The sequence below is a fragment of the Bombina bombina genome, chromosome 2 (genome assembly GCF_027579735.1).
Source record: "Bombina bombina isolate aBomBom1 chromosome 2, aBomBom1.pri, whole genome shotgun sequence".
Classification (NCBI taxonomy): Eukaryota; Metazoa; Chordata; class Amphibia; order Anura; family Bombinatoridae; genus Bombina; species Bombina bombina.
This window is the reverse complement of record NC_069500.1, coordinates 819,605,876-819,750,054: the sequence shown is the minus strand read 5'-3', so window position 1 is coordinate 819,750,054 and position 144,179 is coordinate 819,605,876. Positions and strand designations below refer to the sequence as shown.

The 144,179-nt window shown below is 39.7% G+C and overlaps 2 protein-coding genes across 2 annotated transcripts; one reads left to right on the top strand and one right to left on the bottom strand.

The window, feature by feature from the left end:
* Positions 1-69,222: 69,222 nt before the first annotated feature.
* Positions 69,223-107,151, bottom strand: PLEKHJ1 (pleckstrin homology domain containing J1). The gene is made up of 7 exons (XM_053703076.1): positions 107,104-107,151; positions 106,580-106,707; positions 101,819-101,886; positions 77,041-77,107; positions 71,134-71,224; positions 70,230-70,293; positions 69,223-70,142 (listed from the first exon to the last, which is right to left on the bottom strand). The coding sequence occupies exons 2-7, from the start codon at positions 106,671-106,673 to the stop codon at positions 70,077-70,079; spliced, it is 450 nt and encodes a 149-aa protein (XP_053559051.1). The 5' UTR covers positions 106,674-106,707; positions 107,104-107,151; the 3' UTR covers positions 69,223-70,076.
* Positions 107,152-107,160: 9 nt separating this feature from the next.
* SF3A2 (splicing factor 3a subunit 2) lies at positions 107,161-139,742 on the top strand. The gene is made up of 9 exons (XM_053703075.1): positions 107,161-107,254; positions 108,986-109,149; positions 115,358-115,429; positions 117,182-117,228; positions 128,151-128,260; positions 128,700-128,749; positions 128,878-129,018; positions 129,105-129,173; positions 138,968-139,742. Exons 2-9 carry the CDS (start codon positions 109,024-109,026, stop codon positions 139,703-139,705), a joined length of 1,353 nt encoding a protein of 450 aa, XP_053559050.1. The 5' UTR covers positions 107,161-107,254; positions 108,986-109,023; the 3' UTR covers positions 139,706-139,742.
* Positions 139,743-144,179: the final 4,437 nt, after the last annotated feature.

Here is a 144,179-nt window from a genome sequence, read left to right as displayed (position 1 = left end):
GGGGAGCTGTGTGGGGGTCTCTGACGGCACAAGGGGTTTGGGAATCTCAGGAGGTGAGATTACCGATCAATATTTTGGAACTCCGTGCAATTTTCAGAGCTCTTCAGTCTTGGCCTCTTCTGAAGAGAGAGTTGTTCATTTGTTTTCAGATAGACAATGTCACTACTGTGGCATACATCAATCATCAAGGAGGGACTCACAGTCCTCTGGCTATGAAAGAAGTATCTCGAATTTTGGTTTGGGCGGAATCCAGCTCCTGTCTAATCTCTGCGGTTCATATCCCAGGTATAGACAATTGGGAAGCGGATTATCTCAGTTGCCAAACGTTGCATCCGGGCGAATGGTCTCTTCACCCAGAGGTATTTCTTCAGATTGTTCAAATGTGGGAACTCCCAGAAATAGATCTGATGGCTTCTCATCTAAACAAGAAACTTCCCTGGTATCTGTCCAGATCCCGGGATCCTCGGGCGGAGGCAGTGGATGCATTATCACTTCCTTACAAGTATCATCCTGCCTATATCTTTCCGCCTCTAGTTCTTCTTCCTAGAGTATTCTCCAAGATTCTAAAGGAATGCTCGTTTGTCCTGCTGGTAGCTCCAGCATGGCCTCACAGGTTTTGGTATGCGGATCTTGTCCGGATGGCCTCTTGCCAGCTGTGGACTCTTCCGTTAAGACCAGACTTTCTGTCGCAAGGTTCTTTTTTCCATCAGGATCTCAAATCCTTAAATTTTAAGGTATGGAGTTTGAACGCTTGATTCTTGGTCAAAGAGGTTTCTCTGACTCTGTGATTGATACTATGTGACAGGCTCGTAAATCTGTATCTAGAGAGATATATTATAGAGTCTGGAAGACTTATATTTCTTAGTGTCATTCTCATCTTTTTTCTTGGCATTCTTTTTGAATACCGAGAATTTTACAGTTTCTTCAGGATGGTTTAGATAAAGGTTTGTCCGCAAGTTCCTTGAAAAGACAAATCTCTGCTCTTTCTGTTCTTTTTCACAGAAGGATTGCTAATCTTCCTGATATTCATTGTTTTGTACAAGCTTTGGTTCGTATAAAACCTGTCATTAAGTCAATTTCTCCTCCTTGGAGTTTGAATTTGGTTCTGGGGGCTCTTCAAGCTCCTCCTTTTTGAACCCATGCATTCTTTGGTCATTATATTACTTTCTTGGAAAGTTTTGTTTCTTTTGGCCATCTCTTCTGCCAGAAGAGTCTCTGAATTATCTGCTCTTTCTTGTGAATCTCCTTTTCTGATTTTGCATCAGGATAAGGCGGTGCTGCGAACTTCTTTTGAATTTTTTACCTAAGGTTGTGAATTCTAACAACATTAGTAGAGAAATTGTGGTTCCTTCATTATGTCCTAATCCTATGAATTCTAAGGAGAAATCATTGCATTCTTTGGATGCTGTTAGAGCTTTGTAATATTATGTTGAAGCTACTAAGTCTTTCCGAAAGACTTCTAGTCTATTTGTCATCTTTTCCGGTTCTAGAAAAGGCCAGAAAGCTTCTGCCATTTCTTTGGCATCTTGGTTGAAATCTTTATTTCATCATGCCTATGTCGAGTCGGGTAAAATTCCGCCTCGAAGGATTACAGCTCATTCTACTAGGTCAGTTTCTACTTCCTGGGCGTTTAGGAATGAAGCTTCGGTTGATCAGATTTGCAAAGCAGCAACTTGGTTTTCTTTGCATACTTTTACTAAATTCTACCATTTTGATGTGTTTTCTTCTTCTGAAGCAGTTTTTGGTAGAAAAGTACTTCAGGTAGTGGTTTCAGTTTGAATCTTCTGCTTATGTTTTTCATTAAACTTTATTCTGGGTGTGGATTATTTTCAGCAGGAATTGGCTGTCTTTATTTTATCCCTCCCTCTCTAGTGACTCTTGCGTGGAAAGATCCACATCTTGGGTAGTCATTATCCCATACGTCACTAGCTCATGGACTCTTGCTAATTACATGAAAGAAAACATAATTTATGTAAGAACTTACCTGATAAATTCATTTCTTTCATATTAGCAAGAGTCCATGAGGCCCGCCCTTTTTTGTGGTGGTTATGATTTTTTTGTATAAAGCACAATTATTCCAATTCCTTATTTTATATGCTTTCGCACTTTTTTCTTATCACCCCACTTCTTGGCTATTCGTTAAACTGAATTGTGGGTGTGGTGAGGGGTGTATTTATAGGCATTTTAAGGTTTGGGAAACTTTGCCCCTCCTGGTAGGAATGTATATCTCATACGTCACTAGCTCATGGACTCTTGCTAATATGAAAGAAATGAATTTATCAGGTAAGTTCTTACATAAATTATGTTTTTTTATGTTTATTGTTTATTGGTTGATTTATATAGTGGTATCTACAGATACCAGACGGGGAGTGTTCTTTCCATATATTCATATGTATATCTTTAAGTGCTATTTTAGTTCTTGTGCTCCCTCTAGTGTTATGTTTTATTATTGTATTCAATTTAATGTATATTCTATGTGCTACCTCTGACCTTTCCTGCCTCCATTTTTGTTTCACTTGTGTGTGTAAATTAGTTTCACTTTCAATGTGTAAAGTTTGCTAGAACTTTCTGCTAATAGCTTAGTAGAGGCAAATTATTTTTACCTGGCAATTACCACTTCTGGAACCTCAGAATTCTTGTTTTGCAACCAAAAAGCTTGAAGGATTCATAAATCTCTGCTGTGGAATTTGTCTGAGTTAAGCTACTGCTGGATTCTGCTAACTGTAAGTAGATTGCATGTCTAAACTTTACATCAGAAGGCAGTCATCTTGCAAACAGTAGATGAAAACAGAATAGCATCAACATTTTGGTTGGAAAGCTTAGCGCAACAGGAAACAGATCCTGATTTGTCTAGCATTGTTCGCTTGCTTCAACATGCTAATAATTTTATCTGTAATGCTATTTTTGATATCATCAATCTTGATGTTAAATCTATGTCTTTAGCTATTTTAGCTAGAATAACTTTGTGGCTCAAATATTGGAATTCTGACATGGTATCTAAGTCTAGATTACTATCTCTTTCTTTCCAAGGTAACAATTTATTTGGTTCTCAGTTGGATTCAATTATTTCAACTGTCACTGGGGGAATGGAGTTTTCTCCTACATTGGTGTATCCGGTCCATGGCTTCATCCTTACTTGTGGGATATTCTCTTCCCCTACAGGAAGTGGCAAAGAGAGCACAAAGCAGAGCTGTCCATATAGCTCCCCTCAGGCTCTGCCCCCCCCAGTCATTCTCTTTGCCGCTCTGAACAAGTAGCATCTCCACGGGGGTGGTAAAGAGTATGTGGTGTTAGTTGTAGTTTTTTATTTCTTCTATCAAGGATTTATTTTAAAATAGTGCCGGTTTGTACTATTTACTCTACAGCAGAAAGTGATGAAGATTTCTGCTAAGAGGAATATGATTTTAGCACCAGTAACTAAAATCCATTGCTGTTCCCACGCAGGACTGTTAACCAGAGAACATCAGTTGGGGGGAACAGTTTGCAGGCTTAACTGCTTCAGGTATGATTAGTCATTTTTCTAACAAGACCATGTAATGCTAGAAGACTGTCAGAAATTCCCTCTGGGATTGGTGAGCCATTTTTTTCTAATAGACTCTGTATAAAATGATGGCTTATATTTAGGGCTCTATGCTGGTTGACACTATTGTGGGCTTTAAAATCGATTGCTTTTTAGTATGTTTTTCACTATAAATAAGGTGTTTTTTCAGACTTTAAAACACTTTTGGGGTTTAATTTCGACCTGGCACTTATTTGGACACCTAAATCTAGTCAGAAAGGCCCCTCCACTCTAGAATGAAGAGGGAGGAGGCCTAAATTTTAGGCCTAAATTGTGCAGTTGTTTTTGCCTAGGCAATCCATGCAGCTTCATGTGGGGAGTTTTGGTATGCGGATCTTGTTCGGATGGCTACTTGCCAACCTTGGACTCTTCCGTTAAGACCAGACCTTCTTTCTCAAGGTCCATTTTTCCATCAGGATCTCAAATCATTAAATTTGAAGGTATGGAAATTGAACGCTTAGTTCTAAGTTATAGAGGTTTCTCTGACTCAGTGATTAATACTATGTTACAAGCTCGTAAATCTGTCTCTATAAAGATTTATTATCGAGTTTGGAAGACTTACATTTCATGGTGTTCTTCTCATAAATTCTCTTGGCATTCTTTTAGAATTCCTAGAATTTTACAGTTTCTTCAGGATGGTTTGGATAAAGGTTTGGCTGCAAGTTCCTTGAAGGGACAAATCTCTGCTCTTTCTGTTTTATTTCACAGAAAGATTGCTATACTTCCTGATATTCACTGTTTTGTACAGGCTTTAGTTCGTATTAAGCCTGTCATTAAATCAATCTCTCCTCCTTGGAGACTCAATTTGGTTTTAAAGATTTTGCAGGCTCCTCCTATTGAGCCTATGCATTCTTTGGATATTAAACTACTTTCTTGGAAAGTGTTATTTCTTTTGGCTATCTCTTCTGCTAGAAGAGTTTCCGAATTGTCTGCTCTCTGTTGTGAGTCTCCTTATCTGATCTTCCATCAAGATAAAGCTGTTTTGCGGACTTCATTTAAATTTTTACCTAAGGTTGTGAATTCTAATAACATCAAAAGGGAAATTGTTGTTTCTTCTTTGTGTCCTAATCCTAAGAATACTCTTGAAAGGTCTTTACATTCTTTGGAAGCTTTGAAATATTATGTTGAGGCTACTAAAGTTTTCAGAAAGACTTCTAGTCTATTCGTTATTTTTTCGGCTCCAGGAAAGGACAGAAAGCCTCTGCCATTTATCTGGCAGCTTGGTTGAAACTTTTGATTCTCAAAGCCTATTTGGAGGCGGGGCAGTCTCCGCTTCAGAGAATTACAGTTCATTCTACTACATCAGTTGCCACTTCTTGGGCTTTTACGACTGAAGCTTCAGTTGATCAAATTTGCAAAGCAAATGCATATTTTTACAAAATTTTACCATTTTGATGTGTTTGCTTCCTCAGAAGCAGCCTTTGGTAGAAAGGTTCTTCAGGCAGTTGTCTGTTTGATTCTAATGCCTTTTGATTTGAGTTTTTTTTAATTGTTTTAAAGAAAACAATTATTTTGGATTTAATGTCTCAGCGGATTTAGCTGTTTATATTTTATCCCTCCCTCTCTAGTGACTCGTGGTTTTCCACATCTTGGGTATTATATCTCATACGTCACTAGCTCATGGGCTCTTGCCACTTACATGAAAGAAAACATAATTTATGTAAGAATCTGGTATGAGTGAGATGTATTTATAGGCATTTTGAGGTTTGGGAAACTTTGCCCCCTCCTGGTAGGAATGTATATCCCATACATCACTAGCTAATGGACTCCTGCCACTATGAAAGAAATTAATTTATCAGGTAAGTTCTTACATAAATTATGTTTTTTCCGGTGGACTTTACCGCACAGTTACAATTGGCTGTGTCTGCGGCCCTGAGTGCCTTACCTCGCTCTAGCAAACATAAGAGAAAGGTTAAACATAGTTCTCCTGACCTGGAGTCATCTAAATATTTGTCAGATTTAGCTACTATGCCTCAGCTATCCGAGGATGAGTTAACTTCTGTAGCTTCAAAGGGTGAACTTTCTGAGTCAGAGTTTCTAAACCTCCTTCAGCGGGGGGGAGCCTTTCTTAAGATTTAAAATTGAGCATCTGTTTTTTATTAAAGGAGGTTCTGTCTATGCTAGAGGTTCCAGAGGCTACGCTCCCTGCGGAACCTAAGATCCCTAAATTAGACGGGGTTTATGAAGACCGGAAGGTCCCTCTGACTTTTCCTGTGCCAGTTAAGATGGCGAACATTGTTAGAACTTATTTTTCCCTCTCGTCTACTTTTAAAAGATTATTCCCGGTCCCTGACTCTCAATTAGATTTGTGGGGCTCCATCCCTAAGGTTGATGGCGCTATTTCTATGCTGGCTAAGCATACTACTATCCCTCTTGAGTATAGTTCTTCTTTTAGAGAGTCTATGGATAAGAAAATGGAAACCTTTCTGAGGAAGATGTTTCAACATATGGGGTTTTTATTTCAACCAGCGGCAGCTGAAGCCGTGGTTGCTGGAGCAGCCACCTATTGGTGCGACACTCTGTCGGAGCTCGTTGAGGTGGCGACTGCCCTCAAGGATATTCAGGAGAGAATTAAGGCTCTGAGAATTGCTAACTCCTTCATCTGTGACGCGAATATGCAGATTATTCGCCTAAAGGCAAAGGCTTCTGGCTTTGCGGTCCTAGCCCGCTTGGCTCTCTGGTTAAAGTCTTGGTCTGTGGATATGACTTCTAAATCCAGACTCCTCTCTCTCCCTTTCAAGGGGAAGATTTTATTCGGTCCAGGGCTGGACTCCATTATTTCTATGGTTACCAGAGGGAAAGGTGCCTTCCTACCACAGGATAAGAAGAATAGGTCTAAGGGATGGCAATTGTCTCATTTTCGTTCTGCCAAATCACGACAACAGCAATCCTCATCCAAGTCCGAGCAGCCCAAGAGTACGTGGAAGCCGGCTCAGTCCTGGAATAAGTCCAAACAGACTAAGAAGCCAGCCGAGAACAAATCGGCATGAAGGGGCGGCCCCCAATCCGGGATCGGATCGAGTAGGGGGCAGACCGTCTCTTTTTTCAGACGCTGGGTTCCAGGATGCACAGGATTCTTGGGTGCTGGAGGTTGCATCTCAAGGATACAAGATATGATTCGTCTCATCCGCCCAGGGGCAGATTCCTACTCTCCAGTCGGTCTACAAAACCAGAAAAGAGGGCTGCCTTCTTCGGATGCGTACGGGATCTCTCCTCTCTAGGAGTAATTGTCCCGGTATCTACAGCAGAAAGAGGTTTGCAGTTTTTTTTTTTCTTGTTTAAATGTTTTTTATTGAGGTTAAAATCATAATACAACACAACTGAGGCATATCAAAAAATGCATAAATACAGAAGCAAAAAATCACAACATGCATTTCGCTGAGAGTACAAAATCGTTCCTAAAGCCTCACAAAGAGATCCAGACATGCAAAGAATACATTTAACCTCACATTTTCTAGTTTTTTCCTACTACAAACTGACATAGCTCAATTTTAAACTGATACGGATAGTCTGATATATCTAGGTAAAAGTGTTGGAAAATATTTGAAATTCACACGTTATGTGAGTACAATCTTGCTGTAGAGTTCCTCAAAGGTCTAAATTTAAGGTTTACACCCTGATGAATAAAGGGCCAACAATCAGACCATTAATAGATCACTCACAGGGTGCATCTTAAGCGAAGGCTTTCTGCATAGGAGAAAAAGATATATAGAGGCAAGGATATGGGGAGGACCAGACATTAACAAAGGAAAAAAACAATAGTTATAAGGAGTTGATATAAGAAATATCAGAGCAGGTATTGGGCTATGATATATGCAAATACTTGTTGCCACATGGGCATGGGCCCTATACCCATCGGCAACCAAACATTTAAGAGAGCATAGAGTAGCCTGCAACTAAATTAATGGATATGTATAACTATAGAATACCTTAATAAAAGTATTTGATGAAAAATATTCCAGTCCGTCCTATCATTAAACTAATCCACGCCATAAACCAGCAAGAAAAGCAGAATAGCCATGTCATGATTATAATTGAGGGACCTATCTATATGTAGATTTATTTCAATACGCATCATATATCATAATATTATTGTCAGTTTTAAATGAATGGAGAGTGTTATTGCAGTATTTTGCAAGGGAAACTACAGAAAAATACTCTAAGCCAAAATTTACGTATGCTAGTGTATATTAAGGAATGGGGGGGGGGGGGTAGGAGCAGAGATGAAATCATGAGTGTGAGACTTAATATTAGGTAAAAGTGCAGTGGTATCATAATGTAATCGAAATTGTTCTTTGAGAGGGTCTGTAAGTGCATAGGTAGTCTAGTGTATCCATCGGCTCAGTGTATAATATTCATTTATAGAATCTGTACAGCTGTGACATAGTGAAGAGAAATAGGCTCAAATAATAAGCCTCATCTCAAGCACACATGCATCTCCAAAATTAAGACATTAAAAAATAAGATGTGGCTCTCAATGTAAAATATATATATCTAGTCGAATATAGTTTGTCATGGGATAATTATATAAAAGTATAACACAACGTGTAAAAATATAGAATGCATGTAAATAAACCTCCTTAAATCAATTGCAAGCATAATTAAAAGTAGGCAAATTGAATTTTAAAGATGATAGACCCAAATATGAATGTTTGTTATAAATCTTACCAAGCAACTTGACTTAATAAAGCTATAATGAGACCTTGCATGTGAATAATCTATATAGTTTAAGTGCATAGCTCCATATAAAATATCATATAGAAAAAAAGTGATATATAATGGGCACAAATAGTACTGAAATGTTGAATCAGGTCTGCAGACCTTCATTTTTATCAGTATTATCATACCACCTCACGTCATATAACTTAAAGTACTATTGACACTTTAAATAAAGGTATCACTAGTTTTGAGCCAGGGTATTGACCTCTCATGGTTCACGGAGGAGCATTTATACTATCAGAGAGCAAAAGATTAGTTTGTGTAAATACTATTTCTAGTAACATGATATCTTAAGATATATGTGATTAACAGCAATGAGGCATATATTTTAGACATATCAAGGACAAAAGAATATTTACGATGGCACTACTCAGGTTGTTGCAATTTTAAATATCAAATGTTATTCAGCCTGCATAAGAGGCTATAATTTAGAGGATAAGTGCATAATTGGGCTGGTGCTGTACACTAGAACAGAAGTCATTAACAGAAATTTCCGTAAAAGACTGAGAAGGTGTGTACATGTGTAGCACTCAACAACCTTGTATACTAAATTAATATTAGAGATACTAGCACAAAGGAAATGACATGGTATGATTGTCTGGTTCAGATTGTGTAAAACTTAACTTTTATTCATATTAATTAACAGGGGTCAGGGTGAATAGGCTATAAACACTAATATGAAGGCTCCACCTAATAAGTCTAAACACTTGTTGTAATAAAATAACTCAAGCAGGCTTGATTTGGGCTGGAGTGGAAATTAAATGACCTCTCCTAGATAAGATGTGAATATATTAAGGTTTCGGACCACAGGTAATACAGGGTAAGACTCTGGACAAGTTGCAACCAGTAGTATAGCTTCAATGATATATCCACCTGCAGAATAGGGGCAATATCTGGGAGTTATAGATCTATAGGGTTAATATATCCCTCTATCTATATATAAGTGGTGCCACCCTAAATTCTGCAATTTCCATATAATTGAAGTATAGAATATTAAATATACAGTTTCTATCACTTTTTGACATTAGGTAGTGTCAGGCTAATGTGCCCGAACGTAGTGAATACATGTCATGCAACAGTATAGATGGGAAATTAATATAGGTGTTTAGAGTTTTAGTAGATTAGCTCATAGAACAAATGGGTAGTCAGTGTGATTCACTTGTGTATTTGTAGAGCATCTATTTTTAACAACAAATTAAAAATGAGTATCTAATAGAATAGCTGTATAAGCTCAATATTGTATACCCCTGAGCAACTGAACAATTCCAAATAGGTATTATTTTTATATAACCTATAATATAAATAATCAATTATGGGATAGGTCTTACTAGTCTTATCTAATACTTAGCACCTGGTTTGTTACCGGTATATTGATAGTCAACTTGATAAACTATTCAGTAGTGAGCAATTGTCACCTTATGCTTGGTAAGATAAGAGACAGATAGTACTAAAAGGTGAACATGTCTGCATCCTAGATTAGGAATGTGTTAATGCGTCGATTCAATATGTCTATATACAGAGTGCCTGTATTCAATATTTAATACATTTGGAAAAACTGATAAGAAGCCGTTTTTCTAAGAATTACACATAAGGGCTAATATAAGTCTCAATTTTTTTTCTCAACGGTCTTTCTTATTCAAAATTATCTGGAAATTTGTCTGCAGGAGATCAGTTAATATTTGTACCTCAAGGTTGAGAGAAACTGGGACATTATATGAACGATTATAAAGAATAAATAAAAGTAAAATGATCATCCCCTTATACTGAGCAAAAGACCTTACTTATCCCCAGAATCAAGTATATACAAATCTCCAGGCAGCATCTGGTTGGTCAGTTCTGAAAACCCCCAAACCCTACAATGAAAAATAGGAGGGCAGGCAGATTATCCAATATTATAAACAGTTCAATGTATGTCAGGGTAGGACGTTCTGAATTATATAGTTATCATTCAGAGCATGGCTTAGTTATTTTGGCTCAAACATTATTATTCTCCGTTGTTACGTGGTATAGGAAAGTATCTCCCTAGCAACAAAATATGAGGGACTGGGCATCGAACTAGAATATGATCATTTTAATTACATACTCAGGATGTGATGTGAATGGTGAACGGGGATAATGTTGTGCGTGTTGATGTGATAATTTTGAATAAATAGTATTACTATAATAAAAGTGAACAAAAAGGGTTGAGTGATGAGGTAATTAAAAGTGCTAAGGTGTGGTGTGTAGGATAAAAATTGAAATGGGAGAATGGAGATGAGTGATATGTGTGAGGGGGAAGGGTATAAAAGAGGACTGGAGAAACGAAAGGGGGGGGGGGAAAGAAAAGGGTCCAAAATGAATGGATCCAAAGAAGTGTTTAGATTTATTAGGTGGAGCCTTCATATTAGTGTTTACAGCCTATTGACCCTGACCCCGTCACTGTGTTTTTAATATTTAGGGTCTTTTTTTGTGTTTCTTTGTTTTGATGTTAATTAATATGAATAAAAGTTAAGTTTTACACAATCTGAACCAGACAATCATACTATGTCATTTCCTTTGTGCTAGTATCTCTAATATTAATCTAGTACACAAGGTTGTTGAGTGCTACACATGTACACACCTTCTCAGTCTTGTTCTGAAATTTCTGTTAATGACTTCTGTTCTAGTGTACAGCACCCGCCCAATTATGCACTTATCCTCTAAATTATAGCCTCTTATGCAGGCTGAATAACATTTGATATTTATAAGGGCAACAACTTGAGTAGTGCCAATCGTTAATGTTCTTTTGTCCTTGATAATTCTCAATTGCTGTTGATACAACAGTTTCTCCCAACGATAGAGCACACAAATACCTGTATATAGTTATACTATATTGCAGAAAGGTACTAGCAGTTATATTTAACTAACTTAAAAATGGCCGATACTTTAAGCAAAGACCGAAATGAAAGGCAATCTAAAAGGTGTATAGATTTGGACAATATGTTTAAAAATACATTTTATGAAAATCCGATATCTTCACTATCTCTTGAGGCTGCTTTAAAAGAAATACACAAAAATATGCTAAAACAAGAGAAAGTATGGTGGGACCACAAGTTTTTTGATAAGTACATAGAACAAAAACTTATTCCAAGAGCCTTACGGATACAGCTGTTTCCAGCCTTTGAATTTGAGAACCACTCTCTTACTGATAAATGGGAGACTGCGTTATCTGAGTGCTCTGTCAAACTTATGAATATCCTTATCAAGCATAAGGAGAAGTATGAAAAATTGGAAACATTAATTCAGGAACAGTACACTCAACTCAAAACATTTGAAACCAATTCTGACTTTGAAAAATTATACAAAAACTATCAGAAAGAATTGGATCAATACATCAAAGAAATGAGAGATACTAAACAAGGCAAATTGTTCAGAGATGTTAATGACTACAAAGAAAAGAAAGTATATAAATGGAGAAGGAGACATTTTTATAAAAACACCTCTAAATCATACCAAACTACCACAATTCAAAGTGATGTATCTGATACTGATGGGGAGGATAATGATAATATAGAGAGTAATATCACTCCAGCCACAGCCTCAACCTCTAATTTTGTCCTACCCTCGAGAAACAAAAGGAAAACTTTTTTAGAACCTGGCACACACGATGAGGCCGAACCTCCAGACGAGGAAAGAAATACACAAAAGACCCACCCGATCGAGGGGGCAGTACAGAACATCACAAAGAGGAAGGGGGTGAGCTATGAGAAAAGCAGCCAGCCCATTCTCACAGATGAGACTACAACACTGAAAGTCATAAACCTCTCCAGTTATGAACTGTCCCCGGCAGATATATCTGTATTATCTAAAGGCCTCTCCTATTGTCCTACTGGTAGTTTGGATAAATTCAAAGTCATTAAAGACATCCAACTGTTCATTAGAAAATTAAGCCTTAAAAAGTTTTTTGCTAAAAAAGTGGATCCCACCTTCAGAAAGGAAGATATAGCAGCTCTCAGTGACTTGGAGAGTTTAGTTGAAGAAAGTAACCCCGAATCGGGCAATTGGAGAAAGAATTTGAAAAACAAATCCTCTTTTGTTCCCAAATATAACACTTTTCCTCAATTGGAAACATTCAACCAGTTGGTATGTCAGGAAATCACACAGCTCAAATTTATAACAGTTAAAGAACCCAAAGTTGCCACCTTTTATCTCATTCCGAAAGTCCATAAAGACCTTAACCCCCCGGGAAGACCAATTGTTTCTGGTAATGAGTGCCTCTCGGAACATGCCAGCCAGTACGTTGACTATAGACTTAGGGAATTTGTTGAAGCCCTACCTTCCTTTGTAAAGGATACAATGGAAGTATTACACCGATTAGACAACATTACTGTCAGTAAGGAAACTTGGCTAGTAACTGCAGATGTTGAGGCACTTTATCCATCTATTGCGCACGACAGAGGCCTTCAGGCAGTCAAATTCTTTTTAGAAGAAGGCTCCAAAGAAGATCCCTCGCATGATCTATTCATTCTAAAAGTGTTAGAATTTGTATTAAAATACAATTTTTTCACCTTCGCCAACCAATTCTACTTACAAACACAAGGTACGGCGATGGGAACTGCGTGCGCACCGACATACGCCGATCTCTTCCTTGGATGGTGGGAGCGCAAGTGTGTATTCACTGACTCTTTAACTGAAGATACGAACCAGATACCTCTCTGTATTCATTATATAGATGATATTCTGTTCCTTTGGGAGGGAACCAGAGAAGAACTGGAAACATTCCTATGCAAATTGAATGATAATTCACTTAACATCAAATTCCCATATAATATGAGTCAGTCAAAGATAGAATTTCTAGACTTACTGATATTCAAAGATGAGGATGGAAAAATCCATACTGACCTATTTAGAAAACCCACCGCTACCAATAGTCTACTATATAAAACAAGCGGACATGCACCTGGCACTACCAAATCTTTACCTGTTGGAGAATTTCTCTGGATTAGAAGAAACTGCAGTGATTTGATGCTATTTAAATCACAAGCCAAAGAATTGGAAAAAAGGCTATTGGACAGAGGGTACAGTAAGCGTGGAATTAAAAAAAGCTAGATCCAGGGCCCTCAATACAGAATGGACTGATTTACTCCAAAAAAAGACCCACAAAGATAGAGATGCACAAACGAGATTGATATTAACATACAATCCCTCAGTACATCTGATCACTGAAATTATAAACAAACAAATATTGGTGAATTAGTCAAAATTGGCTATGGAAGAACTAAAAACTTTAAAAATTTAGTATCTGCTAGTCACTTCCACGTACATAAGACCAAGACGGCTATTGTACCGAGCTCATTCCCTTGTGGATCATGTTCTACTTGCAAATACATCAAAAAAATTAACATCATTCAAGACAGATTTGGGAAAATACACCGAATGCAGCATTACATCAGTTGTACTACCCAAAGCGTAATTTATGCGCTATATTGCTCTTGCAAAAAAATTTATGTAGGCATGACGAGCCGCAAATTACATTGGAGGTTGCAAGAACACATATGCAACATTAAAAATGCGAGTAAAGACCTAGAAGATGGTAAAATACTGACCTATTTGGCATCCCATTTTTTGCAATGTCATCAGTCCAACCCTCAGGGATTAAAATGCCAGGGAATAGAAAAAATATCCCTAGGCATCCGCGGAAGAAAATTAGAGCAAGCCTTATTGAGATCTGAATGTAGGTGGATTTACCTATTAGACTGTATTCATCCAAAGGGTCTAAATGAACAAAATAATTATTATTGCTTCTTATAAGCTACTCAATAATTAGGGAGATCCTTTTTGGATTCTTGATTCTCCCTTCACTTATTTATGGGCCCAGCTATATAACCTGTTTTAGTAATACTTTACAATTCTTTGGATCCATTCATTTTGGACCCTCTTCTTCCCCCCCCCTTTCGTTTTTTCCAGTCCCCTTTTATACCCTTCCCCCTCACACATCCCACGCACATATCACTCTCATCTCCATTCTCCCGCTTTCAATTTTTATCCTACACACCACACCTTAGCACTTTTAATTACCTCATCACTCAACCCTTTTTGTTCACTTTTATTATAGTAATACTATTTATTCAAAATTATCACATCAACACGCACAACATTATCCCCGTTCACCATTCACATCACATCCTGAGTATGTAATTAAAATGATCACATTCTAATTCGATGCCCAGTCCCTCATATTTTGTTGCTAGGGAGATGCTTTCCTATACCACGTAACAACGGAGAATAATAATGTTTGAGCCAAAATAACTAAGCCATGCTCTGAATGATAACTATATAGTTCAAGACGTCCTACCCTGACATACATTGAACTGTTTATAATATTGGATAATCTGCCTGCCCTCCTATTTTTTATTGTAGGGTTTGGGGGTATTCAGAACTGACCAACCAGATGCTGCCTGGAGATTTGTATATACTTGATTCTGGGGATAAGTAAGGTCTTTTGCTAAGTATAAGGGGAAGATCATTTTACTTTTATTTATTCTTTATAATCGTTCATATAATGTTCCAGTTTCTCTCAACCTTGAGGTACAAATATTAACTGATCTCCTGCAGACAAATTTCAAGATAATTTTGAATAAGAAAGACCGTTGAGAAGAAATTTGAGACTTATATTAGCCCTTATCATGTGTAATTCTTAGAAAAATGGCTTCTTATCAGTTTTTCCAAATGTATTAAATATTGAATACAGGCACTCTGTATATAGACATATTGGATCGACGCATTAACACATTCCTAATCTAGGCTGCAGACATCTTCACCTTTTAGTACTATCTGGAGGCTTATTCAAACTTAGAACCGTCCCCACTTCATTTGATTGTAACTTCTCAAGTCTAGTCATTTAGATTGTTTACAATGCGGCAGGTTGCCAAGGCAACCACTTCAAGCGTGCCCTACACCCATCTGTGATAGGTCAGACGCGCCCCTCTTCTGGACCAATAGATTGCGCTTTACTTCTGACCTACCACTGACGGGAATTCATTGTGATGTAACCATACTCCCGGCCTATAAAAGTCTGGATTTCAGCCGGCCGTCCCACCTTTGAAAAAGCCTTCTGGCGAAACATGTTAGGGGGAGTAGGGACTTAGTGTCTCGTTCCGGTTGTGTTAGAGTTTTTAAAATAGCAGTAACGGTCTCTGGGGTGTTTACAGGGAGTGCAGAATTATTAGGCAAGTTGTATTTTTGAGGATTAATTTTATTATTGAACAACAACCATGTTCTCAATGAACCCAAAAAACTCATTAATATCAAAGCTGAATAGTTTTGGAAGTAGTTTTTAGTTTGTTTTTAGTTATAGCTATTTTAGGGGGATATCTGTGTGTGCAGGTGACTATTACTGTGCATAATTATTAGGCAACTTAACAAAAAACAAATATATACCCATTTCAATTATTTATTTTTACCAGTGAAACCAATATAACATCTCAACATTCACAAATATACATTTCTGACATTCAAAAACAAAACAAAAACAAATCAGTGACCAATATAGCCACCTTTCTTTGCAAGGACACTCAAAAGCCTGCCATCCATGGATTCTGTCAGTGTTTTGATCTGTTCACCATCAACATTGCGTGCAGCAGCAACCACAGCCTCCCAGACACTGTTCAGAGAGGTGTACTGTTTTCCCTCCTTGTAAATATCACATTTGATGATGGACCACAGGTTCTCAATGGGGTTCAGATCAGGTGAACAAGGAGGCCATGTCATTAGATTTTCTTCTTTTATACCCTTTCTTGCCAGCCACGCTGTGGAGTACTTGGACGCGTGTGATGGAGCATTGTCCTGCATGAAAATCATGTTTTTCTTGAAGGATGCAGACTTCTTCCTGTACCACTGCTTGAAGAAGGTGTCTTCCAGAAACTGGCAGTAGGACTGGGAGTTGAGCTTGACTCCATCCTCAACCCAAAAAGGCCCCACAAGCTCATCTTTGATGATACCAGCCCAAACCAGTACTCCACCTCCACCTTGCTGGCGTCTGAGTCGGACTGGAGCTCTCTGCCCTTTACCAATCCAGCCACGGGCCCATCCATCTGGCCCATCAAGACTCACTCTCATTTCATCAGTCCATAAAACCTTAGAAAAATCAGTCTTGAGATATTTCTTGGCCCAGTCTTGACGTTTCAGCTTGTGTGTCTTGTTCAGTGGTGGTCGTCTTTCAGCCTTTCTTACCTTGGCCATGTCTCTGAGTATTGCACACCTTGTGCTTTTGGGCACTCCAGTGATGTTGCAGCTCTGAAATATGGCCAAACTGGTGGCAAGTGGCATCTTGGCAGCTGCATGCTTGACTTTTCTCAGTTCATGGGCAGTTATTTTGCGCCTTGTTTTTTCCACACGCTTCTTGCGACCCTGTTGACTATTTTGAATGAAACGCTTGATTGTTCGATGATCACGCTTCAGAAGCTTTGCAATTTTAAGAGTGCTGCATCCCTCTGCAAGATATCTCACTATTTTTGACTTTTCTGAGCCTGTCAAGTCCTTCTTTTGACCCATTTTGCCAAAGGAAAGGAAGTTGCCTAATAATTATGCACACCTGATATAGGGTGTTGATGTCATTAGACCACACCCCTTCTCATTACAGAGATGCACATCACCTAATATGCTTAATTGGTAGTAGGCTTTCGAGCCTATACAGCTTGGAGTAAGACAACATGCATAAAGAGGATGATGTGGTCAAAATACTCATTTGCCTAATAATTCTGCACACAGTGTATATTTAATTCAATAATATCGCTCTTTAAAAAAATCTATACTATAACATTTATGTTGTTGATGGTGGTACATTAATACAGCCACAAAACTTTCTACCTTATTGCCGTAACAAGTCTAGCACTATCAGCCGCACTGCATGTGTGGCATTGGGCTACATTTTGATTACAATTCCGGGGTATTATAGCAATACAGGAATTTATGTCAGGATCTAATACGCACATATACGGTTTATATTATATCAGTATTATATCTTACCAAGCGTAAGGTGACAATTGCTCACTACTGAATAGTTTATCCAGTTGACTATCAATATACCGGTAACAAACCAGGTGCTAAGTATTAGATAAGACTAGTAAGACCTATCCCATAATTGATTATTTATATTATAGGTTATATAAAAATAATACCTATTTGGAATTGTTCAGTTGCTCAGGGGTATACAATATTGAGCTTATACAGCTATTCTATTAGATACTCATTTTTAATTTGTTGTTAAAAATAGATGCTCTACAAATACACAAGTGAATCACACTGACTACCCATTTGTTCTATGAGCTAATCTACTAAAACTCTAAACACCTATATTAATTTCCCATCTATACTGTTGCATGACATGTATTCACTACGTTCGGGCACATTAGCCTGACACTACCTAATGTCAAAAAGTGATAGAAACTGTATATTTAATATTCTATACTTCAATTATATGGAAATTGCAGAATTTAGGGTGGCACCACTGATATATAGATAGAGGGATATATTAACCCTATAGATCTATAACTCCCAGGTATTGCCCCTATTCTGCAGGTGGATATATCATTGAAGCTATACTACTGGTTGCAACTTGTCCAGAGTCTTACCCTGTATTACCTGTGGTCCGAAACCTTAATATATTCACATCTTATCTAGGAGAGGTCATTTAATTTCCCCTCCAGCCCAAATCAAGCCTGCTTGAGTTATTTTATTACAACAAGTGTTTAGACTTATTAGGTGGAGCCTTCATATTAGTGTTTACAGCCTATTCACCCTGACCCCGTCACTGTGTTTTTAATATTTAGGGTCTTTTTTTTGTGTTTCTTTGTTTTTATGTTAATTAATATGAATAAAAGTTAAGTTTTACACAATATGAACCAGACAATCATACCATGTCATTTCCTTTGTGCTAGTATCTTTAATATATTTTAGACAGTAGAGCAAGAAAAACAATGCACCAGATTCCTATTCAGGTTAGCAGATGAATGAATAAAACAAATAAAGCGATTTTAGTGTGTGAATAAAATAACATCAACATTATAGGAGAGCTACAAACCCCTAATACATTCCCAGGAGACCGCATATGAGAGAAAAACATATACACAGTTTGCAATCTCGGTCGTTACCATTAACTATGCCTATGACAGCAATCTTACACATTATATAATAGGGGTCATACAAATTTTCGGAGGAGCAAAAACTTGAAACTTGTAAATATAAACAATTGCACAAGTCCACCTTACATAGAGTCTTAATTTAGCAATGCTAATTAGTGGGTTAATAAGACTTCAACATCTAGCGTAGTGCCATCCTCCAGAAGTGTCCTAGTTCGCCCATAAGTTCCAAGTGCACAATTATGAGTTTAAGACGGCAGTGAAACACAGTACATGCCCGGCAATTAAACAACATCAGGTCAGCTCCAAACAATAAAGTGAGATCCGACACAGCCGTTAAACACTACAGCTGCCCTCCATTTAGCCAACTCCAGAACGGCTCCAACAGTGCACCAGGGCCAGCTGAAACACATCTCCCGCAATCAAAGCCACTGTGTGATCCAGTGCAACAACTCGAACACCCAGTAAGGCCAATGCTCCAAGCCCAAGTATTACAAAAACCCCATTCATCTCAGGGACCGGGAAAACAAAAGACACTCTGCGGATCCACTCAGCGAACGCCTCCAATGGACAGTCAACACTAGGGCAGTCTGGAAAAAGCTTCACCGAAGTAAAGCGTAGCAAGCTCAGAACAGGTACTGCCTCCACACGATCACCCCCAACGGCCTGTCCCCATGTCTGGTATATTCACGTGCAAGGCTTTGGAAGTGGTTATGGAGGAGCTGCGCCAACTCTGATTCCCACATGGCCACGGCCTCCTGCATGGTGGTATCGCTGCTTGGCTTACTGGTGCAGACCCATCACAATAAAGTCCCACACCTCCATTAAAGTTAGCCAGGCATGATCAGATTCTGTTGTTGGCATTCAGAACACATAGTTAGGTAGATATACCCATATTTATATCGAGTTTTAGCCAGGAGCTTAACACAAACACGTCCTGTTCCCTGGATGGCTGGCTCCGCCCCCGAGGTTTGGAGTTTTATTCAAACCTTTTTGTGGTTCTAAAGAAGGAGGGAACATTTCTTCCAATTCTGGACCTAAAGTGCTTAAACAAGTTTCTGAGTGTTCCCTCTTTCAAGATGGAGACAATACGGTTAATCTTTCCTCTGGTTCAGGAAGGACAGTTTATGACCACCATAGACCTGAAGGATGCATACCTTCACGTTCCGATACACAGGGAACATTTTCAGTTCCTGAGGTTTGCCTTTCTGGACCAGCACTTACAGTTCATAGCTCTTCCGTTTGGCCTAGCTACTGCTCCAAGGATATTTTAGAAGGTTCTGGGGGCGCTCTTCTAGCCGTTGCAAGAACACAAGGTATTGCAGTAGTGACTTACCTGGACAATATCTTGGTGTAGGCACCATCTATTCGTCTAGCGGAACAACATTCGGGGAGTCCCTTCTCAGTCTTCTTCGATCACATGGATGGAAGATAAACTTGGAAAAGAGTTCTCTTACTCCAAGTACATTTCCTGGGGACAATAATAGACTCCATATCCATGAGAATATTCCTCACAGATCAGAGACGTTGCAAGCTAACTACTGCATGTCTTGCCCTCCAGGCCTTCTTGAGACCCTCAGTGGCTCAGTGTATGGATGTGATCAGACTCATGGTGTCCTGTATGGACATCATTCATTTTGCCAGATTCCATCCCAGACCCTTAAAACTATGCATGCTGAGACAATGGAACGGCGACCATTCAGATCTGTCTTAATAGATTGTGCTGGACAACCTGTTGTGAGACTCGCTCTCTTGGTGGCTCTGTGTCAGGGTTTTTTCCCTGTTGTTTGCCAATTGCCATGTGCTGCTGGCAGCCATTTTACTCACCTCTCTTCCTGACTATGGTGCATTGTGGTGGATGCTGCTCATTTCCTACACTTCCTTTTATGGCTAGACTAGTGTGCATCATCCATGTGAGACAGGATGCAGTCTCAGAATTGTGATGTCATCACTTATTATTTAAAGGGCCTCTGTTCAGTATGCTTTGCCTTTGCGTTGTCTCAGACTTGTTTCTTTCATGTAATTGGCAAGAGTCCATGAGCTAGTGACATATGGGATATACAATCCTACCAGGAGGGGCAAAATTTCCCAAACCTCAAAATGCCTATAAATACACCCCTCACCACACCCACAATTCAGTTTTACAAACTTTGCGTCCTATGGAGGTGGTGAAGTAAGTTTGTGCTAAGATTTCTACGTTGATATGCGCTTCTCAGCATTGTTGAAGCCCGATTCCTCTCAGAGTACAGCGAATGTCAGAGGGACGTGAAGGGAGTATCACCTATTGAATATGATGATTTCTCTAACGGGGGTCTTTTTCATGGGTTCATGTTATCGGTCGTAGAGATTCATCTCCTACCTCCCTTTTCAGATCGACGATATACTCTCAAATTTACCATTACCTCTACTAAGAACTGTTTTAGTACTGCTTTGGCTATCTGCTATATGTGTATGGGTGTCTTTTGGTAAGTATGTTTTCATTTACTTAAGACACTCTCAGCAATGGTTTGGCACTTTATGCAAATTATATAAAGTTCTAAATATATGTATTGTACTTATATTTGCCATGAGCCAGGTTCATGTATTTCCTTCTGCAGACTGTCAGTTTCATATTTGGGAATATAAACACTTTAAGAAATTTATTTCTTACCTGGGGTTTAATCTTTTTCAATTTTACTACTTTTTGCATTTGCGGGTATTAGGCCCACGGGTGCGTCAAATGTTAGACTTTATTGCGTCATTTTTGGCGCGGGAAATTACGTTTTTGACGCAACTTCGTCATTTCCGGTGTCATACGTGATGTCAAGACCTTTCACACGGCGGCGTCATTAGTGACGCAAGTGTGTCGTTTCCGGTAATTTTTGGCGCCAAAAAAGTTTACGTTACGTTATGCGTCATACTTGGCGCCAATTTTTCTTCATTATTTCAATCAATCATTGTTGTTTGCCTCCTGCTTTCTTTTCTATCAAGAGGCCTATGCTTTTGCATTTTTTCCCATTCCTGAAACTGTCATTTAAGGAAATAGATAATTTTGCTTTATATGTTGTTTTTTCTCTTACATTGAGCAAAATGTCCCAATCTGATCCTGCCTCTGAAGTTTCTGCTGGAACATTGCTGCCTGACATGGGTTCTACAAAAGCTAAGTGCATTTGTTGTAAAATTGTAGAAATTATTCCACCGAATGTCATTTGTAATAGTTGTCATGATAAACTTTTACATGCAGATAGTGTTTCTATCAGTAATAGTACATTGCCAGTTGCAGTTCCTTCAACTTCTAATGTGCATGATATACCTGTAAATTTTAAAGAATTTGTTTCTGATTCTATTATGAAGGCTTTGTCTGCATTCCCGCCTTCTAATAAACGTAAAAGGTCTTTTAAAACTTCTCATTTAGCTGATGAAATTTCAAATGACCAACAACATAATAATTCATCCTCTTCTGATGAGGATCTATCTGAAACAGAAGATCCTTCCTCAGATATTGACACTGACAAATCTACTTATTTATTTAAAATAGAGTATATGCGTTCTTTATTAAAAGAAGTGTTAATTACTTTGGATATTGAGGTAACCAGTCCTATTGACGTTCAGTCTAATAAACGTTTAAATACTGTTTTTAAACCTCCTGTGGTTTCCCCAGGTGTTTTTCCCATTCCTGAGGCTATTTCTGATATGATTTCTAGGGAATGGAATAAGCCAGGTACTTCCTTTATTCCTTCTTCAAGGTTTAAGAGATTGTATCCTTTACCATCAAAATCTATAGAGTTTTGGGAAAATGTCCCCAAAGTTGATGGGGCTATTTCTACTCTTGCTAAACGTACCACTATTCCTATGGAAGATAGCACTTCTTTTAGGGATCCTTTAGATAGGAAACTTGAATCTTATCTAAGGAAGGCCTATTTATATTCAGGTCATCTTCTCAGACCTGCTATTTCTTTGGGTGATGTTGCGGCTGCATCAACTTTCTGGTTGGAAAATTTAGCGCAACATGAATTGGATTTTGACATATCTAGCATTGTTCGCTTACTGCAACATGCTAATCATTTTATTTGTGATGCAATTTTTGATATAATCAAAACTGATGTTAGATCCATGTCTTTAGCTGTATTAGCTAGAAGAGCTTTATGGCTTAAATCTTGGAATGCTGATATGACATCTAAATCTAGATTACTATCTCTTTCTTTCCAAGGTAATAATTTATTTGATTCTCAGTTGGATTCTATTATTTCAACTATCACTGGAGGAAAAGGAGTTTTTTTGCCTCAGGATAAAAAACCTAAGGGTAAATCTAAGGCTTCTAACTGTTTTCGTTCCTTTCGTCAGAATAAGGAACAAAAACTCAATCCTCCTCCCAAGGAATCTGCTTCCAGTTGGAAGCCTTCCTCAAATTGAAATAAATCCAAGCCATTTAGGAAACCAAAGTCTGCCCCTAAGTCCGCATGAAGGTGCGGCCCTCATTCCAGCTCAGCTGGTAGGGGGCAGATTAAGGTTTTTCAAGGATTGTTGGGTAAAATCTGTCCAAAATCATTGGATTCAGAGCATTGTCTCTCAAGGGTATCGAATAGGATTCAAAGTAAGACCTCCTGTGAGAAGATTTTTTCTCTCACGTATCCCTGTAAATCCAGTAAAAGCTCAGGCTTTTCTGAAGTGTGTTTCAGACCTGGAGTCTTCAGGGGTAATCATGCCAGTTCCTCTTCAGGAACAAGGTTTGGGGTTTTATTCAAACCTATTCATTGTACCAAAGAAAGAAAATTTGTTCAGACCAGTTCTGGATCTGAAAATTTTGAATCGTTATGTAAGAGTACCAACTTTCAAGATGGTGACTATAAGGACTATGCTGCCTTTTGTTCAGCAAGGACATTATATGTCCACAATAGACTTGCAGGATGCATACCTTCATATTCCGATTCATCCAGAACACTTTCAGTTTCTGAGATTCTCTTTTCTAGACAAGCATTACCAATTTGTTGCTCTTCCATTTGGCCTTGTAACAGCTCCAAGAATTTTTTCAAAGGTTCTGGGTGCCCTACTATCTGTAATCAGAGAACAGGGTATTGCAGTGTTTCCTTATTTGGACGATATCTTGGTACTAGCTCAGTCTTTACATACTGCAGAATCTCACACGAATCAACTAGTGTTGTTTCTTCGGAAACATGGTTGGAGGATCAATTTACCAAAATGTTTCTTGATTCCACAGACAAGGGTCACCTTTTTAGGCTTCCAGATAGATTCAGTGTCCATGACTCTGTCTCTAACAGACAAGAGACGTTTAAAATTGGTTGCAGCCTGCCGGCACCTTCAGTCTCAGTCATTCCCTTCAGTGGCTATGTGCATGGAAGTTTTAGGTCTCATGACTGCAGCATCGGATGCAATCCCCTTTGCTCATTTTCACATGAGACCTCTACAGCTTTATATGCTGAATCAATGGTGCAGGGATTATACAAAGATATCACAATTAATATCCTTGAATCCCAATGTACGACACTCTCTGACATGGTGAATAGATCACCATCATTTGGTTCAAGGGGCTTCTTTTGTTCGCCCAACCTGGACTGTGATCACAACAGATGCGAGTCTTTCAGGTTGGGGAGCTGTTTGGGGATCTCTGACAGCACAAGGGGTTTGGAAATCTCAAGAGGCGAGATTACCAATAAATATTTTAGAACTCCGTGCAATTCTCAGGGCTCTTCAGTTCTGGCCTCTACTAAAGAGAGAACCATTCATTTGTTTTCAGACAGACAATATCACAACTGTGGCTTATGTCAATCATCACCGTGGGACTCACAGTCCCCAAGCTATGAAAGAAGTATCTCGGATACTTGCCTGGGCGGAATCCAGCTCCTGTCTAATATCTGCGGTGCATATCCCAGGCGTAGACAAGAGAAATTGTTGTTCCTTCCTTGTGTCCTAATCCTAAGAATTCTTTGGAGAGATCCTTACATTCTTTGGATGTGGTAAGAGCTTTGAAATATTATGTGGAAGCTACTAAAAATTTCAGGATGACTTCCAGTTTATTTGTTTTATTTTCTGGTCCAAGGTAAGGTCAGAAAGCTTCTGCGATTTCCTTGGCTTCTTGGTTGAAACTTTTGATTCATCAAGCTTATTTGGAGTCGGGTCAAACCCCGCCTCAGAGAATTACAGCTCATTCTACTAGATCAGTCTCCACTTTGTGGGCTTTTAAGAATGAAGCTTCAGATGATCAGATTTGCAAAGCAGCAACTTGGTCCTCTTTGCATACATTTACTAAATTCTACCATTTTGATGTATTTGCTTCTTCGGAAGCAGTTTTTGGTAGAAGAGTTCTTCAGACAGCTGTTTCAGTTTGATTCTTCTGCTTTTGATTTAAGTTTTTTTCTTTCAAAAGTGAAAATAACTTATTTTTTGGGTTGTGGATTATTTTTTCAGCGGAATATGGCTGTTTTTATTTTATTCCCTCCCTCTCTAGTGACTCTTGAGTGGAAGACTCCACATCTTGGGTATTGATATCCCATATGTCACTAGCTCATGGACTCTTGCCAATTACATGAAAGAAAACATAATTTATGTAAGAACTTACCTGATAAATTCATTTCTTTCATATTGGCAAGAGTCTTTGAGGCCCACCCTTTTTATGGTGGTTATGATTTTTTGTATAAAGCACAATTATTTCCAAATTTCCTTTGTTGATGCTTTCTACTCCTTTCTTTATCACCCCACTGCTTGGCTATTCGTTAAACTGAATTGTGGGTGTGGTGAGGGGTGTATTTATAGGCATTTTGAGGTTTGGGAAACTTTGCCCCTCCTGGTTGGATTGTATATCCCATATGTCACTAGCTCATGGACTCTTGCCAATATGAAAGGAATGAATTTATCAGGTAAGTTCTTACATAAATTATGTTTTGTGAGAGTTCCTGTGTATTACCTGGCTGCCTGACATCCTTCCTGGTTCCTGATCCCTGGCTTGTTCCTGACTCTGCTGTTTTTCTTTGTTCTTGATTCTGGCTCGTCTGACTATTCGCTTTGGCGCCTGACTCGGCTCGTCTGACAACAAGCTCTGGTTTTGACTCCTGGCTTGTTATTTGACTTGTGGACTTTTTATTATTTTTTGCTATGAATAAAGGTGTGATTATGTTTGCACTTCTCGTCTCAGTCTGATTCCTGGCACCCTGACACTCTGGTCCAGATCATCTGTCCCAAGGCAGGTGCTTCTTCAGACTGTCCTGGGAAATTGTGACTATGGACGCAAGCTTTTCCGGCTGAGGAGCTGTTTGGGATCCCAAGAAGGCAGAAGGACTGTGGACTCAGGAGTCCTCCCTTCCAATCAATATATTGGAACTCCGGGCAATCTTTAATGCCTTGAAGGCTTTGGCCCCTTCTGGGTTCGTCCCAGTTTATCAGATTCCAGACAATATAACCTCGGTTGCCTACATCAACCATCAGGGGGGAACGAGATGTTCCTTGGTGATGAGCGAAGTATCTCAGATACTAGAATGGGCGGAGACTCACAGATGTACGCTGTCAGCGATCCACATTCCGGGTGTGGACAACTGGAAAGTGGACTTTCCCAGCAGGCAATCCTTTTATCCAGGTGTTTGCAGAGATATGCAGTGAGTGGGGGATGCTGGAGATAGATCTCATGGCATCCCGCTTCAATACCAAGTCGAGGGATCCTAAGGCGGAATTGATAGCTGCCCTATCAGTACCATGGAGGTTCAGACTCGTATTTTTTTCCTCCATTACCGCTTCTCCCTTGTGTGTTGGCTCGCATCAAGCAGGAGCGAGCATCAGTGATTCTGATTGCTTCATCGTGTCCCCGAAGGACGTGTTTTGCGGGTCTAGTGAGGATGTCCTCATCTCAGTGGAGGTTACCTTATCGCAGAGATCTGCTGATACAGGGTCCCTTCGTTCATCAAAATCTAAATTCTCTTAGCCTAACTGCGTGGAGATTGAACGTTTAGTCTTAGCCAAGAGAGGGTTCTCTGAGAGTGTTATCGACACTCTGATTCAAGCTCGTAAGCCAGTTACTCATCGTATCTACCATAAAGTGTGGAGGACTTACTTGTACTGGTGTAAAGAGCGTGACTTTTCCTGGCATAATGTTAAGCTTGCCAGGATTGTATGTTTTCTCCAGGATGGACTGAAGAAAGGGTCTATCTGCTAGTTCCCTGAAGGGACAGATATTGGCCCTGTCGGCGTTACTGCACAAGAGATTGACTGAGATTCCGGATGTGCAGTCCTTTTACGGTTCTGACTAGGATCCGCCTTGGAGCCTATGCATACTGTTATCTTGGAAGGTTCTTTTTTTGCTGGCTATTACCTCTGTGCGCAGAGTTTCTGAGATTTCTGCTTTGCAATGTGACTCCCCTTATCTGGTTTTCCATGCTGAAAAGGCGGTTTTACGTACTAAATTAGGGTTCCTCCATAACGTGGTATTGGATCGTAACATTAATCAAGAAATTGCTATTCCTTCCTTGTGTCCTAATCCAGCGGTTCCCAACCTGGGGTACGTGTACCCCTGGGGGTACTTGGCAGGCCGGTTGGGGGTATGCAAAAATATTGTTGGTAATGGCGGAAGATGCGGGGGGAGGGTCGGGGGGGCACTCTCAATGGGTCCATTAACTAATAAGCATTGTGGAACTGTGGAAGGAAGGAGCATTTATCCGGAAAGTGACAAATGAAGTCCTGGCCTGGCATATAGGCAGATGGGAGCCCCTGCACCTGAAATATGTGGACCGGGTGTGGATGACTCCGGTCCACATATTAATGATCACCCTGTGTCACCAGACAGCTTAGCCTCCTGCTCCACCCACCTCTGTCCCATGCACACAATTTTGACTGCAAGTACTAAAATAGAAGCGGCACTGCAGCAGCATAGCTACGTGGACACGTGTGATAGAGCCGTTGAGATTGCGAGTCACACAGGTGAGGCAGGTCTGCATCCCCAAATAAGTTATAGTCAGTGCCGGTAAGTAAAGTACTGCTTCTAGTGCTTGCTTGATTCAGATTGCTTCACTTCCAACTAAAAACGTTCATAGTGGCTGGGTGGTTAATATCGATCTGATCTCACAAATTTAAATATTTATTTTTATGATCATTACTCCCCCCCAGGGCCTTGTTTAGGAGCAAACAGGCAGCTGCCAGGGGCACCAGCCACACAGCAGGACTCCTGAGAATAAGATCTGAGCTTTAATCCTGTTGATACACGTACAGTCGTATGCAATTCAGGTATAGCTTACCTCCCCTATAAAAAAGTGCTTCCTTTATTTTGAGGGATGGGTGGGGGTAATGAACAGAGGGGGTACTCATAAATGAAAAGCCTAATCAAGGGGTACAGAAGAGAAAAAAGGTTGGGAACACTTGCTTCACAATCTAGGTGTGGTTCATGCCTTGAAGTTCTATCTTCAGGCTACTAAGGAATTCAGACAATCTTCCTTTTTGTTTGTCATCTATATGGGGAAGCGTAAGGGGCAGAAGGCTACCACAACTTTCCTATCTTTCTGGTTGAGGAGTGTTATCCGCTTAGCTTATGAGACAGCGGGGCAACAGCTTCCTGAGAGGATAACGGCTCATTCCACTAGAGCAGTGGCTTCCTCCTTGGCTTTTAAGAATGAAGCCTCTAAGGATCAGATTTGTAAGTTGGCTACCTGGCCCCCCTTACACACTTTTTCTAAATTTTAGTTTGATGTTTTTAGTTTTTAAGTTTGATATGTTTGCTTCGGCTGAAGCAACTTTTATGAGAAAAGTTTTGCAGGCTGTGGTGCCCTCAGAATAGGGTCCGCCTCTTTTTTTTTGTTCCCTCCCGTTATTCATTCAGTGTCCTCTGGAGCTTGGGTATAGTTTTCCCAACAGTAAGGAATGAAGTTGTGGACTCTCCTTGCCTTATGGAAGGAAAACATAATTTATGCTTACCAGATAAATTCCTTTCCTTCCTGGCAGGGAGAGTCCACGACCCCGCCCCTTATTTATTTTTTGTTGGGCGGCTCCCTTTTATATTCTTTCTTCTGGCACCTTTATACCCTTAAGTTAAGTTTCACCTACGTTTCCTTGTTCCCTCAGCAGAATGACTAGGGGATAGGGGAAGTGGGAGGGATATTTTTTATTTATTTTTTATATTAAATTTTTTATTGAAGTCTTGCATAAAATGATACAAACAGGGATCATCCATAAACTGAGATACATCGTAATATAGTGCATATTGCTATCACACAAACCTGAACAACAAGATCGTAGGTTGCGATGTCATTTGGCAATGAAGAAGAGTGAAGCTTAATATATAATATTTGGTAGCATGATGTATAGAGACCCTCTATCAAACTGGTATCAACAGGGGTTGTGGAGAGATTGAGGCTAAGTACCTTCAAACATAAACTGAGGGACAATCACATAATAATAACATTGCTACTAAAATAACATTAGGGGGATATGAAACTGTTAGGTATAGTGGGTATTTCATGTCTCCATTAACATAAAACAGGTTATCCTGAGCTTCTTGTGGGTTAGTACAACTCCAGGGCATCAGATATATTGAGAACCTAAAAGAGAACTAAAGGTAGATCTCTATACAAGTATTATGTAGCTAGTTCATATTGTGCGGTAAGGTCATTTAGCTCCAGCTATCTTATTGAATACTTCTATCTTCCATTAACAAATGTCATTAGTAAACAATAGGTTAAACCTATCCTTATGTGTCTGGTAATGTCCAAACTTGGAAGTCTAAGTGTAAAGGAAACTGACTAGACATATATAAAACAATGCTCTACTACACTATGTACTTAACAATGCAAAACATCAGGCATGAAAACATTATAAACAAAACAAAACCTTGCTACTATCAGGAATCGTATGAAGGTATCATACCTCTCTAACATAAGCATATTAATAAGGTTGGAATATGAGTTAAGTCAGATATTCTGAAAACAATAAGATAGTGTCCCATTTCACATGCTGAGGATTTATCCATTTAGCCAATGCCCATTCTTCTGAGAAGTATAAATTGAAAGTCACTGTAAGTCACTGAGGGGCACCAACTATCATTGGTTGTTGCGCTATAGTGCCAAGTCTGGGTACATGCACTGCGAGAATACAGTCCCAGAAGAAATCGAGGCCCAAACTCCAGCGGTCTAGAAACCCAGCAGTCAGAGCCGGGCTGAACCCACCACTCCAGCTGGGTGGGTAAGGTGTATGGGCAGGTAGCAGAACCAGGAGCAGAAATAGCTGCGGTACACCCCATCTCTATACCATAGGACCCAATTACATAAAAAATTAACAGACCTCCGCGTCCCAGGCTGTCACTCCGGGGATCCTCTTGAAATTGCAGCTTCCGTAAGAGCGTAGGTTTCTCTCTCCATAATCGAGGGCTGGCCGCATTCCTCCACTCTGGATCTGTAGAAAGTGCAGGAAGGGTGTCTTGTATGTAAGGCAAGGTGGTGTCTGCATGGCTCTCTGTTAAGTTCACAATAGTTAGCTGAGGGCTCAGGTGCTTTGCGGAGCGGTTAGACCGCTCAAGTTGTTCCATATGACAGAGCTCAAGCCCAGTATCAATCGGCCAGGGTGCAACCGCTGTGGATTTCCTCTGGGTATCAGGGTCTAGTGTGTCAATCTGTGTGCTATTAGGTGGGACCATCGGATCGGGTCTAGGAGTGAGCTCATCTGTGAGATCTGATGTGCCGTCAGTGATGTTTAGCAGAGAGGGGCAAACCGCAGTCTCAAATGTCTCCCAATCTTGTGGTCGGTGAGGTAACAGTAGTGCTAGCTTATCTCTTATAGCGGCCAGGTCATGCTTTAACTCGCTGTAATAGGTTTGAAGGGATTGTTCTATCTTATTCTCCCATTTGTCCAGAAACTCCATTCTGAACCAAAATGGCGATTCGCGCCCTTGTAGCTATACACTTGGTACCAGCTTTAGGAGCTGTTCTTCTGTAAAGCTCATTTTTAGCTCTCTCAACACATAGGAAACAATGTAGGCTCGATGAGAACTTCAAATCATTTATGAGAAGGGATCTCCCATAGGTATATAAATTCACTATATAGTAATATAAATGAGGAGCTCCAGAGATACATGTCTGTTCACTTAGCTAGTCGGCTCCGCCCCCGTGGGAGGGATATTTAAGCCTTTGGCTGGGGTGTATTTGCCTCCTCCTGGTGGCCAGGTGTTGTATTTCCCAACAGTAAGGAATAAAGTTGTGGACTCTCCCTGCCAGGAAGGAAAGGAATTTATCTGGTAAGCATAAATTATGTTATATATATTTCACCCTAGCAAGTAAAATGGATTGCTGGAAACACATTAAAGGAGAGAAAAAATTACTGTAAGTGGCCCTGTAAGCAAATGTTCTCAAAGTAATCAGACAGCAAAGACTGTTTGATTATGTCTTGCATAGAAATATGCCAACTCAGCATATGCAACTCAAAAAAAATACATATAGGAAGTTAATTGGTGGCTCATAATGAATTAAATGATAATACTATCACCACAGTGGTAGTCTATTATATGTTTAGCAGACAACTATAAAATTCTTACAATGTGATTATAGTTTTGCCCAGATTTTAAATGTCCCCTAAGAATTTGCTTTTGATAAATGCTCATCTAAAGCTAGACAAGCATTGTCATTAGATTTAGTTGATCCATTATCTACCCTATAAAAACTAGGCTTTGCATTACTTAATAACTACTACCAAAGTATATCACAGACTGAGTAGAATCCAATGTCACAGCAGTCAAGACCCTAACTTTGGGGATTGGACCTCTTTAAGAGCCCCCTGAATGCCCCCACTGCCCCATTCCACTCTCATATAAACATCTGACCTATAAAAACTAGGCTTCGTGTCACTTAGTGACTACTACCCAAGTAAACCCCAGACTAAGCAGAATCCAATTACACCAAAGTTAAGGCCCTAACTTGGGGATAGAACCCTTCAAGAGCCAACTAAATACAATGGTCCTATACACTCTCATAGGTGATAATGCAAGTACATACATCATATAAACATCTGACCTATAAAAACTAAGCTTTGTGTCACTTAGTGACTAAAACCCAAGTAAACCCCAGTAAACCCAAGACTGAGAAGATACAAATGACATCAAAGTTAGTACCCTTACTTGGGGATAAGATCTCTAAAAATCCTTATGAATACACTGCCCCTATTCACCTCTCATAGGTAATAATGGAAATACATACATCATATAAACAGCTGCCCTATAAAAACTAGGCTTTGTGTCACTTATTTGATTCTGCTCAGTCTGGGGTATGTATAGGTAGTTAGTCACTGACACCAAAGTTAAACCCCTAACTTGAGGAGCCCTCTGAATTAACTGCTATTTTCACTCTCATGGGTGATAATGGCAAATACATAAATCATATAAACATCTGCTCTATGAAAACTAGGTTTTGTGTCACTTAGTGACTACTTCCTAAAGGGACACTCAAGTCAAAATAAACTTTCGTGATTCAGATAGCGCATGAAGTTTTACGACACTTTCCAATTTACTTCCATTGTCAAATATTACACAGTCTTTTTATATTCACACGTTCTGGGGAACAAGATCCTACTAAGCATGTGCACAAGCTCACAGTGTAAAACTATACTAGTCTGTTATTGGCTGATGTCTGTCACATGATACAGGGGGCCGGAAAATGGGTAAAAAATAATAAAAAAAAGACAGAAAAAAATCGGCTGCTTATTTGAAATTCAGAGTAGGTGTTTTTGCAATCAGTGCCGACCTTTGGGGAATGCGACCTGTGTGGTCGCACAGGGCGCAAAACACCCCAGAGGGCGCTGCCGTGGCGGTGCTCAGGACTGATCCACAAAAAATTTAATAGTACTGGGCTGCACAAGCAATTAGGACTGAAACAACTAATCGACAGGAGATAACAGCATGAATTAACCTCTCAGTGGGGAGTGGTAAAGTGAAAAATATGTTAACCAGTACTGCCCCTCACGAGTGCTGAGTCCCCTGCCTACATTACACAACAAGTGCCACCTCTCCAGGAAGCGGAGGGTTTGAAGTGCATGCCGGGACTGTAAAGCTCGTGGGACATTTCTCTATCAGACCAAACTTAGGCCTAGATTTAGAGTTGGGCGGTAGCCGTCAAAACCAGCGTTAGAGGCTCCTAACGCTGGTTTTTACCGCCCTCTGGTATTAGGAGCCAGTCATTAAAGGGTCTAACGCTCACTTTCCAGCCGCGACTTTTCCATACCGCAGATCCCCTTACGTCAATTGCGTATCCTATCTCTTCAATGGGATCTTTCTAACGCCGGTATTTAGAGTCGTGGCTGAAGTGAGCGTTAGAAATCTAACGACAAAACTCCAGCCGCAGAAAAAAGTCAGTAGTTAAGAGCTTTCTGGGCTAACGCCGGTTTATAAAGCTCTTAACTACTGTGCTCTAAAGTACACTAACACCCATAAACTACCTATGTACCCCTAAACCAAAGTCCCCCCACATCGCCGCCACTCTATTAAAATTTTTTAACCCTTAATCTGCCGTCCGCACGCCGCCGCCGCCGCAAGGTACGTTATACTTATGTACCCCTAATCTGCTGCCCCTAACACCGCCGACCCCTATATTATATTTATTAACCCCTAATCTGCCCCCCTCAACGTCGCCTCCACCTGCCTACACTTATTAATCCCTAATCTGCCGACCGGACCGCGCCGCTATTATAATAAAGTTATTAACCCCTAATCCGCCTCACTCCCGCCTCAATAACCCTATAATAAATAGTATTAACCCCTAATCTGCCCTCCCTAACATCGCCGACACCTAACTTCAAACATTAACCCCTAATCTGCCGACCGGAGCTCACCGCTATTCTAATAAACTTTTTAACCCCTAAAGCTAAGTCTAACCCTAACCCTAACACCCCCCTAAGTTAAATATAATTTAAATCTAACGAAATAAATTAACTATTATTAAATAAATTATTCCTATTTAAAGCTAAATACTTACCTGTAAAATAAACCCTAATATATCTACAATATAAATTATAATTATATTGTAGCTATTTTAGGATTTATATTTATTTTCCAGGTAACTTTGTAATTATTTTAACCAGGTACAATAGCTATTAAATAGTTAATAACTATTTAATAGTTACCTAGTTAAAATAATTACAAAATTACCTGTAAAATAAATCCTAACCTAAGTTACAATTAAACCTAACACTACACTATCAATAAATTAATTAAATAAAATACCTACAATTATCTACAATTAACCTAACACTACACTATCAATAAATAAATTAAATACAATTCCTACAAATAAATACAATTAAATAAGCTAACTAAAGTACAAAAAATACTTACCAGCCCTTAAAAGGACCTTTTGTGGGGCATGCCCCAAAGAATTTAGCTCTTTTGCCTGTAAAAAAAAACACATACAATACCCCCCCCCAACATTAAAACCCACCACCCACATACCCCTAATCTAACCCAAACCCCCCTTAAATAAACCTAACACTAAGCCCCTGAAGATCTTCCTTATCTACCTTATCTTCACCTCGCCGGGTATCACACCGATCCATCCTGGCTCCGAAATCTTCATCCAAGCCCAAGAGGGGGCTGGCGATCCATAATCCGGCGGCTGAAGAGGTCCAGAAGAGGCTCCAAAGTCTTCATCCTATCCGGGAAGAAGAGGCGATCCGGACCGGCAACCATCTTGATCCAAGCGGCATCTTCTATCTTCATCCGATGACGACCGGCTCCATCTTGAAGACCTCCACCGCGGACCCATCTTCTTCTTCCAACGACTTCCCGATGAATGACGGTTCCTTTAAGGGACGTCATCGAAGATGGCGTCCCTCGAATTACGATTGGCTGAAAGGATTCTATCAGCCAATCGGAATTAAGGTAGGAAAATGCTGATTGGCTGATGGAATCAGCCAATCAGAATCAAGTTCAATCCGATTGGCTGATCCGATCAGCCAATCAGATTGAGCTTGCATTCTATTGGCTGATCGGAACAGCCAATAGAATGCGAGCTCAATCTGATTGGCTGATTGAATTTGATTTTGATTGGCTGATTCCAGCCAATCAGAATTTTCCTACCTTAATTCCGATTGGCTGATAGAATCCTATCAGCCAATCGGAATTCGAGGGACGCCATCTTGGATGACGTCCCTTAAAGGAACCGTCATTCGTCGGGAAGTCGTCGGAAGAAGAAGATGGGTCCGCGGTGGAGGTCTTCAAGATGGAGCCGGTCGTCATCGGATGAAGATAGCAGATGCCGCTTGGATCAAGATGGTTGCCGGTCCAGATCGCCTCTTCTTCCCGGATAGGATGAAGACTTTGGAGCCTCTTCTGGACCTCTTCAGCCGCCGGATTATGGATCGCCAGCCCCCACTTGGGCTTGGATGAAGATTTCGGAGCCTGGAACGATTGGTGATACCTGGCATGGTGAAGACAAGGTAGGAAGATCTTCAGGGGCTTAGTGTTAGGTTTATTTAAGGGGGGTTTGGGTTAGATTAGGGGTATGTGGGTGGTGGGTTGTAATGTTGGGGGGGGGGTATTGTATGTTTTTTTTTTACAGGCAAAAGAGCTGAATTCTTTGGGGCATGCCCCGCAAAGGGCCCTTTTAAGGGCTGGTAAGGTAAAAGAGCTTTGAACTTTTGTAATTTCGAATAGGGTAGGGCATTTTTTTTATTTTGGGGGTCTTTGTTATTTTATTAGGGGGCTTAGAGTAGGTGTAATTAGTTTAAAATTGTTGTAATTTTTTTCTTATGTTTGTAAATATTTTTTTTATTTTTTGTAACTTGGTTCTTTTTTATTTTTTGTACTTTAGTTAGTTTATTTAATTGTATTTATTTGTAGGAATTGTATTTAATTTATTTATTGATAGTGTAGTGTTAGGTTTAATTGTAGATAATTGTAGGTAGTTTATTTAATTTATTTATTGATAGTGTAGTGTTAGGTTTAATTGTAACTTAGGTTAGGATTTATTTTACAGGTAATTTTGTAATTATTTTTACTAGGTAGCTATTAAATAGTTCTTAACTATTTAATAGCTATTGTACCTGGTTAAAATAAATACAAAGTTGCCTGTAAAATAAAAATTAATCCTAAAATAGCTACAATATAATTATAATTTATATTGTAGCTATATTAGGGTTTATTTTACAGGTAAGTATTTAGCTTTAAATAGGAATAAGTTATTTAATAAGAGTTAATTTATTTCGTTAGATAAAAATTATATTTAACTTAGGGGCGTGTTAGTGTTAGGGTTAGACTTAGCTTTAGGGGTTAATACATTTATTATAGTAGCGGTGAGCTCCGATCGGCAGATTAGGCGTTAATTATTGTAGGTAGCTGGCGGCGACGTTGTGGGGGGCAGATTAGGGGTTAATAAATATAATATAGGTGTCGGCGGTGTTAGGGGCAGCAGATTAGGGGTACATAGGGATAATGTAGGTAGCGGCGGTATACGGAGCGGCAGATTAGGGGTTAAAAAAAATATGCAGGTGTCAGCGATAGCGGGGGTGGCAGATTAGGGGTTAATAAGTGTAAGGTTAGGGGTGTTTAGACTCGGGGTACATGTTAGAGTGTTAGGTGCAGACGTAGGAAGTGTTTCCCCATAGAAAACAATGGGGCTGCGTTAAGAGCTGAACGCTGCTTTTTTGCAGGTGTTTTTTTCAGCTCAAACTGCCCCATTGTTTTGTATGGGGGAATCGTGCACGAGCACGTTTTTGAAGCTGGCCGCGTCCGTAAGCACCGCTGGTATCTAGAGTTGCAGTGGCGTTAAATTATGCTCTACGCTCCCTTTTTGGAGCCTAACGCACTGTAAACCCAGCCATTCTGTGAACTCTAAATACCAGCGGTATTTAAAAGGTGCGGGAGAAAAAAAGCACGCGTAGCTAACGCACCCCTTTGGCCGCCAAACTCTAAATCTAGCCGTTAGCCAGTAGTCGTCTTATCCTGGCGTCAAGTGGAAGGATAGGAAATATCCCAGAACAGAGTGATTTTATAAAATGAGGTAAGAAGTACTCAAGGTAGACAGGGTAGTCCTTCATGGCAATAAGATGAAGGCAGAGAATGGTCAAGACAGGCAGAGTCCGGAAACAGGAAGGCAATCCAGCAGAATAGGAGTTCAGGGGAAAACCAATAAAATAGTTAGAAACAAGCAGGCAGAATGGTCAGACAGGCAAAGTTCAGTAACGATATGGCAATCCAGCAGTACAAGGGTTAAGCAAGCAGAGTGGTCAGACAGGTAGAGTTCAGTAACGATATGGCAGTCCAGCAGTACAAGGGTTAAGCAGGCAGAGTGGTCAGACAGGCAGAGTTCAGTAACGATATGGCAATCCAGCAATAAGAAATACAGCACACAGGAGCACACACAGTAACACCTACAGGGAGTGCAGAATTATTAGGCAAATGAGTATTTTGACCACATCATCCTCTTTATGCATGTTGTCTTACTCCAAGCTGTATAGGCTCGAAAGCCTACTACCAATTAAGCATATTAGGTGATGTGCATCTCTGTAATGAGAAGGGGTGTGGTCTAATGACATCAACACCCTATATCAGGTGTGCATATTTATTAGGCAACTTCCTTTCCTTTGGCAAAATGGGTCAAAAGAAGGACTTGACAGGCTCAGAAAAGTAAAAAATAGTGAGATATCTTGCAGAGGGATGCAGCACTCTTAAAATTGCAAAGCTTCTGAAGCGTGATCATCGAACAATCAAGCGTTTCATTCAAAATAGTCAACAGGGTCGCAAGAAGCGTGTGGAAAAACCAAGGCGCAAAATAACTGCCCATGAACTGAGAAAAGTCAAGCGTGCAGCTGCCAAGATGCCACTTGCCACCAGTTTGGCCATATTTCAGAGCTGCAACATCACTGGAGTGCCCAAAAGCACAAGGTGTGCAATACTCAGAGACATGGCCAAGGTAAGAAAGGCTGAAAGACGACCACCACTGAACAAGACACACAAGCTGAAACGTCAAGACTGGGCCAAGAAATATCTCAAGACTGATTTTTCTAAGGTTTTATGGACTGATGAAATGAGAGTGAGTCTTGATGGGCCAGATGGATGGGCCCGTCGTTGGATTGGTAAAGGGCAGAGAGCTCCAGTCCGACTCAGACGCCAGCAAGGTGGAGGTGGAGTACTGGTTTGGGCTGGTATCATCAAAGATGAGCTTGTGGGGCCTTTTCGGGTTGAGGATGGAGTCAAGCTCAACTCCCAGTCCTACTGCCAGTTTCTGGAAGACACCTTCTTAAAGCAGTGGTACAGGAAGAAGTCTGCATCCTTCAAGAAAAACATGATTTTCATGCAGGACAATGCTCCATCACACGCGTCCAAGTACTCCACAGCGTGGCTGGCAAGAAAGGGTATAAAAGAAGAAAATCTAATGACATGGCCTCCTTGTTCACCTGATCTGAACCCCATTGAGAACCTGTGGTCCATCATTAAATGTGAGATTTACAAGGAGGGAAAACAGTACACCTCTCTGAACAGTGTCTGGGAGGCTGTGGTTGCTGCTGCACGCAATGTTGATGGTGAACAGATCAAAACACTGACAGAATCCATGGATGGCAGGCTTTTGAGTGTCCTTGCAAAGAAAGGTGGCTATATTGGTCACTGATTTGTTTTTGTTTTGTTTTTGAATGTCAGAAATGTATATTTGTGAATGTTGAGATGTTATATTGGTTTCACTGGTAAAAATAAATAATTGAAATGGGTATATATTTGTTTTTTGTTAAGTTGCCTAATAATTATGCACAGTAATAGTCACCTGCACACACAGATATCCCCCTAAAATAGCTATAACTAAAAACAAACTAAAAACTACTTCCAAAAATATTCAACTTTGATATTAATGAGTTTTTTGGGTTCATTGAGAGCATGGTTGTTGTTCAATAATAAAATTAATCCTCAAAAATACAACTTGCCTAATAATTCTGCACTCCCTGTATACATGGGCACAGGTGAAAGCAACTAAGGTACTTACATAGGTGATGGTTCGCGCCACAGGAGAGGTCTGACCCGGCATCAGGATTGGAGGCGAACAGCGATGATGTCATCGCCGGCGTCTGAAGCTACTGCCGAGTCCATGGCAACAGATCAGAGCGGCGGCTGGGATTCGAGGAGCAGCGGCGTGACAGGGACACGAGACGGCCAATAGGAGGTTTGCTTCCAGGTGATGGTGGTGACATGGTCCTTGTTGCTCAGATGCTGAACTAGCGTTTAACTCCTTTAGGTTTACTGTATAAAGAAGCCCATTACTTTGGTCGCTTTCCACAAGTACATTATATCTCTGTTTGCTTCAGAAATATTGAATTGTACTTTCCTTGCCAAAATTATAATAACAAATTATAATTAAGCACACAAAACTATACACCGGCCCCTTTGTGTCAGTCGATCCAATTGTAAATATAAATAAATTATCGCTTACATCAACAGACTGAATACTTTGTCAATGCAAATAAGTAATTTTCTCTCTGACCTTTTTTTTTATTCATTAGTGCAGTAAGTGGGCGTTTGCTCAACTCAAAGATGGCCACCGTGGGTTTCATTCCTGGAGCCTTAACTTCCTTTGCTGGTTGGCATCCTGGGTTGTTGCTATAGTACAGAGATCAGATCACTAATACAAATAATTACGCAAAGATCACACTTTTTTCGTTACCCACCGCAAATTTATACGGGAGGACAGTGCAACCTTTACTGATTATTTTGATCAGTAAGAGAACAGTCGAGTGGGTTTACTTACTGATAAGGAAGGAAATTTATAATTTCAAATATCTATGTTACTAAATGTGGTAATACCTTAAGTGGCGGGTTTTTTTTGTACACTATCATTGCAATGTTAATACGCATCAACCTTATAGGAACAACTTTGCGGTGTTACTGGAGGAAAGAGATAACACTCCACAAATTAACCCGTGCACCAGTATGCAAACATCACACATTCCGAGGGGGGGGGTGCCATGGGACTAGCCCGCACAGGGTGCCTGAACACCTAAGGCCGGCCCTGATTGCAATGTGTTTTTATTATGAACTTGTTAATTATGCAATTCTATATCATTGGGTGGTCCTTAAGTAGAATCCAATAGTTAAGACCCTAACTTGGGGATAAGACCCCTCAGGAGCCCCATGAATGCACTGTGACCCTATCCACTTTCAAACATCAAAATGCACATACATACATTACAAAAACACCTGCCCTATAAAAACTAAACTTTCTGTCAGAGACTACTACTTAACTAAAACTCAGACTGAGCAGAACCCAACAACACCAAAGTTAAGACCCGAACTTCGGCATAGGACCCTTCAGGAGCCCCCTGAATGCACTCTCGCTATTCACTCTGATAATGACAAATACATACACCATATAAACATCTGTCCTATAAAAACTAGGCTTTGTGCTTCTTAGTGACTACTACTCAAATAAACCCCAGATTAAGCAGAATCCAATTACAAACCTAACTTGGGGATAAGACCCTTCAAGAGCCCCCTGAATCACTGCCCCTATTCGCTATCATAGGTGATAATGTCAAATACATACATTATATAAACATCTGTCCTATGAAAACTAGGCTTTGTCTCACTTAGTGACTACAACCCAAGTATACTCTAGACCAGTGATGGCAAACCTTGGCACTCCAGATGTTTCAGAACTACATTTCCCATGATGCTCTACTGGACTTCAGAGAGCATAAGAATCATGGGAAATGAAGTTCTGAAACATCTGGAGTGCTAAGGTTTGCCATCACTGCTCCAGACTGAGCAAAATCTAATGACATCAAAGTTAGGAACCTACCATGGGGATAGAACCTCTCAAGAGCCCATACCTCCCAACATTTGTGGCTGAGAATGAGGGACACACGGTTAATAGGAGCATGTCACCATTTTGTGAGTGGAGCTGTGTTGGGAGGGGAGGGATCATGGGTGGTTAGTGGGCGGGATTGTGGGTGGTCTGTTGGTGATTCAGGTCAGTTTCTGGGTGTTCCATGGATGGGGCTAAGGGAAATTCTATAAAGAAAAACATATGGCTGTCTCAGAGGCCGGGTGTCTCTTTTAACCCTTCTTCAAGGTTTAAAAAATGATATCCTTTACCTGCTGCTAACTTAGAGTTATAAGAAACAGTTCCCAAAGCTGATGGGGCTATTACCACTTTAGCTAAGCGCACTACTCTTCCTTTAGAAGACAGTACTTCTTTTAAAGAACCTTTAGATAGAAAACTTGAATCTTATCGAAGAAGGGCATATTTACATACTGGCTATATTCTTAGATCAGCTATATCTATTGATGAAGTAGCTGCTGCTTCTACTTTCTGGTTATCCAGTCTAGCTTAGCAGTTGCCTTCTGACCCTGAATGTTCTAATCTCTTGAATTTACTTCAATATGCAAATAATTTTATTTGCGATGTAGTATTTGATGATATGAAAATTAACTTAAAAAAACATAATTTATGCTTACCTGATAAATGTATTTCTCTTGTAGTGTATTCAGTCCACGGATCATCCATTACTTATGGGATATATTCCCTTCCCAACAGGAAGTTGCAAGAGGATCACCCAAGCAGAGCTGCTATATAGCTCCTCCCCTCACATGTCATATCCAGTCATTCGACCGAAACAAGACAAGAAAGGAGAAACCATAGGGTGCAGTGGTGACTGGAGTTTTAATTAAAATTTAGATCTGCCTTAAAAAGACAGGGCAGGCCGTGGACTGAATACACTACAAGAGAAATAAATTTATCAGGTAAGCATAAATTATGTTTTCTCTTGTTAAGTGTATTCAGTCCACGGATCATCCATTACTTATAGGATACCAATACCAAAGCCAAAGTACACGGATGATGGGAGGGACAAGGCAGGAACTTAAATGGAAGGAACCACTGCCTGTAGAACCTTTCTCCCAAAAACAGCCTCCGAAGAAGCAAAAGTGTCAAATTTGTAAAATTTTGAAAAAGTGTGAAGCGAAGACCAAGTTGCAGCCTTGCAAATCTGTTCAACAGAGGCCTCATTTTTAAAGGCCCAGGTGGAAGCCACAGCTCTAGTGGAATGAGCTGTAATTCTTTCAGGGGGCTGCTGCCCAGCAGTCTCATAGGCTAAACGTATTATGCTACGAAGCCAAAAGGAGAGAGAGGTTGCCGAAGCTTTTTGACCTCTCCTCTGACCAGAGTACACGACAAACAGGGAAGAAGTTTGACGAAAATCTTTAGTTGCCTGTAAATAGAACTTCAGGGCACGGACTACGTCCAGATTATGCAAAAGTCGTTCCTTCTTTGAAGAAGGATTAGGACATAATGATGGAACAACAATCTCCTGATTGATATTCCTGTTAGAAACTACCTTAGGTAAAAACCCAGGTTTAGTACGCAGAACTACCTTGTCTGAATGGAAAATCAGATAAGGAGAATCACAATGTAAGGCCGATAACTCAGAGACTCTTCGAGCCGAGGAAATAGCCATCAAAAACAGAACTTTCCAAGATAAAAGCTTAATATCAATGGAATGAAGTGGTTCAAACGGAACCCCTTGAAGAACTTTAAGAACCAAGTTTAAGCTCCACGGAGGAGCAACCGTCTTAAACACAGGCTTAATCCTAGCCAAAGCCTGACAAAAAGCCTGGACGTCTGGAACTTCTGCCAGACGTTTGTGTAAGAGAATAGACAGAGCAGAAATCTGTCCCTTTAACGAACTAGCAGATAAGCCCTTTTCTAAACCCTCTTGTAGAAAGGACAATATCCTAGGAATCCTAACCTTACTCCATGAGTAACCCTTGGATTCGCACCAATATAAATATTTACGCCATATCTTATGGTAAATTTTTCTGGTAACAGGCTTCCATGCCTGTATTAAGGTATCAATAACTGACTCCGAGAAGCCACGCTTTGATAGGATCAAGCGTTCAATCTCCATGCAGTCAGCCTCAGAGAAATTAGATTTGGATGGTTGAAAGGACTTTGTATTAGAAGGTCCTGCCTCAGAGGTAGAGACCATGGTGGACAGGACGACATGTCCACTAGGTCTGCATACCAGGTCCTGCGTGGCCATGCAGGCGCTATCAGAATCACCGATGCTCTCTCCTGTTTGATCTTGGCAATCAGTCGAGGTACCTTCGGAAATGGTGGAAACACATAAGCCATGTTGAAGACCCAAGGGGCTGCCAGAGCATCTATCAGCGCCGCTCCCGGGTCCCTGGACCTGGATCCGTAACAAGGAAGCTTGGCGTTCTGGCAGGACGCCATGAGATCCAGTTCTGGTTTGCCCCAATGATGAATCAGTTGAGCGAAGACCTCCGGATGAAGTTCCCACTCCCCCGGATGAAAAGTCTGGCGACTTAGAAAATCCGCCTCCCAGTTCTCCACGCCTGGGATGTAGATCGCTGACAGGTGGCAAGAGTGAGACTCTGCCCAGCGAATTATCTTTGAGACTTCCAACATCGCTAGGGAACTCCTGGTTCCCCCTTGATGGTTGATGTAGGCCACAGTCGTGATGTTGTCCGACTGAAATCTGATGAACCTCAGTGTTGCTAACTGAGGCCAAGCTAGAAGAGCATTGAATATTGCTCTCAACTCCAGAATATTTATTGGGAGGAGTTTCTCCTCCTGAGTCCATAATCCCTGAGCCTTCAGGGAGTTCCAGACTGTGCCCCAACCTAGAAGGCTGGCATCTGTTGTTACAATTGTCCAATCTGGCCTGCGAAAGGTTATCCCCTTGGACAGATGGACCCGAGAAAGCCACCAGAGAAGAGAATCTCTGGTCTCTTGATCCAGATTTAGTAGAGGGGACAAATCTGAGTAATCCCCATTCCACTGACTTAGCATGCATAATTGCAGAGGTCTGAGATGCAGGCGCGCAAATGGTACTATGTCCATTGCCGCTACCATTAAGCCGATTACTTCCATGCACTGAGCTACTGACGGGCGTGGAATGGAATGAAGGGCACGGCAAGCATTTAAAAGTTTTGATAACCTGGCCTCCGTCAGGTAAATTTTCATTTCTACAGAATCTATCAGAGTCCCTAGGAAGGAGACTCTTGTGAGTGGTGATAGAGAACGCTTTTCCACGTTCACCTTCCACCCATGCGACCTCAGAAATGCCAGAACTATCTCTGTATGAGACTTGGCAATTTGAAAACTTGACGCTTGTATCAGAATGTCGTCTAGGTACGGAGCCACCGCTATGCCTCGCGGTCTTAGCACCGCTAGAAGTGAGCCCAGAACCTTTGTAAAAATTCTCGGGGCCGTAGCTAACCCGAAGGGAAGAGCTATAAACTGGTAATGCCTGTCTAGAAAGGCAAATCTTAGGTACCGATAATGATCTTTGTGAATCGGTATATGAAGGTAGGCATCCTTTAAGTCTACTGTGGTCATGTATTGACCCTCTTGGATCATGGGTAGGATGGTTCGAATAGTTTCCATTTTGAATGATGGAACTCTTAGGAATTTGTTTAAGATTTTTAGGTCCAAGATTGGTCTGAAGGTTCCCTCTTTCTTGGGAACCACAAACAGATTTGAGTAAAACCCTTGCCCTTGTTCCGTCCGCGGAACTGGGTGGATCACCCCCATTACTAAGAGGTCTTGTACACAGCGTAGAAATGCCTCTTTCTTTATTTGGTTTGCTGATAACCTTGAAAGATGAAATCTCCCTTGTGGAGGAGAAGCTTTGAAGTCCAGAAGATATCCCTGAGATATGATCTCCAACGCCCAGGGATCCTGGACATCTCTTGCCCAAGCCTGGGCGAAGAGAGAAAGTCTGCCCCCCACTAGATCCGTTTCCGGATAGGGGGCCCTCTCTTCATGCTATCTTAGGGGCAGAAGTAGGCTTTCTGGCCTGCTTGCCCTTGTTCCAGGGCTGGTTAGCTTTCCAGCCCTGTCTGTAACGAGCAACAGTTCCTTCCTGTTTTGGAGCGGAGGAAGTTGATGCTGCTCCTGCCTTGAAGTTACGAAAGGCACGAAAATTAGACTGTTTGGCCTTTGATTTGGCCCTGTCCTGAGGAAGAGTATGACCCTTACCTCCAGTAATGTCAGCAATAATTTCTTTCAAGCCGGGCCCGAATAAGGTCTGCCCCCCTTGAAAGGAATATTAAGCAATTTAGATTTAGAAGTCACGTCAGCTGACCAGGATTTAAGCCATAGCGCTCTGCGCGCCTGGATGGCGAATCCGGAGTTCTTAGCCGTTAGTTTGGTTAAATGTACAACGGCATCAGAAACAAATGCATTAGCTAGCTTAAGTGCTTTAAGCTTGACCATAATCTCATCCAATGGAGCTGTGCGAATGGCCTCTTCCAGAGACTCAAACCAGAATGCCGCAGCAGCAGTGACAGGCGCAATGCATGCAAGGGGCTGTAAGATAAAACCTTGTTGAACAAACATTTTCTTAAGGTAACCTTCTAATTTTTTATCCATTGGATCCGAAAAAGCACAACTATCCTCCACCGGGATAGTGGTACGTTTAGCTAAAGTAGAAACTGCTCCCTCCACCTTAGGGACCGTCTGCCATAAGTCTTGTGTGGTGGCGTCTATTGGAAACATTTTTCTAAATATCGGAGGAGGGGAAAAGGGCACACCGGGTCTATCCCACTCCTTGCTAATAATTTCTGTAAGCCTTTTAGGTATAGGAAAAACGTCAGTACACACCGGTACCGCAAAGTATCTATCCAACCTACATACATTCTCTGGAATTGCAACCGTGTTACAATCAGAGCCGCTAATACCTCCCCTAGCAATACACGGAGGTTCTCAAGCTTAAATTTAAAACTAGAAATCTCTGAATCCGGTCTCCCTGGATCAGATCCGTCACCCACAGAATGAAGCTCTCCGTCCTCATGTTCTGCAAATTGTGACGCAGTATCGGACATGGCTCTCACATCATCAGCGCGCTCTGTCCTTAACCCAGAGCTATCGCGCTTGCCTCTTAATTCTGGCAATTTAGATAATACCTCTGTCATAACAGCAGCCATGTCTTGCAAAGTGATTTGTATGGGCCTCTCTGATGTACTTGGCGCCACAATATCACGCGCCTCCTGAGCGGGAGGCGAAGGTACTGACACGTGAGGAGAGTTAGTCGGCATAACTTCCCCCTCGTTGTCTAGTGATAATTTCTTTACAGATAAAAATTTACTTTTATTCAAAGTGACATCAATACATTTAGTACATATATTTCTATGGGGCTCCACATTGGCCTTCAAACATAGTGAACAAACAGATTCATCTGTGTCAGACATGTTTAAACAGACTAGCAATGAGACTAGCAAGCTTGGAAAATCCTTTCAATAAGTTTACAAGCAATATAAAAAAATAACGCTACTGCGCCTTTAAGAAGCACAAAAAATCGTCACAGTTGAAATAACAATGAACCAAATCAGTTATAGCAACCAAATTTTCACAGTAAATGTATTAAGTTAGCAAAGCATTGCACCCACTAGCAAATGGATGATTAACCCCTTAATACCCAAAAACGGATAATCAATTTAACAATTAACGTTTTTATCACAGTCAAACACACTGTCACAGGTCTGCTGTGACTGATTACCTCCCTCAAAATGAATTTTGAAGACCCCTGAGCTCTCTAGAGACGTCCTGGATCAAGGAGGAAGAAGCAGGAAGACTGTAACTGAATTTTTACTGCGCAAAAAAGCGCTAAAATAGGCCCCTCCCACTCATATTACAACAGTGGGAAACCTCAGTTAACCGTTTCTATGCAGAAATAAACGACAGCCATGTGGAAAATCATGCCCCAAAAGATTTATCACCAAAGTACCAAAAAACGAATAACATGCCAGTAAACGTTTTAAACATGCACTTTAAAAGTTAGGTAGTGTTATTAATAAGCCTGCTACCAGTCGCTTCTACTGCAGTTAAGGCTCATACATTACTTCAGTATTAACAGTATTTTCTTAGTCAAATTCCATTCCTTAGAAAATTACTTATTGTACATACATTCATCAGCCTGATACCAGTCGCTACTGCATTTAAGGCTGTATTTACATTACATCGGTATCAGCAGTATTTTCTTAGTCAATTCCATTCCTTAGAAAAATATTCTACTGCACATACCTCATCTGCAGGGGACCCCGCATGCTATTCCCTTTCTGAAGTTACCCCACTCCTCAGAATGTGCGAGAACAGCCAGTGGATCTTAGTTACTTCTGCTAAGATCATAGAAAACGCAGGCAGATTCTTCTTCTAAATACTGCCTGAGAGAAAAAAACAGCACACTCCGGTGCCATTTAAAATAACAAACTTTTGATTGAAGAAATAATTAAGTATAAAAATTCCACACTCCTCTCACACCTTCCTACTATGTCAGTTGCAAGAGAATGACTGGGTATGACATGTGAGGGGAGGAGCTATATAGCAGCTCTGCTTGGGTGATCCTCTTGCAACTTCCTGTTGGGAAGGGAATATATCCCATAAGTAATGGATGATCCGTGGACTGAATACACTTAACAAGAGAAAACATAATTTATGTAAGAACTTACCTGATAAATTCATTTCTTTCATATTAGCAAGAGTCCATGAGCTAGTGACGTATGGGATATACATTCCTACCAGGAGGGGCAAAGTTTCCCAAACCTCAAAATGCCTATAAATACACCCCTCACCACACCCACAAATCAGTTTAACGAATAGCCAAGAAGTGGGATGATAAGAAAAAAGTGCGAAGCATAAATATAAGGAATTGGAATAATTGTGCTTTATACAAAAAAATCATAACCACCACAAAAAAAGGGTGGGCCTCATGGACTCTTGCTAATATGAAAGAAATGAATTTATCAGGTAAGTTCTTACATAAATTATGTTTTCTTTCATGTAATTAGCAAGAGTCCATGAGCTAGTGACGTATGGGATAGCAGATACCCAAGATGTGGAACTTCCACGCAAGAGTCACTAGAGAGGGAGGGATAAAATAAAGATAGCCAATTCCGCTGAAAAAAATCCACACCCAAAAATAAAGTTTAAATCTTATAAAGAAAAAAACTGAAAATATAAGCAGAAGATTCAAACTAAAACAGCTGCCTGAAGTACTTTTCTACCAAAGACAGCTTCAGAAGAAGAAAACACATCAAAATGGTAGAATTTAGTAAAAGTATGCAAAGAAGACCAAGTTGCTGCTTTGCAAATCTGATCAACCGAAGCTTCATTCCTAAACGCCCAGGAAGTAGAAACTGACCTAGTAGAATGAGCTGTAATCCTTTGAGGCAGAGTTTTACCCGACTCGACATAAGCATGATGAATTAAAGATTTCAACCAAGATGCCAAAGAAATGGCAGAGGCCTTCTGACCTTTCCTAGAACCGGAAAAGATAACAAATAGACTAGAAGTCTTTCGGAAATTCTTAGTAGCTTCAACATAATATTTCAAAGCTCTAACTACATCCAAAGAATGCAATGATTTCTCCTTAGAATTCTTAGGATTAGGACATAATGAAGGAACCACAATTTCTCTACTAATGTTGTTGGAGTTCACAACCTTAGGTAAAAATTTAAAAGAAGTTCGCAACACCGCCTTATCCTGGTGAAAAATCGGACTCACAAGAAAGAGCAGATAATTCAGAAACTCTTCTGGCAGAAGAGATGGCCAAAAGGAACAAAACTTTCCAAGAAAGTAATTTAATGTCCAATGAATGCATAGGTTCAAACGGAGGAGCTTGAAGAGCCCTCAGAACCCAATTCAAACTCCAAGGAGGAGAAATTGACTTAATGACAAGTTTTATACGAACCAAAGCTTGTACAAAACAATGAATATCAGGAAGATTAGCAATCTTTCTGTGAAAAAGAACAGAAAGAGCAGAGATTTGTCCTTTCAAGGAACTTGCAGACAAACCTTTATCCAAACCATCCTGAAGAAACTGTAAAATTCTCGGAATTCTAAAAGAATGCCAGGAAAAATGATGAGAAAGACACCAAGAAATATAAGTCTTCCAGACTCTATAATATATCTCCCTAGATACAGATTTACGAGCCTGTAACATAGTATTAATCACAGAGTCAGAGAAACCTCTTTGACTAAGAATCAAGCGTTCAATCTCCATACCTTTAAATTTAAGGATTTGAGATCCTGATGGAAAAAAGGACCTTGCGACAGAAGGTCTGGCCTTAACGGAAGAGTCCACGGTTGGCAAGAGGCCATCCGGACAAGATCCGCATACCAAAACCTGTGAGGCCATGCTGGAGCTACCAGCAGAACAAACGAGCATTCCTTCAGAATCTTGGAGATTACTCTTGGAAGAAGAACTAGAGGCGGAAAGATATAGGCAGGATGATACTTCCAAGGAAGTGACAATGCATCCACTGCTACCGCTTGAGGATCCCTGGATCTGGACAGATACCTGGGAAGTTTCTTGTTTAGATGAGAGGCCATCAAATCTATTTCTGGAAGTCCCCACATTTGAACAATCTGAAGAAATACCTCTGGGTGAAGAGACCATTCGCCCGGATGTAACGTTTGGCGACTGAGATAATCCGCTTCCCAATTGTCTATACCTCGGATATGAACCGCAGAAACTAGACAAGAGCTGGATTCCGCCCATACCAGAATTCGAGATACTTCTTTCATAGCCAGAGGACTGTGAGTCCCTCCTTGATGATTGATGTATGCCACAGTTGTGACATTGTCTGTCTGAAAACAAATGAACGATTCTCTCTTTAGAAGAGGCCAAGACTGAAGAGCTCTGAAAATTGCACGGAGTTCCAAAATATTGATCGGTAATCTCACCTCCTGAGATTCCCAAACCCCTTGTGCTGTCAGAGACCCCCACACAGCTCCCCAATCTGTAAGACTTGCATCTGTTGAAATTACAGTCCAGGTCGGAAGAACAAAAGAAGCCCCCTGAACTAAACGATGGTGATCTGTCCACCACGTCAGAGAGTGTCGTACAATCGGTTTTAAAGATATTAATTGAGATATCTTTGTGTAATCCCTGCACCACTGGTTCAGCATACAGAGCTGAAGAGGCCGCATGTGAAAACGAGCAAAGGGGATCGCGTCCGATGCAGCAGTCATAAGACCTAGAATTTCCATGCATAAGGCTACCGAAGGGAATGATTGTGACTGAAGGTTTCGACAAGCTGATATCAATTTTAGACGTCTCTTGTCTGTCAAAGATAGAGTCATGGACACTGAATCTATCTGGAAACCTAAAAAGGTTACCTGTGTCTGAGGAATCAATTAACTTTTTGGTAAATTGATCCTCCAACCATGATCTTGAAGAAACAACACAAGTCGATTCGTATGAGATTCTGCTAAATGTGAAGACTGAGCAAGTACCAAGATATCGTCCAAATAAGGAAATACCACAATACCCTGTTCTCTGATTACAGACAGAAGGGCACCGAGAACCTTCGTAAAAATTCTTGGAGCTGTAGCTAGGCCAAACGGCAGAGCCACAAACTGGTAATGCTTGTCTAGGAAAGAGAATCTCAGAAACTGATAGTGATCTGGATGAATCGGAATATGCAGATATGCATCCTGTAAATCTATTGTAGACATATAATGCCCTTGCTGAACAAAAGGCAGGATAGTCCTTACAGTTACCATTTTGAATGTTGGTATCCTTACATAACGATTCAATATTTTTAGATCCAGAACTGGTCTGAAGGAATTCTCCTTCTTTGGTACAATGAAGAGATTTGAATAAAACCCCAGTCCCTGTTCCAGAACTGGAACTGGCATAATTACTCCAGCCAACTCTAGATCTGAAACACATTTCAGAAATGCTTGAGCCTTTGCTGGGTTTACTGGGACACGGGAAAGAAAAAATCTCTTTGCAGGAGGCCTTATCTTGAAGCCAATTCTGTACCCTTCTGAAACAATGTTCTGAATCCAAAGATTGTGAACGGAATTGATCCAAATTTCTTTGAAAAAATGTAATCTGCCCCCTACCAGCTGAGCTGGAATGAGAGCCGCACCTTCATGTGGACTTAGGAGCTGGCTTTGATTTTCTAAAAGGCTTGGATTTATTCCAGACTGGAGATGGTTTCCAAACTGATACCGCTCCTGAGGATGAAGGATCAGGTTTTTGTTCCTTGTTGTGACGAAAGGAACGAAAACGATTATTAGACCTAAATTTACCTTTAGATTTTTTTATCCTGTGGTAAAAAAGTTCCTTTCCCTCCAGTAACAGTTGAGATAATAGAATCCAACTGAGAACCAAACAATTTATTACCCTGGAAAGAAAGGGAAAGCAGAGTAGACTTAGAAGACATATCAGCATTCCAAGTTTTAAGCCATAAAGCTCTTCTAGCTAAAATAGCTAGAGACATATACTTGACATCAACTCTAATGATATCAAAGATGGCATCACAAATAAAATTATTAGCATGTTGAAGAAGAATAATAATGCTATGAGAATTATGATCTGTTATTTGTTGCGCTAAAGCTTCTAACCAAAAAGTTGAAGCTGCAGCAACATCCGCTAAAGATATAGCAGGTCTAAGAAGATTACCTGAACACAAGTAAGCTTTTCTTAGAAAGGATTCAATTTTCCTATCTAAAGGATCCTTAAAGGAAGTACCATCTGCCGTAGGAATAGCAGTACGCTTAGCAAGAGTAGAGACAGCCCCATCAACCTTAGGGATTTTGTCCCAAAACTCTAATCTGTCAGATGGCACAGGATATAATTGCTTAAAACGTTTAGAAGGAGTAAATGAATTACCCAAATTATTCCATTCCCTGGAAATTACTTCAGAAATAGCACCAGGGACAGGAAAAACTTCTGGAATAACTACAGGAGATTTAAAAACCTTATCTAAACGTTTAGATTTAGTATCAAGAGGACCAGAATCCTCAATTTCTAATGCAATTAGGACTTCTTTAAGTAAAGAACGAATAAATTCCATTTTAAATAAATATGAAGATTTATCAGCATCAACCTCTGAGACAGAATCCTCTGAACCAGAAGAAACATTATCAGAATCAGAATGATGATGTTCATTTAAAAATTCATCTGAAAAATGAGAAGTTTTAAAAGACTTTTTACGTTTACTAGAAGGAGGAATAACAGACATAGCCTTCTTAATGGATTTAGAAACAAAATCTCTTATGTTATCAGGAACACTCTGAGTATTAGATGTTGACGGAACAGCAACAGGTAATGTAACAGTACTAAAGGAAATATTATCTGCATTAACAAGTTTGTCATGACAAACAGTACAAACAACAGCTGGAGGAACAGATACCATAAGTTTACAGCAGATACACTTAGCTTTGGTAGCTCCAGCACCAGGCAGCGATTTTCCAGAAGTATCTTCTGACTCAGTTTCAACGTGGGACATCTTGCAATATGTAATAGAAAAAACAACATATAAAGCAAAATTGATCAAATTCCTTAAATGACAGTTTCAGGAATGGGAAAAATGCCAGTGAACAAGCTTCTAGCAACCAGAAGCAATAAATAATGAGACTTAAATAATGTGGAGACAAAAGTGACGCCCATATTTTTTTAGCGCCAAAAATGACGCCCACATTATTTGGCGCCTAAATGCTTTTGGCGCCAAAAATGACGCCACATCCGGAACGCCGACACTTTTGGCGCAAAAGAACGTCAAAAATGACGCAACTTCCGGCGACACGTAAGACGCCGGAAACAGAAAAAAAATTTTGCGCCAAAAAAGTCCGCGCCAAGAATGACGCAATAAAATGAAGCATTTTCAGCCCCCGCGAGCCTAACAGCCCACAGGGAAAAAACAGAATTTATGTTTACCTGATAAATTTCTTCTCGTCAAATTTTAAGGTAAGAAATTTTTTTATTTATTCATATGCATTATCCCAAATATGAAACTGACTGTCTGAAATAAGGAATGTTGAACATCCTGAGTCAAGGCAAATAAATGTTTGAATACATATATTTAGAACTTTATAAAAAAGTGCCCAACCATAGCTTAGAGTGTCACAGAAAATAAGACTTACTTACCCCAGGACACTCATCTACATGTTGTAGAAAGCCAAACCAGTACTGAAACGAAAATCAGCAGAGGTAATGGTATATAAATAAGAGTATATCGTCGATCTGAAAAGGGAGGTAAGAGATGAATCTCTACAACTGATAACAGAGAACCTATGAAATAGACCCCGTAGAAGGAGATCATTGCATTCAAATAGGCAATACTCTCCTCACATCCCTCTGACATTCACTGCACGCTGAGAGGAAAACCGGGCTCCAACCTGCTGCGGAGCGCATATCAACGTAGAATCTAGCACAAACTTACTTCACCACCTCCATAGGAGGCAAAGTTTGTAAAACTGATTTGTGGGTGTGGTGAGGGGTGTATTTATAGGCATTTTGAGGTTTGGGAAACTTTGCCCCTCCTGGTAGGAATGTATATCCCATACGTCACTAGCTTATGGACTCTTGCTAATTACATGAAAGAAATATGTCTTTAACCATTCTTACCAGAAGAGCGTTATGGCTTAAAGTGAATGTCAGCTATCATGATAAAGTGCCCAGTTTTTAAAAAACTATTAAAAACAGGGGCACATTCGTTCATGAAAGTTTACATTGCACCGGATTTGACAAATACTTATCTTCTCCTGAAACGCTGGATCGCCGATCCCACACCTGCAGGTCCTTTGTACTTCATCACCAATGACGAAACCGGCTCTCTCCAATCACGGCTTCCCCCCAGGAGAGTTCATCTGGCCACGCCGTGATTGGAGGAAGCCGGTTTTGTCATTGCTGTGTAAGTACAGCAGGAAGTAGCAGGCGGGGGCATCAGCGATCCGGCGTTTCAGGAGAAGGTAAGTATTTGTAAAATCCGGTGTAATGTAAACTTTCATGAATGAAAGTGCCCCTGTTTTTAATAGTTTTTTTTTTTTTTTTTTAAATACGGGCACTTTATCATGAAGGTTGACATTCACTTTAAATCATGGAATGCTGATATGGTATCTAAATCTAGATTACTATCCCTTTCTTTTCAAGGAAAGAAGTTGTTTGTGTCTCAACTGGATTCTATTATTTTTTCTATTACGTGAGGTAAGGGAGTTTTTCTTTCCCAGGACAAAAAGTCTATAGGGAAATTTAAAGCTCCCAATAGTTTCGTTCCTTTCGTCAGTACAGAGAACAGAAAACTGACACCTCCCCTAAACCCTTTGGCTCCGTCTAGAGACCATCTTCAAATTGGAATAAATCCAAGCAGAATAAGAAACCTCATGAAGGTCTTAGAATCTACTCTACTGGTAGAGGGCAGATTCATTTTTTTCTCTTGTAAGGTGTATCCAGTCCACGGATTCATCCTTTACTTGTGGGATATTCTCCTTCCTAACAGGAAGTGGCAAAGAGAGCACACAGCAGAGCTGTCCATATAGCTCCCCCTCTAGCTCCACCCCCCCAGTCATTCTCTTTGCCGGCTCTAAGCAATAGGGTCTCTCTCGGATGGGTAAAGTGAATGTGGTGTTAGATTTGTAGTTTTTGTTCTACAAGCAAAAGTTTATTATTTTTAAATGGTACCGGTTTGTACAATTTACTCTCCAGCAGAAAAGGGATGAAGATTTCTGCAGAGAGGAAAATGATTTTAGCATGTTGTAACTAAAATCCACTGCTGTTCCCACACAGGACTGAGGAGTACAAGAAAACTTCAGTTGGGGGGAACGGTTTGCAGATTAAGCTGCAATAAGGTATGTGCAGATATTTATTTCTAGACAAGACTGTGATAATTCTAGAAAAGGACTGATAAGATCCCCATGAGGGAAGGGTAAGCTTTATTCAGAGACTAAGTATGGAATTACAAGCTTACATTACAGGGCTAATTTATGCTGGTTGACACTTTTTTATGGGTTTACACTTTTTTATGGCAAACGGTTTTTACTTATAAACATCGTTTTTGAGACACTTAGAAGGTCCTTTTGGGTTTCTTTCAGGGGTTGTTACCCACATGGCTAGTATTATAACTCCTAGGAGTGTTTCTTTAGGCCTCACAGCACCGGAGTAAGGTGGGAGGGGCCTAATTTCGCGCCTCAGATGCGCAGTTAGATGGACTAGATATTCAGGCTGTGTTCACATGGTGGCTCCTGCTACAATTTGAGGACCCATAAGAAGCTTTTTCCCCATAAATCCGACTCCTAAGGGAAGGTAGGGCCACAGCAGAGCTGTGGCAAGGTGCTAAATTTGTTTTAACTGGTCCGTTAGCTTACTATTGATCCGGTTTGGGCATTAAGGGGTTAATCGATTTTTTTGCTAGCTGTGCAATCTTACCAATGCTTTAGGTACATACTGTGAAAATTTCAGAAAGTTTGGTGCATTTTTCACTGTTTTGGAAAATTGTGTGCCTTTTTTATTTCTTAAAGGCACAGTAACGTTTTTTTGCAAAGTGTGTTTTTCTTGATGAATGTGATTTCTAAGCCTGTTTGTCTTACTATTAGTCTGTTAAACATGTCTGTCACCAAGGAAAATCCTTGTTCAATGTGTTTAGAAGCCATGGTGGAACCCCCTCTCAAAATGTGTCCCACGTGTACTGATATGTCTATACATTTTAAAGATCATATTGTTGCACTTAAAAATGTGGCCCAAGATGATTCTCAGACAGAAGGTAATGAGGTTAGCCCGTTGACCTCTCCCCAAGTGTCACAACCAGTTACGCCCGCTCAAGCGACGCCTAGCACTTCTAACTCTTTTACCTTACAAGATTTGGCGGCAGTTATGGATAATACCCTCTCAGTATTTTTATCTAAGCTGCCCGTGTTACCTGCAAAGCGTGATAGCTCTGTTTTAAGAACAGATTATGAACATTCTGACGCTTTAGTAGCCGTATCCGATATACACTCACAACGCTCTGAAATGGGGGCGAGGGATGTGCTGTCTGAGGGAGAAGTTTCCGATTCGGGAAAGGTTGCTCCTCAGACAGACTCAGATACTGTGGCCTTTAAATTTAAACTAGAACACCTCCGCTTATTACTCAGGGAGGTATTAGTTACTCTGGATGACTGTGACCCTTTGGTGGTCCCAGAGAAATTGTGTAAAATGGACAAGTACCTAGAAGTTCCTGTTAACACTGATGTGTTCCCGGTCCCTAAGAGGATTGCGGATATAGTAACTAGGGAGTGGGATAAACCAGGTATTCCGTTTGTTCCCCCTCCTGTTTTTAAGAAAATGTTCCCCATATCTGACACCACGCGGGACTCGTGGCAGACGGTCCCTAAGGTGGAGGGGGCTGTTTCTTCACTTGCTAAACGCACAACCATACCAATTGAGTACAGTTGTGCTTTTAAAGACCCTATGGATAAAAAATTAGAGGGTCTGTTTAAGAAAATTTTTGTTCACCAAGGTTTTCTTCTCCAACCTATAGCGTGCATTGTTCCTGTAACTACTGCAGCTGCTTTCTGGTCGAGGCGCTGGAAGATGCGCTCCAGACGGAGACCACATATGAGGATATTATGAACAGAATTAAGGCTCTTAAGATGGCTAATTCTTTTATCACAGATGCCGCTTTCCAACTAGCTAAGTTAGCAGCAAAGAATTCAGGTTTTGCCATTCTGGCCCGCAGGGCGCTATGGCTCAAGTCTTGGTCGGCCGACGTGTCGTCAAAATCCAAACGGCTGAACATCCCTTTCAAAGGAAAGACCCTTTTCGGGCCTGAATTGAAAGAGATTATCTCAGAAATCACTGGGGGAAAAGGCCATGCTCTCCCTCAGGACAAATCCTTTAAGACAAAGAACAAACAAAATTTTCGCTCCTTTCGAAATTTCAGGAGCGGTCTCGCTTCATCCTCCCCTGCTGCGAAGCAAGAGGGTAACACTTCACAACCCAGGGCAGCCTGGAAACCTTACCAGGGCTGGAACAAGGATAAACAGGCCAAGAAGCCTGCAGCTGCCCCCAAGACAGCATGAAGGGGTAGCCCCCGATCCGGGACCGGATCTAGTAGGGGGCAGACTCTCTCTCTTCGCTCAGGCCTGGGCAAGAGACGTACACGATCCCTGGGCCTTAGAGATTGTATCCCAGGGATATCTTCTAGAATTCAAGGACTCCCCTCCAAGGGGAAGGTTCCATATTTCCCGTCTGTCTACAGACACGACAAAGAAAGAGGCGTTCTTACGCTGTGTAGAAGACCTACATACACTGGGAGTGATCCACCCAGTTCCAATTGCGGAACAAGGGCTGGGGTTTTACTCAAACCTGTTTGTGGTTCCCAAAAAAGAATGAACTTTCAGACCAATCCTGGATCTCAAAATTCTAAACAAATTCCTCAGGGTCCCATCATTCAAGATGGAGACCATTCGGAAAATCTTACCAATGATCCAGGAGGGTCAATATATGACTACCGTAGAATAATGGAAGTAACCAAAATAATCAGGTGGGCGGAGGATCACTCTTGCCACCTCTCAGCAATTCACATCCCAGGAGTAGACAACTGGGAAGCGGATTTTCTAAGTCGTCAGACTTTCCATCCGGGGGAGTGGGAACTCCACCCGGAGGTATTTGCCCAGCTGACTCAGCTATGGGGCACTCCAGAGTTGGATCTGATGGCGACCGGCAGAATGCCAAACTTCCTTTTTACGGGTCCAGGTCCTGGGATCCCCAGGCGGTGTTGATAGATGCTCTAGCAGCGCCTTGGTTCTTCAATCTGGCCTATGTGTTTCCACCATTTCCTCTCCTTCCTTGTCTGGCTGCCAGAATCAAGCAGGAGAGGGCGTCAGTGATTCTAATAGCACCTGCGTGGCCACGCAGGACTTGGTATGCAGACCTAGTGGACATGTCATCCGTTTCACCATGGACTCTGCCAATGAAGCAGGACCTTCTACGTCAAGGTCCTTTCAAACATCCAAATCTAATTTCTCTGCGTCTGACTGCTTGGAGATTGAACGCCTAATTCTATCTAAGCGTGGTTTCTCTGAGACGGTTATCGATACCCTGATTCAGGCTAGAAAGCCTCTCACCAGGAAAATCTACCATAAGATTTGGAGAAAATATCTTTGTTGGTGTGAATCCAAGGGCTACTCATGGAGTAAGAATAGGATTCCCAGGATATTGTCTTTTCTCCAAGATGGATTGGAGAAAGGATTGTCAGCTAGTTCCTTAAAGGGACAGATATCTGCTTTGTCTATTCTTTTACACAAACGTCTGGCGGAGGTACCAGACGTTCAAGCGTTTACTCAGGCTTTAGTCAGAATCAAGCCTGTTTATAGACCTGTGGCTCCGCCATGGAGTCTGAATTTAGTTCTTTCAGTTCTGCAAGGGGTTCCGTTTGAACCTTTACATTCCATAGATATTAAGCTTTTATCTTGGAAAGTTTTGTTTTTGGTAGCTATCTCTTCTGCGCAAAGAGTTTCAGAGTTATCTCATTTACAATGTGACTCACCTTACTTGGTGTTCCATGCAGATAAGGTAGTTTTGCGTACCAAACCTGGTTTTCTTCCTAAGGTTGTGTCTAATAAGAATCATAAGAATATTAACCAGGAAATTGTTGTTCCTACTCTGTGTCCTAATCCTTCGTCAAAGAAGGAACGTCTGTTACACAATCTTGATGTGGTTTGTGCTTTAAAGTTCTATTTACAAGCAACTAAGGATTTCAGACTAACAACTTCCTTGTTTGTTATCTATTCTGGTAAGAGGAGAGGTCAAAAGGCGACCGCTACCTCTCTCTCCTTTTTGCTGAAAAGCATCATCCGTTTGGCCTATGAGACTGCTGGCCAGCAGCCTCCTGAAACAATTACTGCTCATTCTACCAGAGCAGTGGCTTCCACATGGGCTTTTAAAAATGAGGCTTCTGTTGAACAGATTTGTAAGGCAGCAACTTGATCTTCGCTGCATACTTTTTCCAAATTTTCCAAATTCGATACTTTTGCTTCTTCGGAGGATATTTTTGGGAGAAAGGTTTTACAACCAGTGGTGCCTTCCGTTTAAGGTACCTGTCTTTTTCCCTCCCTTCATCCGTGTCCTAAAGCTTTGGTATTGGTATCCCACAAGTGAAGGATGAATCCGTGGACTGGATACACCTTACAAGAGAAAACAGAATTTATGCTTACCTGATAAATTACTTTCTCTTGTGGTGTATCCAGTCCACGGCCCGCCCTGGCTATTAAGTCAGGTAGATTTTTTTGTTTAAACTACAGTCACCACTGCACCCTATATTTCTTCAAAGACATGGTTGGAGGATCAATTTACATTAGTTCCTTGATTCTCCAGAGAAAGGTCCCCTTTTTAGACTTTCAGATAAATTCAGAGCCCATGACACTTTCCCTGACAGAGAAGAGACACATAAAATAGATTTCAGCTTTTCTTAAACTTCAGTCTCTCTTATTCCCTCCAGTGGCTCACTGTATGGAAGTGCTAGGCCTCATGATTGCAGCCCCGGACGCCATTTATTTTGCTTGGTTTCATATGAGACCTCTTCAGCTTTGTATGCTGCGCCAATGGTGCAAAGATTATACTTAGATATGCCAACAGATATTCTTAGATCCTAACACGCACCTATCTCTGACTTGGTGGCTAAATCACCAGTCTTTTATTCAGGGGGCTTCTTTTGCTCGTCCTACCTGGTCTGTGATCACCACAGATGCAAGTCTTTCAGGTTGGGGAGCTGTCTGGGGGACCCTGACAGCAAACTGGGATTGGAAACCTTGGGAGGCGAGGTGACCAATCAATATTTTGGAACTCTGTGCTCTCTTCAGGCTTGGCCTCTATTGAAAAGGGAGCCTTATCTACGTTTTCAGACAGACAATATTACAGCAGTAGCTTATGTCAATCATCAAGGGGGAACTCAAAGTTCCCTAGACATAATAGAGGTATCTCAAATCCTTTCTTGAGCAGAAACCAATTCCTGTCTCATTTCTTCGATTCACATCCCCGGTGAAGACAACTGGGAGGCAGATTACCTCAGTCGTTAGTCCCTACATACAAGAGAGTGGTCTCTCCACCAAGATGTGTTCTGATTGTAGAACTTTGGGGCCTACCAAAAATAGATCTGGCGCCTCGTTTGATTAACAAACTTCCCAGGTACCTTGTGAGGTCCAGGGATCCGCAGTCAGAGGTGTTGGATGCTCTAGCTGTTCCCTGGTCTTACCAGTCTGCTTATTTAACCCCCCTCTAGTCCTGCTTCCCAGAGTGATTTCCAAAATAATTTGTAAACCTGATAGCTCAGCCTCACAGGATTTGGTATGCAGATCTGGTACGAATGTCCAGTTGCCTGCTGTGACCTCTTCCTGTAAGACCAGACCTTCTGTCTCAAGATCCCTTTTTCCATCCAGATCTAAAGTCTCTAAACGTAATGACGTGGAAATTAAATGCTTAGTTTTCAGTCATAGAGGATTGTCTGACTCTGTGATTAACACTGATATAGGCACGTAGGCCTGTTTCTAGAAAGATCTATCACAAACTTGGGAAAACATTTCATGGTGTACTTCCCATGTTTATTCCTGGCATTCTTTTAGAATTCCTAGGATTCTACAATTTCTACATAATGGTTTAGACAAAGGTTTATCTGCCAGTTCTTTGTAAGGCCAAATCTATGCCCTTTCTGTATTGTTTCATAAAAAAGTTGCAGATTAAACCTGTTATTAGGCCTATTTCTCCTCCTTGGGAGTCTTAACCTAGTATTAAACGTTTTACAGACTCCTCCCTTTGAGCCTAAGCATAAAATTGGACATTAAACTGCTTTCTTGGAAAGTGTTGTTTCTTTTGGCTATCACTTCTGCTAGAAGTTTCTGAATTGTTTGCTCTCTTGCAAGTCTCCTTATCTGATTTTCCATCAAGATAAAGTTGTTTTGTGCACTACTTTTAAATTTTTACTTAAAGTTTAACTCTCACAACATTAATAGACAAATTATCATTCCCTCCTTGTGTCCTAATCCAAAGAATGCTACTGAAAAATCCTTGCATTCCTTGGATGTTGTTAGAGCATTGAAATATTATGTTGATGCTACTAAGGCTTTCAGACAGACTTCTAGTCTGTTTGTTTTTTTTTTTTTTTCTGGTCCTAAGAAAGGACAGAAGGCCTCTTATTTCTTTAGCCTCTTGGTTGAAACGTTTGATTCACAAAGCTTAGTTGGAGGCGAGTCAGTCTCCGCCTCAGAGAATTACAGCTCACTCTACTAGATCGGTTGCCATATCTTGGGCTTTCAAGATGGAGGCTTCAGTTGATCAAATTTGCAAAGCGGCCACTTGGTCCTCTTTGCATACCTTAAAGGGACACTGAACCCAAATGTTTTCTTTTGTGATTCAGATAGATCATGCAATTTTAAGCAACTTTCTCATTTACTCCTATTATCAATTTTTCTTTGTTCTCTTGCTATCTTTATTTGAAAAAGAAGGCATCTAAGCTTTTTTTTTGGGTTCAGAACTCTGGATAGCACTTTTTTTATTGGTCGATGAATTTATCCACCAATCAGCAAGGACAACCCAGGTTGTTCACCAAAAATGGGCCGACATCTAAACTTACATTCTTGCATTTAAAATAAAGATACCAAGAGAATGAATAAAATTTGATAATAGGAGTAAATTAGAAAGTTGCTTAAAATGTCATGCTCTATCTGAATCACGGAAGAAAACATTTGGGTTCAGTGTCCCTTTAATTAAATCTTACCATTTTGATGTGTTTGCCTCGTCAGAGGCAGCTTTTGGTAAAAAGGTCCTTCAGGCAGTTGTCACAGTTAATTACGTCTTTATTTTGAGGTTTTTTTGTCATTAAAGACATTATTTTGGGTTTTGGATTTAATTTCTCAGCAAAAAAAAAAACTTTTATTATTTTATTCCCCCCTTTCTTGTTACTCGTGGACTTCCACATCTTGGGTATTATATCCCATACGTAACACCTCATGAACTTTTTGCCACCTATATGAAAGAAACCATAATTAATGTAAGAATTTACCTGATAAATATTTTTCATGATAATCCACAAAGCCCACCCATTTGGGGTTAACTTTTTGTTTAAAGCACCTATTTTTTTCCTGCTCCTCATTATTGGCTTTTACTCCTTTTAAACAGTTCACCACTTGGCTTTTCGTTAAACTGAGGTATGTGTGAGGTGGGGGTTATAGGCTTTTGAGGTTTTGGAAACTTTGCCTCCACCTGGTAGAAATGTGTATCCCATACGTAACAGCTCGTAGACTCTTACATAAATTATGTTTTTATAAAAATCATAATAAAATTACACAAAAAATATTTTTAAGACACAGTAGAAATCATAACAAAAGTACACTACACCTGCAAAAAAGGCTGTGGAACTAATATTTATAATACCAAATTCAAAGCATATTGTTTTCTTTGTAGTAAAATGAGTTTCCCTGCCTCTACTAGTGGGCTGAACAGGGGTGTTCCATAGGTGTGGCAGAAATTTCCCCCACAGGGGAACACCTGTGTATTTGCTAAACCTTTTCCCCCTGCAGTCCTGCTGTTTTTTTTCTTGAAAAGTGGCGAGATAGGATAGGTGTTTTGAATATTTTGACAGTCTGCCTAAAAGCAGACTGAAGTAAAAAAGTAAGTCATTATGAACCTTATTTGCATGTCTTACCCAGAATCCTTTGTTGCACTGGATGCAATGTATCCACAGGTGTTCTGTGAGAAAACAAGCCTTCTGACTTGTCTAGATAGGGAACCTTGGCCCTCCAGATGTTTCATAACTATATTTCCCATAGTGCTTAAATGGTAATGTAGTTCTGAAAAATCAGGCATGCCAAGATTCCTCATCCCTGGCTACACAATTAGTTATTCTCTCTGTATATTTTGACACAAATAGCAAAACACATGTATACAAAATGGAGATAATTGTACAGTACTATATCCTTAAAGTAATCTGATTTGTATTGACAGAAGTACTTAAAGGGCCACTAAAACCAAAATCTTACTTTCATGATTCAGATAGAGAATAGAAATTTAAACAACATTACAATTTACTTCCATAATTTATTTTGCTTCATTTTTTAAATATCCTTATTTGAAGAAAAAGCAATGCACATGGTGAGCCAATCACATGATGCTTCTATGTGCAGCAACCAATCAGCAGCTAGTGAGCATATCTAGATATGCTTTTCATCAAAGAATATCAAGAGAATAAAAAAAATTAGATAATATAAGTAAATTAGAAAGATGTTTAAAATTGCATTCTCTTTCTAAATCTTAAAAGAAAAAATGTGGGTGGCATGTCCCTTTAATTTTTAAAGTGCACCCCTGCTATCTTCACCCTCCCTAGTGATGTTTCCTTTCCAGTGACCTCCATTACTTTAAATTGGAGATAACTTGAGTGGCCTTGTGATTTTTCATGTCTGGCCTGGCAAAGTTGTTATCAGGCCCTTAGTCTCACTGTATATTAAGGGATAAGATAAGAAGGATTTTGTGTAAATATAGAGAGATAAGCCATTGCTCTCTCTGTAAATTCAGCCAATAAGATTGGGTTGTGGTTACAATTAGCAGAAATGGCTATATTGTATACAAACATATAGCTAAAGGAGCAAATTCCCATATTTTTAAACTCTACAGCAAATATTACAAGTCATCGTAATCCCATTAAGGAAAACCAATTTCATAGTATACTGTTTTTATGCAAAAATAGTATAAAAACATAATTTATGCTTACAAGATAAATTTCATTCCTTACTGTTGGGAAATACAACACCTGGCCACCAGGAGGAGGCAAAGACACCACAGCCAAAGGCTTAAATATCCCTCCCACTTCCTCACTACCCCAGTCATTCTGCCGAGGGAACAAGGGAAAGTAGGAGAAACATTAAGGTATAAATGGTGCCAGAAGAATAAAAAAAATAGGTGACTACCCATGGACAATAAAAATTGGGTGGGGGTCGTGGACTCTTCCTATCTGGAAGAAAAGGAATTTATCTGGTAAGCATAAATTATGTTTTCCTTACTAAGATAAGGAGAGTCCACGGCTTCATTCCTTACTGTTGGGAAAACTATACTCAAGCTCCAGAGGACACTGAATGAATAACGGGAGGGAACAAAAAGGAAGAGGACCCCCCTATTCTGAGGGCACCACAGCCTGCAAAACGTTTCTCCCGAAAGCTGCTTTAGTCAAAGCAAAAACATCAAACTTGTAAAATTTTGAAAAGGTATGTTAGGAGGACCAGGTAGCTGCCTTACAAATCTGATCCAAAGAGGCCTCGTTCTTAAAGGCCCAAGATGAAGCCACTGCTCTAGTGGAATGAGCCGTTATACTCTCAGGACGACGATGTCCTGCCGTCTCGTAAGCTAAGCAGATGACACTCCTTAACCAAAAAAATAGGGAAGTCAAAGTAGCCTTCTGCCCCTTATGCTTCCCCAAATAGACAACAAAGAGGAAGATTGTCTAAACTCCTTAGTAGCCTGAAGATAGAACTTAGAGGCGCAAACTACATCCAAATTGTGAAGCGTTCCTTCGCTGAAGAGGGATTAGGACACAAAGAAGGAACCACAATCTCCTGATTGATGTTGCGATCTGACACAACCTTAGGAAGAAAAACATCTCTTGGCTAAGACTAAACGTTCAATCTAAATGCAGTCAGCCTCAGAGAATCTGCGACAAGGTAACTTCCACGGAAGAGTTGAGGACATCCCCACTAGATCCACAAACCACCTCCTTTACGGCCACGATGGAGCAATCGGGATTACAGGGAGTGCAGAATTATTAGGCAAATTGTATTTTTGAGGATTAATTTTATTATTGAACAACAACCATGTTCTCAATGAACCCAAAAAAACTCATTAATATCAAAGCTGAATAGTTTTGGAAGTAGTTTTTAGTTTGTTTTTAGTTATAGCTATTTTAGGGGGATATCTGTGTGTGCAGGTGACTATTACTGTGCATAATTATTAGGCAACTTAACAAAAAACAAATATATACCCATTTCAATTATTTATTTTTACCAGTGAAACCAATATAACATCTCAACATTCACAAATATACATTTCTGACATTCAAAAACAAAACAAAAACAAATCAGTGACCAATATAGCCACCTTTCTTTGCAAGAACACTCAAAAGCCTGCCATCCATGGATTCTGTCAGTGTTTTGATCTGTTCACCATCAACATTGCGTGCAGCAGCAACCACAGCCTCCCAGACACTGTTCAGAGAGGTGTACTGTTTTCCCTCCTTGTAAATCTCACATTTGATGATGGACCACAGGTTCTCAATGGGGTTCAGATCAGGTGAACAAGGAGGCCATGTCATTAGATTTTCTTCTTTTATACCCTTTCTTGCCAGCCACGCTGTGGAGTACTTGGACGCTTGTGATGGAGCATTGTCCTGCATGAAAATCATGTTTTTCTTGAAGGATGCAGACTTCTTCCTGTACCACTGCTTGAAGAAGGTGTCTTCCAGAAACTGGCAGTAGGACTGGGAGTTGAGCTTGACTCCATCCTCAACCCGAAAAGGCCCCACAAGCTCATCTTTGATGATACCAGCCCAAACCAGTACTCCACCTCCACCTTGCTGGCGTCTGAGTCGGACTGGAGCTCTCTGCCCTTTACCAATCCATCCACGGGCCCATCCATCTGGCCCATCAAGACTCACTCTCATTTCATCAGTCCATAAAACCTTAGAAAAATCAGTCTTGAGATATTTCTTGGCCCAGTCTTGACGTTTCAGCTTGTGTGTCTTGTTCAGTGGTGGTCGTCTTTCAGCCTTTCTTACCTTGGCCATGTCTCTGAGTATTGCACACCTTGTGCTTTTGGGCACTCCAGTGATGTTGCAGCTCTGAAATATGGCCAAACTGGTGGCAAGTGGCATCTTGGCAGCTGCACGCTTGGTTTTTCTCAGTTCATGGGCAGTTATTTTGCGCCTTGGTTTTTCCACACGCTTCTTGCGACCCTGTTGACTATTTTGAATGAAACGCTTGATTGTTCGATGATCACGCTTCAGAAGCTTTGCAATTTTAAGAGTGCTGCATCCCTCTGCAAGATATCTCACTATTTTTGACTTTTCTGAGCCTGTCAAGTCCTTCTTTTGACCCATTTTGCCAAAGGAAAGGAAGTTGCCTAATAATTATGCACACCTGATATAGGGTGTTGATGTCATTAGACCACACCCCTTCTCATTACAGAGATGCACATCACCTAATATGCTTAATTGGTAGTAGGCTTTCGAGCCTATACAGCTTGGAGTAAGACAACATGCATAAAGAGGATGATGTGGTCAAAATACTCATTTGCCTAATAATTCTGCACTCCCTGTACTGATACCCGCTTGATGCAGGCCACCTCTCGAGGAAGAAGTTGTAATAAAGGAAAAAGATAGGAGTTTGAACCTCCAGGGCACTGCTAGTGCATCTATTAGATCCGCTTGGGGATCCCTCGACCCGCACCTGGGTAGCTTGGTATTGAGACGGGACGCCATGAGATCTATCTCTGGCGTCCCCCACTTGCTGCATATCTCTACTAACACCTCAGAATGGAGAGACCATTCCCCTGAATGGAAGGATTGTCTGCTGAGAAAATCTACCTCCCAGTTGTCCACATCCAGAATGTAGATCGCTGACAGCGAACAGCTGTGGGCCTCCACCCACTCCAGAATCTGAGATACTTCCTTCATCGTCAAGGAACTTCTCGTTCCCCCTTGATGGTTGATGTAAGCCACCGAGGTTATATTATCTGATTGGAATCTGATAAACTGGGACAAACCCAGAAGTGGCCAAGCCTTCAAGGCTTTGAAGATTGCCCGTAGTTCCAAAATATTGATCGGGAGGGAGGACTCCTCCTGAGTCCACAACCCCTGTGGCTTCCTGGCACCCCAAACAGCTCCCCATCCGGATAGGCTTGCGTCCGCAGTCACAATCTCCCAGGATAGCCTTGTCCCTCAGGACAGATGATCTGGACAGAGCCACCAAGAGGGCGATTCTCTCGACCGGCTGTCTAATACAATCTGTTGAGACAGATCTAAATAATTGCCGTTCCATTGCCTCAGCATGCACAGTTGTAAAGGTCTGAGACGGAACCTGGCAAAAGGAATGATGTCCATGCAGGACACCATGAGACCAATCACCTCCATACACTTAGCCATAGCTGGACTTAAGGAGGTCCGGAGGGCAAGACATGCCGAAGTTAGCTTGCAACATCTCTGGTCTGTTAGAAATATCATCATGGATTTGAAGTCTATTATAGTACCCAGGAATTCCACCCTGGTACTTGGGATAAGAGAACTTTTTTCCAAGTTTATCTTCCATCCATGTGATCGAAGAAGACTGAGAAGGGACTCCGAGAATTCTTCTGCAAGACGAAAGGATGGTGCTCGCACCAAAATATCGTCCAAGTATGGGGCTACTGCAATACCCTGAGTTCTGGCAACAGCTAGAAGAGCCCCCAGAACCTTTGTAAAGATTCTTGGAGCAGTAGCTAGGCCAAACAGAAGGGAAATGAACTGGAAGAGCTGGTCCAGGAATGCAAACTTCAGGAACTGAAAGTGTTCCCTGTGGATTGGAACATGAAGGTAAGCGTCCTTCAGATCTATAGTGGTCATAAACTGGCCTTTCTGAATTAAAGGAAGGATGGACCTTATCGTCTCCATTTTGAAGGAAGGGACACTGAGAAATTTGTTGAAGCACTTTAGGTCCAGAATTGGGCGGAAAGTTCCCTCTTCCTTTGGGACCATGAAAAGGTTTCAATAAAACCCCAAACCTCTTTCTTTGTTAGGCACCGGGACGACAACTCCTAAGGAGGATAGATCCCAAACGCACCCTAGAAAGGCATCCCTCTTTTCTAGTCTGGTAGACCGATTCGAGAGAAGGAATCTGCCCCTTGGCGGATGAGACTTAAATAAAATCTTTTCCTTGAAGGGAAGAGAAAGGAGTCTAGACTTAGAAGTCATAACCGCAGACCAAGACTTCAACCAGAGAGCCCGGCGGGCCTGGACGGCAAAGCCAGAGGCCTTTGCATTTAGGCAAATAATTTGCATGTTTGCATCACAGATAAAATAATTAGCAATTCTCCGAGATTTAATTCTGCCTTGAATATCCTCGAGGGGAGACTCCACCTCAATGAGTTCCGACGAAGAGTGGCACCAGTAGGTAGCCGCTCCAGCAACCGCGGTAACTGCAACCGCCGGTTGAAACAGAAAAGTTTCCATTTTGTTATCCATCGGCTCTCTGAACGAAGAACTATCCTCAAGAGGTATAGTAGTACGTTTAGCAAGCGTAGAGATGTAGCCCCACAAATCCAGTAGAGAGTCCGGGACTGGGAACAACCTTTTAAAGGTAGACAAGGGGAAAAAGGAAGAACCAATTCTTTCCCATTCGTTGTTAATAATGTTCGCAATCTTAACCGGCACAGGAAAAATAAAAGGAACTTTCCTGTCTTCGTAAACTCTGTCTAACTTAGGTATCATAGGCAGCGTGGCCTCTGGAACCTCTAACGTAGACAGAACCTCCCTTAATAAAAAACGCAAGTGCTCAATTTTAAATCTAAATGACGGTTCCTCCGCAGCAGGAGGCTTAGACGCTAAGGACTACGACCCAGAAAGTTCACCCTCTGAAGCTACAGAGGTTAACTCAATCAGATAACTGGGACATAATAGCTAAATCCGATAAATATTTAGATGACTCCAGGTTAGGAGAGCTATGTTTAACCTTTCTCTTGCGTTTGTTAGAGCGAGGTAATGCACTGAGGGCAGCAGACACCTCCGTTTGTAACTGTGCAGCAAAGTCCACAGGAAAAAGGCAAGGGTCGTAATCTCACGGGACGCCGAGTCCTGAGAGGTAGACGGCTCAGAGGGACTAAGAGCCTTAGCAGGCTTGTCTCCCTTCTTAGACTTTATAACAGTGTTAAAGCATGTGAAACATAATTGAGTGGGTGGGAAAACCACAGCTTCCTCACAATATAAACAGGTATGATTTAGTACAGAAGGAGTACCTTCTAACATGTCAGAGTCCTCCATAGCTCAGTTTATAACCCGCAGAAGGACACAAATAAAAAACGTTTTTTTTATTATAGAAAACTGCACATTTCTACTCCCAATGGCTGGGGCACTCACCACCTCCTAGACCCAGACAGTTAACAGAGGAAACGCTCTCCTCCAGTTCAAGTCTCAGCTGGAATAGAGGAAATTAACATAGACCACACCCGTTCACATGGAGTGCAAGACACTACTTTCCTTCTTATTACAAGTACAGCAAGTAATAGGAGCTGTGCAACACTTTAAAAAACGAAAGTAAAACCGGTTTGTTCCAGCCAAAATCACAGTCTCTCAGCCTAGGAAAAAAAAATCACACAAAGCAGCATGTAAATAATTAATACACTAATTAATTAACCCCAACTGTTCAATAAACCCCCTTCAGAGGATATTAACTCTGGATCCTATCAAGGTATAAAAGGAGCCACACTGTGACCCTGTTATAGCGTTTTATGTGTAAAAATTGAAACTATCTTACCTCCAGGATCTATGCTATGGAACAGAACACAGTCTCTCAAGTGTGACAGTCTTATAGCAGCTCTCCTGACATGGACTTGAGGGAGAGAAAGCAAGCAGTGAAACTCGTCAACACTGATTGCTTAGGAGCTGTTAGCAGTAGTCTGGATGGTTTCGCAGAAAAACTTTCCCTGTATCTCCACATTCTAACTTTCATCAATAGTCTCACTGAGAGGTTGACATGACTAATTAAAACTCCAGTCCTATCTCGAAGGGCAGATACCCTTTCTCAGGACTCTCCGAATCGAATCTTCTGACACTTCTCTGCCACCTCCCAACATGATGAAAGGCAAAGAATTACTGGGGTAGTGAGGAAGTGGGAGGGATATTTAAGCCTTTGGCTGGGGTGTTTTTGCCTCCTCCTGGTGGCCAGGTGTTGTATTTCCCAACAGTAAGGAATGAAACCATGGACTCTCCCTATCTTAGGAAGGAAAATAGTGCTGAGCATATATATTTTTTAGTTTGTTATACATTTCAAAAGAAATTAAAATATCCTGTATTGCTTAAAGAAGCATGAAATTGAAGCACAACCTCTTTTTAGGAATATTGTACTTTTCCAGTGCATAAAAGCACAGACAATAACTTATTTCAAACACAGGCAAAACCTCTGCTTTTTAATATGGACTTTATTTTATAAAGTTCACGAAAAGAATGTTTACATAATTTGGTTTTGTACACAAAAGCTTGTTTTGGGAACATAACTGTATCCTTTAAACAAGGAAGCCATTACTACAAAGACATTAGCTTTTTTTTTAAAACATTTGCAATGCTCTCCACACCTCCTTTACATATCCTAGCAGCATTTAAAATAATAATACCAGTGCAGTATCTACCCTGGTTGTTAGTTATCCAATTTTAATATTTAAATAAAAATAGTTAAGACTTAAAAACATTTTTAAGAATAAAAATTAAAGACATTCAAGCAAGGTTGTGTAAGTAGTAGAAATTGCATTATCTGTTCCACTTATCCTTCATTTTATTATAGAAATGCAAATATGTTAATGCCTAAGAGTACAGCAAACATAATGATAAGACCTGGGTGCTTATCTGTTATCTGAATAACAGCAAAATGCACATTTCACATTATTTTAAATGGGCTGGTGGAACATTTATGCAGTAATTGCCATTCTTTATAGGAATGACTCATGATAGAAAAGTAATTAATGCATTTTTTTACAGCACAAATAATAACGCTCCTATCATGTACAATGGTTTGAAGTAACTTATTTTAGGGCACAAGAATGTTGTATTTGGTCCAATTTCCATAGGAAATGGTACATCCCGGGACAGTACTCTGTGTGGAGTGAGAATGAAATGGTGAGCAGAAACATCAGTAGACAGCTGGCCAGACCTGGATAGTGACCCATCATGTCAAATTAAACAGTATCATTGGATCACGCCTAGAGAATGCTACGCATCAATTTGGGTCCGGCGTTAGAGAACTTCATAATAAGCTCCCAATTTAAAAGGCTGGGGGTTCAAGCTGGAAACGAAAACCTTCAGAGATTCCATATTGCGCCAATGGGTCCTGAAGGCAACAGTAACAGTGGGTGAGGTTCAGAGATTAAATATAGGAAGTAATATAAATATGAATAAGGATAAGCTTCTTTCTCACCTTTCCTGTCATCTTAAGGATCTCATTTCGATAGAAGATAAGGTTTTTCCTCATGAACTCATAGCTGAAATACAAAATTCTTTATTCAATTAATATTTAAGATAGCATTTCTCTGGAAAATCTAATGGCATTGGTAGCGACTTAAAGGGACATTAAACCCACATTTTTTCTTTCATGATTCAGATAGGGAATACCATTTTAAATTACTAATTTACTTCTATTGTCTAATTTACTTAAATATTTTTATATTCTTTCCTGAAAAGCATATCTAGATAGGCCCAGTAGCTTCTGATTGGTGGTTGCACATAGATGCCTCATGTGATTGGCTCACCAATGTGCATTGCTATTTCTTTAACAAAGGATATCTAAAGATTGCAGCAAATTAGATAATAGAAGTAAATTAGAAAGTTGTTTAAAATTGTATTCTCTATCTGAATCATGAAATAACATTTTTGGGTTTAATAGCCCTTTAAATAACACATCAGCCTAATCTAAACATTTTTAAAACGAATTAAACATTTTTTATTGCAATTGCTTAACAGCCAAACTCCACCTACCATTTGCCTTATTTGGAGGAGCCAATCTGAGCTTCAGTCTGCAGACAACAAGACTAGCTACAATCATGTTAGTATAAAGCGCATTGTTTAAGAGGTTATCTGCTAAAGCCAAATAAGGAAAGACATGTAGCAGGGTTAGCTTTGAGAAGTCTGCATGATGCTTTGCAAGCTCTGAGAATTACAAATTCCTCAGTTGAGATAAAAATAACAAGGTATTTAATATCCTGTTATAAATAGAGCATACAAAAAAAAAAAAAAGGTTAAAAACAGAGGTAAAGAACAGCGGCATAATTAAGGTTTTACCTTTTGCCACTAAATGGCATAAACTGTAGTGTGCAGAATAATACCTGGCATTAGTCAGAGCTTCCACCCACTCATCACACTGCTCCCGACTGGTGCACTGAAACACGTACTTCCGATCTGGCTCGTCTACAAAATCTGTGGGGAAAAACCCAATAAGAATATCTAGGTAGGGCTGGTGCTCTAAAACCCTTCAGATGATGTAGAGGTTTGATTAATGAACCTTTATTCTCCCATCATGTTTAAAAGGACAGTTTATCCCATGCGGGAGTACATTACATTCATCTAAAAGCTGTGATTGAGCACATTGTGATTAAAGAATAACCTTTGGGGGGGGTTTGCCAATGACAGAGGTCTTTTTAGGTCATAAATATACATAAATCTTTATTTTCACAAGGTGGTGGGTCTCATTGTATTAACTGAATGTGCACATTCTACATAATTATAGGGTAAACATGTTTAATGGTTTACTGTCTCTAAACAATTTAATAGTAAAATGCTCTGTGTTAAAGAATTTTATAATTGCACCAGTTCATGTCTAAAACTGTGTTTAACCCTTCTTCTCTTCGTTTGATATGGCTCATTGTACACACACTTTGTTGTGTTTTAACTATTGTCTGATTGGAATTACAATGGTTAATAAAGCTCATTTGAAAAAAACCCCAAAACAAAATAAAACAATAATACATTATATATATATATATATATATATATATATATATATATATATATATATATATATATATATATATATATATATATATATATATATATACATACATACATACACACATATATAATGTCAGAAATCTGGGTAATACTAGGATTACCCAGGTAAACCTGACATTACCCATGCGGGGTAAAGCCCGATATAATGTAATTCCCCCATCTACACAATTTTGTTTTTGCCTGGGGTGGGGGGGGGAGGTTTTCATGTAAGGTGCCCCGCCGATTCTCTGGCATCCACCCCAAGTGAACTTAACAGCAAATCATGCAGATGCATTTGAGCATTATTATTTAAACTATTAAACCAGATGTACAACCAATTATTTCTTGTTTGGTAAATTTATGGCTTAGTTCCACCCTGGTGCACTGTGGATCTTGTGATCCAAGCAAACATTACTGCAGCTAGATGCTGCAGTTTGGTTGTTTTATGTAAAGTATTGTTTATTTTCTTTGCAATCTGTGTATAAATATATTTCTACAGTGCCAAGAAATATATTATATACTAGGGCTGCAACTAACGATTATTTTTATAATCAATTAATCGGCCGATTATTTTTTTGATGAATCTGATATAAAAAAAATATATATTTAAAATAAAATCCAAGCTATTTTGCCTGCAGCAGAGAAGAGGCGCTCAGATGGTGTTGAGGTGCTTGAGATGCATATAAGGTTCTGCCAATTTCGCCAAGGTGGGATATCTACCTTTGTTAACTCTCCACCAATGCAAGTGACCTCTTAACAAAGTAAGCCTTGACTTCATTCTAACATAAAAATATCTTTAATCTCTATATGCAATGGTAAATAACCAGCTATAAGGTTAGGGAAAAAATATCTAGTCCGCTCTTAAAATAGTAATCCGCTAATAATTGTGCCAACAGATAATAGTACTCATCAATTCAAATAACCAATCCCATCAATCTAGGGCTAAGTGTAAATAAATAACAAGCCCAGCACTATATCATGCAAAGTATAGTCCCAAATCACCTGAATTGTAATATAAACAATCCAAATGATGAATGATGACTCCTATTATTTCTGGGTTGTACATAAGCCAGGAGTAGTAAGTAAACGTCTGTAGACATCCTTTAGGCTAAGGACATAACCATAAAACACAATACCATGTGCAGAAATTTGTCGGAGTGAAGCAGCTGGTGCTGTGCAAACCAACTAATTGCAAAACCAACTAATCGATTATGAGATTCGTTGAGAACTATTTTCATAATCGATTTTCATCGATTAGTTATTGCAGCTCTATTGTATACCAATGTTAACTACTTCTGGGGTTGACAGAAGTTTGAGTGTAACATTGACCTGGTGTGCCAGACTTGCTTTTATAAAGCAAGTTTGATAATAAATAAAGAATACTTAAAGGGGCAGTAAACCTAGAAAATAATGTTATATAATTCTGCACATAGTGCAGAATTATATAACATTATATTAGTGCTAGCTTTATTTAACAATATTGCCGGTGAAATTTTTATTAAAAAAGGGGGGTTTTCAGACCCGCCCTCTGTGCTCTATTGAGCGGGTCTGGTTTTCCCTCTGAGCGCATCTGGGCAGCTGTCTAGTCACAGCCTAGCTTGATCGCGCCATTACACTTAATGCAGCTCGCTCCTTCTCTGTCTGATAGCGGGAGCGAGCTGCATTGAGTGTAATGGCACGATTGAGTCGGGCTGTGACTAGACAGCTGCCCAGATGCGCTCAAAGGGAAACCCAGACCCGCTCAGTAGAGCACAGAGGACGGTTCTGAAAAACCCTCTTAATAAAAATTTCACCGGCAATATTATGTTACATAAAGCTAGAACTAATATAATGTTATAGAATTCTGCACTATATGCAGAATTATATAACCTTATTTTCAAGGTTTACTGGTCCTTTAAACGGACACTGAACCCATATTTTTTCTTTTGTGATTCAGATAGAGCATGCAATTTTAAGCAACTTTCAAATTTACTCCTATTATCAATTTTTCTTCGTAATTTGCTATCTTTATTTGAAAAAGAATGCATCTAAGCTTTTTTTTCTTGGTTCAGTCCTCTGGACAGCACTTTTTTATTGGTGGATGAATTTATCCACCAATCAGCAAGGACAACCCAGGTTGTTCACCAAAAATGGGCCAGCATCTAAACTTACATTCTTGCAATTCAAATAAAGATACCAAGAGAATAAAGAAAATTTGATAATAGAAGTAAATTAGAGAGTTGCTTAAAATGTCATGCTCTATCTGAATCACGAAAGAAAAAAGACCTCAAATCATTGTCCCTGAAGCCTTCTGTCAGCCGCTTACATTTCCCCTGGGCCATCTGCTTTGGTTTCCCCTACCTGTGGTCTGTTGTTTCTCAAGCACCGCATGTAGGGCCTTTGCAGGGCGATTGTAGAGGACAGCACTGGACCTTGCTGTCACCCTGCCTGAAAGCCATTATAAGCAGTGTGTGACACTAGTGCCATAGGTTGCAGACCCTTGCCCTAATTCATATTAAAAATCGCAAAGTCTCCAGCAAAATTATAATTTCGGAAGCGTGCAAAGCTGTGGGGTCACTGCACAAACTCCAGACAAACTAGAAAGTCCACAACAGCAGCACCACTTAAAAACTTGAAATCCATAGCGTATGGGACATGATTAAGGGCATGTAGCTGAAACATAGTCTGTCCATATTTGTACTCTCTGTTGTGGACTTTCTAATTCATAGTGAACAATGAGCTAATGCAGATACAAAATCTATGTCTTTGTTCATAATAGATGAGGCACAAGATCCTGGTAAGCTCATATTTAGTGAGAGGTACAATGTTTTCTATTCACACATACATCTTGCTTTAGTCACTATTCAGGTTAAGTTGCTGTAATACACAACTCATTTTCAAAATGTAAATAGAGTTGTTAGTCCCCTAATTATTTCTTTGTATTGGTGAAATGAATAACTAATTAGATAAAACAGTACACAGACATACTGCCCATTGGCTGATGAGGAAAATGCCCGCTATTTCATTGGTGGGCAAGGCTATGCCTTAAAAAAATGTTTTATGCAGTCACGGAACATTAACATTTTTGGTCTAAAATAAATTAGTAGAGCTGCAGGCACAGGAGGAAACAATATAGCACGTTGAGTAGTAACTATTATGTTTAAGTGTCCAGCAGTTTATTGCCCCTTTAAAAGAAAATCTAGTTTAAAGAAAACACTTCAGATACAGTCTCCTTGCTCCTGGTAATTTTCAGACTATGCACTTTTTTTGTAAAATTTAAATTTCCTGCCGATTGCCTTTATCATTCATACTTTCCCTACCAAGAGATTTTAAATTTTGTCACAAAATTGTTACCGAAACTTGAAAATGTAACCTAAATATGCTAATGCTAGCACAGTGAGAAAGAGGTCCTAATCTGCAGTTGCCATGGAAGATGATTTTAGGATGATTCAGGCATCTGGCCTCACCATTCCCAGGGCTAGTGCACAAACACAACCTACAAAATGCAATATGAAGCGTCACCTACCAGTACCTGCAAAAGGTTAAAATGAGAGAATGGCTCTGTAAAAGCTACAGGCACAAGAGGAAAAAAAAAAACAATGGTATGATGAGCAATTACCATTCTATGGAAGTGGTGTCAGGCAGTTTAATGTCCCTTTAAACAGAGCTAAAAATGTGACAACTGACAGATTCCTTCTGAATACAGCTGTGACCTCCAGACAAGAAAAATGTGTTAACACTGAAAATAACTGATTTTTTTCTCTCATTATCAAGAATTTCTCAATGACCTTTTCAAGTTTTGTAACCTTGAATATTGTTTAACATACATACACACGTCTGTTTCCTATTTGTAGCTCAGTATCACTAATACTGATATTGGCTGTTGCTTGAAATGAGTACAATTCATTCGCCCTCCCTCCTGCCTTCTGGTGTTGGAGGAGGATTTTGTAATAATCCCTTAGATGCAGTTATCAGAGAGCTAGGAATGGGCAGATGGATGCAGAAGCTCCCCCAGATTCTTGTGACAGAGGCTAAATGCTGGCAAGGAAACTACAAAGGAGCACACAGACAAGAATGCGTGAGACTCTTTTAAAGGGACACGAAGGCCAACATTTTACTTTGTTTCAGACAGAGCATGGGATTTTAAACAACGTTCTAATTTACTTATCACATTTTTGTCATTCTCTTGTTATCTTTTGTTGTTGAAAAGCAGGGATGTAAGCTTAGAAGCGTGTATGTGTCTAGTGCACTATATGGCAGTAGTTTTGTAAGAATGTAATCCATTTACAAAAGCACTAGTTGGCAGCACTGTTATATTAATATACTTTTTACCTCTGTGATTACCTTGTATCTAAGCCTCTGCAGACTGCCCCCTTATTTAAGTTCTTTTGACAGACTTGCATTTAGCTAATCAGTGCCGACTCCTAGGTAACTCCACAGGTATAAGCATAATGTTAAATATATGGCACACATGACCAAATGCGCTGAGATAAGAGGTGGCCTTCAAGGATTTAGAAATTAGCACATGAGCCTCCCTAGGTTTAGCTTTCAACAAAGAATAAGCAGACAAAGTAAATTTGATAAAAGTAATTTGGAAAGCCGTTTAAAATTGCATTCTCTATCTAAAAGATGAAAGTTTTATTTTGACTAGACTGTCCCTTTACCAGAGAATACCACGGTAACAAAGCAAATTTGATAATAGAAGTAAATTGGAAACATTTTAAACTTGCATGTTTTGAATCACAACATATTTTTGGGGGATTTCATATCCTGTTAATGAAAAAGACTAAATAAAAAGTTTGGGGGTTCTTTGCATCCACAATCAGATCTGTCCGAGCTGTATTTTAAATAAAACCTGAAGACACCTTTGTGATGATTTTAATAAGAGGCTTATTTTAACTGCAATCTTGTGAGTATAACCAGTTTGTGCGCCTACCACATTATCTGAAATCTGTTACACTAGTGTGAGCTCTTATTTTAGAGGTGAAAGCAACAAGGTTGACTCAGAGGACGTGGGCAGCTTGGTTCCCTGGAGGTGACACAGCGCCGCCACTTTTAGCAAAATAAATGTTTTCTGGGGGGGGGGGGGGGTTTCTCTCTTTTTTTTATAACATTTTTAAAAAAACAACATATTTTAAAGCATTCAATTTTAGACAGAGACTTTATTTAGTATCATTCCCTTTTACTGCTGCTCATATACATGACAGAAAATAGTACAAGGTCCATTTAATACACTTTGCTCTGACTCTAGTCGCCTCAATACTCACGTATAGAAAATCCTTTCTCCTCTTCCTTTGTCACTTTACAGTGTTCAAGAAGAAGGGCTCCAATAGGCTACAAATAGATCAAACAAGATGCCACTAAGGTTATGTGAAACACAACAAGGAAATGAATCGGTTATACTTTAGGTATTAAAGATGTTACAGGTTGGCTACTATAAAATAAGAACATTCTATTTCAGTTATTATTCAAATAGAAAACATGACCAAAACCTTCCATGCAAAGTAATATAGCACTGCATGAAATTGCAGCAAACAAGTTGTTCATCTGTTTTAGATAGTTCAGACTGCTGATATTTTAATCAAGTGAAACACTGAAGAAAATGTAATTACATGTTTAGAGTCCCTTTAAGTTTTGCACATTCTATTTTGTGCTTTAATGTATTTACGTTTTGAATACAGCAGTGTGATTGGGATTTTACAAATACTGATTGTGCTTTGAATGTTTCTGTATAGGATTATACTGTTTTTGTGTATCTTTTACAAATTTTATTTATAGTAAGCTTGATAGTTTCAAAGTGTGTTGCACAAGGAGGTTCTCATGATGCATCTGAAGTTCTCGCAAAACCCCTATTATATTATCTAAGCATTTTGAATCTGCAGGTCTCATTGATTAATATTGTAATTTCTTTGCTCAAAATTTAGGGACATGAAACCCAATATTTTTCTAACATTGTATGTTCTTTAGGTAATTTTTATTTTTGTTTTATGGATTGTATAATTTATAATTAGTTTTCTTTTACAAAGATATGACGAGTCCATGGATTTCATCCTTACTTGTGGGATATTAACCTCCTGCTAACAGGAAGTGGCAAAGAGCACCACATAAGAGCTGTTTATATATAGCCCATCCCCTTCCCCTCCACCCCCAGTCATTCTCTTTACCTGTGTTATACTAGGAAGACATGGTAAAGTGAGGTGTTAGTTTTAGTTTCTTCAATAAAGAAGTTTTTTTATTTTAAATGGTACCGGTGCATACTATTTTCCTCAGGGGGATATGGAAGAAGATTTCTGCCCTGAGGTTTGATGATTTTAGCATTTGTAACTAAGATCCACGCTGGTTCCCACAAGACTTCTGAAGGTAACCATGAACATCTTCAGTGTGGAGACCGGTTTCATGCTACAAGCAGCATTAAGGTATGTGCAGCCTTTTTTTCTGAGGAGACTTGGTGTATCAGAACTGGCTGGCATTATTTCCCTGTATGGGAATGGGGTAAGCAGTAAAACCTATTTTAATAAGAGGGGTGTTACTGGAGTCCCTATTTTATATTTATCCTCCCTATTTTATATTTATCATTAGTTGATATTTGGGCATTATGTGACATGGGAGACAATATAAAAAACAATGTTTTATGTTTTTTTATTTTTGGCACTTAAAACTTATTGGTTTTATGCTTGAGGGTTATATTGTGTGTGTATTTTTACTTTAGTGCAAAACTGCATTTCCATGCGGTGTTGTTTGGGTCTACTCCAACTTTTGACCTTAAGGGGCGGGGCCTATTTTGGCGCAATTTCTACAGGCTTAGCAGCAGCAAACAGTAACTTGGTGGCTTCTGGACTGTGTAGCTGGTCTGAAGGGTTGGAAACTTGATTTGAAGTACCCTGGGGGCAGGTAGGCGCCCCAGCAGATCTTTTGACTACATGTTGATATAAATACTTCTAAAGCCTTATTTCTGCCCTTGTTTCTGGGTGCAGTAATTTTTTGATTAACCAACGATATTAGGTTAAATTTGGGAATAATTAAACGTTTTTTGTGCATTTCGGAAAAATTGTTCACTTTTTCTTTTCTTAAATGCACAGTACATGTTTTTTCTAATGTTTATTTTATGCTATAAATAAGTGTTTAAACAACTTTTGTGGTATTACTAGTCTGTTCAACATGTCTGACATTGAGGTTTCTCATTGTTCTATGTGTTTAGAAGCTATTGTGCAACCCCCTCTAACATTGTGTAACTTTTGTACTGAAAGGGCTTTACAATGTAAAAAGCATATTTTAAATTAAGTAAGTGTGCCTAGGGATGATTCTCAGTCTGAAGAGAATCAGGATATGCCATCCAATTCTCCCCAAGTGTCACAACCTTTTATGCCCACACAAGCGACGCCTAGTACTTCTAGTGCGTCTAATTCCTTTACTCTGCAGGAGATGGCTGCAGTTATGTCAACTCCCCTTACAGAGGTATTGTCTAAATTACCAGTGTTGCAGGGTAAACGTAGTAGGTCAAGTATTAATGTAAAAGAGGGAGGTTTTAGCGACTCTGGATGATTGTGATCCTACTGTGATTCCTCCAGAGAAATTGTGTAAAATTGATAAATATTTGGAAGTTCCTACTTACACTGATGTTTTTCCGGTTCCTAAGAGAATTTCGGAAATTATTAGTAAGGAATGGGATAGACCAGGTATACCGTTTTCTCCCTCTCCTAATTTTAAGAAAATGTTTCCTATATCAGATACCATTCGGGACTCATGGCAAGCGGTCCCTAAGGTAGAGGGAGCTATATCTTCCCTAGCTAAGCGTACTACTATACCCATTGAGGATAGTTGCGCTTTCAAGGATCCTACGGATAAGAAATTAGAGGGTCTACTAAAGAAATTATTTGTTAATCAGGAATTTCTTTTACAACCTACGGCTTGCATTGTTCCAGTAACTACTGCAGCAGCTTTTTGGTTTGAGGCTCTAGAAGAGCCTCTTAATGTTGAGACTCCATTAGATGACATTATAGATAGAATTAAGGCTCTTAAGCTAGATAATTCTTTTATTACTGATGCCGCTTTTCAAATTGCTAAATTAGTGGCAAAAAATGCAGGATTTGCTGTTTTAGCACGTAGAGCATTGTGGCTCAAATCTTGGTCTGCTGATGGGTCACCAAAACATAAGCTTTTAGCTATTCCCTTTAAAGGTAAGACCCTTTTTGGGCCAGAATTGAAGGAGATAATTTCTGATATTACAGGAGGTAAGGGCCATGCCCTACCTCAGGATAGGTCGGTTAAAATGAGGGGTAAACAGAATAATTTTCGTTCCTTTTGGAACTTTAAAGGAGGACCCCCCGCTTCATCTTCTTCCACAAAGCAGCATGAAGGGGTGGCCCCCGATCCGGGACCAGATCTAGTAGGGGGCAGACTTTCTTTGCTCAGGCTTGGGCAAGTGATGTTCAGTATTCCTGGGCACTAGAAATAGTGACCCACGGTTATCAATTGGAATTCAAGGATTTTCTCCCAAGAGGGAGATTTCATCTTTCAAAGTTATCTGCAAACCAGATAAAGAGAGAGGCGTTCTTACGCTGTGTAACAGACCTTTTTACTATGGGAGTAATCTGTCCTGTTCCAAAATTGGAACAGGGACAGGGGTTTTACTCAAACCTATTTGTGGTCCCCAAAAAAGAGGGAATGTTCAGACCCATTTTGGACCTCAAGTGTCTAAACAAATTTCTAAGAGTTCCTTCATTCAAGATGGAGACAATTCGAATGATTTTGCCCATGATCCAGGAGGGTCAATATATGACTACCGTGGATTTGAAGGATGCTTACCTTCATATTCCAATCCACAAAGATCATCATCGGTTTCTAAGGTTTGCCTTCTTGGACAAACATTATCAGTTTGTGGCTCTTCCTTTCGGGTTGGCCACAGCACCCAGAATCTTCACAAAGGTTCTAGGGTCTCTTTTGGCGGTTCTCAGACCGCAAGAGATATCGGTGGCGCCTTATCTGGACGATATTCTGATTCAGGCGTCAACATATCATCTGACAAAATCTCACACGGACACAGTGTTGTCTTTTCTGAGAACTCACGGCTGGAAGGTGAACATAGAGAAGAGTTCACTTGTTCCACAGACAAGGATTCCTTTTCTGGGAACTCTGATAGACTCGGTAGCCATGAAAGTATTTCTGACGGAGGTCAGAAAATCAAAGATTTTGAATACTTGCCGAGCACTTCTGTCCATTCCTCGGCCATCAGTGGCTCAGTGTATGGAGGTAATCGGATTAATGATAGCAGCAATGGACATTGTTCCGTTTGCTCGCTTTCATCTCAGACCACTGCAACTGTGCATGCTCGGTCAGTGGAATGGGGATTATGGGGATTTATCTCCAAAGATAATTCTGGATCAAGAGACCAGAAACTCTCTTCTTTGGTGGTTGTCGCCAGATCATCTGTCCCAGGGGACTTGTTTCCGCAGACCCTCGTGGGTGATAGGGACAACAGATGCCAGCCTTCTGGGCTGGGGTGCAGTTTGGAACTCCCTGAAGGCTCAGGGTGTTTGGACTCAGGTGGAGTCTCTACTTCCAATCAATATTCTGGAACTGAGAGCAATATTCAATGCGCTCCAGGCGTGGCCTCAGTTGGCTTCGGCCAAATTCATCATATTCCAGTCGGACAACATATGTCAATATGTCAATCATCTGGGGGGAACAAGGAGTTCCTTAGCGATGATAAAAGTATCCAAGATAATCAGTTGGGCAGAGGCCCACTCTTGTCATCTGTCAGCGATCTACATCCCAGGGGTAGAGAACTGGGAAGCAGATTTTCTAAGTCGATAGACTTTTCATCCGAGGGAGTGGGAACTTCACCCGGAGGTATTTGCCTCATTGATTCTCAGATGGGGCAGACCGGAACTGGATTTGATGGCATCTCGTCAGAATGCCATGCTTCCAAGATACGGATCCCGGTCAAGGGATCCTCAGGCCGAACTGATAGATGCCTTGGCAGTACCTTGGTTGTTCAGCCTAGCTTATGTGTTTCCGCCGTTTCCTCTCTTTCCACGCGTGATTGCTCGAATCAAACAGGAGAGAGCTTCAGTGATCCTGATAGCGCCTGCGTGGCCATGCAGGATTTGGTATGCGGATCTAGTGGACATGTCCTCTCTGCCACCGTGGAGACTTCCGTTGAGACAGGACCTTCTCATTCAAGGTCCTTTCCAACATCCAAATCTAATTTCTCTGCAACTCACTGCGTGGAGATTGAACGCTTGATTTTATCAAAGCGAGGATTCTCTGATTCAGTTATCAATACTTTGAAAAAGGCTAGAAAGCCTGTCACTAGAAAAATCTATCATAAGATATGGCGTAAATATCTTTTTGGTGTGAATCCAAGGGTTACTCATGGAGTAAAGTTAGGATTCCTAGGATTTTGTCTTTTCTCCAAGAAGGATTGGAGAAAGGGTTAGCAGCAAGTTCTTTAAAGGGACAAATTTCAGCTTTGTCAATTCTGTTTCACAAACGTTTGGAAAATGTATCAGATGTTCAGTCTTTTTGTCAGGCTCTATCTAGAATTAAGCCTGTATTTAGACCTATTACTCCTCCCTGGAGTTTGAATTTAGTTCTTCGAGTTCTGCAAGGGGTTCCGTTTGAACCTATGCATTCCATAGATATTAAACTATTATCTTGGAAAGTTGTTTTTCGTTGCTATTTCTTCTGCTCGAAGAGTTTCTGAGCTTTCAGCATTACAGTGTGATTCGCCTTTTCTCATATTTCATTCTGATAAGGTGGTTTTTACGTACCAAACCTGGGTTCCTTCCTAAGGTTGTTTCGAATAAGAATATTAATCAGGAAATTGTTGTTCCTTCCTTGTGTCCTAATCCTTCTAAGAAGGAGCGTCTGTTACATAACTTGGACGTGGTCCGTGCCTTAAAGTTTTACTTACAGGCAACTAAGGATTCAGGAGATTAATATCCCACAAGTAAGGATGAAATCCGTGGACTCGTCATATCGTAAAAGAAAGTAATTTATCAGGTAAGCATAAATTTTGTTTTTTTCTTTTATCAAATTACGTTTTCAAAATAAAGATAAAAAAAAAAATATCTATCTAAATCATTAAAGTTTAATTTTGACTTTACTGCCCCTTTAACAAATACAAGTTAAACTGCAGTGAAAAAAAAAATCAGTTTAATTTGTATATGCCTCAAACAGAATTTTTATATTAGTGGCAGGTGCCCCAAGGCAGAACATGCTGTGATCTGAGATGTCATGTAAAAAAATGCAACATGTCTGCAGAAAGAATGGGACACATGAAGGAACAGTTGGCTCTTTTGCTTTGCTCTGGCTGCACTGTACATTTTCCTTAACACAGTGCAGCCACAGCTAAGCACTGTTTGAAGAGAACAGTCAAATATGGGGTAGCACTGCAAATCAGCAGCACATTGATTGATTACTGCCTCTTTTTAACTGCTACAATAAAATATATAAAACCTTAAAAATTGCTTTATTTTCCAGTTAATCAATATATTGCAATTGTGCAGGTGCTTTAGTATAACTGCCTACTTTAAAATTGTATTTAATTTCAAAATGACCTACAGAAAATTTTTGACTAAGAAAAATGTCATCACAGAAAGTGAAAAAAAGTTCTGCCTCTAGGGGCAGGTGTTCTTAACTCACCTCTGTGAGATTGTCTATCCCAGAGAGCTTTACTTTCTATGGAAGGAAGCTATCATCTCACTGGGACTTAAAGGGACACTGAACGCAATTTTTTTCTTTATTCAGATAGAGCATGAAATTTTAAGCAACTTTCTAATTTACTCTTTTTATCAATTTTTCTTCATTCTCTTGCTTTCTTTATTTGAAAAAGAAGGCATCTATGCTAAGGAGCCAGCCAATTTTTGGTTCAGACCATGGACAGCACTTGTTTATTGGTGGGTGAATTTATCCACCAATCAGCAAGAACAAACCAGGTTGTTCACCAAAAATGGGCCAGCATCTAAACTTACATTCTTGCTTTTCAAATAAAGATACCAAGAGAATGAAGAAAATTTGACAATAGGAGTAAATTAGAAAGTTGCTTAAAATTACACGTATTTTTCAGAAAGTATTCAAATCTGTTTTAGGGGCACTGCTTTTATGTGAAAAGAGGCACCTTTTTTATTGGGGGCTCAGAGATGGAGAGTATATAAAGTGTTTGACAGGTGTTTGTTTTATTTCTTACTTGTTGCAATCGCTTTTTCAGCTCAGTGTATTGGCCAAATCACTTTTGCTATGCTGGTGTGGTTTTCGCAACGTTTTTGTTTAGCACAATTAAAAAAAAAAGAAGTTTACTTTTATTGCTTTCACGTGACTGCTCCTCTGTTCAGATCGGGAGTTTCCTGCGGCGAGTGTAGAGGCTGCAGTTTTCTCTATCTACAGTGGCAAGTGGATTTGGGCTGTTCCGGTAACAAGGAGGTGTTTTTTTTGCTACCGGTGTATCCGGTTTTCTGAGCTAGTGGGATAGCAACTTCTGGAGGGGTAAGACCTCAGCAGTGCTGAGGGTTTTAGGTGCTTATTTATGTTTTATTGCTTCTTATAAATAAACTTAATTTGGCATTTAAATTTTTGTGTTAATTGTTAGGAACTGATACCCAATTATGGACACTAATACTGAAGTTGATTTATTTGAAAAATGCTTATTGTGTTTGGAGGCTAAGATGATTCCTCCTGTACAGTTTCGCTCTTCATGTCTAAATAAAACTAAAGTTTAAATATAAGATGTCTCTTCCTGAGCCTCCTGTCTCTCAGGATAGTGTTATCCTAGCTACACCTCAGCTTTCCCCTAAAGCTTCCCAAGCTTCACATGCAGTGCCCTGCGGTTCCTCTCAACCTCCTGGGTTTTTTTTTTACCAGGCGATTTCGCTGCGCAGATTACTTCTGCTGTTTCATCAGCTTTTCTAAAGGTTTCTGGTAAGCGTAAGAGGAAATCTAAAGATATTGATGTTAGTAAGGCTGACTCCACTAAGGCTGTGTTAGTCAGTTTGTCTCAATTATCTGATGAGGATGATTCTTCAGTGGCTTCTGAGGGGGAATTGTCAGATTCTGATACTGTAGTGAAAAATTCTGCAGATTCAGAGGAGATTAATTTCAGATTTTAGTTAGAAAACCTTTGAGTTCTTTTGATGGAGGTTCTTGCTACTTTGGAAGAATCGGACGCATCTGTTGTGGAGAATCCAAGAGGTCAAGTAAGCTTAATAGGGTATGTGGAAGTATTTCCAGTTCCAGACCATATGGCAGATATTATAACTCAGGAATGGGATAAACCAGGGATTCCTTTTTCCCCGTCCCCTGTTTTTAAAAAGAGGTTTCCTGTTGACTCTATTCGTGACTTGTAGCGACCAAGGTAGAGGGAGCTATCTCTACTCTGGCTAAGAGAACTATTCCTATTGAATATAGTTGTTCTTTAAAGGATCCCATTGATAAGAAGCTTGAGGCTTTTTGAAGAACATGTACATTCATCAGGGATTACAGTGGCAACCTGTTGCTAGTATTGCTACACTTGCGAGGGCAGCATCTTATTGGTGCAATGATTTATCTAATCTTATCCTAGAAGAGATTACTATAGGAGGGGACAGGATCAAGGCTCTCAAGATAGCATATACCTGTATTTGTGATGCCAACATGCAAGTTCTTAAGCTGTGTGATTTGATTTCCGGTTTTACTGTTTTAGCTCGCAGAGCTCTCTGGTTACAATCTTGGTCTGCAGATGTTACATCCAAATTTAACCTTTTATCTCTGCCTTATAAGGGTAAAACCTTGTTTGGACCAGGTCTGGCAGAAATTATTTCTGACATTACAGGTGGAAAGGGTTCTTTCCTACATCAGGATAAAAAGAATAGACATAAGGGTCGTCAGAATTCTAATTTCCGTTCCTTTTGTAAGGGACAGAACTCTTCCTATTCCAAGTCAGATCAATCCAAGTCTTCTTGGAGGTCTAGTCAGCCAGGCCTTGGAATAGAGGGAAGCAAGCTAAGAAGCCTTCCGTTGATTCTAAATAAACATGAAGGGGCTGCCCCCGATTCTGTAGTGGATCAAGTGGGGGGGGCAGACTTTCTTTTTTTCAGCAGGCTTGGATATGCGATGTTCCAGATTCTTGGGTCATACATATAGTATCCCACGGTTACAGAATAGGATTCAAATCTTGTCCTCCCAGGGGCAGGTTCCACCTGTCAAGGGTTTCTGAGAACCAGATAAAGAGAGAGACCTTCTTAAATTGCGTAAAGGACCTATCATCCCTGGGAGTGATTGTTCCAGTTCCTCAAATCTATTTGTAGTTACCAAGAAGGAGGGCACTTTTTGTCCCATTCTGGGCCTAAAGTGTCTCAATCAATTCCGCAGGGTTCCGTCCATCAAGATGGAGACCATCTGTTCTATTCTTCCTTTGGTCCAAAAGGTTCAGTTCATGACGACCATAGATCTGAAGGACACGTATCTTCATGTTCCTATTCACAGGGATCATTAGCAGTATCCAAGGTTTGCCTTCCAGGACAAATTTCCAGTTTGTTGCTCTTCCTTTTAGTCTTGCTACAGCTCCCAGAATTTTTACAAAACTTCTGGGGGCTCTTCTGGCAGTGGTGAGGTCCCAGGGTATTACTATAGCGCCTTATCTAGACAACATTATAGATCAAGCACCATCTTTTCAACTAGCAAGATCTCATACCGAGATGTTGTTGTCTATTCTACGTTCCCACGGGTGGAAAGTGAATCTGGGAAAGAGTTCCCTTGTTCCAGATACAAGGGTTTGTTTCTTGGGAACAATCAGATTCCCTGTCCATGAAGATTTTTCTGACGGATGTTAGAAAATTCAAGCTTCATGTTTCTTGCCTGTCTCTCCAGTCTGCTATTCATCCATCTGTGGATCAATGCATGGAGGTAATTGGACTGATGGTTACCTCCATGGACATCATTCCTTTTGCTCGGTTTCATCTGAGACCTCTGCAGCTATGCATGCTCGGTCAATACAACGGGGACCACTCAGATCTCTCGCAGTAGATAAATTTGGATTCCCCAACAAGTGTCTCACTCTCATGGTGAGTTTCACAGGACCATCTGTCTCGGGGGAACATGCTTCCTGAGACCTTCCTGGGTGATTGTGACTATGGACGCCAGCCTGTTAGGCTGGGGAGCAGTTTGGGGTTTCTTAAAGAAACCGGGTCTGTGGACTCCAGAGGAGTCGTCTCTTCCAATAAACATTTTGGAGTTGAGAGCAATTTTATATGCTTTAATAGCTTGGCCTCATCTAGCTTTGGTCCGATTTATCAGATAACCGTCGGACATCACCTCGGTGGCCTACATCAATCACCAGGGAGGAACTCTGAGTTCCTTGGCAATGAAGGAGGTGTCTCACGATTGCCATCTCTCTGACATCCACATACCAGGGGTGGACAACTAAGCAGGCAGACTTTTCATCCCGGAGAGTGGGCTCTCCACCCAGAGGTTTTCACAATGATAACTCTCAGTTGGGGGATTCAGGAGTTGGATCTGATGGCGTCTCATCAAAAGGCCAAGCTCCAAAGTATGGTTCAAGGTCAAGAGATCCTCAAGCCGTTCTGGTAGATGCTCTAGCAGTTCCTTGGAGCTTCAATCTAGCATACCTGTTTGCTCAGTTTGCGTTGCTTCCACGAGTAATTGCTCGCATCAAACAGGAGAGAGCTTCTGTGATTCTAATGGCCTTGCAGGATCTGGTGACGATGTCATCTCTTCCTCCATGGTGGTTACCTTTCAAGAAGGACCTTCTACTTCAGGATCCCTTCATCCAAATCTGGTTTCTCTGAAGCTGACTGTTTGGAGATTGAACGTCTAAGACGCGGCTTCTCTAAGAAAGTCAGATACTATGCTTCAGGCTCGTAAACCAGTTACTCACAGAATTTACCATAGGGTATGGTGTAAATACCTTCATTGGTGTGATTCAAAAGGTTCTTCTTGGAACAAAGTAAGAGTTCCTTGAATTTTGGCTTTTCTTCAGGAGGGCCTGGAGATGGGTTTGTCAGTCAGTACTTCAAAAGATCGGATTTCTGCTCTGTCTATTCTTCTGCATTAACATCTGGCAGTTCTGCCAGATGTTCAGGCCTTGGTCAGAATCAGGCCTGTGTTTAAATCTGTTGCTCCTTCTTGGAGTCTAAACCTTGAGAGTGTTGCAGCAGGCTCTGTTTGAGCCGATGCATTCTGTTAGTATTAAATAACTATCTTGGAAGGTTTTGTTTCTTCTTGCCATTTCTTCTGCTCTCAGAGTTTCCGAACTTTCGGTTCTGCAGTGTAATTCTCCCCCTTACCTTATTTTTCATGCCGATAAAACGGTCCTTCGTACTAAGCTGGGGTTTCTCCCTAAGGTAGTGTCGGATCACATAATCAGGAAATTGTTCCTTCTTCTTGCCCTAACCCTTCTTCCTAGAAGGAACGTCTTTTGCATAACTTGGATGTTGTGCGTGCTCTTAAATTTTACCTTCAAGCAACTAAAGATTTTCAACAGACTTCTGCCCGGTTTGTTTTCTCTGGTAAGCGTAGGGGTCAGAAGGCCACTTCTACCACTCCTTCTCTCTGGTTGAGAAGTGTTATGAGTTTAGCTTATGAGAGAGACAGCTGGACAGCAGCCTCTTGAGAGAACTATGGCTCATTCTACTAGAGCCGTTTCATCTTCATGGGCTTTCAAGAATGATGCTTCTGTGGAGCAAATCTGTAAGGCGGCCACTTGGTCCTCTATTCATAATTTTTCTAAATTTTACAAATTTTATACTTTTGCCTCAGCTGAGGCTTCTTTTGGGAAAAAAGGTTCTTCAAGCATAATACAAACACATACATGTACTGCCCAGCTTATATAAAACTTTTATTTAATTAGGATCATAAGTATTATAAATTGTGTTATTCATGAATTGGAAGACTAAGCAGTTAATACAGTAGATTGTCAATCTAGGAGACCATGTGTCCACAGCATGTGTTTATATTACTTAACAGTGCTGTACACATGTGTTTTCTCTTTATTCCATAAATATGTGTGCATAAAACATCTCAAACACACTCTCACACTATATATATATATATATATATATATATGGAGTGCAGAATTATTAGGCAAGTTGTATTTTTGAGGATTAATTTTATTATTGAACAACAACCATGTTCTCAATGAACCCAAAAAACTAATTAATATCAAAGCTGAATAGACACTGTTCAGAGAGGTGTACTGTTTTCCCTCCTTGTAAATCTCACATTTGATGATGGACCACAGGTTCTCAATAGGGTTCAGATCAGGTGAACAAGGAGGCCATGTCATTAGATTTTCTTCTTTTATACCCCTTCTTGCCAGCCACGCTGTGGAGTACTTGGACGCGTGTGATGGAGCATTGTCCTGCATGAAAATCATGTTTTTCTTGAAGGATGCAGACTTCTTCCTGTACCACTGCTTGAAGGTGTCTTCCAGAAACTGGCAGTGGGACTGGGAGTTGAGCTTGACTCCATCCTCAACCCGAAAAGGCCCCACAAGCTCATCTTTGATGATACCAGCCCAAACCAGTACTCCACCTCCACCTTGCTGGCGTCTGAGTCGGACTGGAGCTCTCTGCCCTTTACCAATCAAGAGTCCATGAGCTAGTGACGTATGGGATATACATTCCTACCAGGAGGGGCAAAGTTTCCCAAACCTTAAAATGCCTATAAATACACCCCTCACCACACCCACAAATCAGTTTTACAAACTTTGCCTCCAAGGGAGGTGGTGAAGTAAGTTTGTGCTAGATTCTACGTTGATATGCGCTCCGCAGCAAGTTGGAGCCCGGTTTTCCTCTCAGCGTGCAGTGAATGTCAGAGGGATGTGAAGAGAGTATTGCCTATTGAATGCAGTGATCTCCTTCTACGGGGTCTATTTCATAAGGTTCTCTGTTATCGGTCGTAGAGATTCATCTCTTACCTCCCTTTTCAGATCGACGATATACTCTTATATTTACCATTACCTCTACTGATTCTCGTTTCAGTACTGGTTTGGCTTTCTACAAACATGTAGATGAGTGTCCTGGGGTAAGTAAGTCTTATTTTCTGTGACACTCTAAGCTATGGTTGGGCACTTTATTTATAAAGTTCTAAATATATGTATTCAAACATTTATTTGCCTTGACTCAGAATGTTCAACTTTCCTTATTTTTCAGACAGTCAGTTTCATATTTGGGATTATGCATTGAATTATCATATTTTTCTTACCTCAAAAATTTGACTTTTTTCCCTGTGGGCTGTTAGGCTCGCGGGGGCTGAAAATGCTTCATTTTATATTGCGTCATTCTTGGCGCGGACTTTTTTGGCGCAAAAATTCTTTTCCGTTTCCGGCGTCATACGTGTCGCCGGAAGTTGCGTCATTTTTTGACGTTATTTTGCGCCAAAAATGTCGGCGTTCCGGATGTGGCGTCATTTTTGGCGCCAAAAGCATTTAGGCGCCAAATAATGTGGGCGTCTTATTTGGCGCTAAAAAATATGGGCGTCGCTTTTGTCTCCACATTATTTCAGTCTCATTTTTCATTTGCTTCTGGTTGCTAGAAGCTTGATATTTGGCATTTTTTCCCATTCCTGAAACTGTCTTATAAGGAATTTGATCTATTTTGCTTTATATGTTGTTTTTTCTCTTACATATTGCAAGATGTCTCACGTTGCATCTGAGCCAGAAGATACTACAGGAAAACCACTGCCTGCTGGATCTACCAAAGCTAAGTGTATCTGCTGTAAACTTTTGGTAGCTATTCCTCCAGCTGTTGTTTGTAATAATTGTCATGACAAACTTGTTAAAGCAGATAATATTTCCTTTAGTGATGTACCATTGCCTGTTGCAGTTCCCTCAACATCTAAGGTGCAGAATGTTCCTGATAACATAAGAGATTTTGTTTCTGAATCCATAAAGAAGGCTTTGTCTGTTATTTCTCCTTCTAGTAAACGTAAAAAGTCTTTTAAATCTTCTCTCTCTACAGATGAATTTTTAAATGAACACCATCATTCTGATTCTTTGGACTCTTCTGGTTCAGAGGATTCTATCTCAGAGATTGATGCTGATAAATCTTCATATTTATTTAAGATGGAATTTATTCGCTCTTTACTTTAAGAAGTACTAATTGCTTTAGAAATAGAGGATTCTAGTCCTCTTGATACTAATTCTATACGTTTGGATAAGGTTTTTAAAGCTCCTGCGGTTATTCCAGAAGTCTTTCCTGTTCCTAATGCTATTTCTGCAGTAATTTCCAAGGAATGGGATAAATTGGTTAATTCATTTACTCCTTCTAAACGTTTTAAGCAATTATATCCTGTTCCGCCTGACAGGTTAGAATTTTGGGACAAAATCCCTAAAGTTGATGGGGCTATTTCTACCCTTGCTAAACGTACTACCATTCCTACGTCAGATGGTACCTCGTTTAAGGATCCTTTAGATAGAAAAATTGAATCTTTTCTAAGAAAAGCTTATCTATGTTCAGGTAATCTTCTTAGACCTGCTATATCATTGGCTGATGTTGCTGCAGCTTCAACTTTTTGGTTGGAAACTCTAGCGCAACAAGTAACAAATCGTGATTCTCATGATATTATTATTCTTCTCCAGCATGCTAATAATTTTATCTGTGATGCCATTTTTGATATTATTAGAGTTGATGTTAGGTTTATGTCTCTGGCTATCTTAGCCAGAAGAGCTTTATGGCTTAAGACCTGGAATGCTGATATGGCTTCTAAATCAACTCTACTTTCCATTTCTTTCCAGGGAAATAAATTATTTGGTTCTCAGTTGGATTCTATTATTTCAACTGTTACTGGTGGGAAAGGAACTTTTTTACCACAGGATAAAAAATCTAAAGGTAAAAACAGGGCTAACAATCGTTTTCGTTCCTTTCGTTTCAACAAAGAACAAAAGCCTGATCCTTCGTCCTCAGGAGCAGTTTCAGTTTGGAAACCATCTCCAGTCTGGAATAAATCCAAGCCTGCTAGAAAGGCAAAGCCTGCTTCTAAGTTCACATGAAGGTACGGCCCTCATTCCAGTTCAGCTGGTAGGGGGCAGGTTACGTTTTTTCAAAGAAATTTGGATCAATTCTGTTCACAATCTTTGGATTCAGAACATTGTTTCAGAAGGGTACAGAATTGGTTTCAAGATGAGACCTCCTGCAAAGAGATTTTTTCTTTCCCGTGTCCCAGTAAATCCAGTGAAAGCTCAAGCATTTCTGAATTGTGTTTCAGATCTAGAGTTGGCTGGAGTAATTATGCCAGTTCCAGTTCTGGAACAGGGGATGGGGTTTTATTCAAATCTCTTCATTGTACCAAAGAAGGAGAATTCCTTCAGACCAGTTCTGGATCTAAAATTATTGAATCGTTATGTAAGGATACCAACGTTCAAGATGGTAACTGTAAGGACTATATTGCCTTTTGTTCAGCAAGGGAATTATATGTCCACAATAGATTTACAGGATGCATATCTGCATATTCCGATTCATCCAGATCATTATCAGTTCCTGAGATTCTCTTTTCTAGACAAGCATTACCAATTTGTGGCTCTACCGTTTGGCCTTGCTACAGCTCCAAGAATTTTCACAAAGATTCTCGGTGCCCTTCTGTCTGTATTCAGAGAACAGGGTATTGTGGTATTTCCTTATTTGGACGATATCTTGGTACTTGCTCAGTCTTTACATTTAGCAGAGTCTCATACGAATCGACTTGTGTTGTTTCTTCAAGATTATGGTTGGAGGATCAATTTACCAAAAAGTTCTTTGATTCCTCAAACAAGGGTAACCTTTCTGGGTTTCCAGATAGATTCAGTGTCCATGACTCTGTCTTTAACAGACAAGAGACGTCTAAAATTGATTACAGCTTGTCGAAACCTTCAGTCTCAATCATTCCCTTCGGTAGCCTTATGCATGGAAATTCTAGGTCTTATGACTGCTGCATCGGACGCGATCCCCTTTGCTCGTTTTCACATGCGACCTCTTCAGCTCTGTATGCTGAACCAATGGTGCAGGGATTACACGAAGATATATCAATTAATATCTTTAAAACCGATTGTTCGACACTCTCTAACGTGGTGGACAGATCACCTTCGTTTAATTCAGGGGGCTTCTTTTGTTCTTCCGACCTGTACTGTAATTTCAACAGATGCAAGTCTCACAGGTTGGGGAGCTGTGTGGGGATCTCTGACGGCACAAGGAGTTTGGGAATCTCAGGAGGTGAGATTACCGATCAATATCTTGGAACTCCGTGCAATTTTCAGAGCTCTTCAGTTTTGGCCTCTTCTGAAGAGAGAATCATTCATTTGTTTTCAGACAGACAATGTCACAACTGTGGCATACATCAATCATCAAGGAGGGACTCACAGTCCTCTGGCTATGAAAGAAGTATCTCGAATTTTGGTTTGGGCGGAATCCAGCTCCTGTCTAATCTCTGCGGTTCATATCCCAGGTGTAGACAATTGGGAAGCGGATTATCTCAGTCGCCAAACGTTGCATCCGGGCGAATGGTCTCTTCACCCAGAGGTATTTCTTCAGATTGTTCAAATGTGGGGGCTCCCAGAGATAGATCTGATGGCCTCTCATCTAAACAAGAAACTTCCCAGGTATCTGTCCAGATCCCGGGATCCTCAGGCGGAGGCAGTGGATGCATTATCACTTCCTTGGAAGTATCATCCTGCCTATATCTTTCCGCCTCTAGTTCTTCTTCCAAGAGTAATCTCCAAGATTCTGAGGGAATGCTTGTTTGTTCTGCTAATAGCTCCGGCATGGCCTCACAGGTTTTGGTATGCGGATCTTGTCCGGATGGCATCTTGCCAACCATGGACTCTTCCGTTAAGACCAGACCTTCTGTCGCAAGGTCCTTTTTTCCATCCGGATCTGAAATCCTTAAATTTAAAAGGTATGGAGATTGAACGCTTGATTCTTGGTCAAAGAGGTTTCTCTGACTCCGTGATTAATACTATGTTACAGGCTCGTAAATCTGTATCTCGAGAGATATATTATAGAGTCTGGAAGACTTATATTTCTTGGTGTCTTTCTCATCATTTTTCTTGGCATTCTTTTAGAATACCGAGAATTTTACAGTTTCTTCAGGATGGTTTAGATAAGGGTTTGTCCGCAAGTTCTTTGAAAGGACAAATCTCCGCTCTTTCTGTTCTTTTTCACAGAAAGATTGCTATTCTTCCTGATATTCATTGTTTTGTACAAGCTTTGGTTCGTATAAAACCTGTCATTAAGTCAATTTCTCCTCCTTGGAGTTTGAATTTGGTTCTAGGGGCTCTTCAAGCTCCTCCGTTTGAACCTATGCATTCATTGGACATTAAATTACTTTCTTGGAAAGTTTTGTTCCTTTTGGCCATCTCTTCTGCTAGAAGAGTTTCTGAATTATCTGCTCTTTCTTGTGAGTCTCCTTTTCTGATTTTTCATCAGGATAAGGCGGTGTTGCGAACTTCTTTTGAATTTTTACCTAAAGTTGTGAATTCTAACAACATTAGTAGAGAAATTGTGGTTCCTTCATTATGTCCTAATCCTAAGAATTCTAAGGAGAAATCGTTGCATTCTTTGGATGTTGTTAGAGCTTTGAAATATTATGTTGAAGCTACGAAATCTTTCCGTAAGACTTCTAGTCTATTTGTTATCTTTTCCGGTTCTAGGAAAGGCCAGAAAGCTTCTGCCATTTCTTTGGCATCTTGGTTGAAATCTTTAATTCATCTTGCCTATGTTGAGTCGGGTAAAATTCCGCCTCAGAGAATTACAGCTCATTCTACTAGGTCAGTATCTACTTCCTGGGCATTTAGGAATGAAGCTTCAGTTGACCAGATCTGCAAAGCAGCAACTTGGTCCTCTTTGCATACTTTTACTAAATTCTACCATTTTGATGTATTTTCTTCTTCTGAAGCAGTTTTTGGTAGAAAAGTTCTTCAGGCAGCGGTTTCAGTTTGAATCTTCTGCTTATGTTTTTTGTTAAACTTTATTTTGGGTGTGGATTATTTTCAGCAGGAATTGGCTGTCTTTATTTTATCCCTCCCTCTCTAGTGACTCTTGTGTGGAAAGATCCACATCTTGGGTAGTCATTATCCCATACGTCACTAGCTCATGGACTCTTGTTAATTACATGAAAGAAAACATAATTTATGTAAGAACTTACCTGATAAATTCATTTCTTTCATATTAACAAGAGTCCATGAGGCCCACCCTTTTTTGTGGTGGTTATGATTTTTTTGTATAAAGCACAATTATTCCAATTCCTTATTTTATATGCTTCGCACTTTTTTTCTTATCACCCCATTTCTTGGCTATTCGTTAAACTGATTTGTGGGTGTGGTGAGGGGTGTATTTATAGGCATTTTAAGGTTTGGGAAACTTTGCCCCTGCTGGTAGGAATGTATATCCCATACGTCACTAGCTCATGGACTCTTGTTAATATGAAAGAAATGAATTTATCAGGTAAGTTCTTACATAAATTATGTTTTTGCGCCTTGGTTTTTCCACACGCTTCTTGCGACCCTGTTGACTATTTTGAATGAATGCTTGATTGTTCGATGATCACGCTTCAGAAGCTTTGCAATTTTAAGAGTGCTGCATCCCTCTGCAAGATATCTCACTATTTTTGACTTTTCTGAGCCTGTCAAGTCCTTCTTTTGACCCATTTTGCCAAAGGAAAGGAAGTTGCCTAATAATTATGCACACCTGATATAGGGTGTTGATGTCATTAGACCACACCCCTTCTCATTACAGAGATGCACATTACCTAATATGCTTAATTGGTAGTAGGCTTTCGAGCCTATACAGCTTGGAGTAAGACAACATGCATAAAGAGGATGATGTGGTCAAAATACTCATTTGCCTAATAATTCTGCACTCCCTGTATATATATATATATATATATATATATATATACACACACACACATATACATACATACATACAATAGTGATTTGTATTGATAACTAGTGTTGCTTGACCAGACCAGAGAAGCATCCTGTCATTCCAGTTATCTAAATTCAGATATACTTTAATGGAACTTTTTTTTTTTTTACATATACTCTTTGGAGGTTTTTATTAATGTTTTTTTTCTTTCTGCTTTATAGTTTGTGAATACCCATCATTTGCTTTACCTAGCTTAAATAGTTGTGGTTGCCATCTAATTTTCTACATTTCTTATTTTAAAGGACCAGTGAATACAGTAGATTTGCATAATCTACTGACAATGTAAGCACTTATTCTGAACTTCAAAGGAGTATCCCAGAGGCAGAACTTTTTTTCACTTTCTGCGATGAGATTTTTTTGGTAAAAATGTTTCTGCGGGTTATTTTTAAATATTTTTTTTTTTTTTTTAAATTAGGCAGTTACACTAAAGCACCAGTATGATAGCAATGTGTTGGTTAACTGGAGAATAAAGCCATTTTTAAAGTTTTATAATATAGTGCAGTAGTTGAAAATTGCATTGCAAATTAGCTGCAGACAAAAAAAAATTGTAAAATGTCTCTTGAATAAATTGGTTTCTTTTTCTCTTTGTCTAACATAGAAGTGTAGTATTAAAAACGGTGCATTGCTCATACTAACGTCTTACATTAAAAAAACAGCTTTGCAGACTGCTAGGGGGGCGGGTTTGGAAAAATCCCTGAGAGCCAGTTAACAATCAATACACTGCTGCTTTGCAGCTCTACTGCATATTTGACTGTTCACTTCAAACAGCACTTTGCTCTGAATGCACTGTGTTAAGAAAAACATACACAATGCAGCCAGAGCACAGCTGTTTGAAAAGAACAGCCTAATGTGGAGCAGTGCTGCAAAGTTAAATCGCTGACAGTTCCTGCATGTGTCCCATTCTTTCTGCAGACATGCTGCATTTTCTGCGATGACATCTTAGATAACTGTATGTTCTGCCTTGGGGAGGAGTAGTAGATTTGTTTTTCCATCACATTTCAAAGTTATGTCTATTTCCACTCCTACTGTATCATGTGACAGCCATCAGTGAATCAAATGCATATACGTATATTCTTGCACATGCGCAGTAGCAGTTGGTGACTCAAAAAGTGTAAATGTAAAAATACTGTGCACATTTTGTTAATGGGAGTAAATTGTTGTAAATAAGTTGTTTAAAATTGCCTGCTCTATATGAATCATGAAAGTTTAATTTTAACTTGAGTATCCCTTTAATATAAACCTCATAAAAACTAAAGGGTGAATTGAATGGACACCGTGCTTCAAAATTTTCTATCACCCATATGGAAATGCCCCATCTACATTTATTTAATTTTATTTTTCCATTAGCAAATTTTGAAAAGGCTGTTTAAAAGGGACAGTCAACACCAGAATTTTTGTTGTTTAAAAAGATAGATAATCCCTTTATTACCCATTCCCCAGTTTCGCATAACCAACACTGTTATAGAAATACACTTTATCTCTGTGATTACCTTGTATCTAAGCCTCTGCAAACTTCACCCTTATTTCAGTTATTTTGACAGACTTGCATTTTAGTCAATCAGTGCTATCTCCAGGGTAACTTCACATGCATGAGCTCAATGTTATCTATATAAAACACATTAACTAATGCCCTCTAGTGGTCAAAATGCATTCAGATTAGAGGCAGTCTTCAAGGTCTAAGAAATTAGCATATGAACATCCTAGGTTTAGCTTTCAACTAAAAATATCAAGACAGCAAAGCAAAATTGGTGATATAAGTAAATTGGAAAGTTGTTTAAAATTATTGTCCCTTTAAATTTGAATTATATTTGTTGTGTATTATCATTATTGGTTATTTGTAGGAGCGCCAACAGATTCTGCAGCGCTATAAACATAGGCGGAATACAAGGTAGCAATTATAGGGATCAAATGGGTAGAGGGCCCTGCCTAGAGTCGCACTGATATAGTCAGCTCTTGTGAAGGTGATCTGCAAGCAGTTGGGCTCTTAGGCTTACATTCTAAGGGGGTTCATGGCGGATAGCAATGGAGGAGAGGAACTGGTATAAGGAAAAGTTAGTGTAGATTGTATGCATCCCTGAACAGAAGAGTCTTTATTTAGCAATTGCTTGAAGCTTTCAAAACTAGGGCAGAATCTTGTGGAGCGAGGCAGAGAGTTTCACAAGATGGGAGCCAGTCTGGAGAAGTCTTGTAAATGGAAATGTGAGGAGGTAACCAGAGAGGAGGAGAGTAGGAGGTTGTGAGCAGAGCGAAGACGATGGGAGGGAGAGTATCTTGACACAAGGTCTGAGATATAGAGGGGAGCAGTGCAGTTGAGGGCTTTGTATGTCAGAGTCAGAATTTTGTGTTTATTACTGGAGGCAAGAGGAAGCCAGTGAAGGGATTGGCAGAGAGGTGCAGCAGATGAAAAGTAACATGTAAGGAAGATGAGCCTGGCAGAGGTATTCATTATGGATTGTAAAGGAGCTAGACGGCAGCTAGGGAGACCAGAGAGGATGGAGTTGCAGTAGTCAAGGCGGGAAAGGATGAGAGAGTGGATTAAAATCTTAGTTGTGTCTTGTGTAAGGAAATGTCTAATTTTAGAGATATGTTTTTATGGTGGAAGCGGCAGGATTTAGCCAAGGCCTGAATGTGAGAAGTGAAAGAAAGATCTGAGTCAAGTGTGACCCCAAGACATCGGGCATGTGGGGTAGGGGTAATGATGGAGTTGTCGACAGTTATAGAGAGATGGGGGTGGACATTTTAGAAGGGGGGAAAATAAGGAGCTGAGTTTTGGAAAGATTTAGCTTAAGGTAGTGAGAGGACATCCAAGAAGAGATGTGAGAAAGACAGTTAGTGACACGGGTTAGCAAGGAAGGAGATAGGTCTGAAGCAGAGATGTAGATTTGAGTGTCATCGGCATACAAATGATACTGAAACCCGTGGGAATTTATTAGGGAATCTTTCTACTAATCCAACAATGATTGTAGGTGTTAAAGTGAATGTCAATTTTGATGCTAAAGTGCCCGGTTTTTAAAAATTCGATTAAAAACAGGGGCACTTTAATTCATCAAAATTTACATTTCACTCCTGTTGAGGGAAAAAAAACAAAAAAAACTTACCTTTAAATCTTCACAGCAGCTCCAGCTTCCTCCGCCCGTTGCAAAGCCTCTTCCTCTGTCTAAAATGAGGAATCCGGCTTCCTCCAATGGGCTATATAAATGGATCATCTACAAAACATTTATGAATCAGACACGGATTCCACCGGGGGGGAAGCCGTGATTGGAGGATGAACTATACATCATTTCTGACGTCAGAAATGGCTTGCAACGACCAGAGGAAGCTGGAGCTGCTGTGAAGATTAAAAGGTAAGTTTGTTTTCCTCAACAGCAGTAAAATGTAAATTTTGATGAATTAAAGTGCCCCTGTTTTTAATCAAATTTTTAAAAACCGGGCACTTTAGCATCAAAATTGACATTCACTTTAAGAGATGTGATATGGAGGAATAGAAGAAGTTATACAGAAGCGTTAGAATGTGCAGTAGAAAGTGTTTTAATAATGGTTTATATGCTACTTAAAAGGGAAATTATACACTGGATTTTCTTTGCATAAATGTTTTGTAGATGATCCATGTATATAGCCTATACAGCTTCTTTTTTTTTTTTTTTTTATGTATAGATTTGCTTATTTTGTAATAACATTGCGCTGATTTTCAGACTCCTAACCAAGCCCCAAAGTTTTAGAAGTCTACTGATGTATACCTACTCCAGCTTGCTCCTGTTTGTGTAAAGGGTCTTTTCATATGCTGAGTAAAGGGGAGGGGGGGTGTCTGCTGTTTTTTGCTATACAACCACTTTCAGTGGGTGTTCCAGCTACCTTTTAAACAGAGCTAAATTGAGAGCTTCTAAGTAAGTTTTTAAACAGTTTTATACTGGATTTTTATATCAGTATCTGTACATATTATTCTTTATAGTAGTGTCTATTACATGCAGTTATATTAAAACTGGTGTATACTGTCCCTTTAAGGGATTCTTATTGCCTGAGGAGTAAAAAAAGCCCATGCACTGATCAAAATTTGTTTGTTAGCTTTTTACCTTGTATCTCTTTTGACCAACCCCCTCTCACCCCCTACATGGCGGGTAAAGAATGTTTTTTAAGTTGTTTTGTTTCATTCCTTTCTGCAAAATATAACATATTACTTTGTGAGTGGGATATTTATCCCTGCTATTATAGCACATAAAGGGACAGTGTACTGTCAAATTTTCTCCCATATAATATGCAAATGCAAAAATCCCAATGATCCCTTTTACCATCTGAGGTGTAATTGTCTACAAACTGTTCGTTTTTCTATTTTTTTGTCATTTGAAATAACTTTTTTTTGCCTGATGTGCCCACTCCTATATTGTACATTTTTGTAATGAAGGTAAACAAGAAGGCAAAAGAACAAATCACACTCCCAGTGGGGGTGGGAGTGGGAGAGATATACACTAATATGTTAAAATTACAATTGCTCTTAGTATTAGCTTTTGTGTATACACACAGAGATAAGTTAAAGGGACAGTATACACCAATTTTCAAATAAATGCTTGTAATAGACACTACTATAAAGAATAATATGCAGATACTGATATACAAATCCAGTATAAAACAAATAGTTTAAAAACTTACTTAGAAGCTCCCAGTTTAGCATTGTTTAAAAGGTTAGCTGGAACACCCATTGCAAGTGGTTCTATAGCAAAAAAGCAGACCCCTCCCCCTTACTCTGCATATGAAAAGACCCTTTACACAAACAGGAGAAAGCTGGATTAGGTATACATCAGTATTCTCCTAAAACTTTGGGGCTTGGTTAGTAGTCTGAAAATTGGCGCAATGTTATTTAAAAATAAACAAAAACTATACTTTTTGTTTTTAAAAAAACACCTGTATGGGCTATATAAATGGATCATCTACAAAACATTTATGCAAAGAAAAATCTAGTGTATAATGTCCCTTTAAAGAGACAGTCATGTAGTCTAAATAAAACTCCCATGATTCAGATAGGGCGTGTCATTTTAAACAACTTTCCAATTTACTTTGATCACCAATTTTGCTTTGTTCTCTTGGTATGCTTAGTTGAAAGTTAAAGTTAGGAGGTTCATATGCTAATTTCTTAAGACTTTGAAGGCCGCCTCTAATCTGAATGCATTTTGACAGTTTTTCACCACTATAAGGAGTTAGTTCATGTGTTTTATATAGATCACATTGAGCTCACGAACATGAAGTTACCTAGGAGTGAGCACGATTGGCTAAAATGGAAGTCTGTAAAAAGAAATGAAATAAGGGGGCAGTTTGCAGAGGCTTAGATAGAAGGTAATCACAAAGGTTAAACGTCTATTAATATAACTGTGTAGTTATGCAAAACTTTGTAATGGGTAATAAAGGGATTATCTATCTCTTTAAACAACAAACATTCTGGTGTTGACTGTCCCTTTAAAGTGAATGTAAATTTTGATGCTAAAGTGCCCGGTTTTTAAAACTTCGATTAAAAACAGGGGCACTTTAATTCATAAAAATTTTCATTTCACTCCTGTTGTGAAAAAAAACTTACCTTTTAATCTTCACAGCAGCTCCAGCTTCCTCCACCTGTTTCAAAGCCTCTTCCTGGGTCTAAAATGAGGCATCGGCTTCCCCCGGGGGGAAAGCTGTGATTGGAGAATGACCTATCAATCATTTCTGACATCAGAAATGGCTTGTGAGACCGGAGAAATCTGGAGCTGCTGTGAAGTTTAAAAGGTAAGTTTTTTGTCACAACAGGAGTGAAATGTAAATTTTTATGAATTAAAGTGCCCCTGTTTTTAATCAAAGTTTTAAAAACAGGGCACTTTAGCATCAAAATTTACATTCACTTTAAGTATGCTTTTGTGTATAGAGAGCAAGAAAAGGATGTCTGTTCTCTCTGCAACAGTTCTAGGGAGGACTTATAAGTAAAAAAGATGGATGTGACATTCTATGTGGAAAGAGACATAAACCACTAATTGCATGTGATGATCTTGCTGAAAAAGTTAATTATGTACAAAATGTAATTAACAGAATACGTTTTTATACGGTTTGCAGGATTTTATTTAATGGAATTTGTGATAGATTTATATACAAACTTGTCCAATATAAACAGCAACAAAAGATTAATTGACTTCCTTACCTCCTCCTCATCAGTGCGGAAGTAAAAGAGAAAATTTACAACCAATTTCACCAGACGTTTCTTCAGTACTAAAAAGAAAATCAAGACAGAAATATTTATTGCATTAAACGTTAAATTGTAGGTGATCAAAAATATAAAGATTAGCAGCAGTGACTGAACTGAAGAAGAATACATCAATGTACGGTACCGACTGGATCCCAGGCAGGATACAAGGCTCACATAAGTGTGGCACTCCAATAGGAAGACAAAGGTGCTAGCACTATGCTCAAGTTTAAAAATGGTTTATTACAAACAACACATTAAAAACAAAAGCAGTGAGTTAAAACATGGACACCTATTTTAACTCACTGCTTTTGAGAAACCATTTTTAAACTTGAGCATAGTGCTAGCACCTTATTGTCTTCCTATTGGAGTGCCACACTGATGTGAGCCTTGTATCCTGCCTGGGATCCAGTCGGTACCGTAATACCAGGAGAGCGGGTGAGCTGATACACCCCGAGATATCAGCCTGCTACTACCAGCACATTAGGGTGCTATTGCCAAATGCAAGTACCCTTTTGGCTATGGTTTTTACACACACTTCACTCTTTTGGCTCATCTACACATGAGGTGCCCCTCTATTTTGTGCTTTACTTCATAGTTCTGTCCGGAATCATCTGTGAGGAGGAAAGCAGCCACCATGATCCTGTGAAGGTTTCTACATATTGTGGATAGTGCATAGCACTGGCCCTACCTTGGGACAATCATTACACAATTGTATTGTCATAGACAGGAACAGTTGTATAGATCTTTTATGAGTTGTTTCCTTTTATTCTCTTATATACATCATTGTTCACGTTATTTTCTGTGCGCCCCCTCTCCCAGCTGTTCATGGAATTAATTCACTTATACTTAAAATGCAAATATATATTTTTGATTCTATATCTTAGATGCAGCCCTATTTGTAGTCAATGCAGCCACTAGATCTCTGCAAGGGATAGTAAAGTCCAAATTAAACTTTGTGATTCAGATGTGGCACGTCATTTTTAACAACTTTCTAATTTACTTTTATCAAAAAAGTTGCTTGGCTCTCTTGTTATTCTTAGTTGAAATCTAAACCTAGGTAGGCTCATATGCTAATTTCTAAGCCATTGAAGGCCCCCTCTTATCTGAATGCATTTGACAGTTTATCACAGCTAAAGGGCGTTAATTAATGTGCTTCATATAAATAACATTGTGCTCACGCACCTGGAGTTCTTTAAGAGTCATAACTAATTGCCTGAAAATGCAAGTCTGTCAAAAGATCTAAGATAAGGAGGCAGTCAGCAGAAGCTTAGATACAAGGTAATTACAGAGGTTAAAAATATATTTCTGTAACCGTGTTGGTTATGCAAAACTTGGGAATGGCAAATAAAGGGATTATCTATCTTTTTAACCCCTTAACGACCGAGGACGTGCAGGGTACGTCCTCTAAAAAAATGTCAGTTAACGACCAAGGACGTACCCTGCACGTCCTCAGTCTGGAAAGCAGCTGGAAGCGATCCTGCTCGCTTCCAGCTGCTTTCCGGTTATTGCAGCGATGCCTCGATATGGAGGCATCCTGCAATAACCCTGCATGGCCATCCGATGCAGAGAGAGCCACTCTGTTGCCCACTCTGCACTGGACATCGATGGCCGGTATCGTTGGTGGGTGGGCAGCCATCGATGGGCCCTGTAATGTGGAGGGGGTGGGGGCGTGCGCACGGGGGGCGGGTGTGTGCATGGGGGGGGGGGGGAGCGGGGGGGAACCGCTACACTACAGAAAATGTTTATCTAAATAAGAGGGAGAAAAGGGGGGGGGGGGGATTTTAAAAATCTAAAAAAAATTTAAGGGATCCTGGAGGGGAGCTACACTACAGAATGGAATTTTTTTAAAAAAACAATTTTTTTTTTCTAAACTGGGTACTAGCCAGTACCCAAGATGGCGCCCATTAAGGCAGAGGGGGAGGGTTAGAGAGCTGTTTGGTGGGGGATCCTACACAGCAGCATATGTAAATATGCTTAAAAAAAAAAACACACAAAAAAGCCCAAATATACCTTTTATTTTAGTACTGGCAGAGTTTCTGCCAGTACTTAAGATGGCGGGGACAATTGTAGGGTGGGGGAGGGAAGAGAGTTGTTTGGGAGGGATCAGGGGGTCTGATGTTTCAGGTGGGAGGCTGATCTCTACACTAAAGCTAAAATTAACCCTGCAAGCTCCCTACAAGCTACCTAATTAACCCCTTCACTGCTAGCCATAATACACGTGTGATGCGCAGCGGCATTTAGCGGCCTTCTAATTACCAAAAAGCAACGCCAAAGCCATATATGTCTGCTATTTCTGAACAAAGGGGATCCCAGAGAAGCATTTACAACCATTTGTGCCATAATTGCACAAGCTGTTTGTAAATAATTTCAGTGAGAAACCTAAAGTTTGTGAAAAAAGAGAGTTTTTTTTATTTGATCGCATTTGGCGGTGAAATGGTGGCATGAATTATACCAAAATGGGCCTAGATCAATACTTGGGGTTGTCTACTACACTACACTAAAGCTAAAATTACCCCAAAAAGCTCCCTACATGCTCCCTAATTAACCCCTTCACTGCTGGGCATAATACACGTGTGGTGCGCAGTGGCATTTAGCGGCCTTCTAATTAACAAAAAGCAACGCCAAAGCCATATATGTCTGCTATTTCTGAACAAAGGGGATTCCAGAGAAGAATTTACAACCATTTATGCCATAATTGCACAAGCTGTTTATAAATAATTTCAGTGAGAAACCGAAAGTTTGTGAAAAAATTTGTGAAAAAGTGAACGATTTTTTGTATTTGATCGCATTTGGCGGTGAAATGGTGGCATGAAATATACCAAAATGGGCCTAGATCAATACTTTGGGTTGTCTACTAAAAAAAAATATATATACATGTCAATGGATATTCAGGGATTCCTGAAAGATATTAGTGTTCTAATGTAACTAGCGCTAATTTTGGGGAAAAAAATGGTTTGGAAATAGCAAAGTGCTACTTGTATTTATGGACCTATAACTTACAAAAAAAGCAAAGAACATGTAAACATTGGGTATTTCTAAACTCAGGACAAAATTTAGAAACTATTTAGCATGGGTGTTTTTTGGTGGTTGTAGATGTGTAACAGATTTTGGGGGTCAAAGTTAGAAAAAGTGGGGTTTTTTTTTCCATTTTACCTCATATTTTATAAAAATGTTTATAGTAAATTATAAGATAAGATGAAAATAATGGTATCTTTAGAAAGTCCATTTAGTGGCGAGAAAAACGGTATTTAATATGTGTGGGTACAGTAAATGAGTAAGAGGAAAATTACAGCTAAACACAAACACCTCAAAAATGTAAAAATAGCCTTGGTCCCAAACGGACAGAAAATGGAAAAGTGCTGTGGTCATTAAGGGGTTAAACAATAACATGTTTGGTGTTTACTATCCCTTTAAGTGGAAAGTTGTTTATAAGTAAATGCTCTATCTGAATCATGGATTTTTTTTTATTGCATTTCATGTCCCTTTAAAGGGACAGTAAACACCACTAACATCTCTATTTATTCTCAAAATATATAACTAATGAACCATTATACACATACCCCCAATAGTCAATAACTTCATCATCCATAGTTATCGTATAACTTTTGTTGTCCAAAATGGCCCCCAAACTCCTCCTCCCTGTACCTTCTTCATCCCTGTGCATATTTTTTTCCCCATACCTCTGCTCGTTCACGATGCTTTCAAATGTGTCATCACGCAGTAAAGATGACATATCGGCATTACTGGCACTGCAATGCACACCACAATTATGTTCCCTAGCTTCCTTACCGGATGTGCCTAATTTTATGAGGAAAAAATAGATACCCTGTTTACTTCTCTGTGCCGGCTGTAAATGAAAGCACAGAGATGTAGTTATCCGATGGTTCGGGATTATTTGTTCCCCCTGGACATGCGCAAATTAGGCAGGTGATGTGTGATACAATACGATGATGCAAGCGCTAGAGCCCATGAACGGAAAACAGATTTGCATGTCGCATACTACAGGGGCATGTAGAATAACAACTAGCAAGAAGTATCCTTAGGGGCTGAGTTTGGGGGCCATTTTTAACGGTCTGGATGCACTGTTTCAAATGATTGTGATAAATCCAAAAAACAGCAGCACCACTAGATATGCATCAAAATCCTTTAATTGTTGAGACATCACATAAAACAACGACGTTTCGGTCACCAACTGACCTTAATCATGATTAACGTTGTTGTTTTATGTGATGTCTCAACAATAAAAGGATTTTGATGCATATCTAGTGGTGCTGCTGTTTTTTGGATTTACTGGAGTTGTCTGGGATCTGTGCAGGGTCCTTACAGCGTGCACCTTGACATTTGGCACTGAGTGCTGGGCTATACTTTTAATTTTGTTCAAATGATTGTGAGACAGAATGCGATCTGAAGAGGAATATTAATGCCTTGCAGACTGCTCAGCAGGATCAGAACTATTGAATAAGGTAAATTTAGAAGCAGTGTTTACTGTCCCTTTAACTGCGAAGACTTGCAGGGTTAGTAGTGCTAAAATTACAAGCATGAAATGTTTGCACTATTATGGCAATTTAGTGTTGATGACACTGGGTTAAAACAATCAAATGTATATATGTTGAATAGTTTAGTTTACTACATGAGATCTTATTTGGTCATTCTTGTTTTTTTTTTATTCTAATCTCAAGCGATGCAATATTTTAATACAGTTTAAGTGTCACTCACCACTTCCTTTTTTGGGGCCTCTCATACTCAACTCTGCTGCTTTCTCAGCTCTCTGCCTTGAAAGGGACAACAGCTCCTTTTCATTATAACGCATTCTAAGCCTGTTTCATGACACGGGAGCAGTATAACTTGAATAAAAAGTAAACAGATCATTAATTGACAAATATAATAGACACACCCACACACTACAGTTCAGAAATGCGGACAATTTCCTACATTATAAAAGGTAATAACACAACACCGCCATCTCACTAGCCATGTTATGTAAAAAAAAAAAAAAAATATTAAATGTTTAGAGGCCCCAGCTATTAGTAAAAGGAAACTAACGACTTGAGCACTATAAGAGGGACATGAGAATAAACCTTAAAACCGAACAAAACCATGCGCATTTGGATTGCTTTATAGAAAGCGGTGGCAATGAAAAAAAACTATTCATAACTATTATATTGGTGCGCATTTACACATTAGACATTAAACCTAAGCAAACCAATCGTATCTCCTATGAAACTATAGAAACAACTCACATTATCTGTCCGGAACCAAAACCTGTGTGTGTGTAAATAAAGTTTTTGTTGTTGCCACTGAAACAAAACGTCAGTTCCGGTTTATACTATGTAGTTCATTTCCGGTTGTGTGGAAAGTGCGTTTGGAACCTCGACCGGGAGGAGAGAAGCGGTAATTGGAATAATAATAATAATTATTATTATTATTATTATTTACAACTTTGATAGCAAACTGTATGCACTTAGCTAAAAAGTTGCGTACGATGGGAAACGTGGAAAGAATGTGAGGAGAGTGCACGATAAAGGCGAGGGTTTGTTTAAAATGATAAATGAAGGTAGAAGAATAAAGTTCTGAGGTTTTGAGCCCCAAATAACAGACTTTACGTTGCTCGTCAAAATTAGTAACTCCATTTATTATTCAGCATGTCAGTCCTCCAAGGTGGCCTTTACTAAATTTACTAGTTCACGTTTACCACATTTACTGACACGTTGGATGATGAATGGAAGTTTTAGTCTGGTTTATTAATTAATGCTAGTAGACACCATCTAGAAGATACATCTCTGCTAAAGTGTGCAATGGGATAAGATGGCGCAATAATAATTGCTTCTCAGCTAAGTAGATTTTAACCTGGCATTGTAAATATCATATACTGTATGTGTGAATTAGGTAGTTTATGTAAAAATACAGCGCACTGAGTGCAGGTATATTATTAGCTACAACAATATAGATTTATACAATGTTTCTTTTTTTTGCACAAGAAACAGGAAAGACTGCAACAAGCTATATGCGATACTCGTGCTGATTTTATAAGACTATGCCACATATGTATACTAAATCAAGGCTCAAAATTCCCACTAGCCATTGGCGAGTGGAAATTTAACAATGGCAAGTGAAAGATAATGCGCAAATCAAAATTCATTCACTTTCCAAAGATTTGTGGTGTTTTGTAAGTAGAAAAGCAAGCACATTGTATTTCCACAATGTACTTTCTTATTGCAGCACTTTGTCACACATTTTGGACTAAGTACTAAAACTAGTAGCTAAAGGGATATTATAAATCCTTGAATGGGCAAAGATATTTTATTCCTCTAGGGCTATAGAGACCCCATTAGGGCTTAGGCTGTTACTTCTGAAAGGGTTAAATAGTGCAGAGACAGAGAGAGTGGAGATGAAAAATGAAAGCAGAGAAGAAAATAGAGTTGAGAGGGTGGAGAGAAAGAATGAAGAGATATGAGAGAGGGAGAATATATAGCTTTGGAGAGAAGGGAGAGGGAAAGAATGAGCAACAAAGAGGACGGAGTGGAGAAATTAAGTTGAGAGATAATTATTAGAACAAAATCTCCAGGTCTTTTATGACCTTCCATGACTGTCATGCGCTCTCTCTCTAAACTCTCTGTGAGTGTGGTGTGGGCGGCTAGTGTGTGGGATCAGATGTGGTGAGTGACATTTTGGCTTGGCTAGTAGATTAGGACTGGACATTTTGAGCCCTGTACTAGATACACCACCTCGTCTGGGCTGCAGTGGTTTGAGAATTTTAAATACCATATGACCTAAAACAAGATGGATTTAAAATAGTTTGCAAATATTTTTTATGTATACTCTAGTAAATGGTTTTTCTGTCTTAATGAATCTGTTGAAAAACATAGTTTCATTAGTGTTTATATCCTGCATTGTAGCGGCACTATTACTTTAGCAATAAATACACCTATTTATCATAGATAGTGTAACTGTTTATACTATTATGTTCTATGAATGCTGCTGTATATTTTAATTACAAATAAGTTCCATTTAGTTTATATTATAAAGATACTGCTTTATGCCTGTGTTATTTTATGTATATAAGTAGTATTCATTACATTGGTAATCAATTAATCTATCCTGATTTAATTCTCTGTCCTCCAGGTTTCTAGTCTGACTCCGCTCTCCTCCCCAATTTAACCATGGATTTTCAACACAGAGCCGGTGGCAAGACTGGGAGTGGAGGGGTAGCATCTTCCTCTGAAAGCAACAGGGACAGAAGAGAACGTCTCAGGCAATTAGCCTTAGAGACTATTGACATTAACAAGGTAGACGGGGGTGTTTTTTTTATTTATATATATATATATATATATATATTAAATATAATTTCTTTCATGTAATTAACAAGAGTCCATGAGCTAGTGACGTATGGGATATACATTCCTACCAGGAGGGGCAAAGTTTCCCAAACCTTAAAATGCCTATAAATACACCCCTCACCACACCCACAAATCAGTTTTTACAAACTTTGCCTCCAAGGGAGGTGGTGAAGTAAGTTTGTGCTAGATTCTACGTTGATATGCGCTCCGCAGCAAGTTGGAGCCCGGTTTTCCTCTCAGCGTGCAGTGAATGTCAGAGGGATGTGAGGAGAGTATTGCCTATTGAATGCAGTGATCTCCTTCTACGGGGTCTATTTCATAAGGTTCTCTGTTATCGGTCGTAGAGATTCATCTCTTACCTCCCTTTTCAGATCGACGATATACTCTTATATTTACCATTTCCTCTACTGATTCTCGTTTCAGTACTGGTTTGGCTTTCTACAAACATGTAGATGAGTGTCCTGGGGTAAGTAAGTCTTATTTTCTGTGACACTCTAAGCTATGGTTGGGCACTTTATTTATAAAGTTCTAAATATATGTATTCAAACATTTATTTGCCTTGACTCAGAATGTTCAACTTTCCTTATTTCCAGACAGTCAGTTTCATATTTGGGATTATGCTTTAAATTATCATATTTTGTCTTACCTCAAAAATTTGACTTTTTTCCCTGTGGGCTGTTAGGCTCGCGGGGGCTGAAAATGCTTCATTTTATTGCGTCATTTTTGGCGCGGATTTTTTTGGCGCAAAAATTCATTTCCGTTTCCGGCGTCATACGTGTCGCCGGAAGTTGCATCATTTTTTGACGTTATTTTGCGCCAAAAATGTCGGCGTTCCGGATGTGGCGTCATTTTTGGCGTCAAAAGCATTTAGGCGCCAAATAATGTGGGCGTCTTATTTGGCGCCAAAAAATATGGGCGTCGCTTTTGTCTCCACATTATTTCAGTCTCATTTTCATTTGCTTCTGGTTGCTAGAAGCTTGATGTTTGGCATTTTTTTCCCATTCCTGAAACTGTCTTATAAGGAATTTGATTTATTTTGCTTTATATGTTGTTTTTTCTCTTACATATTGCAAGATGTCTCACGTTGCATCTGAGCCAGAAGATACTACAGGAAAACCACTGCCTGCTGGATCTACCAAAGCTAAGTGTATCTGCTGTAAACTTTTGGTAGCTATTTCTCCAGCTGTTGTTTGTATTAATTGTCATGACAAACTTGTTAAAGCAGATAATATTTCCTTTAGTGATGTACCATTGCCTGTTGCAGTTCCCTCAACATCTAAGGTGCAGAATGTTCCTGATAACATAAGAGATTTTGTTTCTGAATCCATAAAGAAGGCTTTGTCTGTTATTTCTCCTTCTAGTAAACGTAAAAAGTCTTTTAAATCTTCTCTCTCTACAGATGAATTTTTAAATGAACACCATCATTCTGATTCTTTGGACTCTTCTAGTTCAGAGGATTCTGTCTCAGAGATTGATGCTGATAAATCTTCATATTTATTTAAGATGGAATTTATTCGCTCTTTTCTTAAAGAAGTACTAATTGCTTTAGAAATAGAGGATTCTAGTCCTCTTGATACTAATTCTATACGTTTGGATAAGGTTTTTAAAGCTCCTGCGGTTATTCCAGAAGTCTTTCCTGTTCCTAATGCTATTTCTGCAGTAATTGCTAAGGAATGGGATAAATTGGGTAATTCATTTACTCCTTCTAAACGTTTTAAGCAATTATATCCTGTTCCGCCTGACAGGTTAGAATTTTGGGACAAAATCCCTAAAGTTGATGGGGCTATTTCTACCCTTGCTAAACGTACTACCATTCCTACGTCAGATGGTACCTCGTTTAAGGATCCTTTAGATAGAAAAATTGAATCTTTTCTAAGAAAAGCTTATCTATGTTCAGGTAATCTTCTTAGACCTGCTATATCATTGGCTGATGTTGCTGCAGCTTCAACTTTTTGGTTGGAAACTCTAGCGCAACAAGTAACAAATCGTGATTCTCATGATATTATTATTCTTCTCCAGCATGCTAATAATTTCATCTGTGATGCCATTTTTGATATTATTAGAGTTGATGTTAGATTTATGTCTCTGGCTATCTTAGCCAGAAGAGCTTTATGGCTTAAGACTTGGAATGCTGATATGGCTTCTAAATCAACTCTACTTTCCATTTCTTTCCAGGGAAACAAATTATTTGGTTCTCAGTTGGATTCTATTATTTCAACTGTTACTGGTGGGAAAGGAACTTTTTTACCACAGGATAAAAAATCTAAAGGTAAAAACAGGGCTAACAATCGTTTTCGTTCCTTTCGTTTCAACAAAGAACAAAAGCCTGATCCTTCGTCCTCAGGAGCAGTTTCAGTTTGGAAACCATCTCCAGTCTGGAATAAATCCAAGCCTGCTAGAAAGGCAAAGCCTGCTTCTAAGTTCACATGAAGGTACGGCCCTCATTCCAGTTCAGCTGGTAGGGGGCAGGTTACGTTTTTTCAAAGAAATTTGGATCAAATCTGTTCACAATCTTTGGATTCAGAACATTGTTTCAGAAGGGTACAGAATTGGTTTCAAGATGAGACCTCCTGCAAAGAGATTTTCTCTTTCCCATGTCCCAGTAAATCCAGTGAAAGCTCAAGCATTTCTGAATTGTGTTTCAGATCTAGAGTTGGCTGGAGTAATTATGCCAGTTCCAGTTCCGGAACAGGGGATGGGGTTTTATTCAAATCTCTTCATTGTACCAAAGAAGGAGAATTCCTTCAGACCAGTTCTGGATCTAAAATTATTGAATCGTTATGTAAGGATACCAACGTTCAAGATGGTAACTGTAAGGACTATATTGCCTTTTGTTCAGCAAGGGAATTATATGTCCACAATAGATTTACAGGATGCATATCTGCATATTCCGATTCATCCAGATCATTATCAGTTCCTGAGATTCTCTTTTCTAGACAAGCATTACCAATTTGTGGCTCTACCGTTTGGCCTTGCTACAGCTCCAAGAATTTTCACAAAGATTCTCGGTGCCCTTCTGTCTGTAATCAGAGAACAGGGTATTGTGGTATTTCCTTATTTGGACGATATCTTGGTACTTGCTCCGTCTTTACATTTAGCAGAGTCTCATACGAATCGACTTGTGTTGTTTCTTCAAGATCATGGTTGGAGGATCAATTTACCAAAAAGTTCTTTGATTCCTCAAACAAGGGTAACCTTTCTGGGTTTCCAGATAGATTCAGTGTCCATGACTCTGTCTTTAACAGACAAGAGACGTCTAAAATTGATTACAGCTTGTCGAAACCTTCAGTCACAATCATTCCCTTCGGTAGCCTTATGCATGGAAATTCTAGGTCTTATGACTGCTGCATCGGACGCGATCCCCTTTGCTCGTTTTCACATGCGACCTCTTCAGCTCTGTATGCTGAACCAATGGTGCAGGGATTACACGAAGATATCTCAATTAATATCTTTAAAACCGATTGTTCGACACTCTCTAACGTGGTGGACAAATCACCATCGTTTAATTCAGGGGGCTTCTTTTGTTCTTCCGACCTGGACTGTAATTTCAACAGATGCAAGTCTCACAGGTTGGGGAGCTGTGTGGGGATCTCTGACGGCACAAGGAGTTTGGGAATCTCAGGAGGTGAGATTACCGATCAATATTTTGGAACTCCGTGCAATTTTCAGAGCTCTTCAGTTTTGGCCTCTTCTGAAGAGAGAATCGTTCATTTGTTTTCAGACAGACAATGTCACAACTGTGGCATACATCAATCATCAAGGAGGGACTCACAGTCCTCTGGCTATGAAAGAAGTATCTCGAATTTTGGTTTGGGCGGAATCCAGCTCCTGTCTAATCTCTGCGGTTCATATCCCAGGTGTAGACAATTGGGAAGCGGATTATCTCAGTCGCCAAACGTTGCATCCGGGCGAATGGTCTCTTCACCCAGAGGTATTTCTTCAGATTGTTCAATTGTGGGGGCTCCCAGAGATAGATCTGATGGCCTCTCATCTAAACAAGAAACTTCCCAGGTATCTGTCCAGATCCCGGGATCCTCAGGCGGAGGCAGTGGATGCATTATCACTTCCTTGGAAGTATCATCCTGCCTATATCTTTCCGCCTCTAGTTCTTCTTCCAAGAGTAATCTCCAAGATTCTGAGGGAATGCTCGTTTGTTCTGCTAATAGCTCCGGCATGGCCTCACAGGTTTTGGTATGCGGATCTTGTCCGGATGGCATCTTGCCAGCCATGGACTCTTCCGTTAAGACCAGACCTTCTGTCACAAGGTCCTTTTTTCCATCCGGATCTGAAATCCTTAAATTTAAAGGTATGGAGATTGAACGCTTGATTCTTGGTCATAGAGGTTTCTCTGACTCCGTGATTAATACTATGTTACAGGCTCGTAAATCTGTATCTCGAGAGATATATTATAGAGTCTGGAAGACTTATATTTCATGGTGTCTTTCTCATCATTTTTCTTGGCATTCTTTTAGAATACCGAGAATTTTACAATTTCTTCAGGATGGTTTGGATAAGGGTTTGTCCGCAAGTTCTTTGAAAGGACAAATCTCTGCTCTTTCTGTTCTTTTTCACAGAAAGATTGCTATTCTTCCTGATATTCATTGTTTTGTACAAGCTTTGGTTCGTATAAAACCTGTCATTAAGTCAATTTCTCCTCCTTGGAGTTTGAATTTGGTTCTGGGAGCTCTTCAAGCTCCTCCGTTTGAACCTATGCATTCATTGGACATTAAATTACTTTCTTGGAAAGTTTTGTTCCTTTTGGCCATCTCTTCTGCTAGAAGAGTTTCTGAATTATCTGCTCTTTCGTGTGAGTCTCCTTTTCTGATTTTTCATCAGGATAAGGCGGTGTTGCGAACTTCTTTTGAATTTTTACCTAAAGTTGTGAATTCCAACAACATTAGTAGAGAAATTGTGGTTCCTTCATTATGTCCTAATCCTAAGAATTCTAAGGAGAAATCATTGCATTCTTTGGATGTTGTTAGAGCTTTGAAATATTATGTTGAAGCTACGAAATCTTTCCGTAAGACTTCTAGTCTATTTGTTATCTTTTCCGGTTCTAGGAAAGGCCAGAAAGCTTCTGCCATTTCTTTGGCATCTTGGTTGAAATCTTTAATTCATCTTGCCTATGTTGAGTCGGGTAAAACTCCGCCTCAAAGAATTACAGCTCATTCTACTAGGTCAGTATCTACTTCCTGGGCGTTTAGGAATGAAGCTTCGGTTGACCAGATCTGCAAAGCAGCAACTTGGTCTTCTTTGCATACTTTTACTAAATTCTACCATTTTGATGTATTTTCTTCTTCTGAAGCAGTTTTTGGTAGAAAAGTTCTTCAGGCAGCGGTTTCAGTTTGAATCTTCTGCTTATGTTTTTTGTTAAACTTTATTTTGGGTGTGGATTATTTTCAGCAGGAATTGGCTGTCTTTATTTTATCCCTCCCTCTCTAGTGACTCTTGTGTGGAAAGATCCACATCTTGGGTAGTCATTATCCCATACGTCACTAGCTCATGGACTCTTGTTAATTACATGAAAGAAAACATAATTTATGTAAGAACTTACCTGATAAATTCATTTCTTTCATATTAACAAGAGTCCATGAGGCCCACCCTTTTTTGTGGTGGTTATGATTTTTTTGTATAAAGCACAATTATTCCAATTCCTTATTTTATATGCTTCGCACTTTTTCTTATCACCCCACTTCTTGGCTATTCGTTAAACTGATTTGTGGGTGTGGTGAGGGGTGTATTTATAGGCATTTTAAGGTTTGGGAAACTTTGCCCCTCCTGGTAGGAATGTATATCCCATACGTCACTAGCTCATGGACTCTTGTTAATATGAAAGAAATGAATTTATCAGGTAAGTTCTTACATAAATTATGTTTTTTTGTACAATGCTTTAGTATCTCCCTAGCGTTAAAATGCAATACATATTCCGTGATCAATATTTATATTTCACAATATAATCGTTTATTTTGAGCCTGCTGAAAGGTAATTAGTACAGATCATCAATACAACATATGTTTTGTTTGGGCTCCCCCCCCCCAGCACACTTAAATTAGATTTACAACATGTGTATGTTCACTATGGGAGGGAAGTCAATACAATATCAGGTAAATGTATTTGCTTGGTGACTGAGATACCTGTACATATTTTGTTTTCACAGGATCCCTATTTTATGAAGAATCACTTGGGCTCTTATGAGTGCAAACTATGTCTCACTTTACATAATAATGAGGTGAGTTGAATTCTGTCAATGCTGATCGGACAAACAAGGATTTTGACTGCAGATTAAAACCAAAATGTACACGCATGGTTTAATGCTCATACTGCTTTATGCACATTTTAACTTTGTAATTGGTGTCTTTAATGCATTTAATCCATTGGAAAAAAAGGTTTACTGTCTCTTTAAGCCAAAGCTGTTTTAAAGGGATAGTAGATACCAAAAATGTTATTGTTTAAAAAGATAGACGGTTTTGCATAACCAATACTGTTATAGAAATATACCTTTTACCTCTGTAATTACCTTGTATCTAAGCTTTTGCTGACTGCCTCCTTATCTCAGATCTTTTGACAGACTTCCATTTCAGGCAATTAGTGCTGACTCTTAAATGACTTCATGTACATGAGCACAATGTTATTTATATGAAACACATGAACTCCCTCTAGCTGTGAAAAACTGTCAAATGCATTCAGATAAGAGGCGGCCTTCAAGGGCTTAAAAAAATAGCATATGAGCCTACCTAGGTTTACATTTCATATAATAGAACAAAGCAAATTTGATGATAAAAGTAAATTAGAAAGCAGTTAAAAATTACATGAATTATATGAATCATCAAAGTTTAATTTAATTTACTATCCCTTTAAATGTAATACTAGCAGAAGTATTCATTTGTATTGACAACTCCCACAGTTGCATTTGAAGAGAGGCAAGCTTTTAAACCTTGAAATTAATCAAATAGGTTTATTCAGCTAAAAATAATATTTAAGTACAATATATTTTGAACTGCCTTAAAGGGACAGTCAAGTCCCAAAAAAACTTCCATGATTCAAATAGGGCATGTAATTTTAAACTTTCTAATTTACTTTTATCACCAATTTTGCTTTATTCTCTTGGTATTCTTAGTTGAAAGCTAAACCTAGGAGGTTCATATGCTCATTTCTTAGACTTTGAAGGCTGCCTCTAATCTAAATGCATTTTGATAGTTTTTCCCACTAGAGGGCATTAGTTCACGTGTTTCATATAGATAACATTGAGCTCATGCAAGTGAATTTACCATGGAGTCAGCTCTGATTGACTAAAATGCAAGTCTGTCAAAATAACTGAAATAAGGGGGCAGTCTGCTGAGGCTTAGATACAAGGTAATTACAGAGGTAAAGCGTTTATAATTATAACTGTGTTGGTTATGCAAAACTGGGGAATTGGTAATTAAAGGACCAGTAAACACAGTAGATTTGCATAATCAACAAATGCAAGATAACACGACAATACAATAGCATATACTCAATTTCAAATGAGTAGTAGATTTTTTTTGTAACAAATTTCAGTTATGTCTATTTCCACTCCCCCTGTACCATGTGATAGCAATCAGCCAATCACAAATGCATATACATATAGTCTGTGAATTCTTGCACATGCTCAGTAGGAGCTGGTGACTCAAAGTGTAAATATAAAAGACTGCACATTTTTTTTAATGGAAGTAAATTGGAAAGTTGTTTAAAATTACATGCTGTATCTGAATCATGAAAATTTAATTTGACCGGAGTGTCCCTTTAAGGGATTATCTTTTAAAACAACAAAAATCTGGTGTTGACTGTCCCTTTAAGACATAACAATAAAGTGTGTATTCATTTTTAAAGTTGTGGTTGCATTAGAAGTTGGTAGAGAGTAGTACAAATGAATTGCTGTGTGGATTGTTAATTTTGAACCACATTTGGTAGCAAAATAGTTTTGTCCGCATTTCTTACTTTAGTTTTACTTATTTTACAGGGAAGTTACTTGGCGCACACACAAGGGAAAAAACACCAGACCAACTTGTAAGTTTTGACTAAATGGAGCTTTGTAAATGGGGTAACAATTTAGTCCTGAATGACAATAGGAATGTATAGGTTTACTTCTGACACATGCATTTCAATCCATAACCTACCACAGCATTCAGTAAAAATACATGTGGCAGTCCGAGGATTGTTATCAAGGTATTAATGCTGACTACTGTCAGTAGTATGCAGATTTCTATTCTTGGGTAGTTTATTGGCTCATATTGCAGGGTGTCCCTTTTTATAGTTCAAATTATACAAAGACTGTGTCAGAATAATCTAGATTTTACTAGACACACAGACAAATATTTTGCGTTACCATTCCTTTACTGCTCATTTGAAGCTTTTAAAAGCCTAAACATTAGGATGAAATAGTAAAACTGGATGAAATAGTAAAACATTATCAAGGTAAGCAATAGTGTTAACCACAGAGTTATGAAAATAGCGATACCCTATCATTCTTTACTCTTTGATGTGAAGTCTCAGGAAATTAATTAAAATTGGAACAGATCTTCCTATAAATTAGCAAACAAAAATAAAAGGATCCAACAGATAAATCCCAACAGTAATTTGATAGAAAATCTTCTAATCTGGTTAAAACAAGTTGGAGAAGACTGATCCTGTGACCGAGGTGGGACTTCCATTGGGGGAGGAGCATTGTAGAGGTCAGTTACATGTTGGCATGGTAGTCGAACGCCGGTTCATCATCTCGCCACTTACCCCTGAGAGCTTTAAGGTTTTTTTTTTTCTTGTGGCACTCTGCGAGGCTAGCTCCGCCTGAGTTGGAAGTCCTTTAAGCCGTCCTGGGTTGCGGTGCATCCGCAGATGTTTTAATCCAATCTCAGGGTATAACCTTGCAAGCTGTCTCCAGGAGGAAACATGGTTGTTACTGCAGCAAGTCGTGTTGGAGGAGCTGTGCCCCTAATTCAGGTGTTCGGTTGGTTAGTAAAGGTCAGCCATTACCACGGAGGAACGCTGCAGAGGTCCTGGGCTGAAAAAGGTTGTGGATAGAGGGACTCGAAATAAGCCCTATTCCTAGTAAGTCAAGTTGTTCCATACGAAGAGCTGTTGGTAAAGGATAAAGGAAATTACACGGAGCAGCAGTTTGGGCGATACTTTGTTGCCGCTGGCAGCTTTAGTATTGCTACAGCTCGATCGGGGCTACTGTATAAGAAGCTGATCCTCTGGGAGTGCTGTCTGAGCAAATAATTTTTTTTTTTATTTAAAAAAGGGCTTCAGAGCTCCCCTTTGCTGATGCAGGACCTGGTAATAAAGGTTGCCAGTATTTGCAACCGGTTTTTCATACGGAAATACGCTTGTCCGCATATGGTGGACGTACAGGAGTCCGGTAAAAGCATCTGCATTCTATCCAAGAACTGGTCCTGGAAATAGTCTGGCAAAAGTTTATTCTTGTGTGTGGGCTGTTTGGAGCTGTAGGGGACGCTTTCTGGTATAGATTCCAGCGGTCTGCTGAGCGAGTAGGCTGGTTGATATTCTGCCGTATAGACGGCTCCCTGGAAACAAAACTGCCTGCATGAGACACACTGTAAAGGGCGAGAGGGTATGCAAGTGAAGCAAACTTGTTGTTCTTAGAATTATGTAACTGCTATATGGGACATATCTATCTGTGACATTCTTAATGTTTAAAATTGCAAATGGGGTATAATATAACCCAGTAATAGGCAATAAGGAGAAGTAAGAGAAAAAGAGAGAGAAAGGAAATAGAAAGGGAAAATAATTCTTATATTGAGGTGTATATTGTTAGGATTTTTATATATGCAGACACCGCTGAAATCAATTACTTGCTATGGTTTTGTTCTAAAATTGCTCCCCTTTTGCATATGTGCTACTGTTGGCTAATGGGGAACAAACTGTGTCCTCTTTTTCAATTAGCTTGTCTAAATCTTGCCAGCACAAGCTATCGATCCTGTCACATATAGGGCATACTTAAGTACTTTTTACACAGGCCTGTATCACGTTTAATTGGTTTTAGGTAATCACTTTGCTAATTTATCTCCTGGTGAGGATTTTGTAGCCTTTTTTTGAGTACTGCACAAGGGATAAAGGAAAAGGGGAAAGGAAAAAAGAAGCATAAAAAAGGGGGATTTTATATATATATATATATATATATATATATATATATATATATATATATATATATATATATATATATATATATATATATATATATATATATATATATATATGCACTATACTGATTTTTTTTTTGCACGTTTGTGGTTTCTATATTTCCAGCTATGCCAATAGCTTGAATCTTATTTGTGTTCATTTTTTGACACAATTATACACTGTATATTATATGGAAAAAATTGTCTCATAGGTGAAACTCACTTCACCTAGAATGCCTGTGAAAGCCAAAGATAAGAAATCCAAGTTGCTCGATGCTAGTTTAGACACTACGGGTGATACAATGTCTAATATATCTGATACGTAAATATTGATAGCTCGATTAACAGAATGATTTGCTCCCCAATTTGACATGATTAAGAAAGAGCTGGGTACAATCGCCTCAAATAACTGTGCTCTCTGCTGAGGTTAGACAGTTTTCTAATAGAATGCTTGAGGCAGAGAACATGATTTCTGACTTAGAAGATCAAGTCAATATCCAAGGTAACATATTTACTAAACAAGATTCGAGGATCGTTCAAGACTCAACAATATTAGAATAGTGGGACTCCCTGAAACCCCGGAATTTGACGACCTTATAAAATTTACCTCTATGGTTTTGCCCCAGGCCCTGGGTTTTCCACCTCATCAGTTACCAGTAGCCATAGAAAGAGCTCATAGAATGGGTCCCAGGAAAACCCCATACAGAAAGTGCTTCTAGGAGTAGAATGTGTATCTTTAAAGTCATACATTTTCAGGATAAAATAGAGCTGTTTGAAATTGCTTAAAAAAAGTGTGATCCCTGTATGTTTGTAAAGAATAAGATTTTATTATTTCAGGATTTTTCTAGTGAAAACCTCCTTGAAAAGGAAGATGATGGCCCCTTATTGCACTCATTTAATAAACAAGGGAATGAAAGCTAGGATGATTTACCCTGCTAAAATTGTTGAGCACAATGGCTCTAGGCTGGTATTTTTTGAATGTTGCAGAGGTCAAAGAGTTTCTGGGCTCCAAGTAAGATTTAGGTTCACTTTAATCCTCAATTCATATTGTTTAATTAATAGAATATTTCCCACTGGTTGGTATAACCTGTCTTTCCTGTAAGTCAATTAGTTTGTATCTGGAGAAATTCCAATATGTTTGCAGGAATAGGTTTATATGTATTTCTTGTTTGTTTTTTCCCTTCCCTGTATCACCCTCCTCATGGTCCGCTGGTTGATGGATTTAGTTTAGGTGAATATGAATTTTAAAATTTTATCTTGTAATGTAGGAGGGATATCTTCCCCCATGAAGCGTAAAATGATTATGAAATCTTTGGCTAAATCTAAACCTGATATTGTATTCCTTCAGGAGACGCATCTTAAAGATCAAGAAGCCGCAAAACTTAAGATAAAATGGGTAGGCAAGGTAATTACTACCTCATCCACAAATAGGACATGTGGCATAGCAATCTTAATAAACAAATCACTGGACTATAAGATTCTACAGGTGGAGTTAGATCCCTCTTCTCGATTTATCGTATTACAAATTTTAATAAATAATACCAAGTTTATTCTTTGTAACATCTATGGTCCAAATACATTTTTAGTAGAATTTTGGGAGAATATTAAAATCAAAGTATTTCCCTTTTATTAATGAGAACTTGGTTGTTGGAGGTGATTTTAATCACAAAAAATATTCCAAAGAATAACTGAAGTTCTAAATATTTTATTAAGTTCTGTCAGAATCAGAAGCTGAAATTGGTCGATATTTGGCATAGTTTAAATCCAGGCGTCTTACTTTCTTCCTGTGAATCCAAAGCGCACAGAACCTTTTCTCGGATTGATTTTTAGTTTCGGAATCTTTATTCTGAAAACAGAGGCAGGAATAGGTGAGATCTTGATTTCGGACCACGCAGTCATTTCTCTTATTCCATTATCAGGATAAGTCTAAAGCGAAAGCTTTCATGCTTTCTTATCCTTGTCATCTTTATAATGATTCTAGGTTTGCATTATGGCTAAAACAGAAGTGGAACAATTACTGTACACATAACATTTCATATGTTAATAAAATAGAAACCTTTTGGGAGGCATCTAAAGCGTTTTTATGCGGTGAAATCAAGGCATAGCTTGATATCCGGAACAAAAAGAAACAAGCCTTTGAAATACACTTAACTAATACATTTAGAAATGCCTACAAAAAATATCTTAGGGATCACTCTATCGGGAATTGGCATATATATCTGGCTATGAGGAAGGAGAGATATATATTTTTAATGCAAAAACTATAGGAAGAAGTAGTTTAAATGAAGCTGTATTTTAGGAGCTTCCAGGGTTGTTCAGCAAAGAATTTAGCCAGACAAAAATAGGAAAAAGAAGAACTTTATACTTGCCATTCAGGATGGGGATAATCGTTTTTTAGATACAAAAGAAATAAGTAATGTTTTTTTTTTTTTTTTTTAAATATTATCAATAACTTTATACTGAAGTGGACATTAACATTTTCAATCAAGAGAATTTCTGGTCAAAGACAATATTACCGAGGATACAGAATGAGGATTTAGAATCTCTTAATGCTCCCATTACTATAGAAGAGATTAGTAAAGCAATCGATACATCCAAACTCAACAAAGCAGCTGGTCCGGATGGTTTCCCAGCAGAACATTATATGAGTATAGCTGAAGAGTTAATTCCAATTTTAGAGAAACTCTTTAATAGTTACTTTTCTTCTGATAATCTGATCTAAGACCTTTATTCAGCAGCAAACGTTTCCTGATTTTAAAAAAAGGTTAATACCCAGAGGACCCAAGCATCTTATAGACACATTTCTGTGCTTAACGCGGAATATAAAATCTTGGCCTCTATTATCTCTTCTAGACTTGTTTCGTGTCTGGATAAACTTATCTATCCAGACCAGTCCGGCTTTGACATCTAGAAACCCTGCTAAAAATCTACGTAAGCTAACTACTTTTGTTGGCTATGTTTGGAATTTGGATCAATTTAAGAAGAAGAGTGACTTAAAGGATGTAGCTATCCTTACATTAGACGCCGTCAAAGCATTTGACAGTATATCTTGGGCACATCTTTTTAAAACGTTGGCAAAGTTTGGCTTCTCAAATAACTTTGTTCAATTTATTAAACTATATCGGAACCCAATATCGTTCCTTCTTATTAATGGTAATTTGTCCCAAAAAATAACATTGCATCGGGGTACAAGGCAGGGGTGCACTCTTTCACCCCTACTATTTAACATTGCTCTGGAGCCTTCGGCAGTTCGACTAAGAGGTGTTAACTGGGATTCCAGTTGGTACCAAAAGTTTAAAAATTGTACTTTACGCAGATGATTTATTAATATTTTTACAAAATACGTCTCACTCAATTCCTGCTGTAGTGCAATGGTTAGATGAGTTTAGCTCTTTTGTGGGATATAAAGTTAATCTTGAGAAAAGTGAACTTATGTGGGTTGGTAAACATAGCGTAAATTGACCAAAGACCTCATTTAGAATAGTTGATGCAATTAAATATCTTTGTCTAGAAATACATAAAGATCCTAAGTATTGGTATCAAGCAAACTTTATATCACTCTTTCAAAAGATCAAAGAAGATCTTGAGTTATGTGTAGCTTTTCAGTTATCTATCACGGCACGTATAAATTTAATCAAAATTATTTTTCCGCGCATTCTGTATCCTCTGCAAAATTTTCCTCTTTTTATATTAAATAAAGATCTACGTAAACTTTCTTCGTGGTTCTCTAAATGTATTTGGAAATCTAAGAAATCTCGAATTTCTCTTAGTAGACTCTTGCAAAAATACTCTACAGCTGGTCTAGTCCTTCCCAATTTAAGATTTTATAATTGGGCTGCTATGTTTAAAATAGCTATAGACTGGATTGCTCAAACCAATCGGGTCACTTCTACAGATATGGAATTATATCTTATTGCTCCATGGTCTTTGAAAGCCTTACTACTTTGTACATCACGGAATCTTCCTTCAAATGTCACTCTGATCAATCAAAAATATAATCTTAGGATGGCATAAGTTTTGCAATGTTTTAAATCCAGATTTCTCTTTCTCAGAATTCTTGCCTTTCAGAGGTAACCCTCTTTTTACCCCTGGTATAGATCAAAAGATATTTCAAGGTTGGCAAGATAGAGGCCTTAAAGATATTCAACAACTGTTGGACGCGGATCGTCAGATGCTCCCGTGGGAGACTATTTTCCAACATTTCTCTGCCCCTTGTTTAAACTGTTTTGCATATTTACAAATACGTCATATTTGCTTGCAAAAATGGTATCGCTCTACTAATGTCGTGTGGTCCGAAGTCAAGACTTGCATTCAAAAATTTATATCTGGCAATGCCTCAATTTCTTTAATATATGATATGCTTACTAAACAAAGCCTATCAGCCTTAGATAAATTATGTAGCTTTTGGCTACCTATTATTCCCACAATAGATGGTGATAGAATTAAACAGTTTTATCACTATAGCTAAATATCCAATTTCTGTGAGTTGGAAGGAATCTCATATGAAATTAATTGATTTTTATTTATCTCCTTATAAATTATCTAAATTTTACCCAACTAAACCGGCTGTTTGTCCGCGCTGTTCTAACCTCAGAGTGGATCTTTCTCATATATTTTGGTACTGTCCTAAAATTAAACAACTATGGCAGTCCAACTATGGAGTCCAATTTTGGCTTTCTTGACTTTCTCTTTTTCTCTGGAAGATATTGTATTATTAGTGTCCAACTCTAAGGGTAGTCCTCAGATGCACATTGTAAATACCATTATATTGATAGTTAGATATCATATAGTTAAAAATTGGATCGCCAAACGCCCACCTAGTCTGGTTCAGATTTTAAGGGGAATTAAAGTACAAATTTTATACGAATCATTTCATCTATACCAGGCGAAAGGAGAAAAAAATTAAAAGTTCTTGGTAGGATGGGTTCCCATTATTAAGTCGTATCCAATTTCTCTACAGAGACAGATCTTATCTCCGTTTGTATCCTCTATCAGTTTTGCGGAACTGGTTTTGTTAGACATTTTTCCATGTACTTGGATTACAAATTATAGAGAAATTAATTAGGCTTGGTTGAATCTGCTCTATGGGGGCGCAAGGGCTCGAGATACCAGCGGACCATGTCGATGTGTTGGGGGTTTCTGTGTGTTTTTGTTTTTTTGGCTGTTGTGTTTGTTCATAAATAAGGTAAAAAATATAGACACTTTTTTTTTCTTTGTAGACAATTCTCTAATAGAGGAATACAGAATGTGACAATACTCAATGTTTCGGAGTGTATGTTTAACACTTTATGCAGTTTTTTTTTTTTCTTCTTCTTGATATCGTGATTACATGCTAAGTATAAGAGTCCTGCGTGACACACAATGAGATATTGTATCCATGTTTTGTCATTTTTGGCTATTAATAATAAATATATTAAAAAAAAAAAAAAAAAAAAAGTTGAAGAAATGAGAAGAACCTGATTGTCAAAAATGTCTTAAATAAAGAGTTGAAATGGATAGCCCAGAGATATCACATGATGTATTAGACACTTGGTGCTGAAAAAAAGCAGAAATATTAAGTATAGATATTAATAATAGTATGGTTAAGTTATAAAACATGGTATGAGAACACATTAGAAAAGGGGGATATTAATCCCTGTCTATTATAAAATTTAGATTTTGATAGGAAATTAGGAGAATCCTGACGTTTAGTGCAAAATTAAAAGATGCTATTATAAAATTTTAGATTTTGACTGGAAATTAAGATAATCTGCAGTTTAACGCAAAATTAAGACACTAGGGGTAATATGAAGACCAATCCATAGGATTTACATTTAAAAAGTTCTATGTGACTGGTCTTTAAAAGGCTTTTATAAAATGAGGAGCTCCAATAACATGGGAATAAAATTAAAATGTACTCCAGCTTCAGTCATAATTTTTTTTCCATCTCATCGTTTAGGAAGAAAACTGAAGCATTAGGTGGAACAAATTAATAACTAAGTCATTTAAATGAGTTCTGATTTTATATTCCTTGAGGCAGTTAACTTCATATATCTGTGCTGGGAAAATGGGGATAAAATATAGAAAAAGAGGTTCTTCTAGTGTGAGAAAAGATTATCTTCAAGGGAAACCTTTTTTTCTCTAATATTTGAAGTTCACAGAGAGGGGAGACTAAGAAGCATAGCTAACTTATATAATTGATTAAAGTACAATTTTTTTTAGTAAAGAAAGTGCTGAGTCTACATACCAGAAGGAAGAATAACATGTGGGAGGTATTTTTAAGTAAATGGCTTTTGTCATACAAATATAGGGTTGATGGGCAGTTGAAGAGTCTCCAGTAAATGCATGGCATTTCAATATAGTGATTTTAGCTAAATTAATATAACAATTAGCTAAACCTAAGGTGAAAATAAAGAACAAAAATGTTACTATCTTATATGGGCTAAAATGCCTTTCTGAGCATTAGGCATGTAATTTGAACCATTCTTAAAATAACATTAACATTTATCAGGGGCCAGAAATCCTGCTTGAGAACAACTAGTCTCTAATTAAATGGATTCAAGTCACCAGGGATCCTTGAGTTACTAGTTAATGAGTTTTACAATTTGAATCTGAAAGAAGATCCATAATTGGAGGAAGTAGAATGGTAAATTTCATAGACATGTCGAGATGGGGTGTTACTGGGTACAAAAACTGGGTTGGCCAGAGAGGGGTTACTAAAAAGAAAAGGATAGTGTGCCTGAGAACTACCACAATGTTTCTGGATAGACTTGCAAAAGGGGCGATTTTTGTGGGATTTTGCAAAACCTTTTTATTTAAAATGACGCTGCAAAAAATCCTAGGCAGTTGTTGTGGAATTTATTCTTACTCCCCTATTAAATCTCTATTTGTATCAGAAATTATGTGCTAAAAAGGTCTCCAATTACACTCTGCTACAAGTGTCAACCACCAGGACTGCTCTTCCCTACCTTTTTGTGAGAACATGGTAGTGTTTTGTGAATGTTGGAAGTATTTGATGGCTGAAAGGCATGGTAATACATAGACATTGGGATTATGTGAGATTTTTTTCTTTATAATAATGATTTTGTCTTGTGGGGGGTAGACAATATGGTGCCTATTTCAATGCCAAGCAACATTAGGGATTTTGTTAAAAAGATTTCTCTCTGTTTACAATGCAACCCAAATTCTCCAGAAAATAAATTGTTGAAGTTAGGAATAAAGTATGGATGGGTTCTGATATATAAGAAGGATATAACCTACATAGGGTTTTAATTGGATTCCTCTGGGTCAGGTCACCACTGGTTTTCATAATTTTTTAAAAAAAATCCAGATTCCAGACAGATAAAGACGGACCTGTAAATTGCTGAATAATAATCCTCCATGATGAATCTTAACAATTCAGTATCCATCAATTAAATGTATTTACCATACAATCTTTGTCCATGAGAGAGTCTCAATAACTTTGTTGGGGTTGTCTTCTTTACCAAAAACAGTTTGCTTATATAACTGGTCTGATTAGATGAGGAAGTATTAATCTATTGCTTGCTTTAGGGGAAAACATTGAGTTTTCTGTGTTTCTAAAAATTTGCTCTTGGATGATCAGTTTTATTAGAGTGATTTTGGAGAAATAAATTTAAATGTGATGTGAACTTTATTAGAAGACGGTATAACACTCATGGGTGTGGTGTTATGTATGCTCAATTTGTGTGGAATTTGGCTAGTTTGCCACCAATATTTTTCTAGGTAAAAGGGTGTGGGTTTGGGCATTACCTGAAGGGATTCTTGATTACACTTTTGTCCTTGATCCCCTGGATTGCCACGGTCTGGCTGGAGCAGGAAATAACGTTTTATTTAAAGGGATAGTAAAGTCAAAATTAAACTTCAATTGATTGGATAGATCATGACATTTTAAACAACTTTCTACTTCTGTTATCAATTTTGCTTAGTTCACTTGGTATCCTTTGTTAAAGAGTATATCCATGCACGCTCCTGAGCTCACCTAAGATTAAACACTGCTGTCATAGATTGCTAAAGAAACATGCATGCTCCTGAGCTATCAGCCTACCTAGCTTTACTCTTCAACAAAGGATGTCAAAAGAACAAAGCACACTTAATAGAAGTAAAGTGGAAACTTGTTTTGCATCACATGCTCTATCTGAATCATGAAAGTTTAATTTTGACTTTACTGTCCTTTTAAAGATTTTTGTTTTTTTGAAACAGGAGACTGCAGCTTTTCCAATTGCTCTTTAGAGTCATTCAAAACAATGGGCTCCATTTTATCAAGCTGCGTTTGCAGCTTTGGAGGAACTTTGCTGCAGGCTTACATGTGCAAGCCTGCAGACGAAAGTTTAAGCAGCATCGACCATCTAACCGCTGCTTCTGAACCGTTAATCCAGCTCTTATTTTGCAGATTACAATCTCCCAGGGCACATTGGACGCGGGTGATTGACAGCCCCTACTCGTGTGCCATTGGGCTAGAGTGGGCAGGGGGTAGCATTGCACAAGCCGAGGACAATTGCAGCGAACCCTGTCCTGTCTGGGCTTTGTTAAATTGGCCCCAATGTTTCATTGGCTACTGTTTTCCTAATTCTGTGGTCCTCATTATGTTTATCTTGGTATATATTTTTTATTGTTTTCTCTTATATCTTTATGCACTGTATTTTTGCAGTAATAAATTCCCACTCTGTCCACACTGATTCTAATCTTTATTTTAAGTATTTACACATACACAATTAGTTACTGTGTTCTATAAAGACAGTTACAGTTGTGCAACCATAAAGATTTAGAAAAAATGACTCTTCCTCCCACTGGCAGGGCTCGCCGAGCAGCAAAGGAGGCGAAGGAAGCTCCAGCACAGCCAGCTCCTGAGAAGGTGAAAGTTGAAGTAAAAAAGTTTGTAAAGATTGGTCGACCTGGTTACAAAGGTGAGACTTGCTGTCCAGTTCTAAATATTTTGCTTTGACCAGCTGCCACAAATCTGAGTATTGGTCTTTGCATTTGAAGCAATAACGTACTGCAGGATTTCTTTTTAACTTTTTGTTTTTTTGTTTAATAAATAACTTTGGCAGTCAATAAGCTACATAGGAGACATGGGCCATAGTGGCCTTTTATATTTTTTGTTGCAGAGAAAGCATGATTCAGTCTTATACTATCTAACTGCAGAGAAAGGAATCTAGTGTTTCAAATGCATGATAGAAGTATGACATTCATTGTCAACAAAAATAAAGTAGATATTGGAAATGTCCTATCTTGTTTATAAATCTACAGCTCTACTTTCTTTCATCCACTCTTAATTTAGTATTTTCAGTTATAATTATAAATCAGGATTGCATCATAATATATTATTTATTTATTTATTTTTAGTAACAAAGCAGAGGGATTCTGAGTCAGGGCAGCAATCTTTATTGTTCCAGGTAAGTACCAGCTGGTATATGGTGCAGGTTCCATTCTTGTCCCTAATGTATTTATTTTCTTTTGAGATGTTGTATATTGTAAGTAAAAATATGTCACCCATAGTTTATATATCTGTCTCATTTTTTAGATTGACTATCCAGAGATTGCAGAAAATGTCCTTCCCAGGCACCGCTTTATGTCTGCATACGAACAGAGGATTGAACCCCCAGACCGGCGCTGGCAGTACTTACTCATGGCCGCAGAACCCTATGAGACAATTGCCTTTAAGGTACATAAATCCACTGATATACAATGTACATTTCAATATAATCTTTATAGTGTACCTCATGCAATGCTTCTGTCCAACTTCATCAGGTTCCAAGCAGAGAAATTGACAAAGTGGAAGGGAAGTTCTGGACACACTGGAACAAAGAAACAAAACAGGTATAAAAAAATCGAAATATTTCATTCTTATTATTATTCTCTATTTATAAAGCGCCAACAGATTCCGCAGCGCTGCTCATGGGTACAAGGATAAAAGTACAACGGAGAAACAATACAATAAAAAACAATTTTACTGACAGATACAGGGGGAATTGAGGGCCCTATTCACGTGGGAACTTACAATCTAGATGGGTAGGAGGAAGGGAAACGGGAGGTGGGGATGATATTAGTGGGGAGATGAGGGCTACTGTTAGGTTAGTGAAGTTTATTTGTTATTGAGTCGGTGATGGGCTTCCCTGAACAAAAAGGTCTTTAGGGAACGTTTAAAGGAGGAGAGGTTAGGGGAGAGTCTGACGGCTTGCGGAAGTGTGTTACAGAGGATTGGTGCCGCATGAGAGAAGTCCTGTACTCTAGCATGAGAGGACGTGATGGTAGAGGACGCAAGGAGCAGGTCATTGTTGGATCTTACGGGCGGGCTGGAGTATATTTGTTGATGAGTGAGGACAGGTAGGGTGGGGCAGCATTGGTTAGGGCTTTGTAGGTCAGGGTGAGCATTTTGAATTTAATTCTGCTGTGAATGGGGAGCCAGTGAAGGAACTCAGAGGTGCAGCAGAAACAGAGCGTGGAGAGAGGTGGATTAGCCTGGCAGATGCATTTAGGATTGATTTGAAGGGGAGAGAGGGAGGCCAGTTAGCAAGTTATTGCAGTAGTCAAGTCGGGAAATTATCAGGGAGTGGATGAGCAGTTTAGTAGTTTCGTCACTCAAAAGGACATATTGCGCAGGTGGTTGCGGCAGGGTGAAGAGAGGAGTTGGATGTGGGGAATGAAGGACAGATTTGAGTTAAGTGTGACTCCAAGGCAGCGGACTTGGGGTGATGGGGAGATAGTGGTGCCGCCAACAGTGATTGAAAAATTAGAAACTGTAGTAGTTCGGTCTTGTACATGTTTATTTTTAGGTGGTGAGAGGCCATCCAGGAGGAAATGCCAGATAAGCAGTCGCTGATGTGAGAATTGACAGAAGAAGAGTGCATGGGTGGAAAGGTAGATCTGGGTATCGTCAGCATAGAGGTGATAGTTGAAGCCATAGCTGTTGATAAGTTTACCCAGTGAAGAAGTGTAAATAGAGAAGAGTAGAGGACCCAGGACAGAGCCTTGAGGTACTCCAACAGACAAAGGCAAAATGGCGAGGAGGAGTCACCAGCAAAAGAGACGGTGAAGGATCTGGTAGAGAGATTAGAGTGAATCCAGGAGAGGGCAGTGTCACAGACCCCAAGAGAGCTGAGAGTCTGTAGGAGAAGGGGATGGTCAACAGTGTCAAAGGCAGCAGAGAGGTCAAGTAAGATGAGTATAGAGTAGTAGCCTTTGTATTTAGCATAAAGTAGATCGTTGGTAACCTTGTTGAGGGCAGTCTCAGTTGTGTTAGGGACGGAAGCCAGATTACAGGGGTCAAGCAGTGAGTTGGAGGACAGGAAGTGAGTTAGGTGTTCGAAAACTAGTTTTTTAAGGATTTTTGTAGCTAGTGGGAGCAGTGATATGGGGCGGTAGTTTGCAGGAGAGTTAGGGTCAAGGGAGGGTTTTTTGAGGATGGGGTGACCTTTGCATGTTTGAAGGAGGCAGGGAATGAGCCGGTAGAAAGGGATAGGTTGAATATGTGGGTAAGAGCCGGAGTGAGGGTGGGAGACAGAGAAGGTATTAGATGCGAAGGAATAGGGTCAAGTGGGCAGGTAGTGAGGTGTGAGGAAGACAATAGGGAAGCCACTTCACTCTCAGTGGTTGGGAGGAGGGTAAAGGGAGTGGCAGAGGGGGTAACTGGGAGCGAAGTTGGGAGATTGCAGGTTTGTGTTGGGATGTTTCTATGGATGGTAAGTGTTTTGTTGAAAAAGTAGTCAGCCAGGTCTTGAGCACTGAACGCAGATGAGGGGGGTGGTGCAGGTGGGTAGAGAAGAGAGTTGAAAATGGAGAAGTCTTTTTTAGGGTTTGAGGAGTGAGTGGATATAAGAGAAGAGAAGTAGGTTTGCTTAGCTAAGTGAAGGGCAGAGGTGTAAGAGTAAAGGATTAACTTATAGTGCATGAAATCGGGTTCAGAGCGGGAACATTTTTGTAGGTGGCGTATTTTCTGAGAGTGCCAGGGCCGGAGCTGACGACATGGGGCTTTGCAAAGTTGGGGCAGCGTAGAGAGTATTGTTATAGTGGGTTATGGCAAAGTCAGGGCAGGATATCGTGGAAGTGTGGGGGAGGCATATTTGAATAAGGTTGGAGAGTTGGGGAGGGTCTACAGTGTGCAGGTTTCTACAGGTGCGGGGGCAAGAGGGAGAAGAGGTTTAGCCTGTATATTAAGATTAAAGGTGAGCAGATGGTGGTCTGAGATGGGAAATGGGCGACAGGCAACATCTGGGAGAGCAGAGATAGAATACCAGATCAATAGTGTCCATCGCGGTGGGTAGGGAATAGGGTGGATTGTGAAAAGCCGAAGGAGTTCGTGAGAGAAAAGTTTAGTGGCAGAAGGGGCAGATGTGTTGTCAATGGGGATGTTGAAGTTCCCCAGAATTTAGAGTAGGTGTATTTGTAGAGAGAAAGTAAGGAATTCTGGCAGCAAAGTTGTCAAGGAATTGGGAGGTTGGTCCAGGGGGGCGATAGATAACTGCCACTCAGAGGGGGGGCAGAACAGGCGAATGCAGTGGACTTCAAAGGAAGAAAAGGAGAGAGATGGAAATGGAGATAGGTACTGATAGGAGCAGGAGTGGGAGAGTAAGATGCCAACACCGCCACCGTCTCTCACCTGGCCTAGGTGTGTGGCTAAAGTGAAGACCACCATGTGTGAGAGCAGCAATGGAAGCAGAATCAGAGGAAAATAGCCAGGTTTCAGTCATTGCTAAAAGGTTGAAAGCTTTGGAAACAAACAGATCGTGGACAGTTGTAAGTTTGATACAGACAGAGCGAGCATTCCAGAGGGCACAAGAAAAGGGAGGGAATAGGTGCTGTGGGTTAATGGAGATGAGATTGTTGGTATTGCGTGACCTAGTGTTTTTGCAGTGGGAGACAGAGTGTGTAAAAGTGTGGTGATTGCTGCAGGGCCAGGGTTAGGAGAAACATTACCAGCAGCAGTAGTAGCAGTGAGAGTGAGATTTGTAGGAGTGCGTATGACTAGACACAGGAGAGTTAAGGCTGTGACACACTGGAAGCGATGCAGCGCGAGGCAAAGCAGCTTCTTCGTGTCGCATCGCTTCTGAAGTTCAGATATTTCATCTGGGCATTCAGCAGTGCACTCAGAGATAAAGAGGAGCCAGGAGACACAAGCAGGGACACATACCAGAGATATTTAGCAGGAATTAAAGGGATGTTTTAAGAGGAGCAAGGAGACACAAGCAGGGACACATACCAGAGAGATTTAGCAGGAATTAAAGGGACATTTTAAGAGGAGCCAGGAGACACAAGCAGGGGCACATACCATTTAATTTATCGTCATTATGTTTGTGTGAACATTTTTAAAACGTTTATAAAATATCTGGATATGTTTCTGTAACATACAGCAAAGAGGGTACATTGGTGGGGTTGAAAACATGAATCTCCATGCAATTTAAAAAGGCTTCTTAAAAAAACAAAACTTTAAATAGTTATAAAAATAAAAAAGGACACACATTTGTACTCTTTATATAGACACATTTCCTGCATGTAGTCCTGGACTAGTAAGACATTTTAATTTGACAAGTAAAAAAGAAGACCTTTTCCTTTCTTTTGGACTAATGGTTATATTTTCAACCCTTACGTAATTCGTACAGTGTTTTGTTTGATGGCTCCTCATTCTGGGCCTGGCACTAAGATCTGTGAGCCATTCTGAACACTTTGCTTACTCCTATACTGCTATAGTCATATTTTAAAAGGGCATCACACTTTGAACTGTGCATGGCGTTATGGGAATTGCAGTTTCAATGGGACTTCTGTGGGTCGGGAGCTGATGGTGGTTACAATGCAAGCTTTTCTGTGGCGTGGTAATATACTATTACCAATGCTAGCTATACTGTTTAGGCCCAGTGTGCTGTTGATGCTTTTATCCTTTGCCTAGTGTTTTAAGGACAAATATGACCTTATCTTTAGGCTCCTTTCTTTTAAGGCTTGGAGACTTCAGTCTTGCTCATCTAGAAAATGAGTTGTTTTCCAGAATCTTTAGCAGAGTACTGAAACTGAATCTTCTCTCTAGAGGGCCACCATCTTCTAAGGCTTAGTTCACTTATGGAAATCGTTGACGAAAATATCCTAAGGCCACAAGGACATACATACTGAAAATGAAAAAAAAATAAAAAATCAATATTTGGTATGACCACTATTTGTCTTTAACTGTTTTAACTCTGCCTGGCATTGGTTATACAAGTTTGTGCAGAAGTTTACAATCCTCATTATTCCAGCGCTCCTTTAGACAGTCACAGATGTCATTGTGTTTTGCCTTTTCATATGTTCACAAAGAGGTTGACGCCCAGTAATTGTGGTAAAATATGTAAATTAGCGCTACTTCTTAGGACTTCAGATACACTTGCCACAGTTTTGTTGTGTGTGTGTGTGACCATTCCTGCTTGAAAATTAATCTTCTTTCACTCAGTTTTTAAAGGGACAGTCTACTCTAGAATTTTTATTGTTTAAAAATATATATAATCCCTTTATTTTCCATTCCCCAGTTTGGTTAACCATCACGGTTATATTAACCCCTTAAGGACCAAGGCCATTTTTCAATTTCTTTCCCTTAAGGACCAGGGCTATTTTTACATTTCTGTGGTGTTTGTGTTTAGCTGTAATTTTCTTCTTACTCATTTATTGTACCCACACATATTATATACCGTTTTTCTCGCCATTAAATGGACTTTCTAAAGATACCATTATTTTCATCATATCTTATAATTTACTATAAATTTTTTTATAAAATATGAGGAAAAAATGGAAAAAAACACACTTTTTCTAACTTTGGCCCCCAAAATCTGTTACACATCTACAACCACCAAAAAACACCCATGGTAAATAGTTTCTAAATTTTGTCCTGAGTTTAGAAATAACCAATGTTTACATGATCTTTGCTTTTTTTGCAAGTTATAGGGCAATAAGTACAAGTAGCACTTGGCTATTTCCAAACCAATTTTTTTCAAAATTAGCGCTAGTTATATTGGAACACTGATATCTTTCAGGAATCCTTGAATATCCCTTGACGTGTATATATTTTTTTTTAGAAGACATCCCAAAGTATTGATCTAGGCCCATTTTGGTATATTTCAAGCCACCATTTCACTGCCAAATGCGATCAAATAAAAAAAATTGTTCACTTTTTCACAAATTTTTTCACAAACTTTAGGTTTGTCACTGAAATTATTTACAAACAACTTGTGCAATTATGGCATATATGGTTGTAAATGCTTCTCTGGGATCCTCTTTGTTCAGAAATAACAGACATATATGGCTTTGGCGTTGCTTTTTGGTAATTAGAAGGCCGCTAAATACCTCTGCGCATTACACATGTATTATGCCCAGCAGTGAAGGGGTTAATTAGGGAGCATGTAGGGAACTTCTAGGGTTAATTTTAGCTTTAGTGTAGTGTAGTAGACAACCTCAAGTATTGATCAAGGCCCATCTTGGTATATTTCATGCCACCATTTCACCGCCAAATGCCATCAAATTAAAAAAATCGTAACATTTTTCACAATTTTAGGTTTCTCACTGAAATTATTTACTAACAGCTTGTGCAATTATGGCACACATGGTTGTAAATGCTTCTCTGGGATCCCATTTGTTCAGAAATAGCAGACATATATGGCTTTGGAGTTTCTTTTTGGTAATTACAAGGCGGCAAAATGCCGCTGCGCATCACACGTGTATTTTGTCTAGCAGTGAAGGGGTTAATTAGGTAGCTTGTAGGGAGCTTGCAGGGTTAATTTTAGCTTTAGTGTAGAGATCAGCCTCCCACCTGACACATCCCACCCCTGATCTCTCCCAAACAGTTCTCTTCCCTCCCTCACCCCAAAATTGTCCCCGCCATCTTAAGTACTGGCAGAAAGTCTGCCAGTACTAAAATAAAAGCTCTCTTTTAATTTTTTTAAAAATGTTCCCAGCATATTTACATATGCTGCTGTGTTGGAGCCCCCCATAGCACCCAACCTCCCTGAGCCCCCCCACACAGCTCTCTAATCTCCCCCCTCTCACTATTTGGTGCCATTTTGGGTACTGGCAGCTGTCTGCCAGTACCCACTTTTCAAACTTTAGTGCACTTTTTTTTAATATTTTTTTTTCTGTAGTGTAGCTGGCCCCCCCTCAATACCCCCCACCCCCCTCTCCCAGATCCTTTTTATAAATAGAAATTTAGCCCTCATCACCCGCTCCCACTAGATCACCTCCCGCTCCCACCACAACCGGACCGTTTATGTGGCATGCTTTGTTAAGATCGGGGGCGCGCGGGCGCGCGCACATGCGCGCACACGCACCCCCGCCCCCGTGCACGCGCCCGCACGCACCGGTACTAATTCCGGGACCAAGATTCCCAGCGATGGGCCACCTCCTCCCTGTAACTGCTCCCACCCACCAACGATCGGCACCATCGCTGGCCGATGCAGAGAGGGCCACAGAGTGGCCCTCTCTGCATCGGTGTGCCAGAAAAGGTATTGCCATGATGCCTCAATATCGAGGCATCACGGCAATACCTTGAAAGCGGCTGGAAGCGATCAGGATTGCTTCCAGCCGCTTTAAACACTTAGGTCGTACAGGGTACGTCGCTGGTCTTTAAAGACCAGGTTGTGTGCGACGTACCCTGTACGACTCGTGTCGTTAAGGGGTTAATATACTTTTTACCTCTGTGACTGTCTTGTTTTTAAGGCTCTGCAGACTGCCTTTTTATTTCAGTTCTTTTGACAGACTTGCATTTAAGCCAATCAGTGCCCTCTCAAAAGTGACTCCATGGGCGTGAGCACAATGTTTTATCTATATGGCACACATGAACTAACGCTCTAGCTGTGAAAAACTGTCAAATGCTTTGAGATAAGATAAGAGGTAGCCTTCAAGGGCCTAGAAATTAGCATATGAGCCTACCAAGGTTTAGCTTTCAACAAAGAATACCAAGAGAACAAAGCAAATTTGATAATAAAAGTGAATTGGAAAGTTGTTTAAAATTGCATGCCCTATCTGAATCATGAAAGTTTAATTTTGACTTGATTGTCCCTTTAAGCCAGATGGGATGGCTTGCCTCTGCAGAGTAGAGTGGTACATTGGTATTTAGATCAAAGTATAAGTGTTCTTGTAAATATTTCCTTATACCATTTTTGATTTTAGCTTTTTCACACGGACATCAGCCTATCATGCTGCTCTCTCTTCATTCTGCTATTGCAGCTGAAAATTCCTGTATTGTGTATTCAACGAACAAGTAGTTTAAAGGGATAGACAGCTCAAAATTGAAATGTGCATTTCAATTTTAAAAAGAAGCGTTTTTTCAAAAGTTAGTACTGTTTTTCAGTGGCATATGCACCTATGCTGTGAGAGTAGTGCACCAGTATTCAAGCTCAGATAGCTAGTTGTGATGTGTATTGTCTGAAGACTTAAAGGGCCAGACTAGTCAAAATTAAACTTTCATGATTCAGATAGGGCATGCAATTTTGAACTTTCCAAATTGCTTTTATCTTCAAATTTGCTTTGTTCTCTTGGTATTCTTTGTTGAAAGCTAAACCTAGGCAGGCTCAAATGCTAATTTCTATGCCATTGAAGGGCACCTCTTATCTCGGTGCATTAGACACTTTTTCGCAGCTAGACAGTGCTAGTTCATGTGGAACATATCGATAACATTGTGCTCACACCAGTGGAGTTACTTATTAGAGAGCACTGACTGGCTAAAATAAATGTCTGTCAAATTAACTGAAATAAGGGGGCAGTCTGCAGAGGCTTAGATACAAGGTAATCAAAGTGGTAAAAAGTATATTAATATAACCGTTTTGTTTATGCAAAACTGGGGAATGGGTAATAAAGGGATTGTCTATCTTTTTAAACAATACACATTCTGGAGTAGACTGTCCATTTAATTTGTGTCATATAAGCCACTGCTGACACTCTGAAAAGGTGTGTTGTCTGAATACTGATGCATAGGCACTCGCAGCATATGTGCGTATGCCACTGAAAACTATTAACTTTTACTAGAAGCATTTTTGCTAATGGGTATTTTGCAAAAATGCTTCTATATAAAATTTGAAATGCACCCATGCACATTTTCAGTTTTAACATATCTGTCCCTTTAAGAGACCACTACTATTCCTTAATGATGGATGAAAGCTTTATATAGTGGTCTTTGGTGTGGTTACTTTAGGTTTGCATGGATGAAAATGATTTGGTTTCAGACAATCCCTTCAGTGTGCATTGTACTGTCCCTTTAGAAATATTCAAATTGACTGCAGTTTGGTTCTGGGAAATGTTTTCAGCACTCAGGAAAAGTACTAATGTCCTTCAAGGGACCTTTATAGGAGCACCTCTACAAGCACTGGCAGGAATATATTATTAATATAAGGTGTTAAAGACAAATACAACTCTTATGTGCTAGGATTTTACCCTTTAATTGAAAAAATATATAGTGTTACAGTAGTTTTAATAATGTATACACAAATGATGTGTGAAGAGGATTTAATATAAATTACAATATTGCATAAAGAATTAACAGAGAAAAAAATATTGGTCTGTTACATTTTCTTGAATAAGTATAAAAAAAGTGGACTGTGGCATTCAGCATTTTTTTGGCTCCTGATTAGGACTGGGCGATATGGGATGGGGATAGCAATTGCGATTTTCACGTCAGCACTGCCTGTAACCACCATCAGCTCCCAACCCACATAAGTCCCAGCGCACCCCCCTCCCTGTAATCCAAATCAGCCACAGCGCACCCCCATCCCTGTAACCTGCATCAGCCACAGCGCACCCCGGTAAGTCGGACCCCCTCCCTGTAACCCGCATCAGCCACATCGCACCCCCCTCCCTGTAACCCGCATCAGCCACAGCGCACCCCCCTCCCTGTAACCCGCATCAGCCACAGTGCTTCCCGGTAAGTCGGCCCTCCTCCCTGTAACCTGCATCAGCCACAGCGCACCCCGGTAAGTCGACCCCCCCTCCCTGTAACCCGCATCAGCCACAGCGTTTCCCAGCACGGCATGTCAGCGGCCCTCCTGTATGTCATAGGTGATGTCGTGCAGCCCTACTCCTGATATATTCATACATTGCACACATATACTTTTCATTAAATTATCCAATAAAAGCAGTTGGTGATGATGTACCTTACTTTTGGACCTGAGAGATACAGAATAGTAAACCATTAATGTAGGAGAGAGAAATCTACTTTTAATGTCATTATATATAAATATAATATTGTTTCACACATTAACCCTTTCATGACTGTTAATTTGTCTACATCAGAGATTTCAATGATGGGATCGGGTCAGGGGGGCGTCCCTGTGATGCTTGGACATTCCATGCCTTCCTAACGGCGCTAAAGCCCAGCGCAGTTAGGATGGCATGGAACGTCCTAATGTCGGCAAGAGGTTAAATAGAAGGATTAAGATTAAATGCCATAGGTCATACAATTTGCATAGTCGGGTTTTAATTATTTGCTTTTGAGAAGCCTCTGGTACTTGACTAGCCTTTTCTAGTTTGTCTTAGAAGTGTAAAAAAGTGTCTTTTAAGTGTCCTTGACTGTCCTTCCTTTTTTTTTTATGGGATTAGCATGATTTTTGTCTATGAAAGTGCTTTTTTATTTTTCCCTATAGTTTACAACTGTTATCTTCTTTTTCTTTCAGTTCTTTTTGCAGTTCCACTTTAAGATGGAGAAGCCTCCAACTGTTGTCACCACACCAGCACCCACTACTGTTGTTAAACGCCCTCAACCTCCACCTATGATGAATGGGATGCCACCTCGTCCACCAGACAATATGCCCCCTCCTCCAGGAGGAATGCCTCTGCCTCCCATTCCTCCTGGAGCATCTGCTCCCACTGTACCTCCTCCCCAGCTTCCACCTTCCCCTGTTGTGCCTCCACCTGGGGCACCACCTCCAGGACCACCTCCATCATTACCTCCTCCAGGTGTGCCACCTCCTGGAGTTCCACCACCTCCTCCCAACCCTGCAGTGCCTCCCCCTGGTGTTCCTCCCCCTGGTATTCCTCCTCCTCGTATGCCACCTCCTGGGGTGCCTCCTCCACCCACTCCTGGGGTGCCTCCACCACCTGCTCCAGGTGTGCCGCCTCCTCCCGCTCCTGGTGTACCTCCTCCCCCTGCTCCAGGCGTACCTCCCCCCCCCTACTCCCGGTTTGCCGCCGCCTCCTGCCCCAGGAGTGCCCCCTCCACCAGCTCCAGGTGTGCCACCTCCAGCACCAGGGGTTATGCCACCAGGAACCATGCCACCAGGAACCATTCCACCAATGATGAGACCTCCTTTACCCAGCGATGGACCAACCAATATTCCCCCACCCCCTCCCGGCAACTGATACTACTTGTTTCAAATCTCTTGGATACATCTATTAGTTATGTTTTTTTATAGGCTATCTATGGAATCAATAAAATATTTGACCATTGAACTATGTCTGAAATGTTACTGCTTTGCCAAAATGGATTACAATTGGCACCTTTGACTATGAATGTAGTTTTTAACTTCTTTACCAAATAGTTAAATATTAGATTTTGTGTGGTTCCAAAGTATCATATACCGCCATACCTTACACAGTTGTCATGTATTAGGATATAGCAGCGAGTAATTCCTATCTTTTCAACATACTTTGTGCTAGCACTTTCTGAGGCGGATATTAAAGGGACAGTCTAGTCAAAAATAAACTTTCATGATTCAGATAGGGCATGTAATTTTAAACAACTTTCCAATTTACTTTTATCATCAAATGTGCTTTGTTCTCTTCTTATTCTTAGTTGAAAGGTAAACCTAGGTAGGCTCATATGATTTCTAAGTCCTTTAAGGCTGCCTCTTATATGCTTTTTTATTTGCTTTTCACAACAGGGGAGTGCTAGTTCATGTGACCCATATAGTTAACGTGATCACGTCCGTGGCTTGTGGCAGACACTGCACTAATTGGCTAAAAATGCATGCCAACCGATAATAAAATGCCATGTGATCAGGGGGCTGTCAGAAGATGCTTAGATGCAAGGTTATCAGAGAGGTAAAAAGTAAATGAATATAACTATGTTTATGCAAAACTGGTGAATGGGTAATAAAGGCATTATCTATCTTTTTTAAACAAAAATTCTGCTGTAGCCTGTCCCTTTTAACTAGGTGCTTTTGAGCATTTTTTTTTTTTTAAAACTTTTATTTTATTCAGCATCAGGTACAGTACAATATAATCCAACCAAGAAAGTCATCTTAAATCAATTACATGGTTACAAAGATAAATGAAGCATGTTCAGTCAGATAAAGGCCCTAAAGGGCGTTCCCCTGTGCGGGGTAGTTACATTGGTACCCATTGCGTCGCATTTTTAATTATTACAAAAAACTTTGAAACAACAGATAACCTGGGTCTAACAAAGGTCCCAGGGTAACATTTCTTACAATTTTCTGCAAGATAACAAGGGTAAATGAACATCAAAACAAACAATGCCATGTGTCATATCAAACAATAGGTCTAGGTTTAAGGGTATTAAGTGAGTTTGGAAGAGAGGGAGAAGCTACCTCCCCATCTATCTGCCTCCTATCTCCCCTTCTACCAGATATTCCACTCGCCTCTAAGGTTTGTCTCTAGCATGTATATCTAAGGTTTGTCTCTAGCATGTATATGGTATTTTTGAATGGGTATAGTATCTGTCTTAGGGTCGGGGAATCTAAAGCCTTTAGAAAGAGTCTCCCCTTTCTAATAAAACGAGCTACTCTCTCCCCTACATCATATAAAGTGTCATATTGTTCAAGCAACAGCGTTTTCAATAGCAGCTGTTTCAGAAAGCTAATGGATGGTGCTGTGTTCTGAAGCCATTTTTAAAAAAAAAAAAAAATTCCTGGCCAGTAATATGATATTAATGAGGAGCTTTCTATCCTGTTTTGGAGCTGGCAATTGATGTAGAAATAATACCTACAGAGGCGTAAGTGCAGTGGGAGTTTTTATGATTGTGCAAAGCCAGAACGAAACCTGAAGCCAGAATTTGCGAACCTTGGGACAGTACCAAATGTAATGTAAAAAGTCTGGGTTTGGGTAAGAGCATTTACCACATACATTTGAGAAGTGCGTTTTCCATTTACTCAGTCTCCTAGGGGTAATGTAGTCTTGGTATATAACTTATCTGCGACTCTCTAAGGTCGGCCGCTAGTGTCGCCATCCAGGTGAGAGTAAGACTCTCTAATATAATTTTCTCTGAGGATAGGCCGGGCAGTCTCCTATGCCAATTGTTGAAGAGGGGGGTCAGCATAGTAGAAGCTTTAATATTAAATAATTCTTGATAAATAGATGATATTGCAAAATCATGTGCCTGGAAGTGTGCAATAGTGCGAGTCAGAGGCAAGGGCAACCAAAACGATTTGCAATTATGTAATATATGACCAATGTAGTGTCGTGTCTGGAAATAGGCAAATCTATTGGTGTAGGGGATTAGGTATTGCCTGCAAACCGCATCGAAGGGAAGGACAGACTTGGTTGCGTTGGTCTAGTAGTTTGTCAATATTATCTATACCCCGGTCTCTCCAAGTGCTAAAGATGGGGTACAGCATACCAGGTTGGAATCTCAAGTTTCCAACAATAGGTAGGTACTTCGTGTGAGTGGGATCCCAAGCCAGAGCTTTGGCTAAGGCTCTCCAACCCAGCAGCACATCCTCAAACATTGGATGATGCTGTACATTCGTTGGGAGTTCGGATAGGGCGGCATGTGGCAGAAAGGCAGGTGATATCTGAGGCAGCGAGGCTTGCTCCAAGTGAGCATCAGAAAAATGTTGCATATTAAGCTTCCAATCTAGTGCCAGTTTTGCCAAGGAGGCCCAATTATAATATAAGAAGTTTGATAAGCCTAGTCCCCCCTTCGAGTAGGGGAGGTACAGTTTATGGATTCCTATGTGCGGTTTACCACCTTTCCAAAGGAAGGTTCGGACCAAAGTATTTAAGTAGGCCAGGTCTTTCCATCTGAGCAGTATGGGGAGCATCTGTAAGGGGTACAGAAGTTTGGGGAGAATCATCATCTTAATGACGTGGACCCTGCCCATTAAGGATAGCGGCAAGTTTTGCCAAGTGGTCAGCTCTTGCTTGATTTGCCTAATCAGTGGGGAAAAGTTATGGGAATACCATTGCCGTGGGTTTGGTGAGATGTGAATACCTAAGTAGGTTAGGTGTGAGTCCACCGCTTGAAAGGGATATGAGTCCATGTGGGCAGGATATTTACAGTTTAGCCATAGTATTTCTGATTTCGAGATATTAATTTTGTAACCCGAGAATTGTCCAAACAGCTCAATGATGTTTAAAATATTAGGGACATGCAACTGGGGATCTGAGATAAAAAGTAGCATGTCATCCGCATACAGGTACATTTGGAGTCTATGAGAGTTAATGTGGATACCCGGAAAGATGTGTCTAAGACGAGCTGCCAATGGCTCCAGCGCCAGATTAGAAAGAAGAGGAGAAAGGGGGCAACCCTGACGGGTTCCCCTGTGCAATGGGATCGGGGGAGAATAAAGGTTATTGACCATAAGGTATGCTACGGGGCTCGAGTATATGTCTTTGAGGAAGGCTGTGAATCAGCCTGAGATACCGAAAGTTTCCATGGAGTGAAAGAGATGTGCCCACTCCACCCTATCGAAGGCCTTCTCTGCATCCAAGGATAGCAGGAAGGCCTCCGGGAGAGACGAGAGAGTCCCCTCCTGCCTAGCCAGCCAGTGGTGTGACACTGCATGGAGGACCTTGCGGATGTTCGTGACAGAGGAGCGTCTAGGGGTGAAGCCTGTCTGATCTGGGTGTAGGACGTGAGGGAGTATATTCTTTAAACGGTTAGCCAGGAGCTTAGTTACGATTTTGTAGTCAACGTTTAAAAGGGATATCGGTCTATATGACGCAGGGTTAGTGGGGTCTTTACCTTCTTTATGTATCACTGTAATGTTAGCTGCCGAGAAGCTGGCCGCTGGGGTATCCTGGCCTGTGAAATAGTGGGTAAATAGAATGGTGAGCACTGGGACCGTTTGGTCCGAGAGCATCCTGTAAAATTCAGTTGGAAGCCCATCTGGGCCAGGTGTTTTCCCGAGAGCAAGAGATTTTATGGTATGGGCTACTTCTTGCGGGGTTATGGTGGCATTTAGGGTGTCAAGTTGCTCCTTGGAGATTTTTGGAAGGACTAGTCCCTCCCAGAATTTATTTTGGGCATCTATCTGAGGTGGGTGCGACTGATATAAGGTGGTGTAAAATTTTGTAAACTCTGAGACTATAGCAGCTTTATCACTAGTTAGGTGGTTCTGAGTTGCAATCACCGGCACTCCCCTGTTAGCCTGTTTGATTTTGATTAGCGAGGCCAGGAATCTGCCCGACCTATTGCCATGCCTTAAAAAAAAGCCCTGATTCCTATTGTCTCTGCGTATGGTGTTCTGCATCAGAAAGGTGTCCCTCTCCTTCTTCGCCGTAAAGTAAGAAGATCTAGTCTGTGCAGTAGGGGCTTGGCAATACTTGTTATATGAGTCAGTAAGCTGGGTGTGATAGTGTTCGTCCCTGCTAGTTTGGAGCCGTTTTTGTTTGGTTAAATAAGCGATAATGTCCCCTCTGAGGACCGCTTTAGCTGTGTCCCAGAATAGATTCGGAGTTGACAGGTGTTCTCTGTTATTAACTAAAAAGTCATCCCATTGTCTCGTTAGGTACATTATAAAGTCTGGAGATTTTATAAGGCGGGTTCAGGAACCTGAATAGTCTCTTATTTGTGGGGGGGGTGTGTTGGTGCAAGATATAAATAAATAGGTGCATGGTCAGAAACGGTGACATTGGCAATTTTGGTTTCTGTGATCAGAAATTCTATTGAGGAGGAAGGGGTCTATGCGTGATAGAGAATTATGCGCA

Coding starts and splice junctions, on each gene's coding strand:
- PLEKHJ1 (XM_053703076.1), bottom strand. CDS start 106,673: ATGCGTTATAATGAAAAGGAGCTGTTGTCCCTTTCAAGGCAGAGAGCT. Junction 101,887..106,579: donor AGGCCCCAAAAAAGGAAGTG/GTGAGTGACACT, acceptor TTTTCTTTTTAG/TACTGAAGAAACGTCTGGTG. Junction 70,294..71,133: donor GAAGCTCTGACTAATGCCAG/GTATTATTCTGC, acceptor TTTGTATTTCAG/CTATGAGTTCATGAGGAAAA.
- SF3A2 (XM_053703075.1), top strand. CDS start 109,024: ATGGATTTTCAACACAGAGCCGGTGGCAAGACTGGGAGTGGAGGGGTA. Junction 115,430..117,181: donor TCACTTTACATAATAATGAG/GTGAGTTGAATT, acceptor CTTATTTTACAG/GGAAGTTACTTGGCGCACAC. Junction 117,229..128,150: donor AAAAAACACCAGACCAACTT/GTAAGTTTTGAC, acceptor TCCCACTGGCAG/GGCTCGCCGAGCAGCAAAGG.